We start from the raw sequence: 126,370 nt of genomic DNA, 5'->3' as shown, positions 1-126,370 counted from the left end.
TTCAAAAATATTATTTGAAAAAAATTAAAAAAATTTTATTTTATATTTTTTGCTTTAAATTAATTTTTTGTTATATTTTCATATTATTTTGATACACTAATATAAAAATAATTTTTAAAAAATAAAAATAATATTATTTTAATGTATTTCTAAGTGAAAAGCTTTTTAAAAAACAACAATAATTATATTTTCAAACGGGAGTGTCATTGTCGATGGTCGAGTGATGTTATTATCATCCATTATTCATCTATTTGTAAGTAGAAATCTTATACCCGGAAACAAGAACTAAAGTGCTTATCTAGGATGTTATTATCATCCATTCATGAATAATCTATTTGTAAGTAGAAATTATATACCTGGAAACAAAAACCACAAGCTTATCTAGGAATGTTTTGAGGATTGATCATATAGCAATGTCTCTAGTCCCCGTTTTCTCTATTTTTTATTATTGAGCCCTACACAAGTAATGTATATTATTTACATGTCAAGACAAATGCTTATTGATACTCTCATCTATATGGGTCCATCTTACAAGTAAAGTGTCTACCCATCAACAACTACTTGACAACAACTTATATAGACCAATGTGTCAAGTATTATTTTGTTCAAAGCGGACTATGACTTGGCATGTGCAATTAGGTATTGAAAATTCATCACTCATACTATAATACAATATATGCAATTCAAATTTTTATGGAAATGTTAAAAAATTATTTAGGGGTATATCATACAAGTTGTAAAAAAATACAAAAAAAAAATATCTAGCATAGGTTTGAGTTAAGCTCATGAGCTTGGTTTAACTCATTTTGGGTCAATTTAACCACGGTCTAACAGAGCATAATATGAGGTTCATTTTGATCATGGTTAAACTAAGTCTATATTTGGACTTGGTTTGACTCTTTTTAGACTTGGTTAGACCCTACTCAACCCAAACCTAACCAAGTCCACGTTGGGCTTGGTTTGACTCTTTTTAACTTTAGTTTGACCATAGTCAAACCTAACTTAATATAGGGTTTGGTTTGACCATGGTCAAACCAAACCCAACTAAGCCCATATTGGGCTCAGTTTATAATATGGGGTTCATTTTGATCATGGTTAAACTAAGTCTATATCTAGACTTGGTTTGACTCCTTTTAGGTTTGGTATGACCCTGCTTAACCCAAACCTAACCAAACCTACATTGAGCTTGGGTTAACTCTTTTTAACTTTAGTTTGACCATAGTCAAACCTAACTTCATATGGGGTTTGGTTTGACCCTGGTCAAACCAAACCCAACTAAGCCCATATTGGGCTCCGTTTAACTTTTTTTAGACTCGATTTTACCATAGTCAAACCGAGCCTAATCAAACCCATATTGAGCTCGGTTTGACCATGGTCAAATCTAGTCCAACATGGGGTTTGGTTTGACCCTAGTCAAATTGAATTCAACCGAGCCTATATGGGGCTTAATTTGACTCGTTTTAGACTTGATTCAATCGAATAACTCAGCATTCTCCTTCCCTCTCCTCCCTTTCTCTTTTCTATTTCTCTCTAGTTAACTATTATTCATGTCAACTACTCATTATATGTCCAAGATGATATTATATTGTGTAGATTATACCTTTATCTACACTTTACCAATGTCATTCAGCTATTACATCATAAAGCATTCACGTGAAGAGCTACGCTTCTCTTAGTTATCTATAATTCATGATGAGAAAGTCCCGGTAATTTTTTCCTAGGGTAAGCTATACAAACAAAGTAAAATGAAGAAGAAAGAGAATAATATTCTTATTCACAACTGTATACCTGCAATTACCTTTTTTATATTTTTCTTTAAAAAATAAAATGCACCCTTCAAACACAACATCAGCTTAGCTATAAGGTGTTATCTTGCGGATAACACCCACATCTACAGCATAGTATTATCCGTGAAGAGAGCCCAAGTCCAAGTAGAGTTTTTATGAGCTATTAAGTATATATGGCTTGTTATTGGATCATCTACTTAGAGCTCGTAATCCTGCCTCACACAACAAGACCATTGTAATTATATTTCTGTGCAGTTCATGTTTTATACATTGGTTTGTGTGTGTTTCCTAGATTGGCTCGACTATGAATATATTTGTCTTTAACTCTGCTTGACTTTGATATCTGTTTCTTCGATTTTTTTAAATTTACTTGTAAAATTAGGAGGTATCAAACTTGGAGAATGAAGAAGAAGCTCTCGGAGACCTCCGGTCAGCCTTCAGTAGCGCGATGGAAAGTCTTGGCGACGCAGTTCTTGTCAACAGGTAAAGAATTCCCCGATCAGCGTTTAGCTCAGAACGTCTTTCATGAAGCAAGCTGTCTCCGTTCTTAAAAATACTGAAAGGTTTTATGCCATACTGATGATCATGAATCTTGTAGTGGCTACAAGAGCTCAAGGTTCAATGGCCGTTTTGGTGTCTGGTATCTCAACCAATAATTATTTATTTATTTATTTATATATTTTGGTTTAATTAATGATTTAATGGGGGCATGAAGCGTGGAATCTGAGTCATCTGATTTTGGTTGTGGCGTTTTATTCTCAATGCTATTATTGGTGAGCTTCTTATGCTCTTTTTCTCGACGCCATTGATAGTGCTCCTAACCTTTATGCACTGTTCGCGATCTTGGCAAGGGAAGGGACAATTCTTTGCATTTAGGTGTGTGGCTGATGTTATTTTAAGAATACTTTTACATGGAAAATTTAAATCTCTCTCAATTTGATCCTGAGCATTATGAGAAGATGTGTTAAAGTATATTAATATAAAAAAAAAAAATTAAAGTAAAAATAAATTAAAAAAATATAATTGAACCACGCTCACAAACATCTACTTATTCATATTAAAAAAAGTTGGAAAATATTACTACTTCTTTTATGATTATGTACAAATCCTTGTTTAAAAACATTTTATTAAAAAAATATTTATATATTTTTACCAATGTTTGTTTCTTGTATAATAATTTACAAAAACAAAATTAATTAATGTAAAATATTTTATAATTAAATTTTAAATTCAATTTATTTATTAAAAATATTTTAAACTCATTAAAATTTATAAAATATTAAATAAATATTAATCAATTCACAATATTATTCCATAATTTTTACCATTATCTCCGTTGTCGTCACCACCCAACGTTGTTTACACCACCTTTATTTTACTCTATAATCATCATTATTATTAATTAATCGTTATAATACATAGTCATTAAAAGATATTTTACAGAAAATAAACGCCCCTTGAGTTATAAGAGATGATCTGAACAATGCTTTAAATAAAAAAATAAAAAAAAAAACATAAAAGAATTTTCCTCAAGTTAAATTAGCAACTGACAAGATAAAAAAATAAAAATCATGTAACCTAAAATCTAAACATGTTTAAAATATTTTATGATTAATTTTTTTAAATTAATTTTTATATTAAAATGTTATTTTTTTTATTTTTAAGATCACGTATCAAAATAATCCAAAACAAATAAAAATTTATTTTTTATATAAAAAAACAATCATACAACCTCTTAATTTAGCAGTAGTTAGGCCTGTGCCGACAAATCCCATGAGCGAATATAAACAGCAACAAACCAAGACGACCAGCTGCCAACATAGGGGCCTGTGCTCATCTTTTCTATACCAAATATTTACTCTTTTCTTTGGATTTTATAACAAAATAAATAAATTCAGCAGTTTTTATAAAAGTGTTTTTTAATTAAAAATAATATTTTTTATATCAACTCTTTAAAAAATGTTTATATCTTCCCTATTTCTCATTAATAGTATTACTTCTTTCACTAACCATAATTAACAAATCCTTTCACGCCGTTCATATCCCTTGAAATTAGGGATTGAGAGATTGTTAATGTGATTAAAGTAGAAATTGTAGCCAAAAGAATAAATAAAGAGAGAATATTAATCCACATGAGCAAGTGTAGGCTGGCCTTTGACAAAGAATGCACTGGCTTGTAGCTAATGGGCAGCCCACCATCGCCCTGTTCTTTCCATTACCGCCGTTCTTCCTTTTCTAAAATATAATAAAAATATAACACCTAATCTCCAAATAAAGCCCGCCAACGAAGTGTCTTAATTATAGTTTTTAAATTCGATCTAATAATTTAATTTGATATAATAAATAAATCACGAATTAGATGAATTAGACCCGGATCACGGATTAGATATGTATCTCTAACACTCTTGATTGTAACATTATTTTCTTAAGAAAATATATATATCAAAATACTTTTTTTTTTATTTTTAATAATAGCATATTAAAATTATAGAAAAAAATAATTTTTTAAATGAAATATATTTTTAAAACACATTAAAAAATAAAAGTTACTACAATTATAAATACTCACAAAATTCTTCAACCTCATGGATCAAATAATTAAAAAAAAAAACACTACTGATCTGGACAAGCAGTAACAAATAAACAAAGACAATTAATTAGATGAAATTTCTAATTAAAAAAATAAAAAAATTAACATTTGATTTATTTTTAAAATTCAAATCTAGTTAACTTATAATGTTATAACTTACTAATGAAAAAAAAAAGATATTTAAATGATATTAGTATTTATGAAGTTTAATTTTAGATAAAAATAAAATTTAATGCCTCTAAAACGTGTAAAGAAAATATTACTATCAATTATAATAAATAAAAAAACAGTAGAGTCTATTTTATGAAGAAAAAAGAAAGAAACTGTAAAGAGAAGATAGAACCACTTACATTTTTTCCAGTTTTCTAATAGAAACGAGTAAAATGAGAGGGGAAAAATAATAAAAATAAATTAAATTATAGCACAATCGTTTATAAAGCAGAGCACGAGCACGCACGCCCAGGAAGAAATGGAGGCATATTTTTTTTTTAAAAAAAAAAAAACTTTAAAAGAGAGAGAAGAGAACAGGTGAGAGAAAGAGACGTTTAAGCAAACTCTCTCTCTCTCATTCTTTCTGTTTGCTTTCTCTCTCTTTCATTCTTAGCACGGAAGAGAGGAGAGAGAAGCCAGAAGAGAGAGAGGAAGCGAAAGGAAAGCATTATCTGTCTAAGCAAAAACAGAAAAGAAAAAACAAAGCATATTTGTTGATTTCTGGGTTTTTTTATTTGTGGTTGAAAGGATTTGGAATTGCTTTTGTTTTTTTGTTGAATTTGAAGTGAAGAAGATGATGGTAGCAAACAGTTTCGATCTATGGCAAAAAGATGCTTTCTTTTCTGCTGCAGAGGAGGTTCAGGAATCTGCTGATGCGTACGTTTTGCATTTCTCTTCAATTCATGCTTTACATTCTGTATGCAGTTTGGTACAAGAATTTGGCAGCTGGGCTTGTTTGATTTCTCCATTTTTATGGGTTTTCGTTATTGTTTGGGTGTGACTGAATTTTCTTGAATTGGGTTTTGCATGTTGCACACTGATGTTTATGATATGTTTTGCTTGTGAGGTTTTCAAGACGTGTATTTATTGCTTTGTTTTAAAACGTTTGTCTAGTGGATCTTGGGTTTGTTTTCTGGTTGGAATTTCTGCTTAATTGATGGAGTGTGTTTGTACATGTGTTATGATGTCAAGTTCTTCAATTTAAAGTTTGGCATAAAATACGACTTGTGCATTAGCTTTTTAATTTTCAGGTCCTGATGATATGAAGTAAGAAGGAAATATGTGGTTTGTTTAGCAGTGCATGACTATATCTGCCTGTCTTGGTAATAGTTGATCTTCCAGGATCATGAAATCTACTTTGTGTAATTCTCGTGCTGCAAACTTGACAATTATACGGGTTTTCTGTTGAAGGCAGGGAGCTGTATATTCTAGGAAATCAGCAAGTTATTCTTGTGCTCCAAATTTGATAGTTATTCATAGACTTTTAGTGAATTGAAATTTGAGGTTTTTATTGGTTGTTTTTGTGTTTGGCAGAATGGAGTCAGCATATAGAGTGTGGACAAGAGAGAAGAGAGAGGGGTCAGAACCAGAGGATTTGGATGAACTATCCAGAGAGCTCCAAACTGCTTTAGGAACTGCCAAGTGGCAGGTATAATTTCACATCTTGAATCTTTAACTTTTTTACATGTGTCCCTAAATTCATTTATTTAAACCGCTTATCAGTTTATTAAACGTTGCTTATAGTTTCTGTCTGTGAACTTCACTTGATTGGTCTGTAAGAAACATCAGGTGAAGGAAATGCTATTGTCAATTCTATGTTTTCTATGTTTTACATTTCTGACAATTGAAAAGCAAACGCCAACTCATCCAACTTTGAATCCCTTGCTTATAAGGATATTATGCTTTTTGCTAAATTTCACTTATCATCAGTATTAATCAAAATATTTTCCCCCTTTTACTGCACTCTCTAGCCAACCAATCTGAACATAAAGAAATCATTATAGGCTGTGCTTTCAATTCTTATAGTTGGCTCATTTTATTTTATTTTATGTTTTGCAAATGGTTCTCTTCTTTTTCCCTTGTATCATTGATCTATGAACTCTGAAACAGTTGGAAGAGTTTGAGAGGGCTGTTTGGTTGAGCCATGGACATCGTTCTGATGATATCACAGCATCTAGGCATAAACAATTTGTTGCAGCTATTGAAAGTCAAATATCTCGTGTTGAAGCGGCACTAAGGGAAGCTTTTAGTGGGGAAGGAAAGCAACCTCTTCGATGGGTGAATCTGGATAAAGAAGAATGCGACGATTTAGCCATGTTTCTATCTGGAACTGTCCAAATTCCGCAGATTGTGAAAGATGACTGCACCACACTTAAATCTCCCATGAAAGGTTCTCTTGGGGAGAACCATCATAAGAGAAGAAATTTGGACCATGACTCGAGTGCCAACTGTAGTAGAGGTACTTCGGATGAAAATGAATTCATTACTAATAAGAAAAATGAACATATTATAGATATAGAAGAGAAAGAAAATCTTGGAATGAGGGATGACATAATCTGTCAAGTTGATAAAACAATTGGCTCAAGGAGAACATGGAGTTCACCAAATTTTGGTGCTTTGAAAATTGTGATTGCTCAGGACGATGGACAAAGGGATAAAGTGATGTCAAGTGTTGAGGCCACACCTAAAGAAAAAGGTTACAAACCTTTCTTCTGGAAGCAAAGGTGTGGAGAACATTCTCAAGCAAAGGGATCGATTACTTTGTTCAATAAGGTAAAATAGTTATGTGCTTATGGGATGTGAAAATGGATGTTATCTGTCTGAAATAAAGATGACCCTTTAGTAAAAAAGAAAAAGGGCAAGGATGATCTCTCATATTGTTGTCAACCTAAATAGATCAATACCCGTACAATTGTCAAGATCTGTAGTTTTCTATGGTTGCAAATCATCATCTTTTGGTAGCTTTCCAGGAGATCTTATAAAATTTTAACCCTTGGCAGCTCTTCGGTCAGGCTGGTGGTCTCCAAAGGCAATTGCAACCTCCACTGCACCTGCAGTTCACCTGTTCCATCCAACTTACTCTTGCTTTAATGCTCAGCATTTTCTTAATTGGTAAGCTCTTGATTCTTTTGAACTCCATGCACTCTTTTTGTTGAAAATTGATTGTCAGCCATCACTCTCTTTGTTCTCCCCTCCTACTCTCTGGTCAAAGCACAAAGCCAGCAGTTGGTATTGGACACTTAATTTGAGCCCACTGATCAACATATGGGAATGATCTGGTATAATGGACACAGCTGAACAAGTATGTACATCAGGAAGCTAAGTAGTTAAAGACAATTTACTGGCTTAATGATCTCATATTGAACTAAGCAGATATTTCATTTTTACTTTTAGCATTCTCAGAAGATTTGGTTCCATTAAATTAAAATCATTAGCTCCTTGGAACTATCATTTGTTGGTTATGTTTGAATATTTAGCATATCCAAAAGCAATTTCTGCACAGCATGCTGTATGGCTAGTAGATCAACAAATGCTTACAGACAATGCTATAATGATACCATGTCTTAATTGATCAAGCAACTACCAACGACCTTGTCCTGATGCCATCATTTTAGGGCAGAATTCCTTTAATTGTTTGGATTATCTTATTGAAAATGCATTTCAAGTTACAAGGTTAAGCTTGAAAGTCCTTGCTGGTAAATATGATATCCAACATCTAAGATGTGCCCTTTTTAACATCTCATTAGAATGTGTCTACTTCTCTGTAATTTCTTAACCAGCATTGTCAAATCCAAAATTTCTGAAGCTCATCTTCTGTCAGACAAGCATTGAATCTTTTAGATAGGAGCTCTTTCTCATCAATTTGGTCCCTGCACATGACAAGGAATTTCTTTCTTTGATCAGTGTGAAATATCAGATTATTCTGTCAACTTTGCTAGCTCATTTGTCATTTTTACAATATTTTAGCTCTATAAAAGAACCTACTTTGGAAGTAATTTACTATTGCATTGAAACCCTGACCATTACCATTTTGAAATTTCCTACTTTACATGTGTCTGTGGACGAGATTTTTTGTCTTGTGGAATATTTATTTTTGCTCAAGGGAGCATTTTATATAACTGAGTTTGAAAGGCATCTAGGTGCAAGACATGAAGCAAAACTGAATGAGATGTTATCATCATAGCCGCTTCTTTTGTTAAAAAGCAAAAAGGAAAAGAGAACAGAACATCATAGAAACACCTGCAATTCATGCATTTAGGTGTAAAAATACCATCCTTTGATTGATATGGATCACTGGATCACTTGCCCCTCCCTTATTTTGTTACTTGGGGTTTAGCCATTCTTCTATTTGTGAAGGAAATAGCTTGGAAATTTGTGTGCATCTTTTTATGATTGAGAGAACTGTTGCAATTCATTTTTATTTTTTTTTAGTGCCCATACTGGAGTCCTTGTTAAACATTAAACTGATCAAGGTTATTAATTTTACTCTCTCTGCAGTGCCTTTTCTGGTTTATTCAGCTTGAGAAGAGGTTGTTTTCACTGCGCATTGTCGAGGTGAAAGGTAATTCTATTGCTTGCTATAGTAATGGCCTATGAACTCTTCTTATGAGATTATAATGAAAATATAAAACTGATGTAATGGCATTTACTTGTTGGCGGATGATAATAATATTCCACAATGCCAACTCTGAGAGAAAATGATGACAACTTACCATGAAACACTGACATTGTGACTTTGAATGTTTGCTTGCAGTTCTTATTTCGGAAATAAGACAACTGTTACAAGGAATTTTGGTCCCCTTTTTTTCAGCGACTTGTCATCTTGACCCATAATCCACTCTGAAACTTGTGATGATCATTTATGCAAACAAAATCGGAAGTCTTGATGCTTCTGTGTTTTTGCACTCAATTTCATGCTTTTTTAGGCTCCAACTAACCCATATTAGGTAAAGAGCTAAAATGTGCTGCCATTGACATTGCTTTTACACAAAAGTCTTTTGATATAGGGGGCATATTGTAATTCTTGTACCCCAGGAACATGAATCTTTTGCAACCACTATCTCTCCTCTTGAAACTTGTATAGCATAAGATCTATCCTCTTCCCAAACTTGTATAGCATAAGATCTGTTCATGCTTATAAAATTCTATTTCTATAGCAAAACAAAAGTTTCAAATTGAGGAACAGTGGAGCAATTTATTGAGAACTTGTTGGGAAAGAGTTGGCGGCCCCATTTTGCTTTTAGACATGCAGTAGAAACCAGTGTCTCTCAGAGTCATGGATTTATCAGTAGTATTCATGTGGCTTAGGGCAACAAGTTTTCATTGTTGTGGACTGCTACAATGGGCTAGTCATCCCTTCATACAGATGCTTAGGGAATGACCTTGCAACATCAAGCTATTTATGAACGCAGATAATGATTTTAAGTAATTCCTATAGCGTTTATTTGGAACTGCTATTAGGGCTTCCTAGTCAACTCCAATTCTATTGTTCTTTAATAAATATATATAAAAAATAGAAGTCCGTTGCCTTGCCTAGCTTAAAGTCCAATCGAACTGCAGTGTTGAGTCATGAGAGTTGGTCCAATCAAAATGGGGTTCTTAGAGGGCGGTTGGAGATAGTCTTAAATGTTGGTATTTCCCCAAAACACTTCTCAATAGTATTTGATATTGTCTGTGAATGTGAATCTTGTGCAGTTGATTGAGATTCTGGTGTGGTGTGCTTTTCATTTGAAAATACATTAAAACAAAAAATTCAATTTTTCTTTCTATTTTTTATATCAGCATATCAAAATAATTACAGACACAAGAAAAAACCTATTAATTTGAAGCGTTTTCAAAAAGAAAAAAAATGAAAAAGTACGGTCCAGATGTTAAAAGAGACTTAAACCTCCGCTTTCATAATCTGCAGTCATTTGTTTTCTTCCTGTAGTCAGAGAAAGTGATGGCATAACATTTGAGTGAGACGTCATTTCAATTAAATTCACATCTAACAGAGATTTCCCATTATGAAATGGTTATATCACAACACTGATAATTCCCTATTCTGTGAATGGCATAATTGAAAGGATTCATGTTTTGCGTGCAGGTACTGAATTTCTTTCTACAGTGTAGAAAGTAAGCAGTAAGGAGGAAGATAACAGTTGGTCAATATCTTCGATGTTGTTTTTGAAATTCAGGGTCAGGCAAATCTACCTCTTCAAAACAAGAGTAGCAGCAGCAGGATGGAGTGTTATTTTAGATTCCATAGCCACAGAAAATGTGCATGTATTCATGTAGTCTCAAATGTGCTCCTAAGAATATTTGATAGTTCACACAAATCCAAATTATATGTAAACTGAATTTACAACGGGAGGATTGCCAATCATGGCATTGTCGAGGGACCAAACGCATGACTCTTGATGTAGCAACCCTAACCATTTTATAGTTTGTAAAAATGTCATGTGCTCAATATTTGCTTGCTGTAATACTAAATATCCACTTATAATCTGTACTGAGTAACTACTACTCTACACTCTAGGCTTAAGTGCGGATCATATCTAGACTGTATCAGGTCAAGTAATTTCTTCATGTGGGATTCTAACTCCAAAGCAGTGCAAAACGTGGAATGAAGCAGCAATAGCGACGCAATGATAATCTAGAATTGGACTATAGTAACCTGCATCACTCTGTCATTTTCAAAAAAAACAACACTATCACTCTTTGAATGTTTTGCATCTGCCAGTGAGGTCTACTGTCACTCTGCTTGAATAGGGAACATATGGAATCAAGTTTACATGCAACCTAAAGATTAGTTGCCAGAACTAACTTCTGAGAATCAATGACTTAAATGTGTTTTATGAAGTAACTCTTCAAATTTGTAATTCCTACTATTCTTAATGTAAATCAGGGCAAGCAAAAGAGTTGACATCATGGGTCTGCTCCCCTAATCTAAAAGTATAGAAGATAGTTGGCTGTTAAATATAAATGGTTCCTTTACATGCTGGAAGTGCAGCCATCGTAAAAGTGCTGGTCTGGTTGAAGATGGAAAAACAAACATGAGAAACCACTGATGAGAACAGATAATAACATTTGTATATTAACACAGGGAATAAATGAAATGGACGAAAATCTCACTTCTCTGCAGAAGCGAAGCCTCCATGTAAAGAAGTGAATACAAGCTCAAATTGAGGAACAAAAGTGACAGGACAAACCAGGGGAATGTGGGGCAAAAACAGCGTGAAGCCATCTCCTCGTTTATCTGTTGACTCCCACAACCCCTTCTCTCCTGATCACAAACTCACAAGACAAATCAGGCAAATGTGGCGCAAAAACAACGTGAAGCCTTCTCCTCGTTTCCCTAGACAGAAAACCAATCTCACCACCACCCACCAAACCACTCTCATATTCATCTTTGGACAAGAACAACCTCGAATTTACACAATTAGCCCACGACAATCCCAGAGCTGGACAAACCCTTCTTCCAGACGAATACATACCACTCAAATTCCCAATCCTTACCTCGTTTACTCCCTCTCCAGAGTCCATAACATCCATCACTTGATTAGTCACCAGCACCACCAAATTAAACCTCTTCGCAAACTCTTTTAGCTTCCCAGATATCTTAAAAAACAACGACGACCTCCTTATAAGATCACTCGCTGTATTCTCAAACTCGGCCCTAAACAATGCAGCCATGGAATCGATCACAATCACTCTGACAGGCAACCGGGTTTTTGAGTTTTCAAGAAATGATTCTACTTGCGGCATTATATCGAGCAGTTGGTCTGCGGTGTTTACACTTTGCAGAAATATACGATCACAAGGATCATAATTGCTGGCGAATATTTGTGGGTATTGACATTGAAGGGCACTTGAGAGCTGGTGGAGACGGCGAGTGGGAAACGGGAATTCGGTGTAGAGGTAAAGAGAGGAAGCGGACAGGCCGCCGAGGAAGGGTGGGAGTTGGGCGCGGAGGGAGAGTTGGAGGCAGAGTTGGGTTTTGCCGGAACCACTTTCAGCCACGATTTCGGTTATGGAGTTGCAAGGGATGCCTCCGCCCATGCAGCAGTCTAGGATGGGGCATCCCAGTGAGCATTTTTCGACTGGGAGAAGCTTTTGCGGTGTCATGAATGCGGGACGAAGATTGTTGTGAGTTGAGGGATCAGATTGAATTTGGGACATGGCGCCAAATTAATGTGAGAGCTGTTATGATACCGGCAAAGTCTTGAGATAAAAAAAAAAAACATGATTTAGATTAAAAAAATTCAAAATAATCTTTTTAAACATTGAAATGGTGACGACAAAAGAGACTTTGTTTCTTAACCCGTGAAACCCATAGTTTAATATTGCATTTGATAGGGGCCTCTTCATCAAATTTGTTGTAGATATTTAAGCCCATCAAACTTCCCTTATTACACTTTTAGGCCCATTAAACTTAAGAACAGCTTTCCCTTGTAAAATTCCACTAAAAATCCTCATGGTAAACGCAGTTGAAGCATCTCAATCCTCCATTGGAAACATTTGTATAGACGTAACCCCAAACTTCTTCATTAAAGAACTTCAAATACTTTCTCTTTTTGATGAATCATCAACTAGAAATCTTTGCTTGCAAGTTGTGTAGCATTCTTTGATATTGCATTCATACAGGCAACCCAATTTCAAACTATCATCTGCTTGATAGTTTCATGAACGGAAAACATGTCTTCAGAAATTTTTCTGTCCTACGAAAATTCCAAAGAATTGAGAAGCGTAATGCAGGTGAATTAGACAAAATCAGATTGGAAAACACAACAGAAAACAACAATCATTTCATTGAGAGATCAACTTTGAAGACAGCAAATAGAACATTTCAATAGAATTTCCAGTATGAATGTTCTACATGATTCTGGTTCAGCCAATGGCAATGCACATCCAACCCAGAAGCGGCAGCTTCCAGGTTGTTACTTCTGCCCGCCTAGAATCCTGAAATTCCAGATGAGTATATGCATGCCAAAAACAAAACATAGATCAAGCTCAAAGTGGGAGACCATGAAAACGGAACACAACCACATGCTATGTCCCTTTTTTATATATAAGCAACTAAATCCACCTTTTCTGCCTCTGAATTTCCGAAACAACACTCAAATTCAATTATACTTTAACCATAAATCGTTTTAGTGGCGTGAATTATTAATCTTGTTAGTGATTTCATACAATTTCTCAGTGGGAAAGGAGAACCCAGTTTGAGGGATTGAATCAGGAGATTAAAGCTAATCAAGATGGAAAACAGAATACGAAGCAATAAGAGCTTTTCATATAGAACAAGTATCAACAGAGAGATACATGACGTTTTGCAAGCAGAGGAATCAGATATCTAACACTAATTGTAAAGCTGAAGCCTAATGCCTATCAAACCACAAACTCAAGAAACACATAAAAACCCTAAATCGACCACTAGCCCATAAAATCCCCAGATCCCCTTAACCACCGAACCCATAGAGTGTGCGTCCCTGCCTCTTCAAAGCATACACAACATCCATAGCAGTCACGGTCTTGCGGCGAGCGTGCTCGGTGTATGTCACAGCATCACGAATCACGTTCTCCAGGAAGATCTTGAGAACGCCTCTGGTCTCCTCGTAGATAAGACCACTGATACGCTTGACTCCACCACGCCTAGCCAGACGACGAATCGCAGGCTTCGTGATACCCTGGATATTATCACGAAGAACTTTCCTGTGCCTCTTGGCACCTCCCTTTCCCAATCCCTTACCTCCCTTTCCTCTTCCTGACATTTTTCCTTAACCCTCCTTCTCAAAAATCTCAAATTGGCTTAATGGTTTCAGCTACCTGTGATTGGACTTGGAGAGGTTTGTTTTATAGAGACGGAGGCGGCGTGGTAGCCATTGGATTAGGTGTCGATCCGTGCGATGGGTGTGGTTTATATTTTAAACCGTTGGATTTTAGGTTCTTGGGTGTGATTGGAGGAAACGGGGAGAGGTGGATCGTTGTTTTTAAAGGAGTTCAGAAGCTTTTATGAGTCCCTACCCTATACTATTCATTTCGTATACTTTTATCTTTTTATTTTTATTTACTCTAATCTCAACCATATGGTTTCAAAAACTTCTATTTATTTGGTCCTTAAGTGACCAAAACTCAAATTCTCATTAAATCATCATATTACATCAGTCCTTAAGTGACTAAACCTCGAATTTTCTTTAAATCATCATATCAGTGTTATAAATCCTTTTTTATTGGACACGTGTCATACACCATGATATAGAATTTGACAGGTTACGAAAATAAGGTCAAGTAAAATTTATGATAACATAAAAAATAAACAAATATGATCTTAAAAATAGGGAATTGATATTGATATAAATAAAAAAAAAATAGATAAAAAATGTAAAACAAGGAGTTTTATTTTTGTATTTTTTTCACCTTAATAATGCTAAAAAAAAAACATGAGCTCGGGAAAATATTAGATTTTGATTTTTTGCATGGTGTTTTTAGTTTTTTTTAAATTATTTATGAGTTTATCAAAATGTTTTGGATCAAGATGAGTTTCTAAATAAAAATATATAAATCTTTATTTTTTAATAAAATAAATTTTGAGAAAATCAAAATACATGTCATTTAGATTTTTAAAAAATAAATTGGGGTGGGCAACAACCCAATAATATCTTTTATAAAAAAATGAGCTCGGGTGTACACTAGTCTTTTTCAAATGAGTTAAATACTTGCCTACATTGCTAGACCAGAGACACATAATTTTATTTTAATTTTAATTTTTTCTTTAAAAATTGATTCTTTTTATATATGCTTTTAATTTATATTATTTTTATTTAGCCTTCTTGATTGATCATTATTCTCATTTTTTTCTTTGGACTCAACCCGACCTGTATAAATATGATCGTTGTGAAAATGAGATGAATGTAAATGAAAGAACTGCATGATTCTACGTGACTTATCTGACCCAGGAATTCTGATACAGGTTTTTCTCTTGTTATTACTCCCTTCTATGGACATAAAAATCTCACAAACAAAAGAACGTGTCCTCGCTTGCGATTCAAATTATAAAATGGAAATAAATTTTATTTTGAATGCAAATAAATTTGATTGAAAATTTTATTAGCTAAAAACTACAGACATGGTTTTCCCGGACAATTTTTTAGCTATTTCTAGAAATTTAGATTTTTTTTTTATCAAGGAAATTGTTTTTATATTATATTCGAAAATGGGTGGCCAACGACTTAATTTCGCCTTTATAAAAGCTAATAAGAATCTTGAAAATTATTATTTTTAATTATTAAAAAGGTATGGATTTGAGATTTTTAGTAGAGAAATAAATATCAAGGTAATTTGAACTATATCTTATTGGTAATTAGAAATTTAATTATAATCAAGTTAAATTAAATGGAACTAGTTATAAACCATGTTATGTTATGTTATGTTACAGATCATATTAAAACACAGGGAATTATTAGACATTGATATTAAATATAGTCAAGTTGGTAACCTTTAAAGACCCGATTTAATTTCTTACTTATTTTAAGTTTAAAATTAAATTATTTAGAAAATAAATCAAAGTGATTCAGACATCTTAACAAGTTTTAAAATAACTCAATCAATAGACAAAAAAAATGTTGTTTGACTGATTTAAACTCCAAATGGAATTGAGTTTTTAATATTAATTTTGTTTATAATCGCTATTAAAAACTTACACAATTGTTGATGTTTTATCATGACCTCATATCGACTTTGCCACGTGGCGGTAAAATAAAAATCCATTTCAAAACAACATTCAGCGTAAACCAAAGGCGGCAAAAATATTTGTGTTTTCTCTGTGAGGGAAAACCCGCCTCCAAACTCTTTTCACCCGCTTCTATTTCAAACTCCTAATCTACACGATCCGCCCCCTCATGTTTTAACCAATCAAATTCAAGCATTCTCAATACAGCGACCGAAAACCCAAACCCAGCCCTCACACAGATCCACGCCTCATCCAACGGCCACCAAAAATCCTCGCCTCCTATAAAACCAGCCCTTGAAGTTCCACCTATACATTCTCTCAAAATTAAAAAAGAAAAGGAAAAATCAAATCGAGGGAATTCTTCGATAAAAAATGTCAGGAAGAGGAAAGGGAGGTAAGGGATTGGGAAAGGGAGGAGCCAAGAGGCATCGCAAGGTTCTTCGTGATAACATCCAGGGCATCACCAAGCCTGCCATACGTCGTTTGGCTAGACGTGGTGGAGTCAAGCGTATCAGTGGTCTTATCTACGAGGAGACCAGAGGCGTTCTCAAGATCTTCCTGGAGAATGTGATTCGTGATGCTGTGACATACACTGAGCACGCTCGCCGCAAGACAGTGACTGCTATGGATGTTGTGTATGCTTTGAAGAGGCAGGGCCGCACACTATACGGGTTCGGTGGTTAAAGGGATATTTGTTTTGTTGGTAGTGTAGAGTGGGTTAGGGTTATCTTGTTTCAAAATCTATATAGTTTAAAGCTGCAGTAATCTATGAAATTTAGTGTTTAGAATAAATGAATATTTTACAAGTTTGCGAATCTCTCTTGAGTGCGATTTGTGTGTTTGATTTTAAATGTTTTGGCTGTGGAATCCTGCTTGGACACTCAGAAAATTTTTATCATAATCATTCCAAAACTTGATGAATCACTGGTGTTTTGCGCTAGAAATCAAAATCTAAGTGAAAGGGGATCAGAGAGTTGATTTCTTGGAGTCAAGTCCCAAAAGGCAGAAGCTATGACAAATTGGGGAATTGTAATTAAAGGATATGTAGAAGATTTTGTAATGAATTCCAGAGAATGAACGAATTGCTGCGTTATTTTTTCAAAATTGTTTATCCAAGTGAAAGGGGATTTGAGCTTCTTCAATTGAACCTCTCTTGATGGGCCTCCAAGCCTGCCTTAATAGCTTCGTCCATTGGCTGGCCTATAATAGCATCGTCCTGAGATTAGGAGCGTGATTGGGATGGTTGTTTTTAAGAAATTTTAAATTATATATATTAATTTAAAATAAAAAAATAGTTTTTTTTTTAATTTCTTAAAAAAAATACAAAAAGAAACAGGGATGGAATATTGCGGCCGTGGTTTTCAAAATAGATCAGGAAAACACCGGACAAGATGTAACAGCATGTTTCCTTTCCTAGTTATTGGCTTGATCCAACGGTTGAGAATTTATTGTCAAAAGTCAAGTACTTAAAATATTTAAATTTTAATTTTCCATTTAAAATCCAAGAATTAGGCTGACATCAAGTGGTTGCCTTTCGAAGCTGTCTCATCTCCGCATCAAAGCAAATATTGTATATAAGAAGAAGTCTCATTTTCCCACAGCAGGCCAGGGCAAGGGAGATGCAGAGACGTGTCAATCAAACGTCTGTGTTACTTTTTGGGTTCAGTTTTTACTTTTTATATTTCCACTAAGTAAACCATAAAAAAGAACATATTCCTTTTCTTTGTGAAATAATGATTTTTAAAGAGTTGAGTTTTTCCAAAATATATTAATAAAAAATTATTTATGAATAATATTTTATTTATTTATAGTTTATTTAAATCATGTTAATATTTTATATTGAAGATTAAATTTCAATAAAATTTTAATATAAAAAATTAAATAAATCTAATTTTTAATTTGACATAAACATTCTCTCTAATCATGTTTTAAACAAAATTTTCTAACATGTTTAATTTTCAGCAATCAACTACTAGCTCTTTTAAGTGTACAAAAAATATTTTGTTTTTTATTAAAAAAATATGAGTGTTTGAGTTAGATTATACAAACCTTGATTAACCTTTCGAGATGTTGAAATTAAGGTATATAGGAGCCGTTGCAAGGACATGAACTCTTATATTAGCATTTAAGTTTTGATTTTCCAACTAATCTGCCAATTATTTTTATTTTCCTATAACTAAGTCGAATATTCGAACTGTCCGATTCTTGTCAAGAAGTTGCATGATTTCTGATGGGTATATTTCTCGAATATATATGTAGTAGGGTTCTATTTTAATATTTTAAGATATCATTTGAAAACCCGGCCCAAATAGTGTTTACCAAAAACATAAATTTATTTTTTATGTTTTTAAATTAATTTCATGTACTGAATTTAAAAATAAAAAAAAATATATATTATTTTACTATATTTTTAAATAGTGTTTTTTAAAATACCTATTATCATGACCTAAAAAGTTATGTGTCGATGGTAATCCACGAAATCGAAGCGACAATAATACTGTGCCAATTGGGCTCTTTAAAAGGTAGATGTTGGGCTGTTGATGACGTGGTGATAATTACCTCAAATGTATAGCTAAATGATTCATCAAGTTAATCCTATGGATAATATACAATATGCATGTTAGACAGGCATTGGTAACTAAATATAGCTTAAAATAAAAAATAAAACAGCTTTAAACACCAGCCACCTAGTGAGCATCTAAAATAGCTCGAAAATGCTTGAAAAGGAAAGAATACCAAGTCTCTCCTCTCTTTTCTTATCTTGCCTCTTGCTGGCTGCTCGAGTTGATTTTTTTTTCATGTAAATAAATATTTTATCATTATTAATGTGTTTTCAAATAATAAAAAAATTAAATTATATAAAAATTGATATAATATAATATTCAATTTTATAAGTTCAAAGGTAATTATGATAACTAATAAAAATATAATTTAATTCAAAGATAATATTTGTTTTAAAAAATATTAAAACAATAATATATTAAATTGACCTTATAAAAAAAATCATTAAAATAAATTTTAAAATAAAAAGTCCTCAAAATTTTTTCTATGACAAAAAAAAAAAAAGGAAAAAACTTAGCTTTTAAAGCCAAGCTATTTTAATACATGTTAATTATTAATTAATGTTAATACATGTCTTCCCTATGTAAGAGTCCATATCTCTCTCGTCCTTTCTCTCCCTTCTAGAAAGCCGAGACAAAACTTACTTAAATAGCCCACAAGATCCAGCGTGATCTCTGCCTCTCTCCTTTTCTTTCTCACTCTAGCATGCGTATTTATATTCTCCATCTCCTCCATTTTTACAACGCATTGTTAACTGCCAAGGAAAGCAAGGGAGAAGTAGACAAAAAAAAAAAATTATATCGCGTTCTTACAAGCAAACCGATCGTCCTAAATTCTTAACATAGAAACCACAAAAACATTTGATTTCTCTCCCCCGGCCCAGAATATGGGAGATTATTCCAATATTGTTCTCCACCACGATCGAGAATTACAAGAACACGAAGGAGAAGAAGAAGAAGAAGAAGCACTCTCTCTTTGCGACTTCCCACTGGAAGGTAGGAACGAAGAAAGCCCAAATATAGCCTTCCACAGTGGTGCAAGATCATCATCCGAGCCTGCTGAATTCTTCGAGTTCTTTAGCGACCTAAGCTCAGAGATGCGTTCAGCTGAAGATATCATCTTTCGGGGTAAGCTCGTTCCCGTCAAAGAACCGTACTTCACCCCCCAAAACCATTCTAAAGAAGACAAGCAACGCATTTCTTTTCGTCGCCGATGTGAATCTTTATCTGAGTTGCAAAGTTCTGTATGTCGTTCAAGTAGTAGCAAGAACAATATTGGACTCATGAGAAACAGTCGGTCCCTGGATTATCGCAAACTCGAAAGGTTTTCCAGCTCTAAGAAATGTTCATCGGAACTGGATATTGAAAGAAGTAGCTCATCATTAAAGAGTATCCATGCAAAGAGTGATGCAAAAAAGACCGGCTCAAAGCCCCGATGGTACCTGCTGATGTTCGGTGTGGTTAAGCCCCCTACAGAGATGAACCTTAGCGATATAAAAAGCCGGCAAGGTCGCCGGAATTATGCGGTGTCCATGTTCCCACCAGTTGATACCGACGGAAAGAAGGCTCCGGTTAACCAGAGTTGTATTAGCAAGGGCTCTTGCAGGTTGCTTAGAGTATTAAGCTGCAAGGATCCTGCCAGTGTTGCTGTAACAACGTCGTTCCTGGTGCCCCGGGTATAGAATTGAAGCTGGCAGGTGCCATGGCAGGTGATGTCGGATATGTGTGGTGAGGGTAAAATGGTGATTGGATTGATTTGATGCCCTGTTCTTTAGGGTATTGTAATTGTGACTTTTCGTAGAGGGGAGTCGATTTTCTGATATAGTAGCGTGAGGGAACATCCATGTTCATGGCCCCTTCGTAATTGAGCATTTAAGGTTTGTGGGTTTTTTTTATTATTTATTTTTACTTTTATTTTTATTTTTATTTGTGGTTAGGTGGGTATACACGGAAGTGAATGATGATCACGAGAGTCCTGCGAATGGCATAATTAAAATATAATACCGATGTAATTAATTATCTTTATACCATATGAATGATATTGTCACCTTTGGAATTTTGCCTTTGTATTATATCTACTTTCTTTAGAGTTGGTGGAAGATCCATCTTTTATATTCAATAAATATGTTTTTCTCCATGAAATTTACCACACAAATTGATGAAATTAAGCTCATACGTTGAGATGAAAATGGATATTTATAGATCGAATTTCTTGATATTTATAATTTACTTATTATTATCTATAGGATAAAAACATAATAAAATAATGTTTTGTTTACCACTACAGGAGACTTGAAAAGCCAAAATAATAATTTTCTTTAGCATGTCCCTTGGAGATGTTGTAACAGAGAACATCATAAAGCATACCTGTTAACAAAAAGGGGAGAAAACTACACATATAAAGCAGACCATAAAAATCGAAACAGTTATTAAGAAATGAAGCTGCCGGCTTCCTTGCTGACCTTGCTGCAACCCTACACTTGTTCTTAGAATGATTCCATGCCTCATATCAACTTATCAAGAGACGTTGAAGTGAGCTTTGCTCATTTTCCATGCCTATAACGGCCACATTAATATGTTTGGAACTATATTTAAAAAAAAATTAAATTAATATATTTTTGATGTTTTTAAATTGTTTTGATGTGCTGATCTAATAAAAAATCATTATTGATATATTTTTTTGAATAAAAAATATTTTAAAAAACAACCGCAACTATGCTCCTAAACACATACCAAATATATAGTTTATTGACCATGAAAAAAGCCATATATATATATATATATATATTATTATTTTTATTTTTTTTCAAACTGTGTTTGGGGCTATTCAGGTAGCTAGTTGAAGTATTTATCCGCGTCTTTAATGATTCTTAACATCCATGCGAAGAGGGGGGAAATCATTCTGGCGTATGAAGCAAAGAATTGCGAGGCGTCGATCCTTGCCAAATTATGGAACTAGTATTATGTTGTCAATAGCGATAATCGCGGAAATCATGGCTTTAAATGCTAAAGAGAACAGGATCTGAAAAAAATAATATTAAGTATATGAAAAAACAATATATATTATTGTCCCATAAATCTAAGCTAGGGGCCTGATATTCCTAGTCGATAAAATTTTATGCCTCTTGCATTAATTATGCTTATTCAATGCGTTATATATATGTACATATACAGTAAGTGCAATTACATGTTAATAGCATGATTGATATTATTATAGCGGGTGAGTTTTAAAATATTTTTTATTTAAAAATTAATTAAAATAATATTTTTATTTGTTTATATTAATACATCAAAACACTATGAAAATGTATACATATAAAAATAAACTTTGTGTTTATTGAGTTATCCGGCTGTTGATTCTAACATAAATCTTAAAAGACAAAGATGCATGTTTTGTGAGCAATAATTATCAAAATAGATTAGGTGAGAAAATATGGGAACTGCTATCAATAATGATAGGCTAGACTGCTTTGAAAGGTAAAGGGTAGCTTCATTAATTCCAGACGGGCTATACATTATTGACTGTCATTTATCCTATCATCTTCTTCGCATTACCTTTCGTCTACTCTCTTTAATGGTTTATGATCTTCGATCATTAATCATGCTCGCCAGACACTTGAAGAGCAAGAATTAATAAAACGACGACAGACCAAGTGCTTCCAAGACTATCTTATTTTCACTATATACCAGCTTGGTAGAGTACTGAGCAGTCTTGAATAATTAACAGGGAGAGAACATGGAAATTGTAATAATAATTTGGCATCATATCTTGGTTTAGTTATCATTAAAAAGGAATATTACACTAGACAACAAGGTTACACCCTATTTGTTTCATAAAAAAAGATTTCTTGAAAATCATTTTTAAAGATTTTTATGTGTTTATTTATTATTAAAAAAATTTAATCTATGAAAAATATTTTCTATTTTGTAAGAAAATATTTTTTTTATTTTGAGATCAAACAAAAATACTTGTGAATATATATATATATATATATATATATATATATATATGAAAGTGCTTCAAGATCTCGTATCGTACATAAACTATAGTTACAAACCTGAATCTCTAGCATTAAACATTTTCTTTTCCAAGTGAAATCCCCAACTATATAAAAGAGTGAATAAAATAAGAAGCAGTTGTATCTCACTTGCATGTATTTAAATTATTTAGAACTATTAGAGTGAAATTCACTTTTTAGGGAATATAAGTTAAAATAATATCAATAATTGTTCAAGTGAAACATCTTTCACAATCCACATGGAGATATTTCACTATATATTAGACGGATGGATAAATAATCTAACTCATTGACATCCAGATCATGAATGTTTGGAATCCATATTATTCAAGAAGACATTGCTTTTGGTAATTTAAATTGAAAGGTGATATAAATCAATTTATTTCTGATATTATATTAATAGTTGGTGCATTCATTCTAGATAGAAGCTTTGGCTATATATCAAGGTCACAATTAATATTGTCACTTACTTCAATATCGTCCATATCATCAATAAAAATAATAATTAGACTTGTTATCTAGGAACTTGTTTAAAAATATTGTAATTTGATATGATACTTATGAGATTGATATTAAAAAAAAATTGTAACATATTGATTTAACCTAGTAAGAAAAACCACAACCCCATAACATATTAACTCCATAAACAAAACCCCATATTTCTTCTAGAAAATTTCCTAATCGTTCAAGAGCAAATGAAAATATATTTTTTAACTAGAAAGAATTTAGTTCAAATATAGAATATTTATCTAAAAGTTTTCACAACTCAATCATGAATGATTGAATCATCAAAGATTTGACATTTTTTAACTCTTTCTATAATTCATTATAAGGCTCAAAAAAAAAAAAAAAAAGATATGTATAAATTAGATATCATGCAATAAGAAAAAGAAACATGATTGAAGAAAGAAACTCGAACATTTGGCATTCTCAAATGTGTCGATATCAATTATGGTTCATTATTTTGATTAATCATTTCTTCGAACATTAAAGAATTGTATAAATATTTACTTGAAATCTCACTTGTCAGAATTCCATTATATTTCTATAATTGTTTTTGAGGAAGTCACCATGATATAACTAGTCCATGCATTATATCATAAAAAAATAGATATAATTTTTTGTTGTTACTTATTATTAGTAATAGATAGTCTGGAAAGGTATATACAAATATTAGTAATAGATAGTCTGGAAAGGTATATATATTTTAGATATTTGTACCATTTTAAAGCGAGAAACATGATATATATGTTTGTAGTATATTCCATTTATTGAGAGTTGAGTAACATGTATTAAGTTGTTCAAGATAAGTAGGAAACATATATTTCTCAAATTTAAATTCAATTTTCTTATTAATGTATTTCTTGATTATTTTAATTAAAACAAGTTTTTTAAAACTAGAATGACTGTTAAAGAAAAATGATTTTGTGACTGTCAATGCAAGTTCAAAATATATATACCAAAATAATGTGTCTATATTTTATATGTAATTGAAGGCTAAACAAATAAAAATAAAACATGTCATAAAATCATGTTAAAAAACTAAGTTTAAGCAAATATCCATAAGAAATTTATTATTACTATTAATGTTTTGCATATTAGGTACATAATAATTGGAAAAACAATTGTTGACATTATAATGAAAACCTATAATATTATTAAAGATCCATGTAAAAATCAAAAAAATAGATGAATTATCATGTTAAATAATTTTCTAGATTGCCAACAACAAAAAAAGCAGGTCAAATCCATTGCCTAGTCTAAATAGAAGAAGATTAGGCTCACACACCTAGTTTTGTCTATATTTTTTCTATTTTTTTTGGCAATATAAAAAAAATTCACCATCCTCAAACTTCTCTCATTGAAAAGATTAGTTGATATTGAGATTATTAATTTTTTATTATTGAAATCTTATCAACCAGCAATTTCTCTCTTTTCATGTTTTTATATGATTTTCTCTTTTATTTTAAACTTGGAAATTGGAAGATAAAAAAATAAAAATCTCAAACTTTAAAGTTTAACCATGCTTTTCTACTATTTTCTAAAACTTATCTAATGAGACGAAAATAAATACAAAATAACTAAAAGAAAAGGAAAAATAGCAAGGTGCTTCACATATGAATAACAGAAGCATCATGTTAAAAGTCCAATCCTTTAGTATGTCAGCTAATGCTCTTGCACACTCAGTTATTACTGGTAGATGAAATAATTATTTCACATGCAAAAAGAATCATGCAATCATTCAGTTAAAAACCTGCTTCATGAAAATGAGAACGACTTGTCAGAAATCAGCGAGGCAGATCCAACAAGATCCTGTGGAGAACACTCATTGTTAGAATTTCTAGTCTGCGGCAGTCACAGTACGGATTCTACAAAAAAAAAAGTCTTCCCGTTTTTTTAGGTAGAGAATATAGTAGCGGTTACTTTTTAAAATAGCTTTTTATGAAAAGCATGTCAATAATATTTTTTTATTTTTTAAAAATTATTTTTGATATCAGCACATTAAAAAAATCTAAAAAATACAAACAGCACTGAATTTTAGCAAAAAAAAAAAAAAATTAAAATTTTTTAAAAAACAGGTTCAATCCTCAATCACCAAAGAGACACTTTATCTCATCTCATTAGCAGCAAGGTTTCTTTTAAATTACGGTAAGATTGAAATATCAATAAGACACCCTTTAGGCTTAACTGCTAAAATTAAAGATATATTACGTATTTTACCGCTTCAAATCTTGTAAATTTTAAAATTAATTAAAATATATACAAATCGATTAAAATACCTATATTAATCAAAAAAAACTTACAAATAATTAAATATTAAATTTAAATAAAACTACAAACAAAACTCTCATTTCTTCCGGTATTAGACCCGGTCTGATTTAAAGATTAGCTTAAAAAAATAGTTTAATTCATTAGATCACTGGGTGAATTCAAAATTTTTCAGATTAACCTAATGGGCCAATAAAATTTTAGTTTAGAAATAATTTTAACGTGTTAAATTTAATATAATTTAGAAATAATTTTAACGTGTTAAATTTAAATACAAGGACACGAATGTTCAGCAGAGTTCCATGACACGACGAATCATAACCGTTCGATTTTTTAGTTTTTAGTTTATCTTGTCTTTTGTTATATCTTCATTTTTAGTCCTACGCTTTGATACCAATTCTCAATATGGCCCTAGAGTAAATAAAATTATGTAAATGAGAAACCTTACACGGATGGATTTTGAACTTTCCTAAACTTTAGGTATTAAATATTGTTCCATAATTATTTTTATTTCTACAAGTAATTATATTATAGTAAAACACTGAAAGACTTCGGCCTCTTACCGTGCATTACTTATGAACTACGTTACAGTAAAAACACTAAAAAAACTTTGGCCATTTACAATGCATGCTGTTCAATAAACGGTGTCTTTTATTTTATTTTATTTTTTATTTCATCTTTTCTTGTAATATTTGAGATGTTTCGCGTTGATATTTTCTTCCACTTTCTTGACAATTTGATGTCATTTCATAATTGAATTAGAAGGGTTTTATTGTATCATTTCTCACAAAACAATATTTATTAAATTATTTTAAATAATAAGTAAAATTTAGCTTTAAGAGCAATACAGATTGTAAACTCTATTGAGTTTAAAAGTTTTGATTTTTTTAAAAAAAATATTTGTAAATTTATTATATATTATAACAAAAATAAATATTTATAAAATCAAGCACAAAATAAAATATAAACTAAATGTTGTTTGAGATTGAAATAACTTTATAAAAATCAAACTAAATAATTTATGAAATTATCAAAATCAAGTAAATATTAAAAAATAAAAAAATAAAAAATAAAGAGTGACCTCTTTCATTATAACAGGAGGTGAAACGTCAATCCTTTTAATATATTAAATAATAAGTAATTCTTTTTTTCATAAGGAACCAAGTAGTTTAAGAAGGCAAAGACTGCCCCTTCATCCCTTTAGGATCACATGTTTATATGTCCAATCAACGAGGTACATAATAAAAATACATGATCTGAGCCGATCTTGGTTTCTATGTCCTGATAAAAAATAAAAATAAAAATAAAATTGGAGGGCGTCTTCATCAAATTGGTTAACGTTGAAGATATTAAGCCCATCAAATTCCCCCTTTTACAGTTTTAGGCCCATTATACTTAGAACAGCTTTCCCTTGTAAGATTCCAAAAAAATCCTCATGGTAAACGCAGCTGTGGCAGCTCAATCCTCTTCCATTTGACACATTTGTATTCACGCAACCCCAAAATTCTTCATTTAAGGCTGCTTTTGTTTTCCGCTTACTTTTATGCTTCCAGTGATACAAACTCAGTAACATATTTGATAATACATTACCTATCCATTCAAAAATTAAATTTCAAAGATGATTTTTATATGTTTTTTTAATTAAATTTTATAAAAATCTGATTTATTTTTATATTTCAAAGATGTTTTTAAAAAAAATTATTTTTTTTTATTTTTTTTACTGTTTTAAATTAATATTTTTTTAACATTTTCATATCATTTTAATATTATGATATTAAAAATAATTTTTTAAAAATAAAAAATATTATTTTAATGTATTTCCAAGTAAAAAGTACTTTAAAAAACAATTACAATCATATTCTCAAATACAATAACCAAACATTTTATATATATTTTTTATTATTTATAAACTTCAACTATAATTTTCACCAAATACTTATTTAAATTTAAATAATCATATTTTTTAAAAAACTTATTTTTTTCAAACTACAAATATAAAAATTACCCAAAAAAAAAAACATACGATAAGAATTTCAAATGCTTTCTCTTTTTGATGAATCATCTACTAAAAATCTTTGCTTGCGAGTTGTGTAGCATTTTGTGATATTGCATCCAGAGGCAACCCAATTTCAAACTATCGACTGCTTGATAGTTTCATGAAAGGAAGACATGTCTTCAGCAATTTTTCTGTCCTACGAAAATTCCAAAGAATTGAGAAGCATAACGCAGGTCAATTAGACAACATCAGAATGGAAAACCCAACAGAAAGCAACAATCATTTCATTGAGATCAACATTGACGACAGCAAATAGAACATTTCAATTGAATTTCCAGTATGAATGTTCAACATGATTCTGGTTCAGCCAATGGCTATGCATCCAACCCAGAAGCGGCAGCTTCCAGATTCTTACTTCTGCCTGCCTAGAATCCTGAAATTCCAGATGAGTATATATGGCATGCCAAAAGCAAAACATAGATCAAGCTCAAAGTGGGAGCATGACAACGGAACAAAACCGCATGTTCTGTCCCTCTTTTTTTTTTTTTTTTGTAAGCGAACTAAATCCACCTTTTCTGTCTTTGAATTTCCGAATCATCGCTCAAATTCAATTTTACTTTAACCATAAATCGCTTTAACGGTGTGAATGATTAATCTTGTTACTGATTTCATACCATTTCTCAGTGGGCAAAGAGAACCCAATTTGAGAAATTGAATCAGGAGATTAAAGCTAATCAAGATGGAGAACAGAATACGAAGCAATAAGAGCTTTTCATATAGAACAAGTATCAACAGAGAGATACATGACGTTTTGCCAGCAGAGGAATCAGATATCTACCACTACTTGTAAATCTGATGCCTAATGCCTATCAAACCAGAAACACATAAAAACCCTAAATCGACCACTAGCCCAGAAAATCCCCAGATCCCCTTAACCACCAAACCCATAGAGAGTGCGTCCCTGCCTCTTCAAAGCATACACAACATCCATAGCAGTCACTGTCTTGCGACGAGCGTGCTCGGTGTACGTGACAGCATCACGAATCACATTCTCCAGGAAGATCTTGAGAACGCCTCTGGTCTCCTCGTAGATAAGACCACTGATACGCTTGACTCCACCACGTCTAGCCAGACGACGAATCGCAGGCTTCGTGATACCCTGGATATTATCACGAAGAACTTTCCTGTGCCTCTTGGCTCCTCCCTTTCCCAGTCCCTTACCTCCCTTTCCTCTTCCTGACATCTTTGCTTAACCCTCCTTGATTCTCTCTCAAAAATCTCAAGTTGGCTTTATGATTGCTGCTGCCTGTGATTGGACTTGGAGAGGTTTGTTTTAAGGAGAGGGAGGCGGCGTGGTAGCCATTGGATTAAGTGTCGATCCGTGCGTGGGTGTGGTTTAGATTTGGAACCGTTGGATTTTAAGTTCTTGGATGTGATTGGAGGAAACGGGGAGAGGTGGATCGTTGTTTTTAAAGGTGTTCGAAAGCTTTTATTAGTCCGTACCCTGTACTATTCATTTCGTATATGTTTATCTTTTTATTTTTATTTACTCTAATCTCAACCCCATGGTTTCAATTAATAGAATCAGAAACTTATTTTTTTTCTTGAAAATAAATTCATACATTAAACTTCGACCTACCCTTTTCCTATTGTGATATGTGTTATAAATCCATTTTTATTTGACATATGTCATACATGATGATATATAATTTGATAGGTTAGGAAAATAAGGTCAAATAAAATTTATGATAACATAAAAATTAAACATAGATAATTTAAAAATAGAGAATTGACAATTGATACAAGTAAAAACAAAAAATATATATATAAAAAAAACATGGAGGAAAGATGCAAATAAGCATAATTTTAAAATCAATTCCCCCAACAAAATTTTAATAACGAGTTGGAAGGGTTAATATGAATTGATTTTAATTTTTTTTAATAAATATTAAAATAATGTCATTTTAGTAAATAAATATATAAAAAAATAATTTTTTTACTGGATTTTATCTTTGATTAAGATAGATCAATCATTTTTTTTTTTTTTTTTTTTAATTTGTATTGCTTCAAGCTTTGGAATAGTCAATTCATAAAACAACTCGTTAGAACATAATGAGTTTTATAACAATGCAAGTAAGCTTTTTAATTGTTTTTAGGTGCTTCAGCCTTTTTTCAATAAAAAAAAAAGATTGTTAAAGTGAAAGAAATATTTTTTTTATCGCATTTAAAACTAGAATGGACAAATAACTATGTGTTTAATATTATACTGTTAGGTATTTTTTAAAAAATATTTTTTATTTAAAAATATATTAAAATAATTTATTTTTTATATTAATATATTAAAATATTTTAAAAACACTAAAAAATTATTTATTTATTTTTAAAGTAAATACATTTTTAAAATGCATCTAAATATAAGTAAACACATACATAATACAGAAGAGTTCTATGCGAAAACTTTGTTATGGGCTCTGTTTGGAGTGAGCCCATGCTCCATGAGAGGGCTTGGAGTGATATCTGTTTTTACATTAGATTTTATATATTTTATCCAAACAGGATTAACATACCCGCTTAATCTATAATATTTAAATTTATGATGAAACTATATAGACGAAAAATTATTATTATTACTAACTAATTCGATTACTTTTGATTACTGAGCTATGTTAATAAATGAAAACTCATTGTATTAAACTATTAATTTTTATTTGAGCTAACATGAATTATGCTCTGTTTAGTGTTTTGTTTTTTTAACTAGAATAATACGTCTTGATTTTGGAGCATTTTGTGATATTAAGTTGGGTTGTTTTGTTTTGTCATTTTATTAAAACTGACATTCAAAGACTTTTTTGTATTTTAACCTTGATTTTTTAGTTATAACCAGGTTGAATGAGAGAGTAATTTAATATTTTAATAAATATAAAATATAATTAAAAAATAAAAAATAAATGGCATGTACACCTAGACGCCAACTTTAAGAGGTGCCCGTTGTCTTCTAGTGACATGTGCGACATCTCTCGGCGACCAAAAACTTGTTTTTATTGTGTTATTATAATCCTTACAACATCTTTTTCCTGATAAGGTAATTTGTTGCCAGTAGTGTTTTTTTTTTTTTTTTTATCTTTCCTCCCTTTGAAATTAACGTTTACCATTTAAAATTTCAGAGTTGTCTTATTTGTTGAGGTTTCAACTTTGGTTCTTGTTTTTTTTTTTTTAATTATTAGGGCTTTTGTAAAATTTTAATTTGTTTTTAATTTCATCATTTGATCTTAATTTATGATATGTTATTTCTTTTTCTAATTTGATCCTCTTTTTTAATTGGTTTTTTTAAATTTTTTGTTAAATTGATTTTTCTTTTCAATTCTACCCTTTAATAAAAAAAATTATAGTTGTCATCTAATTTATTTTTTATTTTAATTTTGATCCTTATTATTTTAATTGCTATTTTTTATTTTGGATCCTTTTTTATAATTAATTTTTTTTTCAATTGTATCATTCAATATTTGATTAACTGAGAATTGAATTTCATAATTTTTTTTTTTTCAGATAGGGTGCTTATCGTCTAATGACCTTTGTCATAAGTTTGAAAAATTAATGCAAGTTGACACACACGCACACACATAATTTCATCATTCAACATTGTTTTTTTTTTTTTAAAAAAAAAAACAGGCTTTACGACTTTCTTCAATTTTTTTATTGGGTTATTATAATCTCATGATACGAGTTGCATGTTTAACAGAATTAATTCGGGTTAACTTAATTTTTGTTGCTCAAATTACAAGTTTGTTAAATTAATTTAGGTAAGTTCTGAATAATATTTAATTGATTAAGAATTAAGTTACATTGTTGTTCCTTAAGAAAAAGGTTTTCTTTCTAGTCTATCATCATTGCTTTTGTATTTTTTTTTATTTGGATCATTTACTATTATTGTTTTTTATTTATTTAATTAATATAAAATTAACTTATTTAACCCCAACAAGACTATGATTTGAATCACAAAGTTTTCTTAATTCTTTATGGAATTATGATAAATAAACATTATTTTTTACACAAAAACATTAACCCCGTAATGCAAGTGTATATATTGTTAAGTAATACCCTAAAAGGTGTGGGAAAATTACTGTAGTTTTCCTTTTACTTTCCCATCTTTAATATATTTACTTATTAATATATTATATTATTATAATTATTATATTATATTATTGTTATTTATTTATTGTTTTTTTAATGAATTTTTTTTGTTTGATTTAGTTTGTTAATGTTAATTTTTTTTATTTAGTTATTAGATTTTCTTGATACGGATCCTGGGTTTGATGGGTTAATTTGATTTAACGAGTTAACTTGGATTTTTTTTAATTGTTTTTTTCATTTAGTTTAGTTTGTTAAAGTTAATTTTCTTTCTATTTAATTATCAAACTTTCATGACACGTATCCCGGGTTTAACATGTTAACTTGGTTTGATAGGTTAGCTCGATTAATTATGGGTAAACCCGTCATTTTTTTTTCTATTTAGTCATCAAACTTTCATGACGTGAATCCCAGGTTTTACGAGATAACCTAGTTTAAAGGGTTAACCCAATTAATTCAAAGTTTTTTTCTTTTTCTTTATTATTTTTTTTTTCCTGTTGATTTTTTTTTTTGTTTTTTTTAATTAATCTATTTAATTATCATAATTTTATGATACAACTTTATAACCAGACCTACATCCAATATTCTTGGGTCCGGTGTTGCAGCCATGCTCGCTTAAACTTGGGTTATTAAAGTTTAATGTTATTATAAATATTACTTTTAGGTCATACGTTATAGCCAAATCTAAGATTCTTGAATATAGCTTTGCAAAAAAACCTAAGATTTTTAAATCTTAGTTTTTTTTATATATTTTTTATGCAAAAAAATAACCTGCAGCATCGTGGGGGTCAGGTAACTAGTTAAAATCTAAGCAAGGGGTTCATAAAAAAAAATATTAAATTATTGTTCATATTTAAAATGGTACAAAGTTAAATATTTTAGCATTATATATAAATATAACTCGGTAAAAGAGCCATTTAGTTTTGGTGTATAAAATTTATATTGATAAAAAACTACAATTATATACATAATATAAATTGCAATCACAATATGTATTAAAGGTATAATCCTACAAGAATAAAATATATTCCACATAAAATCTATTAACTATTCTTGCACATGTAAAGTATCAAAATAAAGTTTTCCGTCTCAAAAATCTTCAAATGGGTCGAGGAGTAAATTTTTTAAATGGTTTTTGGATGAAAAATTATTTTACAAAAGGGTTTTGGCAATTATCTCAAGAAAAAAATAAAATAAAATCCTACCGAATTAAATAACAAGATTTTCGTGGATTTGCCTTGTTTATTTTTATTTTTTAAAAGTATATTTTAATTTTTTTTATTTTTATTTTAAATTAATATTGTTTCAGTGTTTTTTATTATTTTAATGTGTTAATATTAAAAATAATGTTTTAAAAATAAAAAAAATATTATATTAATATATTTTTAAATAAAAAATATTTTAAAAAAATAATTATAATTATACTCTCAAATATTTTTTTTTTTGCAAGCAGAGATAATATTTCTCTTCAAGATATCAGTATTATCTCTAAAGACTAAAGAGTCGATGTTTTTTTTTTAAAAAAATATTCTATAAGAGTGAATTTTAGACTGGAAATTAGAAAACCAGTCAACGAATAAAATGTCGGTGATGTCCCTGGACTCCTCTCATAGCGTCCCTTCCACTCGAGGCATCCAAGCAATTAAGCTGCTTCGCCTTCAAATCCCTCAACCAGCAAGTCCCTCCTCCATTTGCAAATGGCCAATCCTTCCGCTCCTGTTTCTGGCGAAAAAGGACCCATCACTCACGTCATCTTCGACATGGATGGTCTTTTACTCGGTAATTTAATCTGACATGTAGACTTCATTTGCTGAAACTCCATTTATTTTATTTTATATTTTCCTACTGCATATAGGTAAATAGATAGATAGATAGATAGATCTTGGAGTCTGTTTTTTCAATTCTTAGTTGAATCAACGTGAATATTTATGAGACAAAAAGTTTCTCTGAAATCCCATGTCACACTAGCAAGTTTGATCCTTCCTCGTGAAGAGGATAACTTTGGTCCATTCAAGTGTTAATGGTTTGCTGCCGGTTTTCTCACTTCTGCTAGAGAAAGGTGGCTTATAGTGTCTAAAATGGTGGTGTTATTTTAAAATGTTTGTGGGATCGAGAATGCTGTATAACTGCATTGATTCCATTGGAAATAAAATAAGCCTATATATTTCATGGGTTTTCTTTCAACTTCACTGCGCTGCAGATACGGAGAAATTCTATACTGAAGTTCAAGAAATCATTCTTGCTAGATACAATAAAGCTTTTGATTGGTCTCTCAAGGCAAAAATGATGGGGAAGAAGGCTATAGAATCAGCCCGGATCTTTGTCGAGGAGACTGGGATTAGTGACTCTCTTTCAGCTGAAGACTTTCTTGTGGAAAGGGAGGCCATGCTGCAAAACCTATTTCCAACAAGTGACCTGATGCCAGGTTTTCTTTATTGCAAAAATTATTTTGCATGACCTAGACTGGATTCTTTCCCTGTTTAATTTTGTTAGTATATTGATGATTTTTCATTAGCTATCCTCAATAAGAAAAACAAAAAAAGGACCCCAAAAGCTAGGATCAGTGCATTTCTTTCTTTTTATTTTCTAAGAATTGCATTCTATGCAATTCTTTTCTTTTTAGCCTTATGTTATAGGAAATGAAAAAAAGAAGCTGTTATTAACTCACTCTAACTGGAACTGGTTTTTGGTGATGTGAATTAAAGACATGTTTTCTGTCTGGTTTCCACACAAAAAAGGATGCTTTCATTGGCACTCCTAACATTCACTTCTTCAGGAAAATTTTTCTGTTCTAAGCCTCCAATAACCTGTAATGCATTAAAAAAGGACCAGGAACCAAGTGTTCTACTAGTAAATCTTCAACACAATCTTGTGATCAGCTAAACCTAAACCATTTAACCATACAATAAACCATCTATGAAGTATGGATTGTAGCGCTCCAGTTGATTTGTTCTGTTATCTGAAAGTAATCAGGATATAGTTCTTTCAATTGCTCCTCTCCATGCCACTCATCCTCAAACTAATCAGGAAACCTATCCTTTTTCTTTTAATGAGCATGTACTTTCCTGTTGTATTATTTTCAAATGAGAATTTGCATCCCCTGGATGAGAAAAAATAGAGCAGAAAGGTCAAGACATGAATACGTGAGGCCTGAGTCTACCTTTGCATTGCATAATTACTTTTGAACCATTAAGATTTAAGTATCAACACAAATCCTCTTTGACCAAACTCATGATTCTCTTGGTAATTGAAAGCGCATGAATGTTGGGGATAGTTGGATCAAGTTCTGTGGAGATGGTTTAACTGAACTTTCTGCCTCAAAATGGGATGGCATAAATATCTGAGGAGCTTTTTAAAGCTCATCCCAACGTTTTCTCTGTCTTGGTGAAAGAGAGTAAGAAAGGACTATACTTGAATGCAAGGTGTTACGCTTCATAATTTTCATAGGAATCTCTTTGAGGAAGGCTTTTTTCCCCTTGGAACACTCCATTTGAGAAAGTGAGAAAGAGGAGAAGTTCGTTGGCTACTCTCTTGTCATGTGGAAACTATAAGGGAACATGTAAAACAACTCATAAAAGGCCAAAGTAGTGTTTTCTCCCTCAAAATTTTATTTTTAATCATCCTGTGAGGTTTTCAATGTTGTTTGACCTCGTTTGGACTTGAGATACTCTTATAAATTAATGTAAAATGGGACTTTAGAAGTTTTAGTGCATAATCTCTTGCTTTCTTGTAATGTAAGATCAATTGCGAGAAGAATTTTCCCATGAATCCTTTTTTATTGTAGGGGCAAGCCGTTTGATCAGACATCTCCATGCAAAAGGAATACCGATTGCCGTGGCAACTGGGTATGGTTTATTTATTTATTTCCCATAGATTTTTTTTTTAGATTTTTTTGTGAATGATATGCCTTAAAATTTGAGAAGTAGTTAACAGGATGTATTTTTCAGCTCTCACAAGCGCCATTTTGGTTTGAAAACACAAAGACATGGTGAGCTTTTCTCATTGATGCATCATATTGTTCTTGGAGATGATCCAGAAGTTAAAAAAGGCAAACCATCACCAGATGTATTTCTAGCTGCAGCCAGGAGATTCGAGGTATTCTTGTAGATGGTTTTTCTTTTTTAGTTACTGATGAACTGTAAAATATGATGGGATAGGAGTTTTTGGTTGATTCATTTCATCTTTCACTGTTTTAGCTTTTTTTTACTTTGACATCAACAGTGCACTACAGCATATTATTATTTGTAAATTGATAGGGTGGCCCAGTAGATCCATTGAAGATTCTTGTTTTTGAAGATGCACCTGCAGGTGTTCTTGCAGCCAAGACTGCTGGGATGTAAGTGCATTGCTTGTGTATCTCTTTCAACATTTGTCACATATTTCTAGTTTTGGTTGCCGTTCATATTACTTGCTTGACTGCACAGTTTTTTTTTTATTTTTTTGGTTAATTAATATACCTGACAGTTTTAAACTTGAGCTATAACCAAAGATATTTAAGGGATTATAGCTATGACACTGAACTAATGGAAGTACTTGGATGAGTACTTCTGCTATAATTCAGCCTTATCAGAGGTAATTTCTTGGTTCCAAATACAAGAATTCAAGTTCAGCATAATTCACCTTACTCATTTTCAAGGATTACTATGTGGCTCAAGGTATCGGAACTGAATAATGAGATATGGAATCAGGTTTTACAAATATAAACATTTGAGATTTTGCTTAGCATGATTTTGCAACTGGTGCTGAAAACTAAATACATCTTAGTTATGAAGGTTGGATTGGAAAATAGCAAGCCTGCCTTTGTTTATCCAATATTTTGTTAGTTAATTGAGGTATACAAGGTTGTTTGGTGGTAGCTAGCTTGTATACAATGTTTTAAGTTCTAGTGGTGAATATAGTTGCTAGGATGTTCATATTCCATAAAGGAGGGGGTTGAAGGTTTAACCTTCTGTTGTCTTTGATATGGCTGTTGTCCATATGTGGGGAATTCAACATACTTGCCCACTTCCATGTTAGGAACCAAAGCTTGTCTTGTCCAGTTATCCTCGTTGTTCCAAATATTCACCTGGGTCCTCTCCTCAATCAGAATTCTTGAAGCATGCCTGCTCATTTTTAGAATTGTTGATGTATATAATCTGTGGATTTCCATCTTGCTTGCTCCTACTGACTAGAGCTGCAAAACTCCATTTGGTGGCTCTCTTTTGGAGTTTTGGGGTTGAGGTTATAGTTCACTCAAAGTCCAAGCAGGAAAATGCCATATCAAGAAGCATGCAGGTCTTGAAATTGCCATGGGGTTTTTGGATATGACTTCAAATCTAGAGAGAATTTTGGAGATTTAATAGTTTCAGGGTTTCCTTTCAACAAGTTTCTAGTGGATGCAATTTGATAATTTTATATAGGAGATTGAGTTACCCTTATATTTAGGTATATTATTTAACATCCATCAGTGTGATTACCCCAGCAATCTGCTTTGTTCCTCAAGACACATTTTCTACTCCTATATGATAACTGTCTCATTATATCAACTCTATACATTACAATTTAAGGAATGGAGTGTGTACTTTATCGACTCGAAATTTAGGCCAGCTAGGTGATCCTATTATATCTGAGAAACAAGAGGAGTGGCTCATGCTTTCCAATGTCCTTATCACCCCACGTTTCCATTCATGTCCTTAAATTTAGGCTAGGTGCCTATTCATGAGAACACTTGTTGGCCACTTTCATGTAGTCATGGGGTCCTCTCTATTAACTAAAGTTATTAAATCCAACCCGTACTAGTAGGTTAACCCAGAGCTTAATCTGAGTTGGGTTTCCTTTCAAACTAAATGGACATTGACCTAGTCAAAACCCAAGTGACCTAGTAGGTCAACTCGTGACTCGAGTGAGACCTGGCCTAGTCAACTCCAATGATTGATTTTTTTTTTCCCTTTTCAAAACAACATTGTTTTAGTTAAAAATAACCACACGATTGACCTACAGGTTAACCTGGTGACTTTTGGATTGACCTGGAGGCCCAATGACTATGCTATTAACTCCGTTGTCAAGGCTTTCAAGTTGTAATTCACAGGCTTGTATCTTCATAATGAACTGATCAATATGATTGGAGAAGGGGAGGAAGCAAAGAAAGAATAGCTCCCATCATGTGTCTTTTGTTGGTTATAACGTGTCCTGCAGGAAGATGTGCCTTTTTTTCTTTTGGAAAATGCAATTGGTTGAATGACATTATCTTAGGATCATAGGTCCCCGATAGTTGTGAAAGGCATCTGACATGATGCAATTTAGGAATTTTGACATTTGAAATTGTTGCATGGCTGATAATATATTTTGTTGCCATACCATTCAGGTCTGCGGTAATGGTTCCAGATCCGAGGCTGGATAGCTCTCATCATGAAACTGCAGATCAAGTTTTAAGTTCCCTGTTGGATTTCAACCCAAGTTACTGGGGCTTGCCTCCTTTTGAGGGTGTGGAAAGCTGAATGTGCAAATTTATTTGCGTCATGGTTACTGTACCATGAAAGAGAAGCTACCTTTTAAGACTCCTCGATCTTTTTGTCTAATGAAAGGACACCTATTCTTCGGGCAAACATTTAACATAATCTCATTGAGGATTACCCATATACTATATATCTTGAAAGTAATATTCATCTTTCATTATATTGCTATCGTTGCAAGGACAGAAATCTACTAGACTATTAGAGACCCATGTAACAAATGATTCAGATTGAATTTGCAGCATAATGGTTAGGGTTTCTTTGAAATGCAAATTGCCTGGTGTTTTCTTTCTTTTTCCTGAGTCAAACATATGTTGGCAAGAAAGAGAATGATGAAAAGTTTTGGATGTGATTTTTATTGGCAATCTTCTGTCAGTGCCAATGTGAAGGAAAATGTCAGCTGCGACTTGTTGATTCGAAAGATGATAAAAAAATTGAAATGGCCATGCATCAGGGTGATGAGATTTACATCATTTTTCTGCTACTATTTCTTTACCGGCATTTGATTTAGGCAAAGTGCAATATTTTCTATATTTCGCATAGTATCTCAGTTCTGTACTGTTCCAAACGTTCATTCAGAGGCGTTGCAGGGATCGCATTCTGCTTAAAAGGTCAAGCTTTTACTTGGAATGGCGCCTGGACAACTGCCAATATTTTGTAGCTTCGGTCCTGGTTGTTTTTGTATATTAAAAATATTTTTTAAAAATTTATTTTTTAATTAATATTTTTAAATTATTTTAATACACATAAATTTCAGCTCAAATTTACCATAGACCTGCATTAATATAAGAGAAAAAATTTAAAAACAGAAAATTCAAGGAAGGTTAAAACCAAAGCATCAATGGAAAGTCAATTGTTCTATATTTTCTCACATTAACATATCCTTTTTAGATGTCAATAAGCATATTAGTTATACATTGAATAATACCCAGAAAGATAAATCATCCTAGAAGGATCCATCATTCCGTTATAGCCTGTCCCTGAAAAATAAAAAAGTCCACTAATTATTTCAACTGTGAATAATCATTAACCTCTAAAAACCCATCAATAATCTGAGATTCCTCATATTTCTTCCATCATCCTTGCCTACAAGAACAAAAAAAAAAAAAACCCATCAATTTGGAAATTTGATTTTTTTTTTTTTTTTTTAAAAAAAAAGGAAGAACGGAGAGACAAAGTAACATCATTGGCAGTAAAAGTAAAAGACCTAGCTCCTAAGAATGACCCCGGTCATAATTTTGAAATCGGTCTGATTCGGCCCGGCAGGTTAATCTAGGATCCCTGCTGAATACTGGGGCTAAAACCAGACTAGAAAAAAAAAAAAAAAAAAAAAACCGGTGTGACTCGGTGACCAAAGCCGGTGAACTCGGCCTCAAATCCGTTGCCTTTTATTTATTTTTTTTGTTTTTTTTATTAAAACGATATCGTTTTAATTTTTTTAAAAAATAAATTGACCCGGCCGACTTAGTGACTCAATAAAGACCCAATGACTTGGTCATAACTCGGAATCCAAGCCTTGAATTGGACCGAGTTTGTTCTTAAAACCATGACCCCAGCTGTAAGGTTCCATCCTCTTTCCCCTACCATCCATGCTTGTAAGAATAACCAAAAATTTAGCTTCAATAACCATTTTTTTTAAAGAAGAAAGATGCATAACCAAATCAACGATGTTTGCTGGCACAATTAAACCAATCACCTCAAAACCAACAAATTCCGACTAAAATCGAAAAAAAAAATGAAATTAAGCCTGGATTCACTGATTTTTTGTGAGAAAAAGGGGGAGAAGAAGTTAGGGATGGCTAGGTCAATTGCTGGTGGTGGACATCATCGGCAAGGGGGGGTCTGTTTTGTCAGTTTGGAGAGGGAAAATTGTCAGCTCAATACCCAAGCTATAGGGGAGGGAGAGAGCAAAAGACCATGCTGAGGCAAATGGACAGGACACAAAATCAAAACAAAAAAATATAAAAGATATGCAAAACGCACACATGCAACAGAGGAAAAAATTTGACGATTAATGCTCAATCACATCAAGGAATTTCTAGCCTTTTTATAAAACTTTCATAATATCTATTTATTTTTATGTTTACTTGAGTTAACTTCTATTTATCCTCCTAACTTTATTCTGAATTGGCTTTTGAGTTTAATTTTAAAACTATAATAATTATTATTTTATCATTATGGGTCAGGAATATAATCAAACGCTACCTCGTATCCACACAAGTCGAACCAGAGTAACCATACATTTATGGAGGCCTGCCCTCTCTGGGCTAAAACCAAGAAGACAACACTGTTATTAGCAGTTGAATCTGCCGAAAACTGAACATAATTGAATTGAAAATGGTTCTGGGAGTCATACAAAGCCCACCTCCTCAGATCGTGACCTCCAAGCCCGCCAGTCATTGCAACCTTCTTCTGCAGCATTTGAATGAATGCAAGGACATGTCACAGCTCAAGCAAATCCACGCTCTCTCTCTACGTTCCACCTTGCCAAACCACCCAACCACTCTCTTTCTCTACAGTCGAATTCTCCATTTCTCTTCCCTCCATGATCTTAACTACGCCTTTCGAGTGTTCGATCATATTGACAACCCTAATTCATTTATGTGGAACATTCTTATCAGAGCCTGCGCACAAAGCCAAAGCGTTCATCTTAAACGAGAAGCTATTTTGCTGTATAACACCATGCTACAGCGATCATCACCCTTCCCCGATAACCACACCTTCCCCTTCGTTTTAAAGGCTTGCGCATATTTGTTTGCTTTGTTTGAAGGGAAACAAGCACACGCCCACTTGTTAAAACTTGGGTTTCAATCTGATGTTTATATAAATAACAGCCTCATTCATTTCTATGCTTCCTGCGGTAGTTTGGAGTCTGCAAAGAATGTGTTTGATAAAATGCCACAGAGAAGTTTGGTTTCATGGAATGCTATGATTGACGCGTTTGTTCTGTTTGGTGAGTTTGAAACTGCTTTGCAATTGTTTGTTCAGTTTCAGCAGCAGTTCTTTGAGCCAGATGGGTATACAATTCAGAGTGTTATAAATGCTTGTGCTGGCCTGTGTGCTTTGTCTCTGGGGATGTGGGCTCATGCTTTTTTGTTGAGAAACTGTGGTGTTTCTGTAGCTAGAGATCATGTTTTGGTTAACAATTCTTTGTTGGATATGTATTGCAAATGCGGGTCGCTGGATATTGCTACGCAGATCTTTGAGGGGATGCAAAAGCACGATGTAACTTCGTGGAATTCAATGATTTTAGGATTTGCCATGCATGGAAAAGGTGAGTTAGCGTTGGAGTGTTTTGAACGCATGATTAGGATATCGAGATTTGTGCCGAATTCTATCACGTTTGTTGGGGTTTTGAGCGCGTGTAACCACAGGTACATGGTTAATGAGGGCCGCAAGTATTTCGACATGATGGTTAACGAATACAAGATAGAGCCTCAATTGGAACACTACGGATGCCTAGTCGATATCCTGGCCCGTGCTGGTTTGATTGATGAAGCTTTGGAATTGGTTTCAAGCATGCCCATGAAACCAGATGTTGTTATATGGAGGAGTCTCCTTGATTCCTGTTGCAAGAGAAATGCAAGCGTTGAGCTAAGTGAAAACATAGCTAGGCAGATCCTTGAGTCAGAACAAGGTGATTCTAGTGGAGTTTATGTGCTCTTATCCAGAGTCTATGCATCGGCTAGCAGGTGGAATGATGTTGGCTTGGTCAGAAAATTGATGACCAACAATGGCATATTAAAGGAGCCTGGCTGTAGCTTGATTGAGGTAGATGGTGTTACCCACGAATTTTTTGCTGGGGACACCTCTCATCCTCAAACTAAAGAAATATATCAGGTTTTGAATGTGGTTGAAGAAAGGTTAGATTCAACAGGTTATAAACCTGACTATTCGCAAGCACCTATGGTTGATGAGCTGAACACTAGCAAGCGAGACAGTCTTAGGCTGCACAGCGAGAGACTTGCCATTGCTTTTGGGCTTTTAAACTTGAAACCAGGAATGCCAATACGTATCTTCAAGAACCTTCGGGTCTGTGATGACTGCCACAAGGTCACTGGATTAATTTCTGAAATCTTCAATGTGGAGATTATTGTGAGAGATCGCGTTCGATTCCATCACTTTAAAGACGGTTCCTGTTCATGCATGGATTATTGGTGATGGTATTCAGAGTCATTGCTCTGCTCATGCAAGGTCCATCTTCGTTGGAGCTTTCAGAAAGTGGTTGTATGATTATACTTTTACACATTATCTCAGTTTTTGGACATTAATTTAAAGGTCTGTTATGCCAACAAGAGTGACTCTCGTTCAGCTGGGGACCTGTAGAAAGGGATTGAATGCCGCAGAAAATGTTTCCAGCAAGTGACCCGATGCCAGATATTATTTATTGCACTAATTATATGCAAAGATAAATAAACACATGAGCTGCAAAGAAAACTATGAACTTAAATTGCTCAAACGCTTGAAAGAAACTTGTCTTTAAATTGTGTATTAGGGCATGTCAAAGAACTAACAATGAATACTCCCCTTTCAATACTAAATTCCTGATTTTTGTATTTTTAAAGGTGGTTTTTTATTTATTTATATTTTTATATTTTTTTCTTTACTTTAAATTAATATTTTTTTGATGTTTTGTTAAAAATAATTTTTTAAAAATAAAAAAAATATTATTTTAATATATTCCAAAACAAAAATATTTTAAAAAATAATCACGCTTTTCAAAAATTTCTCTAAATCTTGAACCTAGTTCTTCTCCTACAAAATAGAAAAAACTACCAATCTACAAGGAAATCATTTATTTCAAATACTAGAAAAATACTTTAATTTCTCTGTTGGATTACATAGAAAAAGCTCTCAAATTGTATCCACACGATCACTTAGCCTATGATTTCTTCTAAGCCCACCAAGCACTCAGAATTAAAGTTGTTTTAGCCCATGGTGATCGCTGGCTGCTTACATTATTTAAAATGTTAGCTTGGATATTCTTCGTTCTTGCAACTACTTCTTCTATAAAATAAAAAGCTCATTGCGACACTTAAAAGGACAATAATACACGTTTCCTTTTATTTATTTTTATCATAAGCAAGTATGTAGTCTGGTTTTCTAGATTTATGGTACATGTTTGAGTTATGGCTGGAACTGTAAGGACCCAAATTATGTGTTAAAAGGTACAAAGCTAGCCATGAATTACTGTGTAGTTGTAGTGGCTAACAAGGGATCAGGATAGGAAAGGACCACATGTACTTGTGTGTGTGTGTATAGAGTCTAGTTTTTCATTGGAGCACGAGATATCCATTTATGTCAAGAAATTATCATTTTATTTTTGAATGGAAAAATAAAAGTCTTGGTATTGAGGGCAATCATTAAAATATTGTTAAAGGATATATTTATTTTTTTTAAAATTTTTAAATGGTAAAATAACTTATTTATTCTAAGGTGAAAAAAAATAGATCTATTAGCCAAGGGTTTTTTGGCCTTTTCATTTCTTATAATATAGTAAAAAGACATGTTTTTCTTTAAAAAAAAAAGCATGCGCTTAAGGTCATTTTTATCCTTTCACACACTTTTTTTTTTTTTGAAATAGAGGGTATTTTGATCTTTTTACATTCAATAATTAATTTTTCATTCAAAATTATTGTTTGTTTGTTCTTATTACATGTTGATGAGTAGATGGTGTTTAGATCATATAGGTGTTTACATCATATAGGTGATGCATGCAACACATATCAGTAGTCAAACCTACTTTTCTATCATGTAGTTGGAAAAGTTATCATGTCCTTTTTTTATTGATATGGTGTGTGATAGTAGACTGTTGGTGGTCATTTCTTTTTTTTTTTTCCTTCTTTTTCATCTTTTACTCGAAAAAATATACATTTGTCCATTTGTTTTTGGTATTTCAATCTTAGTCCTTATTCTTTTGGTTTTTTTTTTGTTCTTAATCTTTTTATAAAAGTTTTGTTTGTTTTCAATTAAGTCTTTCAATTTAAATTGTCATACATTTTTTTTTTCAATTCAGTTCCTATTCTTTTGATTTATAATTTTTTTCTTTGCCCTTTAATTAAAGTTTTATTAATTTTCAATTTCATCATTCAATCAAGGTTCATGTTATATTATTTTTATTAATTTTATCCTTATTCTTTTGACTTGTTTTTTTTTTAAAGTTATTTTTATTTTTAATTTAACCCTTCAATTAAAAATTTCTAGTTTTTTTATTTTTTTGAAATTCCCGTATATAGGTGAACATATAAAGATACTCTGTAAAAAAGAAAACAAAAGGTATAAAACCCTTATAGCTAAATTCCATTCTAATTTTTTGTGAAGCCTGTATTTTTGTGCCATGCCTGGAGAGAATCTCACATTTAATTCTCAAGGCAGTGGATTCAGGAGATTGGAAGCCATTTAACATCAGCAAATTGGGACCTCGTATCTGGCACCTGTTTTTTGCAGATGATATGCTCCTATTTGCTGGAGCAAATGAGGGACAAGTGAAGCAGGTTCTGAGTTGCCTTAACTACTAATCAAAAATGATTTTATTCTTTTTGTATTTGTTTTTTTGAGATTCTAACATAAACTCTATAGATTATAAATTGTGGAATCGGTTATAAATGAAGAGTGATGCTTCTTAAAATGAAAAAAAAAAAAATCAAAAAACGAATAAAGACATAACACAACAAACAAAATAAATAAAGGAGAATTATCACCGAAATATTATTCAGGATCACAACAAAATTCTGCCACAACGTGCATTTGCAATAGTGTTGTGAACGAAATAATTGTGTTAAAAAAAAAAAAAAAAAACACATGCAACACATCATTGCTACCGAATTTGGCCGCGATACACCGCTGCCACAATAGCGATGTGTTGAGACCGGAATCTCAAAAAAATAAACTAAAAAAATGAAGGCGCAGTGACCAAAAACTTGGATTGCAATTTCTTTTTTACCACAAACTAATCCTAGTGTACCTTATGCGCCAAATAATTTATTGTGGTGGTACAATAAACCATCAACTATATTACTCGACGTGATTTCCGTGGATTTTACGCTTCTAACCTAGCTAGCCTCATCTTGTGTTAATAATTAGGAGTATTTGGCTATGCAGCCCGTATCTCATTGTATAATATTCAACAAATGCAATTTCAACAAAAAAAAAATAAAAAACAAATGCAACTATATATTAGGTGATTTAATAATAAGAGCTTGAGACCAATAAGAAATTTATTCTCATGTAATGGTTTAGGTTCAAGTATGTGGTTGCTAATATGATGACCACTAATAACTTACATGTTCGTTAACTTCAGAACCTGTGAGATTAGTTAAGGTATATATAAGCTAATTCAAATACCCACGTTAATAAAAAAAATATTCAATAAATACGTAAATATTCTATGTGTTGTATTATTTATAGTAGTTAATAATTGTATACAACTATCCAACAAGGCATTTCATGTAATATTTGAGCAAGTTATTATTATAAAATGCACCTATTATTTCTTATATAGATACATTGCATAATAATATTAACAGGAGTTCAGAACTAACTAGTAGACTAATAAAAACCTTTACATAGAAGAATAATAGTCTAATATTGAAAATTACTTATGACCGAGTTGTATTTTTTCTAAAAATTCTATTTAGATTTCTTAAATAAATAACTTAATTATTTGAATAAATACATAAATTTATTCTAAAATTCAACGTAATATATAGTATAGTGATGAAATGTATGACTAATAGTCTCGATCAAAAAGGACAAAGAGCTTGTTTTAAATTTATAAGCTGTCAATTAATTAGATTAAGATAAAGATATATTCATGAGAAATAATGAATCATGTATACGTGAAACGATTTGATAATCTTATGGTTCATATGGGCACGTGCGTACGTATACGTATGGTACATGTTATTAGTTTCTGACTAGATAGCCCAACTAATTACTAAAGCGAACGTGGACCGACCTTCCTGACTGCATGCGGCTACAACTACCGAAATCGGGAAATTAAAGTTCTTTCATTCAAAGAAGGAAACGAGGTCCTTCACACATGGAAAAAACGACGTCGTGTCCTTCACAAGAAATCTAGCTTAATCGCCACCATCTTTTCCATATAAAAACACATAAAAACCAGTTTTTTAATATTAAATTGTACGTATATATAACCTCCGATCAATGGCTTCTTACACCTTGATCAATGCAGTCGTCACACAGCCGTCCCTCCTGTTGCCTTCCTTGAATTCCCCTTTGCCGGCAGTATCCTAATCCTCTTGGCCACACGCACAAAATCTCTGTTCACACCGAGAGAAGAAAATTAGCTAGGTCACCGGCAATAACCGGAGATCATCAAAAGAATAAGAAAATAACACCAATACATGTTATTGGGTCTGCATACTAGCTATGACTTGATAATTAACGAATAATTACATCAATCATCATGGGATCATATAATATATCGATTTAGTATATATTGATCTACTAATTGACATGTCAACAGATCTATTTATTACCCTATAATTGAGTCTAAATCTACCTGGATTTTAAACAGAAATTAATTGGATGGTGTTGGATTGGAAGAGAACTCGAGTTTCATGCTAAAAATGAATGATACACTCCTACATTTAGTCAATGATATCAAAACATGGAAATATAACGAGTCCAAATGATAGCGTATACGTACTTCCAGTTAAGGTCACCGGCAAGAAGGAGATCATTTTCAATGTCTTCATAGGCAATGAGATGGCCAGGAATCGCATTTGAAAGATCAAGATCATGATCACTAACACTATCTGATGCTGATGACGTGTTCAGTCCTGAATCGCTGCCAGCTCCGGTATCAACAAACATCTGCCTTAGAGCCTTGGCAAGGCTATGATAGCTTTCATGCTTGTGAAGGCTAATTCTCTGGCAGATCGAACGGCCCTCGAGAACAACTGTCACCGGGGGGATCATGGTGGAAACAACATCGTCATCTTCAAAGCCAGGGAAGGTTATAGGCTTAGCCATGAAGTTGGGTACAGAAGAAGTTGGTCGGTTACTGTACTGGCTCATGTTTGGGACTCCTCTAATCTCTTGCCATCTTCCTTTCAAGGAGTCTTCTCTTTTTTGAGAATCAAAACTACCGTTCATGCTAATTTTTTCCTCTTGCTTGATCTCTCTCTTGGGTGGGAATTATGGAAAAGTGTTTGTGATCTCTTTGAAGAGATACAGCAAAAATGGTCCTTCGTGGGATTTATGCAAGAGGGAGAGAGAGCGTGCGTGCGTGTTATTGAGTAATAAATACACTGAAAAACAAGTTGGAGTCCATGGAGGGTTTGAGAAAGAGAGTAGGGGAGAGAGAGAGCTGTGAACAGTGAACCTATGGTGAATATATATAAATAAATGAGAGAGAGAGAGAGAGAGAGCTCAAACGCTGGTAAGGTAAGGTAAGAGGCTTAACGAGAGAGAGAGAGAGAGCTCAAACGCTGGTAAGGTAAGGTAAGAGGGGCTTAACGAGAGAGAGAGAGAGAGAGAGAGCTCAAACGCAGGTAAGGTAAGGTAAGGTAAGAGGCTGAGAGAGAGAGAGAGAGAGCGAGCTCAAACGCTGGCAAGGTAAGGTAAGGTAAGAGAGGCTTAACTTGATTTTTGTTTCTTTTCTAAATTTATGGTCTCTTTGTGAACTATGAATCTATAACTCGTTCTTCCCTTGCATCTCCTAGCTTGGCTAGTTCTTCCCTCCCTGACTACACAAGGACCCCAGATCTTTCTGCCCTGTTCTTCACGTCTCTGATCTGATTTGTTATATAAGCAAAATAGTTTACCCAAAAAAAAGAAATATCTATATATTAAGAGTGTGTAAGAGACAAAGAAAGAGAATTATTAACATGTAATAAAAGGGTTGGACTTTTCGGTGTAGCAATAAAAATTGAAGAAGCAAGTTCTTTTACAGTTTGATCCTCTTTTTTTTTTTTTTTTAAGGGTTGGACTTTCCAGCAATAAATATTAAAAGGTTTGGACTTTCAGTGTAGTAATAAATATTAAATTTAGGTTTTTTTTTTAATTTAAAATTAAATTGATTGAAAATTAAAATTTATAATTTTTTATTTATTTTATATATGGTTATTATTGTTTTATGACTCAAGTTTCATATTAGGCCGGTTGATTGAAGTTTTTTTTAAATGATTTTTTTTAATTTTATTTTTTAATATTAAGTTGATTGAAAATTAAATTTCATAATTTATTTTGGTTTATATTTTATGAGATTATCACAATTTATTAACTGGATTACAGGTTTAGTCAGTTGATCCAGATGGATTTTATGTTATTTTTTAATTGATTTTTTTTTTAATTTCACCCTTTAACATTAAGTTAATTAAAAATTGAGTTTCATAATTTATTTTGATTTGCTTTCTATATGGTTATCTATGTCTAATGATTTATATTTGACAAGTTAACTCAAGTTGATTCAACTTATTTTTTAGTTGAATTTTATTTTAAAATTTATCCTTCAATGTTGGGTTATTTAAGAATTAGGTTTAATTAAAAAAAAATTATTTTTTTTTTTATAGGATTATCATGGTTTTATAATCTTGGTAGCAGATTTGACAAGTTAACCTGAGTTGATCCAAGTCAATCTTAACATGTTATCATTTTAATATTCTTAAAAAAATATTATCTTGCTCTTTTTAAAAATTAAATTATATTTTTATTGGTCATTTAAGATATTTTTAAACTTGTTAAATCAATCAAATTATATAAATTCAATCGTCTTATATATAATTTTATTAAAAAAAAAACGTATTTACAAGATCTGAATGTATTTAAATATTAAAAAAATTAATTCTAGTGGGGGCAATAATTTAGTGAGCAGCTATAACTATTGCTAGCTCTAGCTAGCATGGCAACGAGAGGGAGATCAGGATGTTTGCTTGCAAATGAAAAAGATGGTTTGTCCTAAAAATTTGCACACAATTTTTTATTTTTTGCATTATATTATATAGATCACAATCGCAAATTTAAAAAATAATATTTATGGGGATGGTTATTAAATGCGTGAAGAAAAGGCGAGCTCAAAAGGAGTGCTACATGTAAATAATTCATCAATATATATATATATATATATATATATATATATATATATATATATATATAGAGAGAGAGAGAGAGAGAGAGAGAGAGAGAGAGTGACGTGTCTAGTAAATTGAAATGCATGGGCTCTGTAAACGACCGCGCTGCGGTCGGCGAACGCATCGCTTCTTTGGTTCTCAGGTGGTCGGGAACTCCAAATGTCCCTTTGGCCACTTTTATTTTTAATTCTATTAAAATGAGTTCGGTCCCTTGCACAACCAAAAGACAATCATAACCTTACTCGATTAGAGAAATAAAAGAGCCAAGGGGCTTTCGTAAGATCACAATTCTTGCCATTTACCATCTCTTTCGAAAGTTTAAGGGTAAATTTAAAAAAAAAATTATTTTATTTTTAAATTATTTTAATGTATTAATATTAAAAATAATTTTTTAAAAAATATATTTTAATACATTTCTAAATAAAAAATACTTTGAAAAACAATTATTAACAAAAAAAAAATTTATATATAGTGTTGTATGTCAGCCTTTATTCTAAAAGTCAATGGCATTTTTCTTTTCATTTCTATTTAAACAATTTTTTTTTAACAATTAAAACTAATGCATTGTTTCATAAAATAAAAAGATTAATGCATTGATTTGGATGATATATCCATAGTAAGTGAATTATATGTGCTTGATATTTCGTAGTCATGTCACTTATAAGAGGTTTTAAAGTCATTAATTTTAAGGGGTATAGTTTAATAAATTTGATCTTAAATTTATTATTTTGAAGTCATTAGTTTGAGATCTAGAAACCTTGGGGGCATTGAAAATCTACATGGTCGTTAACTTCAGGGCCTCTAAAATTAGTCGATGAATACGCAAGTTGATCTAGACATCTACGTTAAAAATAATAAAAAGTCATTCGATCTATGTACAAAAAAAAAATCAACCTATTTATTCGAAAACAACATCATACATTATAATATATTCAATTAATGGGGGGAAATGAGAAGTCAAATATCATTTCTATTCATTATTCATTATTAATTATTTCTGTCACAATCATATCTCAACTATGATCATCTTCTACTATTCTCATCATTTCCTTTTCATCACCATCTTTTCTCATGGTGGTGGCATTTTTTTTTAATAGTAACAATAATATCATAACCATCCTGCCATCTATTTCTTCTCAGCATCCTTTATTATCATTATAATCACCTTAATTATTTTTGTTACCACCACTTTTCATGAAATTATTATTTTAATCACACTTTCTTTTAATCTTAAAAATGAGATATTAAAAATCTTAAATTTCCAATTCAAATTCTTGTCACTATTCCAAACATAATATTAAAACTAAATTATCGTTCTGATTTCTTTGTTCCTATTCCAATTTCCCAATCTTATTCCAAACCCTTCATTCATGATAATTAAACACCACCTATGAGGAAGTTGGTCAAGTATTCAAAAAGCATGCTCTCTTTTTAGCTTAAGAAATAAAACTTTTATAAATTGTTGATTTCAATAAAGTTAAGTGTCAAAAAATCATTTCAATTTAAAATTTTAAGTTATTAGATGAGTTCATAGATCCATCATCTTACATTAAAAATTTGAAGTTATTTAATTAGAAGTGAGGTGATTCTTCGAAAATAATTTTATGGTAGACTACAAATGATTAAACATTTAAAAAATAAAAAAATATCTCACTCATCAAAATTAATATAAAATATTCAAACCCCCGTCTCAAATGGAAAAGGAACAAAAGGAAAAAACAAAGTTGCAATACATGATAAAGTTGTTACTATTATCAACAGTTTCTTTAAGGTTATGTTGGATTAAATTTTATATGTACAACCTTATGTCATAACCATATATTTCTATTTTCCCATACTTTTTTTTTCTTCCAATTATGTCTTTTTTACACACTTCAATGGTCTCGTGTAAGATTGTCAAAAATGATTTTTTGACACAACATGGAACATACAATATAAACTCGAATTGTAAAATCATAAAATCATAAGTAAAATATTTTAACTAATTCTATTTTGACAATTACAGTCAAGCAGTAAATAATATTATAAAACAATTAAAATAAAAGTGAAATAAACCATACAAATGTCCAAACACCTTAAAATACATAATTCAAATAAAAATTCATGCATGGTTTAAATAACTTAAAAATACAATATAATATAATTATGTGCATAAAATTTAAAGTTAACAAACCTAAAACAAACAATATGTTGATGTGTCATGTAAACTAAACACAACCTTATTGCTTTTATCTTTCTCTTTATTCCTAAAACAATTATCAAAATTATTATCATTTAAAGGATTATTACCACTACTACTAGTACCAACATCAATATTATAAACATTAGTATTACTACTAGTACCAATACCAACACCAATATTGCCAACAATATTTAACTCCAAGCTCCTTAAATTATCTGGATTGATATCATTCTGAATTTCTAAATCATCTTATGACTCATGTTATGGTTATGCAGATTAATTTTATCAAAAGGGCTCCAAGGTTCAAACAGAGCATAATTGGAGAGAATGGATCATAACAATGTAAGGATAATAAGACACCCTATAACTATTGATCTCGGTGATGTTTTACGAGCCATGAAGAAAAAATAATTTTATGAGACTGCATCACATACTAAACTACTCAATTCAATTGTACAATTCATTGACTATACAAGTTTACTATTTTTATCCAAATAAAGTCAGAATTCAATAATTTTAGTCAAACAACGTAAGTTAATAACAGTGAACAAAATTAGTTTCTAATAGGAATTGTTTAACTGAATTTAGTTATCTTTTTGTGGTTTATCAGTTGTTTTATAACTGCATTTAGCAAATGTTTCATAAACCGATGTCCTTGTGCTACATATAAACTTGACACCTTCCAGTTGTTTGCAGTTGAATATTATTGTAGAAAGATCTTAATAAGAAAAAATGACAGTTGAAAGCAATATTGTTAAATATGCTAAACTATGATCTAGTTTACAAATTCAATCAATATAGATTGATCTACTGAATTAACACACGTATAATGCAATTAAAAATAATAGTATTTACACACATGATATTATGCGGGAAAAAACTATGATATGACAATTTGACTTCTTATTACAGAAACATATCTAAATTTAAACTAAAAGTTTCACCATATTAGATACTCTAGAGGTTCAGCAACTTACCATTTGAATGCAGAATCATCATTAATAATCCAATTCAGTCACAATGTCTATGCTATTTTTTCACAAGAAATACTTACAGAAAAGGTACTTAAAATATTGGAGCCATTCATCCCCTATGATTTAAAATAATTCAACAACCATAGAATTATAGGATGGTTTATCACAATCCCAGCTGAACCGACGACATTTCCATTCTCATTGTCAAATTGTGACATGATTTCTTATAGCATCACACCAGGAATACCAGATGAGACAAAAAAAAAAAAAACAAAACTTGGGAATAAATTATTAGCTTCTTCTCGCCAATAAAGTTATGGATCTTTGTTATGTTGCTGGTGAGTGGTTATATATTTATGTTGCTGGTGAGTGGAGAGTGGAACACTAGCACCAGCTGCGTTACTGGTGTTAATATCCTAGGGTTGAGAGTTTTGGGCGATTTGAGGAAAGGGGAAAGGGGATAAAGAGTGATTTAGAGAAATGGAGATGGAGTAAGCAGATTTTAATTTTCTATCAAACTTGTGAAATGGTTACAGTTTTACCAATTTTAACAAGTTAGATCAATTTTAAGCGAGTTTGACCGATTTTGATTGATTTTACTGGGTTTCGAGTTTTTAACCCGATTTTACATATTTTATATGTTTTAAATCGTAAAATGGTATGATTTTACGAATCAAAACATGTTTTTTTGATAACATTGGTCTTAAGCATTTTATCTATTAGATTATTATATATTGTTTGTTAGCTAGTTTCCATAATTTCAGTATATATTTATGAAAAAATATCATTATAGTACTTGTTCGAATCTTATTATATATGATTCAATTTGAATCTTAAATTTGCATTTTCTTAATCTTTGGTCAATTAGGTTTTGTGGTAAAAATAAAATCTTTATATATTACCTAATATTTATTTCATATTATGATTGCTTATCAATGCTTTGTTAAACTATTTCTATAATACATTAACATGGTAAATTATTTTTGTCCATATAAATCAATCAATATTCCAATAAAAATAAGAGCAGAAGCCCAACCCATCATGGAGAGAAGAGAAAAGAGAAGATTCGCACTTCAAGTTACCAAATCTCCCTCGTCAAGTGGCAATGTACATCACCACCAATGTAGGAAGAGGGGAGGCTTCTCCTGATCCACATTAGAATGAGTCCCATTAATTGCGAGACATGGGTCTAGGTGTTAGAAGTAGTAGTGATGCATGGGTTCACACACCACTACTACTATCTCAATTCTAATAGCTTATTCACCTTATTCCAATCAATTATAGCCATTTTAAAGGTTAATTTTGAATCCCAAATTTTTAATAATTTGAAACAAGTTACTGAATATTGTGATAAAATATTTGTTATTTTATATGATTTTTATTTGATTGTTGATTGTTGCCAAATATTTAAAGAGTTAGGGTTTATATTGTTGTGTGACAATCCCGAGAGTATGAAGCTATCAAGAATATTTTTAAGGTAAAATAAAAATGGAATCAATATTTTGTGATGAGATTGGAAGAATTGGGTTGCAACATGCTTATTCAAGGCGTAATGGTTTAATCTCGGGTGTGGAATTTGATACGTTGATGTTGTTTTCAAATTATTATTTAATGTGTTTGGATGGTTTGTTGGTTTGAACTTATTGGTGTTATTATTGATTTGTTATGTTGTTTTGGATTTGTTATGTTATATGTTAATGTTGTTTTTTATTTGATATGTTATGTGAATGGTTTTATTGCATAATTTTCCCACATATTAATGATTTTTTTGTTCATTGATTCTATCTATGAAAAATATATCGTCAGTAGATAGTGTCATAGGGTGTGGTAAGTAAATTATAAAATCATTTAATATGTTACATTATTGTATTTAAAATATTTTCAAGATTATTTTTCTTGCGATTTTCCTCATGTTATTAATGATTTTGTTGACCTCCGATCCTATATATGGAAATGTACTATTATCAAGCAGTTTCATAGGGTATGATTAGTAAATAATAAAATCATTTAATATGTTACATTCTTGTGCTCAAAATATTTTCAAGATTATTTTTCCTTGCAATTTTATAATGTATTTATTGTAAATTGATCCTTTATGTGGCAAATGGACTAACAACATGTATTATCATAAAATGCAATTAGTAAATCATTAAATCAATCAATGAATTACATTATTGCATTCAAAATACTTTTCATTATAATTTGATAAATAAAAAATTATGTCAAAAAAGATTTTAAAATAATAATAATAAAGATGTAATAATAAAGATTTTTCTTACCCTTCTTTTGTAAATTTAAACTCGTGGGTTCAAGGGTGCTCTCGACAATACTCTTTCGAGTTGCTATTCCAGCTACACAGTCAATCATTTTCGAGAGGCGGAGTCACCTACAGTGACAATATATTTTTTTAAAATATAAATGTAAATATTAGAAAAATCTTAATATTTTTTTAATTGTAAATATTATTTGTGAATACTTGTTTATTATTTGAATTTGATTTTTTTTATGTTTATGCTGTGAATTTATACTTGTATTCTTGTATTTTGGGACACCTTTCTTTAATGATATGGGTGATTTTTTTTCCCTTCAATTAAATATAAAATTTATTTTATATTTTAATTTCGATCCTCATTTTTTATTTGCTATTTTTTAAAATCTTTTTGTGTAATTGATTTTTTTTTTCAATTACATCCTTCAATGTATGATTGATTGAGAATTAAATTTCATGATTTTTATAAATTGGATGCCTCGGGTCTAATGACTCAGGTAAAAAATATGAAAAGTTAACAAGAGTTTTTTTTTTTAAAAAATTCTAATTTTATTTATTCTTTTATTAGGTTATTTCAATTACATTATCTGAGTTATTGATTTGGTGGAATATCCCAAGTTGACTCAATTTTAATTAGCTTAGTTACAAGTTTATTATAACTAGTTTTTATGTCTTTTTTGTTTGCCCCATTTCAAAACTTCAATATCATTTTTTACACAAAAAAAAGTTAAGCTACAAGGTAAAATGCAGATACCAAGGCTAGTCTAACTCTATTTAAAAAATGTTAAAGAGTAGGTTTGATGCTCGAGGAGACTTGATTTTTTTAAAACAAAATTCTTTAATATGTTTCTTGGTTGTGTTTTTAATATTTTTTAAGAATATCAATTGATGAATAAACTAGTTTGCATTTACTCTATGATAATATTTTTATTAATCTCAGTCTAATTTGTTAACAATAATGAGTTTAACTTGGCCCAGCTCAGCGGATCAACTCGAGATCTGATCTAGTTTGAGTTTAAAAAAATCATATGGGAGTTAACATGGTCAGCCTAATAGGTCAATTCGCGACCTAATAAAAAACCAGTTTATTTTTTTTTAAAATAATAATATTATTATTTTAACTTTAAAAAATTAAAACAATATCATTTTAATTAACTCAAATTAACATAAATTAACTTGATTAATCTAATTAACCCATAAATCAAGCCTCAAATTGGGTGATGTGCTAACCAGTTTTCATTACTATGGACAGTAGAGAGAGAGGAAAAAAAACTTAACACAATAAATAAATTGGTTTTTAATGAAGTGGTCTCAGATATTTAAATACTGAATTTATAGATCGATCCATGTCGTTGAACCTTTTTATTATCCTTAATTAGTTGGGCCATGGAACCCGACGTAGGCCATATTATCTCGCAATCCCATAAAGAGAGAGAGAGAACAAGCCCTGGGGTTTTGGGTCATCAAACTTTGACCCAACGCCAACAACATCAACAAGCCCTTCTAAAATTTTAATTACAATACTAAAACCCATTCCATTTAATTGACCGCAAAACACACAAACCCTCAAAACCCTTGACACTCCACCCTTCTCTCTATCTCTCTCTCTCTCTTTTGCCATGGCCGTGAGTTTTCCCTGTTCTTTATTTCTTTAGCTCTTGTTTTTGCGTTAATGGTATTTTATGTTTGTCTTTAACAGGTTAGTATGTTTAATGTAATAGTTGATGATAACTATATTTTGATTTTTGCAGACTGTACCAGTTAACCCTAAGCCTTTTTTGAACAATCTGACTGGAAAGACTGTTATTGTCAAACTTAAATGGGGAATGGAGTACAAAGGTCAAAATTTTGTTCCCTTTTTTAGTTTCCCATTTGGGTTTTACTTCTTCTTTGTGCTTATGATTTTCGATTGGTTGGTTGGTTTGGTCTTTCAGGTTTTCTTGCTTCTGTTGATTCATACATGAACCTGCAGGTACTGTCTTTCTTTTTGCTTCTGTTGGTTCTTTTTATTTTATTTTTTTGTAGGATTAAGTTTTATTTCTTTATGTTTAAGTTACTTAGGGTTTTTTTTATTTTTTCAGTTTCAGATTTTGTTTTTATATTCTTTTTGGCGCACATTATTATGTTACTCGGATTTTTACAAATAATGGAATGTGATTCACAGCTGGGAAATACTGAAGAGTACATTGATGGACAGTTCACTGGAAATCTGGGAGAGATTTTGATCAGGTAAGTTGAAGTTTTGGATTTATAAGTTTATATGTTATTGAGATATGTGTTTGTTGGCATGAAAACGAAGATAATAAGACATGGCTAGCGAACCTCAAAGCTCCTTTAAGTTTCTAGGCAATGGGCACAAGAAAAGCTTTTCAATCTTTGACTGATTGTATCTTAAAAAGGTTTCTTTATGTTTCAACATTTTCACAACAATTGGACGAAGTCTTTGGTGTTATTGAAAAAGTAGGACATTTTCTTCTCTGGTAAGAGGTTTATATTTGTGTTTCTTTGTTGATGGTTAATATCAACTGTGGTAAGCTAAGCTTGCACATTTTGCATTCATCTATGGACTAGAATGATGGAGTAGTTACCTGCTTTAAAAGTTGGCAAAGGGATAAGGTTCAACTCTATTGCTGATTATCCAAGCCTGAGAAGCTCAGGTCTACGGGCACTTGTGTGAACTCATGCATGCTATTATGAGAGTACTGTTTCTTTATGAAATGTTTGACCTCTTTTCCATAGATCAATTATAGTGAAAAGCTAGAACTTATCCCTATGAGGAAGGCAATGTTGGCATTATAACTAAATGAGGGAAATACTGAGTTAAAGCTGTCTGCTAAGGAAAAAAGTTGAGGGTAAGATGTTAGCATGATCAGTCCAGCAACTGTACTCACGAGGAAAAACAATCATGGCACTATAAATAGAAGAGGGAAATGCTTTGAAGTTAAAGCTTACCATGACACTAAAATTGTTAAGATAAAGATTTTGAGTGTATGTTAATTAGCATGGCCTGTCCTTGATGGATCCTAGAGCATGTTCTTGTGTTAATTGTGCCAAGAATTTGTAAGATTCTTACAAGAATGTCTGGATAGATATTCAAGGTTTCTTATTTATCAAGTTCCTTTTTAGTGTATATAGACTCAATGAATGCAATCTATATGTCAGTGTGCATTTGAAATCAGATTTTTTTCCCTTTAAAGTAATGTTGGGAACTTTACAAGGTGCAGTAGGAAAGGATTCGGCTGTGAGACAGCAATGTGGTAACAAATGTTCTCAAATTATAAAGTTCTCTAAAATTATTTATGCAAATAGGGACAAAGGGGTTACAATTTTGGAACTGGGATTAGAAGGGGAGATATCTTAGCTAGGCATTAGTCACTTTGCAATGAAGTGACCATTTTTCTATGAAGAGCAGGTTAATGCTAAATGAGAATTACTCTCTCCTAAAAATTTAGTTACCTGTGTAACTGAAGATAACTAGTAATTCCAGCAGGAATGTTTTACTGATACCACTGGTTGAATCATAGAGCTGTTTTTTATTGTGTATAGAAGTACTTTTAGCCTCAGATCTTCTTTGAAACCCATTTGACAACTTAGTTTGAGACCCATAAAACCCTTTTCAAAGTTTTTCAAGTGTAAAGCTCCAAAGGAAACCCTTTGTTGGTTCTTCTTGCTGTTACTTTGTGAAGGACAATACTGATTTTCATAAATTGTGTTCATATTAGCATGTTGATGATTGGATTACTAACTTTCTTGTTTCATCATTTAAATCAGTTATGAGTTAAGGCTCGAAGCAGTAGATGTTACCATACACTTCTCCCTGCCTCAACTCTATCTAGTGCGAAGAGAAAAGCCATCATTACTACCAAATGGACCCCTGATCTGAAATATATTTAGTTTCACTTTAGAGATCATCTAATACATGCCTCTTCTGTTTTATGCTAAGTGGTTGGGGACCTGGAAGCATTCAAAGTTTTAGCCCCATTTTGAAATGTTTTGAACTTGGAAAGTATGGTAAATATCTTTACAAAAATCTTGAGACAATGGGATATTGATTGATTTAGATGCTTGGAACCATTAGAAAGCTGAGAATAGAAGCTGAAGCAGTGTCATTTAAAAATCGGAGGCTTGAGCATAACATGGTTCTTAATGATTTGACCTTGTAATTATTACTTTATATATGTAAAACTGAAATCTCAGAGCTGATGTGCAACAACACATAGGTATGGATTGACTAAACTAAGAACTGGTGATATTTCATCAGATCATGATTTCAAATATGTTGGAAGTTCAAACATGTTATGGTTGTTTTGCGGTGTTTTTACTTTATGAAATATCTTTGATGTTCAATGAGGTGTACCAATTTAGAAACTCCCTTTTCTTTTTTATTTCCATGACTTATATTTCTACACTTGTGAGCAAAAGCTGAAATTACTTTCAGATTGTGATTTTAATAGAGTTGGATTCCTTTGAGTTGGTTTATAATAAAGTATGAAGGTGTCACATAGACATGAGATGTAGATACCGTAAAGTCTTGTGATTTGGTGATTGTGTAGACCTGGAATTGGATTTTCTACTCAGCAACGGCAATAAAAATAGGTTAAAGATTACTCTTGAGGATTTTATGCAATTTAATGCATGCATAAAGCATTTAAATGGTAATAAAAAGATAGCAATGAACCGTACATTTTTCTCTGCATTGAAAATGTCTGCTTCAAATAGGCATCCTTTTGTATATTTCATACATGTTTGTTGTTCTTATATAGGTTGTTGATTAGAAGTGTAGGTAGAGTTCCAGACATCAGTGGTCACAGACAATGTTTTATGGCCGAAAACAAAATAGTGCATTAAATTTTGGTTTCTATCATGCCTTAGTATGGTGTAATTTATGTTGCTTTTGCATGCCATTAATTCATCAAATACTAACTGAGATGTCAATAGTTAGGAGTAGACTTTGAGGCAAGGTCCCCTGCCTCATAGGAGGACAACATGTCTGCACAACTTCTAGAAACATCATATTGTAAATTGCTTTAATTTGTCCAAATCTCATTAGAATTAAGCTTCATATTCCTTCAGAAGATTTACTGAGTCTTGTTGCATGTTATCTGCAGATGCAACAATGTTCTCTACCTTCGTGGAGTTCCAGAGGATGAAGACATAGAAGATGCCGACCGAGACTAAGAAGAGGTCTTCAATGTCCCTTGGTCTTCAATGTACTGAGTTAATAGAACTCCATTTCCATTTCAGATATGCTAATATTATATTTGTGTTATAATTAGAGTTTCGTTGTTTGCCATTGATATGAGCCATGGCATTTACTGCACTTGATGGACCGATTCATATCATCTTATTTAACTCTTTGATTGCTTGCTTCTGGATTTTCACCAAACACCTCTGTTTTTCACCTGTTCTAGAGTGATCGAGTTGAATGGTACATGGATTCCATTTTCTCGTGTCACATAACCATCTTCTAGAAGACGTCGTGAATTGAAGAATTTCTTCTACGTGGTTATCTGGTTAATGAGTAGAAAAGGAAAGCGGTTTATCCTTGTTTGAAGTTTTTTTTCCCTTCCTAGACAACCTGAGAGCTGGGTACAATGATAACAGATAAAGAACTTTCTACAATTCTTTGTAGAAGTAAAATTAAAGGAAAGGACATGCCAATTTCTTATTGACGTAAAAAAGTCAAAATGGCAGATTAATTTGGTGATTTAAATCAGAGAATTGTTGCTCGCCCCTCTGTCATTAGGATGCGTCTTTTTCCGGTTCACGCCTCTCCTAGGTGGTTCAATATCACGCTTTCTTCTCTAGTGCGAGGTTTGTTCCCCATTTTGTCTGATGAATCTAATCAAGTCAGGGTGGGTGGGGGTGGCTTTATCTTTGCTATCTTTCCGGTGGCTCTCCTCATTTCAGGAAATTACTGTGCTGGATCCCTGCTCCCTTCCTGTTTATATTATTCACAAGGTCTTGAGCTGACTCTGTTTAGATGCTTTGGCGATCCCTTTTTGCGTAAATAGTGTTGATGTGATTCCATTGGTATAATAGGAAGGAAAGCTCCATGACCATCTATGTTTTTATTTTGGAGCTTTGGGGCCCCATTAGATCAGTGTACTTACCAGCAATTTGTCCTCTTCTGCTAAGAAACACTTGCAAGTATTAACTTTAAAGTTGGATTTCTGTGACAAGTGACAAGTGGTCAAACGCTGCTTGATAGATAGCTTTGCGCAAGAAAGAAAGAAAAAGGAGGCAAATCAAACAAGTTGAATTCTCTCTTGTCTCTTGCGTTTTTTATTCAGCCCCAGACGCTATCTCTAGCTTAACCTTTCTAAATTAATGGTGTTAATATTTTACACTCTACATGGTTTTGCGTGGCTTTGGGGAAAAATAATTTTTTTTAAAAAAATTATTAAAATATATTTTCAAATAAAAACAAACATTATAACACTATCAAACCCCGTTTAAGCTATAAACAAATAAAACTTTTAGGTTATTTCTCCGACGGTATCGGATCAGCCAATGCAGATGTATCAAAAAAATAAAAAATTGAGAATGTAAATGATATAATAATAAACTCTCACATTTGTCCACATGTATGCGAAGTACAAAACCTAACATCAAGCTTTCGTGGAGTTGAGGACCGCACGGGAAGACAGATGTGTTAGAGTTCCGAGTAAGGAATCAAGCTTTGTAATGAAAAGGCATAAACCACAGCTACCACCAACTAACCACGTGAGAGATAGATGTGTAATGTAATAAAGAGCTGTTTGGCTGCCCAGAATTCAACGGGTTTCCCTTCTTCTCAACAACCATGTGAGAACCCACTTCCATTTAAGCTGTGTGCCCACAGTTTTTCCATGGCGAAGGGGCCCTGGATGCCTCCAAAGTCCTCCTCACATTTATTAAGTCACTTTGCAGGACATAATTGGTTGTTTGTCCCCACCAAAAACATGTATTTAAACAGCCTTTTGTCAGGGTCAAGAGCGGCTAATAATGTATTATGTTGGTCTGCAGCAAAACTTGGTTGATTAGCAAATATAATAATTCTGTTCTGTCAATTCAGGACCATGGCATCGATGAAATCTTGACCGGGTCGCGTCTAATTAGCTCAACGATGAACTCGTGGATGATGGTGAACCTAAATTATCAGTGTTGGGAACATCCACCTTGACCTCATCAGCCCACGTCCATCAAGTTAACTGAAATAATTCAAACTAGTTGTCGTTTTAATCAATGTTCAGTGAGATAAATGTTGGGGTACCCTCAGTTTTGGAAAGAAAACCTCCACTTTTGCCATGATGATATAATCATTGAGAAAGATGAATTATACACACTTTCGATCTTTTTCTTCAAGGAAAAAGGTCCTCTCTGTGGTCTGTAGAAGGGTAACCTTATGGGATGCTTCTGGATTTTAAGCTCGTCTTAACTCACTCGCCGCCGTGAAATAAAAAAAGATAGAGAAAACAGGGGGTAAATCACAGCATCATGTCCCGGGCAATGTCTGTAGCCAATTACCGTAGAAAAGGGGGGAGGGGGGGATGGCAGCGACACCAAGATTACGGGGCATTGAGAGAGAGGATAACTCGAGAAAAGAAGCATGCAATGCTGCACGAGGAAATTTCGAGCAAGAGACTTTAAACTTAAACTTGGAATTATCCATTCATACAAACACTTAAGAGGGACAAGAAGAATATTTGTCTGTCATTTGAACCATTTTGTTGGGTTCATCAAAAGGAAAATGAAGTCATGAACTAGGGCTGCTACTCGTTTATTACATTATGTATATATAAATTACAAGACCAAAAAATTCCTTCGTGGGAGAAGAGAGAAAAGAATCACAATTTGCTATTATAATGATAGCACGTTCGATGACCACTTGAAGGGACACAAGGCAGGCGTCAAAAGTAGCCTCTCGCTTAAAATTCCTTCAATTCCAGCAAGGCTTCGGTATTTATAGAGTAAACTTTCACATCACCCTCCTTTCTTCATGGCCTACACGAACGATTAATTACCATACATCACGTAGATACCTGCCATTCATTTGCAGACTCTTCACAAAGCTTTCTGTCTTCGAGTTGTCGAGGGATCCCTGGATATACAACCAAAAATTACACGTCAGGAAAATTGAGAGAGGGCGTGGTGGCGCTCTCAGACACCAAGAAAGGGGGACAAGTTTAGATCATGATGTGGATTCTAGCCTTTCAAGGAACTAAAGGGAGTGTACGAAATATGTCCACGTTCAGAACAATAAAGCAATGTCGACATGGAAGAATCTCAATCACAGGAAAGCAATGGACACGGGATTGGGCCCCCCTTTGCTAACCATGTCTGTGGGGTAGGTTCTGTTAGATAATTTTTCCCCCTAGTTTTCATGACTACTAACCATGAAAAAGAAGGCAGTATTAACACTTTTAAGGTGCACAGCATGCATAGTGACAGAGCCAGCTAGAAACTTGTAATAACATGGCTAATTTTTTTTACCTGCTCTTGCACAATAGTGTGGAGCGCTCTGTGGACATCTTTAGCCATGCCTTTGGCATCACCACAAACATATAAATATCCACCTTGTGAAATCATGTTCCAGATATCAGAAGCCTGAACCAAAGAAAACACATGCTCAACGCTTTAGTTAATAACAAAAATAAATAACATCGCAGCATTTTGATTTCACCAGATAGTGTGTTAGGTGAAACAGAACCAAGTACCTTCTGCATCATCTTATGCTGCACGTATTCCTTGGTAGGTCCCTCACGGGAGAAGGCAACAACTAGTTCAGAAAGTGCACCACTTTCAACGAAGTTGTTGAGCTCATCTTCATAGATAAAATCCTGCAGAGTTTAAGCGTGTTAATAAAATTCTTGAAATGATATCCCTACACCAACCACAGAGCATTCTAGATATATGATAATAACATAACCTACCATTTTGCGGTTCCTGCAACCAAAGAATAATACAGAGGATCCCAATTCTGATCCTGCTTCTTTCAGGGCTAATCTTTCCTGAAAAGGGAGATAAAAAATAAAGATTATAAGATTGGATAATTCATTGTGATAACATAGATCACTTGAAAAAAGACAGCTGAACATAAAGTTAACGAGTCCAAACCTGGAGGAAACCTCTGAAGGGAGCTAAACCAGTTCCAGGGCCAATCATAATGATGGGAACTTTAGCATCTGCTGGAAGTTTGAAGTTTGATTGCCTAACAAAAACAGGTGCCCAGCTGCAATCATGGCTTTTCTCCAGAGGCACAGCGTTCTGTGGAAGGAATAAAATGAGAATTAACCTTGATAAACTTGGTGTATAGAATATTCTATCAAAGATCAGGAATAACATGGATAGAAGAATTGTAATACAAACATCAGTACACATACAAGGAGCTGGGCTAACCCTAGCATCGAGCATTGTAAAAATGTGGATCACTAATTTCCAACCCCCGTGATAATTTAAGACACCCCATATATTTACTACCCAATTCAATCGATTTTTGCACTTCACCCTGAGGCGTTGCTTTGTCATAAAATGCATAAAACAAAGCAAAATAGAAATTTTTGAACATGTACCTTCATCCAAGTTGAGCACACTCCTTTGTGAATACGACCTCCTGGTGTTTTCTCAAGAACCAGTGCACATGTAACATGAATTCTTGATGGAGCCATGCTGCAAGTCATAATTTCAAATATTAGGCACATAAATTCCAAAGAACAGAATTAAGAATGATAAACCAAAGAGGGAGCAGGTGCAATTTTTGAAAGTAAATGGTCCTTGAATACATAAAAGTTCCCTTTGTGCTAAAGGAGCTACGAAATACAAAATCCAGATTTTTGTTCTCTTCAATATTATCCCGTTGATCAGTGGAACAACTTTTGTTTGCCACATTCCATAACTTTTTTTATTCAGGAAAATTGAGCAAGCTAAAAGAATTTGGGTTTAGATTAAACATGATATGAATCCCTTGCCATCTTCCATCACAAACTCAGATAGATTAATTCTGAACCTTTCCAGAAAAAAGAGGGTAAAAAAAACACACCTTGGAGATGATGAAATAGAATAGAATCTTGGCTGCAATCGAGGTGCAACTGAAGCAAAGAAGACACCAAGTGGGGGCTTGGCTGATGGAAATTCAGCCATGACCTCAAGGAGGCTTCTCTGATTTGCAACTAACAATTGTGCATATTCATCCTGTACGAGAGTGCAAATCAAAGTTATATCCACTTTAAGCTACAAACTAAAACAGGGACCAACTTGGTGACAAAATATTGTTGGTAGATTTACAACCTTCCCAGCAGGCGATGCAAGATGCCTTAGTCGATCAGCTTCTGTTGGATCAGTAGCATGAGCTGCTAAAGCCATTAGAGCAGACTGCAAAGCATATGCATTGCAACATTAGATTACTCAAATGTGAAAAAAATCCTGTAAAATGAAATATGATATCCATTCATGCTTCGACTTAAGAAAACAGCCAACCTTCTTGGGCAAACTCAAAAGATCAGCATATCGAGCTAGAGCAGTTTTTAAGGTGGATGGTGGGAATGGAGGTGGCAAGGCGCTTCCACTAAGTGGTGTGCCATCCTCATTATCATTGTGGATAGAGAAATAAGTATCTGGTGATAAACCCAACAACCGCAGTGCTTCCTCTACAGTTTCACTTAGATTTTCACAGTACACACCAACGTGATCCCCAGTTCCATATCTGAACAACAAAGGAACAGTTATGAGCACATAATAAATTGTTCCGTGCATAACCGGTGCACATTGTTCTCTTACAATTATTCCCCATGAAAATGCATTTGGATGTCATTTTCAAGGGGAAAAAAGAGAAAACAACAAAGATATTGCAAACAACTTACGCAAGTCCGGTGCCTGATATTTCAAATTCCAGATGGGTACATGAACGATCAGATGCCGGGGTATGAAGCTCCCTCCTCACAGCAACATTAGCCCTTCAGTAGTAAACAGAACACAACTTAGATCGAATTAAGCTACTGAATTGTCACCAGAAAATCCAAAAGGAATTATTTTTTGATACCTGCATGGATGCTGAGCATCATAGACAGCATGGCCATTTGCATTACTCCAGTTATCATCCTCTAATGGGGCATCTTCAGGGTCATGGAATACAACCCGATATTCTGATACAGTGGCAGCATAAGGAGTAGAAACAGCTGTTGGACCATCTCCATCAAGAAGCAACTGGTCCATCTCAGGCCACAACAATTCCCGCCTAAAATAGCAAGAAGAAAAGGAAAGAATGAGATCTCTAGTTACAAGAAAATTCATTCTGTTCATGCAGCATACCAATTCAAGTTCTCCTTACCATGCAGCAAAGTCATCTTCCATGCATTGATCATCATCACCAAGACCCACTGGGGCAAGGCGCTTCCCACCTAAAAAAACAAAGAGAAAAATGGTTATGGAAAGAAAACAAGGAGAACTTAGTTGCTAGGCAGAATGAACAACATCGATGAGCTCATTTTAACTCTTGAAGACCATTTGATGATAATAAACATTGAGGACCACAATGTGGCACACAATTAATTATAAAACTCTTCTAATTCTTATATAAATATGCAGCTAATTGGGTTTCAAATTTATTTATTTTTTGCAAACAATTGAATTGTAGAAACAGTGTTCCTTTTGGAGCAAAAGCTTCGCATGCATCAGGAGAACCTGGCAGACTCTATTTATCTTGGCAAGGAAGCTGGCTAACATCAAAGGGCACACCGCCTTCATGAATGCACAACATTTGCAAAGTAGCAATGCATTATTGACAAAAGATCCATATTGCAAAGCGATCATGTTTCCTTGAGTAATAGCAAGTTTGAACATGCAACTCATTGAGCGTACGCAGCTTCAAAATCCTTTACATAGTTTTCTGGTTGGTAGAGAATGTTTTACTCGGCACATTTGCTAGTTTAACAAACAAATAGATAGTAGAATGTGTTCTTCACAAGCACTAGTCTTGTCTGTGCATATTCATGGTTCACAGACAAATTCCATTGAATCACATTATTCAACTATAAGGAGTCTGAAGCCATTCAGCTTGGCTTTATACTCATCAGTATAAAAACATTAGCAACAAAAACTCTCGCCATATAAAAAAAAATTCCAAACAAATTTTCACTAAAACAAGGAGCAAACAAATATGTAGGCATACCCTGGTCAGCAAAGATTTTATCCACCACTATAGCAATCTGTTCGACGAAACAAAACAAGTATATACACAGTTAATCAGCAAAAACAAGCAATTAAAACCACCGGCTAATTGTGAAAGAAAGTATAAATAGAGTCACATTCCACACCTTGTTAAAATGCTCGTATTGCCTGTTACCAAGGCCAAAAACTGCATATGGAAGGTCCTTGAGCCATTCCCCTCTCTCATTACCCTATATGAACACAATCATAAAACCATGAACACTAATTATGAAATCCTGCTCTCTAATACCAAACCAATCAATACTTCCCAGAAACTCACCTCTGTAAACCATTTGTAGAACCTTGCCGCATTATCAGTAGGCTCACCATCTCCATATCTAAACACCCACATACATCAAAAACAATTTAAAAAAAAAACTAAAATAAATTACAAGTAGATTATTATCAAAATTACTCACGTAGCCAAGAAGAAAATAACCAGATTCTCTTTCTTCAATTTCTCTTCGTATTCATCATCATCACCCGCATAATCATCCTGTCATAAATAAATAAATAAATAAAATTAGATATTAAAAAAAAAACAATCTAGAAAAAAAATAAAAAATAAAAAAGGTCCATCATACCAAATCAACAGTTTTAAATGTAGCCTTGTCATACCGAGCTTTTGCCTCCTCAGCTAGAGCCTTAAAAAAAAAATCAAAAGAAAATCTTAGCTAAACTACTCATCAACTAAAGCTGAATTCTCACCGTACACGTGGGACATCATCGCACGTGCACGGTGATGATTACGGAGTCATGTCACTCCATCGATAGCATTACGATAAACTAAAGTGTACCTTAGCAAATCCTTCTGCGGTACCGGTTTGGGTGCCGAAAAAGATGGTGACCTTTTTCTTGCCATCGTCAACTTCAGGTTCAAGGTCTTTAACAATCAGGGGCTTGGGAGGTACAGGTACTTTGGGTCTCTGATACCCAGATGATCTTCTCCAAATCAAAACGACGACGCAGCCGATCAAAACAGCGATGGAAGTAGTTAAGATCATAACAAACTCACGATTCTCGAGGATCAAAGTTGCTACTTCAGCAACAGAGCCACCGGACTCCGACGAAACATTCGCGGGGTCCACTTTGCCTTTGATTATGGCTTGCATAAGATCAAGTGGAGACACTTTGATCGAGCTGCTTGATGACTCCATGTTGTTTACAAAGATTCACAAACCAGTTTCTTCTTATTACTACTCTTCTTCTTCAAGGAGGAAAAAAGATCTCTCTCTGCTTCTTGCTTGTTGTATGGTTGGTGGGCGTAGGCAGAGAGAGAAATAAGCAGAAAGAGTTCCCTGAGAGGGGAAGGCATGAGAGAAATGAGGGGGGGTAATAAAGGGAGGATGGAGGTGCTACGCCAACCAAACCAGACTGGTCAAACTCACCAAACTCTGAGTTAACCATGGTTAAGAGTTAAGGCTTAAAGGCAGTTGATTTTAGATGGAGTCAGGTTATGGAACGGTGAAGTTCTAAAATGCCCTTTTCTGTCCTTTTCTTTTTCTTAATTAACTATTATTTCTTCTCAGCAAAGTAAAATTGTTTTATATTTATGACATTTGGATTTGATTTTGCTTTGCTGGCCTTGAGATTTGGATCTGATATTATATTTATTTATTTTTTCTTAAGCAATAAATAAGGAGTAAAGGGTTGTTGGCGCAAGGATACAACTGTGCATTGTTTTTACTTTTTCTTAAAAAGGGTTGTTGTCATGGACTTTTAGTATTTTTTAATTTTACACAACCTTTTCAAAACCATGAGATTGTATTTCCGTCTAAATTCGTCTTAAGAGCATGTTGCATCCGTTTCCTTAAATTTTAAAAATTTGTTTTTATCTCAAAGTTATAAATTTTTTTTATGTTTTTAGATTATTTTAATATATTGATATTAAAAATAATTTTAAAAAAAATAAAAAATATATTATTTTAATGTATTTTTTAGCAAAAAAACACTTTAAACCACAACAGTTACCACAATTTCAAAAATAATTTTTAAAAAAATAAAAAATATATTATTTTAATACATTTTGAAGTGAAAGTACTTTGAATCGCAACCGCTATCACAATCCCAAACAGGCAGTGGTTGCGGTTCAAATAGTTGTTTTAGATTGTGATAGCAATTGCGGTTTAAAATGTTTTTAATCTAAAAATACATTAAAATAATTTTTAAATTTTTTTAAAAATAAGGTGTTTAGGAGTAAAGTAATGGTTGCTTTTCAAATTACTTTTCATCTAAAAACATATCAAAATAATATTTTTTATTTTAAAAAAATTTATTTTTAAAAACATTAAAAAAATTGAAATTTCATGAAACACTATGTATAAATTTCTGATCATACTTTAAATTTTTGGATTTCTTTTGCTGGTAAAAGTTCCTCCTAACTTACATTGTTTGGTTAAAATAAATTCATTTATTTGGTTAAGAAAAAACAATATTTAATATATATATTTATATATATATAAATAAAAGACACTAGCTCGGTGTTGTTAAGCAATGTGTGTCTTTAATAGAAGTATTTTGCGTTATGGTTGTGGTTGTGATTGTTTTTTAAAATATTTTTTATTTAAAAATATATTTTTAAAAAATATATATTTTTAACATTGATACATTAAAACCATTTAAAAATACTAAAATTTAATTTTAAAAAATTCATTAAAAAAAATAAGATCACAAGAGAATATCAAACAAGATAAGTCATTTGCATTTCAAACATATGTCCGGTAAAATTCAAGATAAAAGATAGTCATTTAATTAATTGTTTGGAATTGCGGTAGTGATTGTAGTTTGAAGTGTTTTTTATTAAAATAAAATTTTTTTAATTTTTTACATTATTTTTAATATCAGTATATTAAAATAATTTAAAAATATAAAAAAAATAAAATTTATGGGTTGGCAAGGTGATAAGCACTACAGCCACAGGTTGAATAACTTTTTTATATGATAGGGTGGATAGTGTTTAACTAAGTGATAAGTATATTTACAATGATTAAATAAATATTTCTTTTTAATATTTATTCATTATAGAACCCTGTATATAAATATAAATCTTCTACATTTGCACATGTTTTTGTTCGATATTTTAACCCTGGTCCCGTCTCTCTTTTTTTTTTCTTTCCTTTTTGAACTTTTTTTAAAAATCACTCTTGTTAATGCACTTAACACATTTAAACAGCTGCAGTAAAAAATTTAGATTTAATATTAATGAATATAGTAATTAGAAAACTAAATAAATAAAATCTTTGAAGATTAGTTTGTGAGGTGACAAGCACAATTTTGTTGACAAAAATAAACTACAAGTTGGATAGTATTCTTTCGACAATAAAAGGTAGGTAATATTTAATTAAGTAATGGGCATCAACACATATTGATAGTGATTAAATAATTATTTTTTAATATAAAAGATGTTAACCCGCACTACATTGTAAGTTTGCATTGTTGTTTTTTATAAAAAAAAAAATAATAATATTTAGGTGCTGTGAAAAAGCATTCATTTTTCAAGAGTGAAAAAATGAAATTGTTCAATTTTTAGTCAATTAAATATGAAATAATGAAGTCAAGTAAAAAAAGGTAAAAAAATAATTTGAGTCAACCCAAGTTAGCATGATAAATATTTAATCCAAGCAATAAGGGGTGAGCCAACCTAGCTTAATTCATCAAACACATGTTCCAAGTCATGAGGTTAGGATAAATCGATAGAAAATAAATGAAAAAAAAAACACAAAGCTAATTTTTTTAAAAAAAAATATTGAACAAAGAAATTAAAAAGGAAAATTAGACAAAAAAGGAATGTTGACCCTTTATAACTTTTCAAACCAATTACCCCTGTCATTAAATTGAAAGTATCATGCATAGAAAAACATCGAAACTCAATCCCTAACAAACCAAACGTTGAATGATGAAATTAAAAAAAAATATCAATTATATAAAAGGATTCAAAACAAAAATAAAAATTAAAAGAATGATAATAAAAATAGAAATAAAAAATAAATTGTAAGACAACAACAAATTTTCAATTGGAAGGTAAAATTGAAAAGAAAAATAACTTTAATAAAATGACACAAAAAAATCAAAAGAATGAGAACCAAGCTGGAAAAAAAATAATATACTATAAATTTGTATTGAAAGATGAAATTAAAAACCAATAAAACATTTACAAAATGATCAAGAAATCAAAAAAAAAAAACATAAGTTAAAATACCAATAATAAAAAGGACCAATATATAGTTTTCAAGGGATGAGAGAGAAAAGAGAAAGAAAGAAAAGAAAGTTCTACTGAAGACAAAACACCTTACCATCACTAACATGCACCATATCAACAAGAAGAGTATTTTTAGCGATATGAAAAAAAGGTATTTTTAGTCATTTAAAGGTGCTGCTAGAAATGCATGGGCACCTCCAACACACTAGCAAATGCACCACACACAATGACAACTCTTATTTCATTTTAATAATATATAATCTATGAAAAAAGATTAAATTACCCTTTATGAAACAACAATAACCAAAAAACAAAACATTGTGAAAAGACTAAAAAAACCCTTGGACACATGTTTTAGTCTTTTCAGGGTAAAGTTGTTATGTTATTGTGTTTTAAAAAGTGGAAAGGACGTAAAATACCCCTACATGTTAGTTTTTAAAATTTTGTTTTGAGGGTAGTTAATTCATTTTACTATACTTAAAAATAAAAAAGACAAATATTTCAAGTCAATCATTTAATGACCAATGAGCTATATGAAAAAACCTAAATACCCCAACACTAAGAGTGTGTTTGGCAGTGTGATAACAATTACTTTTCAAATAGCTTTTCGTGCCGAAATACATGCCAATGATGTTTTTTTTATTTTTTAAAAATCATTTTTAACATCAGCACATCAAAACGATCCAAAAAATACAAACCGAACTCAATTTTAGCCAAAAAAAAAATTCAAAATTTCAGCAAACGCAGGTTCAAACTCACTACCAAACGGTCTCTAAGGCTTTTGATTTTTTTGAAGGACAAAGATGTCACTAAATTTTTCAATGAATAGTGCAAGTGGGTTTATGTTCCTAGATAATTCCCTACGATGGGATTGAAATTTTTTACATGTAAAAAAATAATGCACATAACAGAGGGAAATCTTTAACGGTGTCCTTAAACCCAGCTCAACAGGTCAAACCTGAAACCTCCCAACCAGATATCTTACTTAACTTGAGTTTCAAAATAAATTGTATAAGAGTTGATATGGCATGACCCGATCAACTTTGCAAATTAAATGAAACTCATACAATTGGTAACATAGTTTGGCTTTATAAATATTTTTAAGATGACATCTTTTCTAAAAACAATATTGAGATGATGACATATTTGATCAACATGGGCCAACCTAGGTTTATTCGTCAAACCTGAGATCTGGTCATGAACTCTATTGAGTTTAATAACTTTTTTTTTTAAAACTATTTTTGTTTCATTGTATGATAAAAAATAGACGTTCGCAAAACCAAGCATCAACTCAATACTGATACGTTTTTCCAAGACCACGATAACCCGGTAAAAAATAAGTTCAAATAAATCATAAAACTTGATTTTCAATGTTGTTGTTGTTTTTACTAAAATCACTTTTTATTTGTTAATATGATAAAAAATATATATATGCTAAAAAAAAAGCACCTACCCAATGTTGATATGTTTTATTAGATCGCGATAATCCTGTAAAAAATAAATCATGAAGTTCAATTCATAATAATTTTTTTTTTTTCTATAACCATTTTTTACTTAATAATATGATAGAAAAAAGTAGACAATCATAGTACTAAACACCAACCAAATGCAAGGATTTGTTTTTTTGAAACCATGATAATCCCATATATAAAAAATTCAAAATAAATAACAAAGTTCAATTTCTAATAATCTCAATGTTGAAAGGTGAAAATGAAAAAGAAAAAAAAGCAAGAAAAAAAAAGACATGTTATTTTTCTGGTTAACAATAACATGTGAGGAGGGGAACACTAGTTTCTTTTTATGATAAAAAAAATAAATGATTGTAAAATTGGGTATCAACTTAACACCGGGATGTTTTTTTTCGAGACCACTATAAGCTTGTATAAAAAAACCAAAATAAATAACAAACTTCAATTCCCCTAATTATCATAATGTTGAAAAATAGAAATGAGAATTTGTTTTTTTTTTTTTTAAAAAAAAAAAGCAAAAGAAGAAAAACATATTAGAGAAACAATGATTTCCACTCCTCATTTAGTTAACAATAAAAAAATAAATTAATATCCCTTATATAAACCATAAATATCGACCACATCTATGCATATTATTTATTTATTTATTTCTAATTTAACTTGTTTTATATATTTTTTTTTATAGGGTAAAGGGAAAATCCTCCTCAAAATTAGTTTTGAAAATTGACGAGTTATCTTAACTTACAAACCGAATAGTGTATTTATAGTTCAATAAAACAAACCCTATTAAAATATTGGGTTGAAATTAAAAATCAAATATAAAATAGTTTAAGAGTGCATTTAAATAAAAATAACAAAGTTCATGTTTTAATAAATAAAACTCAATTTCACATAGTAATTTTTAGGTATTATCAGAAGGCTTTTTCAATATCTAATCACTACATACTTTTAACTTAGTAAGAAATAATGCCATTACAATCTTTTGATAAAATTTTAACTCGGTTCAATAATCGAATTGAAAATTATGACGATTAACATAAAATTATATAGCCTAAGTTACATCTTAAATAACTTTATTTGTTGCTTGAATCATAATAACCAATGTTTGATTCTTTTTTAAACTCAACTCTATATTTTACATCACCTTATAGGTAATTTAGATAAATAACTCTATAGCTTAATCATGTTGAATTAACCCATTAAATGCCTTTTAAATTCTCTTGGATCTTACCCTTGAATTTTACAGTGTTACTTGTTGATTGTGAAGAGGTATAGAACTATCATTACAACTTCCTTTGATCTGTTGTCTATTACTATTCTATGGAGGATATATGAAAAAAAAAAAAAAAAATTACGTGCTAAAGGCAAGGCAAAGACAGGAAGGAAAGGCCCATTTAGTTTCTTGTTTTAACATAAATCACAAATGAAACTAGGTAGAAGCGCAAAATAAAAATAAAAAAGTACATAAAAAATCCATCTTCATTGTCAACAAACAAACATTTTTTTTAATTAAAAAGAACAATTGAGAAGAAAAATATAAAATCAGAAAAGAACGTTAATCATTACTTCTATTATTTTTTTAAAACTCTCCAAAAAAAAATTTGTGAATAATTTGAATATAATTAAGTATCTGTTTAAAAGTGTGTTAAATATTAATTTTTAAAGTATTTTTTTATTTGAAAATATATTAAAATAATATTTTATTTTTTAAAATATATTTTTTAATATTAATATATTAAAATAATTCAAAAAATAAAAAAAATAATTTTAAACTAAAAATTTCCAACTTTTCTTAAAAGTATAAATTGGACTCCAAAGTCAAACAACAAGAAAATAAAAAGGCAACGTGCGGCAAACACGCACAGGAATGGCGAGACCGTTAGGAAATCACGTGCTCCTCAAATTAAATCCACGTGCCTCCAATGATCTAGCCAATCCCCTCCAGATTCGTGTCGCTGTGCTAAACAGTAACGATCATGCAATTTTATTATTGTATCGACATAGAATTAAATTTCAAAAATGCCAAATGAAAGGGACCCACTCATCAAAATCTAAGGACTAAATTGTCACAGGCTGGATCGGTAGTGGGCAGCCACAAAATTGATCAGAAAATGCATGTGGAGAGAAGTGGTGGCTCCTTTCTCACCAGAAATCTTTTAAAAACATTTGATGGCTCCCTTCATTTCCATGTTTTGTCGGGAGAAGTTGTGGTACGAGTTTTTTTTGGATTTTATTACAGCTAAATTGTTTTTTTAAATAACATAGCACAAAAAATATTTTAAAATAATACAAGAATAAATGTTTATTTTTATGCAAAATCTAAAAAGAATTATGTTTGAATTAAAATTATTTTGAAGAAGAAAAAAATTAGAGCAATTTAGTTAAGATAAAATCACACATATTTTTTTTTAATAAAAAGTATTCATTAATAATAAATAAAATATTAGTAAATTTCTTCTCCATATATACTTTTCTCTTCATACTATTTCTTTACGTCAATTAGTAAACTATTCCTTCAAAATAGTTTTAATTATATTTTATCTCAAACATAACTCTACTCTGTTTACTTGTAGTGCTGGTTTGAGAATGGAGTTTGTGTAATAATATTTAAATAGGATAAATTCATGTGAGTCTATCTATTTAATCAAAAAATAAATAAAATAGTTTTTTAAAGAAAAAAATAGATTATAATTGATTGACGTGAAAAAATAGCATGAGTAGAAAAAAAAAAAAAATTTAAAAATATCTTATCTATTATTGATATTTTTTTTTTCATTAAGCTAATAGATGCATTTGATTTTATCTCAACTAAAATGTTCTAATTTATTTTCTTCAAAATAATTTTAATTTAAATACAACTCTTTTTACTGATAGAATTTATATAAGAACAAAGCATTTATTATTGTATTGTAGAGTTTGTATAATAATAAATCATTTTTTTTAAAGAATATATTTTTTTAAATTCAAATCTTAAAACTGGCTCAATTAATTTTTCCATTGTCGTCTTCTATTCTCCCAACTATATTTTTTAAAATATTTTTTATATGGTATTATTTAAAAAAAAAAAAAAACTTTATCCATTGCACGCTACTTGTAAGTCCACGCGGACATGTTTTTGCCAGGGTTTGGATATTGCTAACGGTCAAAAGTTTCGTGCTTAAGATTGCATTATTTAAGATGGTGTTTTTTTTTCTTTGTTGCTATTTTTCTTTTTGCCACGTTCAAGGTCAGTATCCGAGTAGACCAGTAGCCTTGAGTTGACCAACAGCTCTTCAGAATATCCAAGAAGCACTCTGCTGCTTGCATTTTGACAACGTCTCATGCCCGTGAAATTAATCGAATCGGTAAGAGTCAAGGCATTCCGCTTTGTTAATGATGGATTACAGTGATTGCTTTTTTAAAGTTTTTTTATTTTTAAAATGATTATTTTTTTATTTTTTAAATTTATTTTTAATATTAAAATATATAAAAACATGAAAAAATAATTTGTAATTAAAAAATTTAAATTTTCTTGAAATAATTTTAAAACACTAAAGACATGTTTGTGATTATGGTAACCGTAATAGTAGCTCAAAGTATTTTTTATTTAGAAATATATTAAAATAATTTTTTTATTTTTAAAAATTATTTTTAATATCCGTATATCAAAATAATTTTAATATATAAAAAAATTCATTTTAAAGAATAAAAAAATTAAAAAATTTTAAAAACATAATTTCTGGAATAAACCCTGAAACAAACACAAACACGCTGTAAAAAACAGACGGAAGAAAATAGTTAATCATATGGTTAATTAGATGCCAGAGTTTGCAGGAAAAGGAAAAAAGGAAAAAAAAAAAGAAGGATACCAGCCAGAAAATGAGAGAGAACATAGATCCATCGATAATTTCCAACGGAAGAGAATTGTTTATATACTTCGTTAATTTGATTTTGTTTTTATCGATTTATCATTATGTACTTTTAATCTTTCATCAAGCAAGCATCAAATAGATGGTTGCATTGGACACGTGGCATTCTAATAGGATGGCACTTACGGAGCATAATTGTGAAACCAATGAGCTTGGGCAGGCCGAGGGTGACATGCCAATTTGTCAAGGTGACGTGTGTCTTGTTATTTTCTTTTGCTACGAAAGTCAATTTCCACCCAAAAATTTACCGTAGTGATGTGTACTGTTAATATAAATAGTCTTCCATGGTTGATTAGGGTTGTAAAATTGAAAATGCTAGGCTTGGATAACCGTCGAAGAGGACCTTCTAAAGAGTAAATTGTAAGATAATAAATATGTATATTTACATGCTGTTTATTTCTTACATTATTATATTAAAATGCAAACCATTAAACTTATTATTGGGACCAATCCTCATTAGCATGGCCTATTATATTTTAATAAATGTTTTTTTTATTGACATTGATATCCAAATTAGCTCACGTATATTTTAACTGCTTCTATAAACCCTGAATTTAACAATCATATAAATTTTTAGTATTTTTGAGATTTGTAGGACTCGAACTAGTGAATTATAGGGAACAAATCTAAACATATGAAATAATTTTTTGAGATATGGTATCAAAACCTTAATAACCAAACAGTTACGAGTTCGAATCTCATCATCTCTATTTATTTAATAAAAAAATCAAACATAAAGTAATTAGACTTATATAAATTTTAAATTCAAAAAAAAAAATATTTAAAAAAATATATTAAAAAATAATATAAATTATATATTAAAATCAGATCTCAAAATTTAAACGAATTAATTCTTTAATCTTTTCATTTACTAATAGAGTTGAAAAGCACGCTAAATCACTCAAACCAAAATCGCCATCTTGAAAGCACTGTTATATCCTTTGTTACAGTACGGAGGGCCGTAAAAAATAATACCAGCACGAGTCTTTTATCTATTGATTTTTGATTAGCTGCATGAGATGCTAGAATGTCTTCTGTCAAAATAAAGAGCCATTCCTTCATGTTTTTTTGAGGAAAGCCACAAAACGAAAGGAAAATTTTAACTACCTTTTCTTTTCAACTCCCATTTTCTTTTTCATAGTAAAATATTGTTACAATAGCTTTCTTCTCTCTCTTTTCAATTCAAGTATTATATATATATAAAGAAACATTTGACCTTTTCAGGTAATTTTTGGCATTGAAAATTAATGCCCCTGCATCGCTCGCCCTGTCGCCCAGCTACTGGAGGAGGAATCGATGGGTGTTGTAAACATCAAGAAATTTCAAGTCTTTTTTTATTTCTTTTTAATACAGCAGCGAAGTTCCAAGCACCTGCATCACGCAAGAGAGGCTTGACTTTGTATTTGCTTGAATGAGTTGAACCGGTGTCCCTAGCTCGCCTACGGGAGCCGAGTAATAGCTGACCAACATCGCCATATTCTAAGAAAATAAAATTATATATTGGCCACGACGAATGATCATCTTTTCGATGTTTTATATTTGATGGCTTCAGGCGTCTGTTTATTTGGAATTCCAATGTGCTGCGTTGACGCTTTCCCCAGTTTCTGCAGATATCTGCCAAGTGGATTCTGGGAGAAACTGCTTCATACAATGAATAACATAAATCGGTGCCCCTCTTCTGTATTCACAGCACCAAGAGGTCAAGAGCTGCCGCCATTTTAATAGGTAACTGCGTATTTGTGCTAGAGGTGGAGGTGGAGGTTGAGGTTTGGGTATAGAATCACTAAAAAAAAAAATAGTTTTTTATGATTGAATTTTGTGCATAAATAAGTTATACCCAATCATAACCTCAACCACAAAAATTAAAATAAACACACTTATTTATCTTTTTTAATGGGTAAAGTGGTCTGCCCATTAGCACATATAGATGCATGCATGGCATGGCATGGCATGGTGTGTCTTCTCTTAATAATACACGGTTGACGCTTTGACGTTGAGAATACTTTCAGCTTTTCAACTGCCAACAACCGGGCCTCCATGTATTGATTTTTTCCCTTGTAGAGATCGTTTTCTACTCCAAGATTTTCTTTGCTAGTTCTACTACGTACAAGCCTTTAATGCATGCGGCCCTTCATTTTCAGGAAAGCTGGCCTCGACAAGAAAAAGGTTCACACATTTTCTGTTTCAGGATTACAGAGACGGGATCCAGTGATTGAGGGCCGCATCGATTATAACGGTGATGAATTCGTTGTCGACGACCAATTAATGATCAGCATCACGACGACCAATTAATGATCAGCATCCTCGCCGGCTCGGAGTACTGCTGTAATAAATGAGATATAGAAATGCCGGTTGAAGTTTTATCGATGGAAACAGTTTGAGTGGTTCTTAAAAGAAGGAAATATAAGCTTGATTGCGATATATTATGGGTTGAATTATTTTTTTAAAACATACTAAAAATATCTATGAGTTGCTAATATCTTTTTTATATATATAAAAAAAAAAAAAACTATTCAAATGGGTACAATAAAATCCTCTTCTCCTTTAATTTTTTGTTAATGGGACAATTTTGTGAACTATTATTATATCTCTAAGTGTATTATTTAATTTTAAGTAAAGCATGTTTATTCAATCCGTCCTTCCATCGAAACTAAAAAAATAAAATCATATGATTTGCAAATGATATGTTTTAATACCTTAAGATTCCCCTTACTCTAAATACATTAATTAACTTATTTGTTCTTGTATTTTAAAATTTTTTTTTATATATATATATATAACTTTATTTATCGTGCCTTGGTTTTTAGTGAAAATATTAGAGGGATTGTAGTTTATTATAATAAATAAATAAACTTATAACTTATATGCAATTCACTTATGAAATCTGAATTAAAACAGAAGGCTACGACATGGGAATCAGCACACACAACATTCCTTAAGCCAGGAGAGAATTTCTTCAAATCTAGTTTATTTTTTCTCCTCCTTGAACTGGGCCGCGAAACAAGTCCAGAAAGCATTTCTTTCCCATCTCCACCTTCGGCCTTGTTTAAGGCACGCTCTTTATCAACTCAGGCCCATAGAAACTAGCTTATGAAGCCCGTTTTCACTTGAGGACTTTATGTTTTGCAATCTCATGAGTTCAGCTTAAAAACCCAAAGAACGAAAACCACCCTCGATTGGATTAGATTACAGGGTATGTTCGAGATTGTAATAATTATAATAATTAAAATTTTTTTTTTTATTTAAAGTTGTGTTAAAATATATTTTTTAATTTTTTATATTAATTTTAATACAAAAAAATTTATTTAAAATTTAAAATAACATGATTTTCATCGTGTTTTTAAACACACCTTTAAAGCGTGTTTGAACAGTGTGATTACGATTGTTTTTTTCAAATAATTTTTTATGTTAAAAATACATATCAATGAATTTTTTTTTTAAAAAATTAATTTTGACATTAGTACACATTAAAATAATTTAAAAACAATTAAAAATATTAATTTAAAATTAATAAAAAAAATAAAAAATATTTTTTTTAAAAAACAGAACCCAAGCTTTAAATACAACTTTTTATGTCTTGAAAATCAACACGAGAACATTCAAACCACTCGCGGGGTCACCTTTAGCTACCTCAAGCACTTTCTACCGAAAAGGAAGGAATCACATTTACTTTTCAAGCAAAGTAATGCACCCAGCAGCTACATAACCTTTTTTTTTAATCCAAGATTCTTCTTATTACCTGAAAGTTTAGAGCTTCTCCCCTTGCTAGCAAGACAGTGAACCCTTACCAACTTTCCTTCACCAAGAAACTTACAACCCCGTCCATGCTTTTTTACAGTTCACATTTCATGGTCTCAGCATAAAAAAAAATTCAAAACATGGTCCCAAAGAAAACATGATCAAGACAATAATTTTTTTTTTATTGAGATAATTTTTACTATTGTTCTTACTTTACATTCAATGAAAATAATTATAATATTTATAATATTTTGTTGGACAAATTTAGTTAGTAATGAAAAACATTATCTAACAAAAAGGAATTCATAAAATTTTATTTTTATTTTTATTAATTTCTATTCTCGCTATATATATATAAAGACAAAGGGTATGATACTAATGCTACTATTGTTATATTAAGATTTAATAGGGCTATGGATAAAATCTCTGTTCGCACCATCTATCTTATCTATCCATGCAATATAGATAGGTTTAATTTGAAAAAAGAATTTTGCTGACAAAAAAATATTGTAATAATGATAGTAATTGTGGTTGGGAAAATGTGAAACTTTCATGATATTAAAATGTAAATATAAATGTTTAACATCCAATGATTTATTAAGTCAATGTGATAAAAATTTTTATTCTAGTACTTTCAAAATTAATTTCATATATTTTCAAATATTTTAATTTAATACACTCTGAAATTAATTCATTTATATATAATTTTTTTAAAATAAAAATAAAAAATAAAATAAAAACAAAAACAAAAAAAATCATAAAATAGTAGAATAATATTATGGGAAGAACTTAAAAATATCTCAATTGTTAACAGGGGTGAGTAGGTGACGATGAAAGCTGGTGGGCAGGGATAATTGTGCCATAACTGCCTCCACATGTCTTCCCATAAAAAATTATTCAGCCAAGCTATTTATTATGTGACTTAGTGATAATAACTTAACATCAATTTTTTTTTTTAATTTTAAGTTTAAATCCTATAATTAATAATATTAATAATTACTAAAAATTTATTTAGTTATTAATTTTAAGATTCATGAAGATTAACCAGGTGGCCCTCACATGAATAAAGAAAAATTATCCAACCATATTCACCAATGAAACAAACAATTGTCCAATAAATCAGCGCCATGTCATAAACAGAACACTGGCACCCTATATAAAAAAGATCCGGTTGCACAAGATTCATCCTCTTAAAGAAAGTCCGAAATCCAAACAAGCCCGTGATTCTCAATTTTCAAAAAATTTGCCCACCACTCCCCTTTTCCAGATCTATCACTCAGACAAGACACATACAATTTATAGTTTAGACTCCCCTCCTCATCCAAGAACTCCCTCCCTCCCTCCCAAGCAATCAGCAGCAATGCCAACTTCTGATACTGACTTCGATCTCAGCGTACGATCTCTCTCTCTCTCTCGCTCTTTCATTTTCACTCCCTGTATGTAACTCTTGACTCTCTCTCTGTTCTTTGCAGTCCTCTCCCGCATCTGCCTTCTCAATGGGGTAAGTTTGCTTTAATTTCTAGGGTTTCTTATCGGTTTCAAAATGCGCACACACTCATGCTTACTCTGACTGTGCAGAGAGTATACATTTGCTGATGTGAATAACTTGGAGCATTGTACGAAGTACTTGAATCAGACTCTTGTTACCTTTGGTTTCCCTGCCTCTCTTGATCTTTTCGCTAATGATCCGGTCTGTTTTACTTCTTTTTTCTTGTTCGCATTTTATTCTTGTTAAATTCTATGTGATTTTTGTCAAATTTGTTGTGATTAGGTTTCAACCGCCCGGACCTGCAACTGCATTTACTCTTTGCTTCAACAGAGGCAGCGTGACGTTGAATTTAGAGAATCTGCCAGTGAGCAGAGACAGAGGTAGAAATTTGGGGTGTTAGTTTCTGAAGAGTCACTTGATTAAGTTTACTTTCTGAGTATATGTGTAAATTTTATGTGGATTGACGGGTTGCATTCAGCATTCAATTTTTTGATTTAATTGTATTTCTCATTGTTTATATAGTGTTGGTATGGTATTTGGATGCTTAAATCTATGTTTCTACTTCTTGTAGACTACTATCAGATATATCGAGATTGGAAGCTAAGGTTGAGAGGCTTGAGTCGCAGTTACAAGCCAAAGATAGAGAGATAGCGACAATAACTAGAACGGTTAGGGTTTTTTAGTTTTATGACATGAAATTACGTTAAGTTAGAATGATTGATCAATTTTTGATGTTTGTGGTGCTAATTTATCAATAGGAAGCCAAAGCTACAGCAGCTTTTAAGGCCCAAATTGAAAAGCTTCAACAAGAACGTGATGAATTTCAAAGGATGGTAATTGGTAATCAGGTTAGGGTGCTCTAAACTCACTTTAAGTTTCTTTGCTTGCTTACTAGTAGTGGAAAATGTGCTGAACTTGATGAGTATTGTTGATGTGATGCATTGTTGCTGCTAAAGCAAGTGAGGACTCAACAAATACATGAAATGAAGAAAAAAGAAAAAGAGTACATAAAGTTGCAGGTAGGTTCTCTTTTGCAAACAGAATTGTGCAGGGTTGCATGAGTACACAAGTTACCAACAACAGCAATGGTAATTCTCTTAATTATTTGCAGGAGAGGCTAAACCAAGTGTTAATGGAGAAAAAGAAGGAATCACGATCAGGCATGGAGATAATGAATTTGCTTCAGGTACTAATTCATTTAGTATATTGTTTCAATGTGATAATTTTTGGCTTCTTCTGATGCAAAGATGATATCACCTATCTGAATGATTCTCTAAACAGAAAGAAGGGCGGCAGCGTGGGACATGGAACGGAAAGAAGGCTGATAATGATTTCTACAAGAAAATTGTATGTGTGTTGATTGGCTTCTTTAACAATTATGCTAGTGAGTTATATTTGACAACGTGCTATTGGCAGGTGGATGCTTGTGAGGCTAAAAATCAAGAGTTAATGGCAGAGAATAATGATTTAAGGGCATTGCTGCGGTCAATGCAGGTAGATTTTCATCACTCTGCCACTGTTTTTATGCATGCTATTTTTGTTATTTCATTAGCTTCTTCCTTGTTTTGGTGGGTGTAGAGTGAGTTAGAGCATAGTAAAAATAGTGTTGTTCAATTCATAACATTTTTTTAGAGAATGGGCTGGTATATTTTGTTTGACAGTAGTTTTTCATATCAAATTAGTGCCTGTAAGCCTTATTTTTCCCTTCATTTCCCAAATCTTTTCCATATCCTTAGTCTCAATCCTTTGTTTGTAGAGCAGAAATTCCAAGTGCTAGAATCTATGATCACAGGTGCAATAAATGAAGTTTATCTCACTTTGAAAATCAGCTTGCCCCTGGAGCTCTTATTTCAGCTAAATAAAGATATTAGGAAGAATTTTCTCTTTGAAGAAAATAAATATAAAGATGTGAAAGATTTTAGAGAACAATAAATGGCTTCAATATGTTTAATCATCAATTCTTCAATTATTAGTGGGTTGTACTAAAATCTTTGATTTTTCTCCTGTGGCAACAAATTCTAACCTCAGTTGGCATGCTTGGCTTACAGGTTGATATGCGTGATTTCTTCAATGCACCAAATGGGTCATCCAAGCAATCTCCACCTGCCAATGAAAGACTTGTAACAGACCCCTCACAATCTCCCTTGGGTGGGAGGACGGTATGAGAACTCCTTAAAGGATGCTTTTTTGTTTATACTTAATGGGTCGAATGTTGTCTGTAATCATTTAATGCTTCCTAATTTACAGGATGTGTTTGACTTGCCTTTTCACATGGCTAGAGATCAAATTGAAGAAAGTCTCCGAACCAAGATGTCTTCCATAAAGGTATTTTCATTTATATCTCTACTTTGTTGTTGTATTGACCAGCTACTCTGCCAGCAAATGAAAATTTTAATTTCTGATAAATCACAAAATTTGAGACTTTGTGTGGATCTGAACTATGGGATCATTCTCATCTTTAGATTCATAAAGTAGTAACTTCGGGAGTTGATCCATAATCTTGGCCGCATCAAATTGTTGACACATTTATACTTTTGTAAATTTGAAGGAGCGTATGGTTCAACTACAAGATGCACAGAAAGGAGCAGAAGTCACTTCTGAAGCGACTGAGAGAGAACTAGAGCTCGAAGCTCAACTTGTTGAGGCAAGAAGCATAATCCAGGAGCAGGTATTTGCCATTGTTCAAACACCATAAATTATAGCATTCTAGTTTAGTTGCTATTTAGGTTAAGTGATCTATAAGACAATTGATTTGCTGTTATTTTTTGTTTATCATTGAAGGGTTTGATTAAGCAAAAAATCAGATTTGGGTTTAAAGCAGCTTATTATTGACTACTAAGCTATCTGGATGCATTGAGGCTGCGCTAGTTGTTTCCGTTCTTTTTTATTTTTTTGCAGTCTCCCCTCCCTTGACTTATCTGTTCAAATATATTTATTGCATTTTCTCTAAAATTTTGTCATCTAGGTTCTCTCGTTTGTTTGGAAGTTGTTTTGATAACAATACTGTATTTTTTGGTGATGAATCACACCTTTCAAGATGTTTTTCATCTTTTCATTTCTAACATAATATTGTTACACTTAAAACACCTAGAAGTTTAGAAGTATTATTATCCTGCCATTTTGTTATTGTTTATTGTTTGATGATATTAGGAATATAATTGTTGGGTTTTGTTGCAGGCATCTATAATGTCTAAGCATCTTGCGAAGTCAGAGAGGCCAAGGTATTCCACTGACTACTCATGTTCTGTGGAACACTGTATTTCATTAGGCAACTTTGCAGGAGATTAATGGCCTTTTAATTTTGACAGGGAATCTATCATCTCTTCACCAGCTGAGGTACGATATACATCTTCATTGCATTAACACCAAAAAGAAAAAAGTTTCATCATTCTGCTTTGGTGGTACTTGCCAGATTTAGATACTTCATGGTCAAACATTAGCTTTTCTGATTTTGAGAATTGTGGTCGATGCTGGAGGTGTTCATTTTGGGTGTTGACCAATAATTTAGTGTAACATGGAACTCTGCTCAGAGGATTAGCCTACTTTGCCCATGCATGAAAATGTCTTCTGGCAAATCATAAAATTTGAGGAAAGTGATAACCATGTGATCAAACTGAGCTTTAGATTCATAATTGTCATCTTTAGGAGTCGATACATAATTCATGGGTTTACATGGAACTCTGGTTGGAATACTGACCTTCTGGTCTGGCCTGCTTTTGAAAGTACTGACAATCTTCTGTCTAATTTCTAGTCAGCCAACCTGAAAAGCAATTTCTAAATGTTAATGATGCTATAATTTTATTATTATTTGGTCTTTATATGGATAGAAACTAGAAGGAAATGTAGTTATGTTCTCAAATATTTTATTTATTCTCAAGAACGGAGGATTAGGAGATTGATTTAGTGGAGTTAGATTGGTTGCATCTGCTTTTACTAGGATGCATCTTGTAAGATTTTCTGTTTCATTTGTGTGTATACAAAATAAATACCATGGTTGTTGATCTCATTGTCTCCCTCGATTTTTTCAGGGAGTACGAGACCAACGTGGATGATGGCACTGTCTCCATCTTTGGCATGAAGATCGATTCAGTTGGCTGCATACAAAGGTGAAGGAGCCCAGCATATATGTAAACATGTATACTTTCCTAACCAGAATATCCAGTATGGGTTGTCCTGTTTGTTGCAAAACCTTGAGAGCATAGTTGATTCTTAGCTGTGGTGTTAATGTAATTAGTGTCTTGCATGTGCATACAGTTACTTCCAGTGCAATTTCATCCATCCATCCCTTAGTTGTTTATGGTTCTGCGAATCGGGTTCCCCATCGAACATTATGTTGCTTCTGCAAGTCGTTCTTGGAGCTCATATTCTTAGTTGGATTTTGCTTGTAACCTTCAACTATATAAATTATAAGGTTTGAGTGGCAGGTCTTCCTCCTTGGAATTGTTCTCCAGAACAGCTACTCCTTGAGAAAAGATAACGGAAAGGTTACACCGTTTTTTTATTTATTAGTGCATGTAAAAAATAATGAATAAGGTGCTGGAATTTTGTTTTAAACATGGTCAATGGACGCATTTAAAATCAAATTAAAAATGTAGTTTTTTTATATTTTAGATTAAAATTGTAGAAATTTATTTTTTTGGCATATTTTATATGAAAGATTAATATGATTATGAGTAAATAAAAAATTATTTTCAAATATAATTTTCTTGTTTTTTTTTATGTAGTGAGAAGGGGAAAAATTAAAATTGAATTCAAAAGGTATTCAAGTTGTTAGAAGAAAAGGAACCTAAGGAAAGTGTGATTCAGACTTAGCCAGGTGAGAGGGTCAAACTTTGGAAATAAAATAATTAAGGTTGGGAATGACATGAATTAATTCACCTTTTTTTTTTTTAGTTTTAATTTCAAAATTTTCTATAAAAAAGGAGGCCGAAGTATAGTGTTTATGTGCAATTTTTCTCTCTAAGTTTTGTACTTTTTTTAATCTTTATTTTTTCTACTTATTCTTTTTTTTTTTTTTTTTGTTTTAAGCTACGCTCTTGTCTTTGTTTTTCCTTCCAATTTAGAATTTATGTTCAGTTTTGGTAGAAAGATATTCAAGTTGTATTTATTTTTATCTGTGTACCTTTTTAATAGTGTATCTAAACAAGCTGGTGATATTAAAATTTTAAGAGCTTTATTACATACATTCTATTTGCACCAAGTGAAGAATAATTAAACTTTAAAAACAAAGGATTACTCCTTCACAAAAAAACTAATGTTCAACTTGATTATATTTAAATGCTTTAACAAGTTAGTACCCTATATTATTTTATCTTAAATTTAATATATTACATAATTAATATGTATGCTAGGATTGCGTTTCAATCTTTTATATAATTTAATATATATACTTAATATGTAAGTTAGAATATTATATGATATTTAGTTTTGATTGCATGTTTGCCATGGTATATAATATTGCATAGTATTGCATACTTATAAATTAAACTTGAATGAACAACTAATTTGATTAGTTTACTCTATACTTGGACAACTAATTTGATTAGTTTACTCTTATAATGATAAACTAAACCACTATCCTCATTAGTCTAGTATTTTAGACAACGATCCCAGGCCTTTATTAAAATTATATCTTGAATGAATTCAACAATATACTATATGATATGTATAATTTTATTCAGAGTGCCAAAGATACTATGAAAATATTTGGATAAAAAGTACAAGATTAAAGATGTCAATATAAAAAAGTTCATACTTTATATATTTTTAGATTTTAAGATTATAGATTCAAGGATTATTATAAAATAAAATTAAAAATTTCAACTCATCTTGCATGGTGTTCATATTAAAGGTATGTATCTAGGTGAATCATTTCAAATACCAACAATTATTGAAAAATTGGTACCATCTTGAAAATGCTTCAAGAACTACTTTAAGGGTGTGTTTGTTTTTCGGAAAATAGTTTCCATATTATTGGATCGAGCAAAAATTTTTCATATTAATGGTGCGTTTGTTTTATACAATAATTGGATTGAGTAAAAAATTTTCTAAATAATTATAAAGGCTTTATTTTATGCACAGTTAAATTTTATAACGACCAACCATCAAGAAGGCGTTGTGATAAGGTCCAGAAGCTACTGTGCATGATTTGTATTATTTTCTTAGTTGATTTAATATTTTTTTTCCTATTTTATTTAGAATTTTTTTATTCTTTTCTAGCCTTATTTATGATGTTTTTACCTATTATACATAAGCTTATTTACCTTGTATTTAGTGTTTTTTTTACAGACTTTGATTTCAGATTAATTTATTTTGTGTGTGAGGAAATTAACTTAATTTGGTTCTTTATTGAATTACTCTGACTTATAAAAAAATAAACCAAGTTTCATGGCTTTTTTTTATTTTACGTCTCTTTATAAATATCTGACTTATAGTTTTGGTGTCTTGATACAAGTTATTATTGTGTCAAAGTCAACCGCAAGCTTATATTTAGTTTTTTTAGAATAGGTCGATTATACTTGATTTGACTATAGGTATTTAAGATGTTTTTACCCATTATAAATAGGTTTATTTAGCTTGTATATATATATATATATATATATATATATATAGACCTCTGATGATTCTGTCTCTCAAACAGGTAGTATTTCTAAACTACTTTCAAAATATCAAGGAGGAATTTCCACTTCAAAACCCCTCCTTTCTTTACAACAAACCAGTTTTTCAAAAACCAAATCCAAATATATTTTCAAAACTACTTTTCAAAATATTTTAACTATGGAAGAAGGATTTTATCATAAAAACCCTTCCATTGTTGCTTCAAAATTTTTCCCTCCAAATTGGTACTACAAACCCTGGAATCTAGCCAAACCACAGTCCTATTATGCCGCAATCCTTGAGATTACTAATTCTGTCAAATTCAAACACTTTAAACTTCGTTCCGATCACATTGAACCGGCATATTCTACATGTATCATTCACAAAATCCTTCACCCTAAAGACTGGGGACAACCCTTACATCAACCTCTTTCTTTCCCCATACACTTCCGTACAAACCCCCAGGACTTTAATACCACCTATACATACTGGGATTACCAACATGCATGGTTCAATGCCTTCCTCCTACAAAATCCAAACCATAGTCATTCTTGGCTTTTCTACTTTCCTAATGACATGAATACTACAAACCTCTCCCTTTGGTTCCTCCAATGGTGGGACTACTATGGTTGTCATGTTGATTACCTTAAAGACCATCCTTTGGTTGAAAACGGCTACCTCCATTTCAAAAACAACTTCCAACCAGCCCCTTATAAAGGAAGTTCCCTTCCCTACTCATTTTCTGTACAAAATTTTTTATGCCGTGGGTATGTTCATGGTTCTATGATTATAATTTACAAAACGGACAACAAAAACCATACCATATGACCAACTCACATATGGTGCACTTGTAAGTTTCACCTAAAAAAAGGTCTTAAGATCTGCTAGGATCTTAAACTCCAGAAACACCTAAAGTGGGAAATGAAACGTACTAGACAAAAACTTGGTAGTTTCTGCCACCAGTTCGACCTTTCCACTAAAAAACCCTCCTGCAGCAGAAACTACTCACAACCAAGAAAACATCCAAGCCACAAACCTCCTTATAGATGATCAGCTTATAAAAATCGACAATAGTTTTATTCCAAACCGGATTCACCTTACTACAAAAAGTCCTACAAATTTACCAAACCCCAAAAACCTTTCCAGTCAAAACCCAAACCAAAATTTGACCCAAAAAACGTTACCTGTTACAAATACAACCAAAAAGGACATACGTCCCGTTTTTGTAAAGTCAATACAAAACTCCATGAGATTCAAATAGATGAAGATACCATCAACCAACTACAAAATCTCTACATTGAAGCTACAGACACTGACCACTCTTCTTCAGACACTTCTGAAGAAGAATTTCAAATTGATGAAATAGCAACTACCAGTGCTGCTTCAGATACCTCTACCAATTCCAAACAAATCAACGTCTTAACCCAAATAAGATACACAAACAAGACTGACAATAAGATCAATAATAATAACAATAACAACAACAACAACAACAATAATAATAATAGATAACTAAAATAACAAAATTAAATACTCAGTATGTGACGTTGTTAGACCTGAGAATGATCTAAAAGATCGGGTCACAGGTTTCTAGCCTAAATACTGATTTTTTGAAAGATCAAAGAAATAATACAAACAGATTTCTAATGCAAATGAACAAGGCAAGACCAACAATGTCAGGATCCTTGATCAAACACAGAGCATACTTAATGTACATAAAATTTAACAAGAATTTAAATAATGAAAATAGAATCTTACTTAAATTTGTAAATTAACACAAGAGATATTGGGTATAAATGAGAGTTGATATGGGTTACAAGTTATGAGTTACAATGGAGAATAAGGTTTTTTCTCTGGGAAAATAATAGTTTGTCTTCTGAAGCATTTAGAGTCCCCTTTTATAGACGAGTTGGCATGGAAGAAACCAAAATGCCTGGTGACAGAAAAGGAAGATGCCCATGTGGTGACGGAGAAGGAAGATGCCCATATGGTGACAGGAAAGGAAGATGCCCATGTGGTGACAGAAGATTCCCATATGTGGCAGAAAAGAAAGATGGCCATGTTTTTTATGGGACCTTCATCTGTTGTCTTGTTGTTACCGACACTGGTTTTGTCTGTTTGTAGTAGTAGTAACAGGTAATAAAAAAGAAAGCCTAAAACAAAATCTGAATTACAATCCCTTAAACAAGCCCAACAAAAAAGACTCTGCCATACTACAACATCTTTTATCCAAAATTGAAAGCCAGTCTGATAGTGAGTCTGATACAGAAGATCAGACCATTGAAACTCATGCATTATTACATACACTTACAAATATTGAGCATATTCCAGATGATTTTCTAAATATATTAACACAAATATCTTCAAAAAAATATTTAATTAGCATTACTCTTATTTTCTCAGAAGATTTCAAACTTGACACCATCATCTTATTTGACACAGGTGCAGATTTGAACTGCATCAAAGAAGGAGTGGTTCCAAAAAGATTTTTGTAAAATACATCTGAAAAACTCTCTGCTGCTAATAATTCAAAATTACATATTGCAGGAAAAACTCAAGCCTCTGTTTTCAACAAAGGCCTTTTTCTTAAAATATTTTTTGTTGTTACAATAGATATTAATCATACCATTATTCTCGGTACTCCATTCATTAACATGATCACTCCATATCAAGCACATCATAATTGCATTACCTCCAAAATCAATGGCATCAAACTTGTTTTTCCCATTTTTAGAACAATCTAAGACTAGAAATTTGAATTTAATTAAAGCATGCTCCATACATACTTATCAAATCAATGCATCAGGAATGATACAATTCATGTGATTAAACTAGTTAATTCTATTGTGAAAAACAAAAGATGTTGAAGTATTTTATAATATTCATAGGTATACTTATATTTGTAAAAATCAATGAAGACAATATATTTCTATGTGTTTTTGTAGGCATCTAACATCCATCTTTGACATTTTGATCCTACATTTCCATATTCTTCTAGTTTTTTTATTAGGTAGACTTTTGTAAACACTAATGCCTATTATGTAAACAAAGTTACTATTGTTTTTAAGTAAAGACACTATATATAGACTATGAGGTTGAAGAAGGGGGAGAGTTTTTACTAATGTTCAAAGTTAATCTATATGACGTGATGAACTCATTTTGTATACAAATATTGTGTATGCATGTGTGTGTTAATGAATACAATGAATGGTGAGCTTGATGCCACTTTTATTTGAGAAATGGTCATATGAGCTGATGATGGATTGGGTCTTTATGGTGTTTGTAGGTGTTTAACGTGAGATAAAATTTTGGATAGTATTCTTATTTAGAGAAAACTCTGTTGAAATTTTATTAAATGAGGTAATTTCTTATTAGATATTCATACATGTTGTACGATGGTTTTACAAATCATGTCAAAAACCAGTTTGAATAAAATTATGATGAAATAAGATAAAGAGAAGGCAACTTTTTAAAAAATCTAGCCTGTTTTACGTGTATATTATTGTTTAATACATGTAAATATGATATGAAATGTTTGGTTGTTACTGAGAGGCTCCAATGGTTTTCAAGCAGTGCGTATCGGTGGTGTTATATTTGGTGTTCCCTGACAGCCAAATGGTAGCTTCCACAACAACATTGAAAACGTCATTCCATACTCTTTTTTATTATGCAACGCGTGTTAGTGGTGGCACATCAACTAGAATTCAACATGCTTCTCTCTCTCTCTCTCTCTCTCTCTCTCTCTCTCTCTCTCTCTCTCCTTGGGGTCAAACGTTTCTTTGATGTCAATGTAATAACTATGAATAGCCTGGCTTGAAAAATTGTAAATGTGTTATGTCATTTGTTTATTACATCAAATTTGATCATAATTTTTTTTTATTGTTCTTTATTTTTTAAATCTTTTTTTTACTGTTCTTTATTTTTTAAATCTTTTTTTTACTGATTTTTTTTCAATCTTGTCCATTAGCATTTGGTTTCATTTGATTTTTATAGAAAATTTTATCCTTATTGTTTTTATTGTTATTTGTTTTTTATCCTTTTTTTAATTGTATTTGTTTCTCAAATTTATCCATCAACATTTTATTTTATTTTATTTTTATGTCAAATTTGGTATCTATTATTTTAATTGTTATTTTTTTTATTGCTTTAGATCCTCTTTTAAAATTGATTTTTTTTTTCAATTTCATCTTTTAATATTTGGTTGATTGAGAATTAACTTTCATAATTTTTTTCAGCACGGTAATCCCAGTCTTGTAACCTAGGTCATGAGTATAAAATGTTAACTCGGGCTGATGTCAACTTTTTTTAATTTTTTGTATTGGTTTTCTTTTTCGACATCATTCTTCAACACTGGGTTTGTTGGAGATTTAGTTCCATAATTGTTTTCTCTTTCTTTTCTATGAGGTCATTCATGTGCCATGATTTAGGTTGCATATTTGGCGGGCCTAGACAAGTTAGCTTGATTTTATTTTTTTTCTAGTCATTGTTTTAACACCAAATATCTTTTCGGCTCCACCCTTTAACATTTTATTTCTTTGAGAGTTAGGCTTCATATTTGTATATGTTTTTTCTTCTAGTAGGTTATTCTTTTTGTATTATTCGACTCATGAGGTTTGGTGGTCTTGTCCAGGTTTGCTAGTGTTTTATTTTCTATTTTTTTATTTCAATCTTCTATATTTAGATTGTTGGGAATTAGGCATCGTTTATTTGCTTTCAATGAGATTAGTTCGGCCTCACGACTTAGGTTGCGAGTTTCAATGAGAATCAACCCGGAAAAAAAAATATATTTAAAGTTTTAATATTTCATATGAAAAAATTAAGAAATAACCCATATGAATATAAGTTATACATGTTATAAATAACGAAGTTTAAAAAATTATTTCAAAAAGATTTTTATCCCACATTGAAAAGATACTATGTTAGTGTATTATCCTTTTAAGTTAAAATATTTAAACTAAAAAAGATTTTTTATCCCACATTGAAAAAACATAATTTTTTTTTTATGAACATAAAATATATATATACTAAAGGGTTTCAAAAATATAAAACAAGAGGAGTTTTTAGCTAGGAGAAAAAATACATTTGAAAACAAAAAAAAATCTCAAACAAGTTTTATCAAGTCACACGAGTTACCCTTGTAGGTCAACTGTGTTTTGTCAAGTTTTTATTTATTCCATTTTTTATTTTATCTGCATCAATCCAACCATCAAATTAACCCGCCGGACAATCCAAATATAATATCTATGTGAATACGTTTTACAGTACTCAATCGTCTCACTCCGTGTACTTTGATTTAAGAATACTAGCATATTTAAGGTATTCTCAGTCCACCTTTTATTACCAAGATATTAATAGTCTTCCTCCTATCAGGTTTCAAAGCGTTTCCGAATTAGTGTCTCACCATAAATTATTCCTCTTACCTCCAATATACAATTATTCCTTCCAAGTCAGAATGAGCATTCTTAATTAATCAACCAAATGCATTATTTAGACAAGACATATGTGCCATCAGTCCAATGATGAGTTCTTTCTTGGGCCAGTGAGTTAAAATGCATGAATACCTCCGAGTTTGCAGAACCAATAGCGCGCGCGCATGCATTATTATTAATCCGAAGATAAATTTTCTCTTTTAAAATTCTTGTTTAGCATGAAGAACACGGTTTTTTTCTACGATTAGGTTAACAACCTCATTAATATAATAATCTCCACTTGCTTTAGTAAAATCACGAGTTAAGGAAAGGAAGGAAACCCCTCAAAAGTCAACTGAATATACAATTCGTCTAACGTATAGATTCAGTGAAAGGTAACTTCGAAACGGGGACCTTTTCCTCTGTGGCAGCAATAACTTCATAAAATGATGGTGGTCGCCTGGTGGCCACTCTGAGAGGGCGTTTTAGTCTCTGGGCTAAGCGATCTAGGGTTATTTTGGAACTTGTGCTTTCACACCATGCTTGCTTGGCGTTTTCATGTGCTGGTTCATGGGTTTTAGACTGACTTAAGAACAAAGCCTATTCCTCTCTTTTCATCTGTTTTTGCTTGCCTATAACTAAACGAACTCAAGTCGCGCAAAAGAGAAGTAACCACAAATATTCAAAGTGAGAAAGGAAAAGCGGGATCATGTAGCCCAGACTACACCATTTGCCTAAGAAAACGGAGAATCTCTCTCTCTCTCTCTCTCTCTCTCTTATATATATATATATATATATATATATATATATATATATATATAATAGCTTAATGAACTTATATCCCTCAACAGCAAAAAACATTTCCATCGTTGCATGATTGCATCACTACTGTTTTACAGAAACAGCAAAAGTTTGCTACTAAATTATTTAGGCTATTGAAATATCATCCAGATATAATTTGTTATGGATTTTGTCCATGGCGGTACGGATACTGATCATGAGAAGAAAACTTCTGTTCTTCAAGGAAATAATTTCTTCATCGATAGAGTTATCTCAAGAAACTCTTCCGTGGGTTGCTCTTCAAGTATATTATACTACCGGAGTGCAGAAGGGGTACCATTTAAATGGGAAATGCAGCCAGGGACACCCAGAGATCCCCCCAAAGAAGAAATTATTCCAGCACTTAGCCCCCCGCCGGCTATGCTCAGCTTAGGGTTGCCAAAGCCATGCATAGATATTGAAGAGCCTAAGACTTCAATGCGGTCAAGGTTCAGATTCTGGAAACACATCAAGAAAAATAAAAGAAACAAGAAATCCCAACAAGGGTCTGAGGGGAATAATGCTATAAATATTGTCAATGATGAGTCTTGTACATTTGAAAGGGTTGATTTTTATGGCTCTGATAATGGTGATTTCATGGCCTCGTCTCCGCGCAATTCAAGCTCTTCATCTTCACTGTCTTCCTCTAATGGCCATTCAAGGCAATTGTCGAGAATCGAGAGTCCTTCTAGGGGATCAACGCAAGAGTCTCATGGTTGCATTCCTTGGAATTTTAACGCAGTTCTTGTTAGTGTTTCGAGGCGAAATATCTGACAATTTTCCTTGAGATCATATGCTATCTGTAGTAATCATGCGGTAAGAATATTAATTGGTTTTTTGTGCTTTGTTTGGTGATACAAATCAAGAATTTCGTGGTGCTCTTATGTATATCAACATCATATGTATATTATTACTCCGAATTATGCGTTAATTTATAATAATTTTTAGCATCAAATTAATGATCAGCTGATACGTACAGGCTCCCATTCTTGCCTTAATCAATATTGCTTTCATGATTAGTATTGCTGTTTCACTTCAATCGGTATTTTAGCTGGATACTACAAATTAAGAGAAAAAGAAAAGTAAGAGAAAATCATATTCCTTTTATCATTGCTTCTTTTAATTTAGTGGTTAGGTTTGTCATAGTATAATTCTGTACCCTTTGTTTCTTTATATTTTAGAAAAATTCAAAAAATATATTTTCTCAATAATTTGTTGGCAGGTTCTTCTAAATTAATTAGCACATGTATGTATTTTTTATACTGTAATCTGTGTAAGAGAATATTCTAGGAGAGAAAGAAGGGAAAATATATTTTTTTTCTTCCTCCATTTTGATGCCTTTTTAGCTTTTTGGGTGAATACCAGTAAAACACCTCTCCACGGCATTGAATTTTGTTAGGTCTACTTTTAGTGCATTCATGAATGTACAGATTTTGTTGGGGGTGGAGGAAGAAAAGCAGAAATGTAATTAATATACAATATGGGAGACAGGATATGTGAGTGATGGCTTGACATAATTAATAGTCAACTTTTCTAAGTCGGAAGTTGATTATAACATTTTTTGAAAATATAAAGGTGGAAGATTTCAAAAAGGTTTACCAAAGGAGTAATATGCTTGGTATAAAATAAAAACTTGCTCATGTGCTTTATTAAGAATTTAATTTCATCCCTCTTCGATTGTGAGAGTTTGAATATGATTGTTTTCTGATGTAAAATTAATTTAAATTTTGAATGAGGTTCATCAAGATATAATATATTATAGATAAATTTTTTTTGATAGTGTTTAGTTATTGTATTGAAAAAAAAAAATAGAGACAAAATAGAATAGAAAATGAATATAAAATTGTGTTTTATAATGCTGTTCAAGACATAACAATTATTTTTATATTATTTTTTGTTGATGGTGGATAAGATAAAATAAAATATGAAAAATATATTTTATCCTTAATATATATTACTCTCAAACATACATATTTTAAAAAATAATAAGATATTAATTTTTTACTTAAGTGTTAAAATTAATAATAGCATAATAACTCTAATTATAAAATTTAGATTTGAATTTATTGAGAAAAAATAAAATAAAACAAAAATAATGGAGACAAAATAGAATAGAAGATGGATTCATAATTGTGTTTGATAGTGGTGCATAAGACATAACACGTATAATTGTCTCTGTATCTTTTTTGGTTGATGATGTATAAGACAAAACAAACTATAAAAATATATTTTTATCTTTAATATTTATTACTCTCAAACTTATATATTTTAAAAAATAATATGATATTATTTTTTTACTTTAGATTTCTTGAGTGTTAAAATTAATAGTAGCATAATAACTCTAATTATAAAATCTAGGTCTGTCCGAAACTCGGGACTTGAGGCCTGAACATGTTCGAGTTAAGAAAAAATAAGAGATTGACTTGACCTGACTTGATAAAAAATCCAAGTTGATCCGCGACTTAATCGACTCAAGATAAAACTAATTTAAAACCCATTGACTTTGTTTGTCAAAACAACTTAATCCTTAAAAAAAAGATTAATTCAAGTTAATTAGGGTTAACTCTCTCAACTCTTGACTTGAGTCTTTCCTTGAATTGACTTTAGATCATGTTTTAAAATTATGATAATAATTATTTTTTACATGTTTTAATCGAATAACTTTGGAATTAAGATTTTTTTATAGTGATATTTTAGGGATAAAAAATAATAAATATTGTCTCTAAAAACATGTTCTCTCGATATCTTCTATTTTGGAAGTATAGAAATTCATTCTGAAATTTTTCTAAAAACATTTGTTTTTATTTTTCTATCTTTTTTTTATTCAACTAAATACGTTTTGTTTTTATTGTTTCTATATTTTTTTATTATCTTAAAACAATAATTAAATGCTACCTAAATGATTGAAAAAATGACAAGAGAAGTAATTTAGAAAATTGAGAATCATTAATTTAAAATCACCCCACCAAAAAAAGAAAAACAATGAAACAGAAAAAAAAAGAAAAAAAAAAAGAGAGGAAGGATTTCATTTACTGTGGAAAGGTTCCATACAAACATGTTAAAACTATTAACACTTTTCTCAATTAGGAAGATAATATTTTTGGTCAATTAGAGAAACAGTTAGATTTGTGGAATTATTTTCATGTATCCAATGGTATGGTATGATTTAATTTCCATATGAAGGGACGTGTGATTCTATAATTAAATTTGCTCGTTGCAAAATCCAATTTCAGTGCATCTAAATGATTAGAAGCCAACGCTGGGGCATATTGGCGCCATTAGAGCAAGAAGAAGATGACTTTAGAGGGCATCAAAACTGGAAGAGAAGAGAGAATTGTGTCTCTATACCAAATCGACCCTGGCTTCTACAAGAAAATCCTCTCAAGGAATTCCTCTCTCAAACGTTCCAGTAGCATTTCTGCTTACCGCAACCCTGGAGAGGTCCCCTTCACATGGGAAATGCAGCCTGGGAAGCCTCGAGAAGCATCTAAAACTGAGATAGCACCACCGCTTGGGCTCCCACCCGCCGTTCATGGCCTGAACATGCCAAAGCCGCCACCGTTTCACCACTCGGGGCCTCTGGCTTACCTGTTGAGGCACCTCGAGAAAGTGAAGAAGATCAAGAACATGCAACTTGGGCTACCACCAGCTGTTCCAAGCTGGAGCGTTCTCCAGATGAGGGCTAAAGTTAAATTTTTGAAGAGCTCGGAGAAAGTAAAGAAAATCAAGAATATTTATCTTAGTAAGAAATCGAAAGCCAAACCTGTGGAGACTAATATTGGCTTTGCTAGTGGTACAGACGAAAGTGACGGTTCCAGGTCCTGCATTGATTTTACGCCATCACCTTCAACTTATGATGCATGTGGTTCTTCACTTTCTTCATCATTTTCATTTAATCAAGCCGAGAAATCGCCGAAAAGATTGCGATCATGGAATCTGTCCATGGAGCTTCCGAAATGTAGAATCAACAAGTGATCATCCGAATGATTCTTACGCTACTACTGCTGCTATCCAAGAAATCGCCGAAAAGATTGCGATCATGGAATCTATCCATGGAACTTCCGAAATGTAGAATCAACAAGTGATCATCCGAATGATTCTTGCGCTACTATTGCTGCTATCCAGGAGAGTTAACTCTATTTTTTTTTTAATGCAATTCAGTGTTAAAGGTCATTTGTTATTTGTCGCTCTAATGTGTTGGTTTTTCTTTTTTTTAAGATTATAAAATACATGGGATTCGAAATGAGCAGTGTTTTTTTTTTTTTTTTTTAACCTCATCTTGAATTCGAACTTGTAATTAATTCTTATAAATATATACCTTTTATTTCATTAACATGCCTCCTTGGTTCATCGGAACTACTTAATTTCTTATACACTGAAAGGAAAGATGAAAGATGGAAGATTAGTTTCTCATAAATGAAAACGAAAGATGAAAGAATGATGAAGACAATGATTTCTCATACACTAAATAATGTGACAAGATAGAAATTGAGAGTAAAATTCCTAAATTTTCGATTCAAAATTTAAGCAATCGGTAGTACTACGCGGAGAAACCATAATCCAATAATAAATTAGAAATCTTGTACGTGTATATTTTTGAAGAATTACTTTGCTAGTTTGCTTCTTAAATAAGAGATAAGCATAGAGATTCTGTGACAAAAAAACAAATTAAAACCCAAAAAGTGAAAGTGAGTTCCTCAACATATGATTTTCCCAATTGATTCCCCCGTCTAATTAATTAAGTATAAAACTAAAAGTAGTGAGTTTTACACTGTAGCTAGCATTGTTCACACAAAACATTTGGACTTCCCGTGTGTTTTTTAGCAATTTATTTTGGTCTTAAAGTTTAATTTTGGGCAAATAAATCCTAATTAAAAACCAATTGCTTTAGATTTTTACTCAATGGTGGAATTGGAGATAGAAAGATCAAAATGAAAAAGACATTAAACTGGATAACATGCCACATATTTCAAGAAAAACACACATAGGTTTTCAAACTTTCAAAATAAAGCAAATTATACAATTTAGATCCCTTTAATTTTTTTAAAAAATCAATTTTGGTATCAAATTTTATTTGTATTATTTCCCAGTTCTTAGATTGAGAGAGGAGAAAGAGAGAAGTCACCTAATTCTTGCAATGAAAGAGAAGGTTATCGTTCAAGCCATTTCTGACCACCAAAACGGAATTTGTTTTCCGTACTCTGATTTGACAGCTCAAAAGGAAATAGATGTTCCATCAAATGGATGAGTGTGTCCCAGTGGAGATATTGATTTTGTAAACGGAGGACCCCAAAGACCAATATCTATTTTATAAAAGGTGTGGTTCTTCTCTCAACAGAAAAAGGGTTGGAAGAAGAATTTCTCTCATATCGAGTTGTCTATCGCTTAGTGACCAAGTAAAGTGAAGAGTGCTTTGTGTCCATGGGTTTCATGAGATGAGAGGTGTTTGATGACGGTTTTTTGGTGCCTCAATATTTATTAAAAAAATATATAGATCTAGGCCGAGAAAGGTAAATCTAAACTAATTTGATTTTAGGTTTTTGATCCTTTTTTTGGGTGTTTTGAGTTGATAAATTGGTTTATGAGTATTTAAAGGGTATCAGTTAGGTGGTTTTGGGTTGAAATGATTTAAAATTGGGGTTTTTGACAAAACAAACATTGGTCTAAAGTTCTTGCCACCGCAATGATGGCTGGAAAATGGGCTTGTAGGTGACACTCCGTCTGCCTAGGAAGGCGATGTGTCGCTTGTGTTTTTTTTTTTTTTTAATAGAGACGGATGACCTTTAAAAAATAATAATAATAAAAGGAACTAAGCCAGGCGTGCAACCTAGGCTTGAAAGCTCACCCATGTGCCCAATCTTTGTGTTAGGGATTTGTTTGGCCCCTCTTTTTTTAACACACATGCGCGTGCATGCACACAAACAAACACGCACACACATATATTAAGTATAAATTTTAAAAAAATTATTTAACCCATTTGGGTCCACAACACCTCAACTATTATTTTTCTTTCTTATTTTGATTTTTATATTGATACCTTTTTTAATATGTATTTTTTTAAAAAAAATTTTACATTTATGTTTAAATTAATATCTCTCATTTTTTATTTTCTTATTTAACCTTTTTGGATATATATTTTTATAAAATTATAAATGTTTATATTTGTGATCTTTTGTATGGATGAACTATGTTTTTTAAAACAAAAAATGTTTATCTTTATACAATATTTCTAATATGTGCAAATTTGCATAATATATCTTTCCTTTTTATTTTATTCAAGCAATTTAATGTGGGTGTCTATTTTTATTATCTTTTGATTGAATAAAAAAAATATTTTAATTAAAAAAATTATCAAACACAATCGGGTAAATGTCTTTTTTTGAGAAATTAAATATCTTAATCTATACCTATCTCTTAATTTTTTCAGTTTTATTTTTATTTTTAATTATCATTAATTATTTTTTTCTTTTAATTTATAGGCACATATAATTCTTGATTTATTTTATTATATGTATGCATAAAATATTTTATTTTCACTTAAAAAAATTAGATACAAAAATACATTAAAAAAACTATATATATAATTTTTCTTATAGTAAATAAAAATATTTAACCCGCGGAGCATAGGTCACATTGCTATTTATTATCTAGATGCCGTCTAATTACCTAGTTTCAAGATCCAAACAAAATTGTGGATCACATTGAACCGGATGGGAGCAAAATTGGGTGAGGTCGAGGGTTCAATTGAAAAATTAATTAATTCAAAGTTTTTAAATAAAGTGATTAACAATTCATGTAGATAGCAGTCAGAGACCCCCATTGTGGATTGTACCAATGCCAAAAAAGAGAGATTGGGGCTATGAAGAAAACTAAAATAATTGGTGTGGGGAAATCACTCTAGATCAAGAGATATTTTACTATGGATTGTAATAATAGTTTCACTTTCAATTTTTCATCTTATCTTTTCGCGAGATGTTTCTTTTGTTGTTTTGTTTTTTTTTTTTTTTTTTTTCTCTTGACAACTAAAATGTGCAATTGTCCTTTGTTTGTTTGTTGTTTGTCTAGGTTTTATAAAGGTTGCAGGACCCAAACACCTTGAGTCTGAACAAACACGTCAAATCTTCTTGGGTCTGGTATGGACAACAAACCCAAAAACCTATATAAAATATATTTTTTAAAAAAAATTAGTCAAAATTTCTATTTAAGATATTTGAAGAATAATTTGAATGTTTTTTTTATATATAAAAAATAAAAAAAATTATAATTAATTAGCATTTTTGTTTATGATACTTCAATGGTAGTTTAAATGTTTTTTTTAATAAAAAAAAATTAATTAGCATTTTGGTTTTGGATACTTTAAGGGTAGTTTAAATGTTTTTTTTATATCAAATAAAAATATTTATTAAAAAAATAATTAGGAATTTCTATTTAGGATACTTAAAGAATAGTTTAATTATTTTTTTTTATATAAAAATAAATAAAAAATTAATTAGCATTTTTGTTTATGATACTTTAAGGATTATTTAAATTTTTTTATTGCTAGACTTAATGGCTTGGGTCTTGGCCATTATATTCAAGTATCTTATGTTTGGAATTGCAATTAAATCCAAATGTCTTAAGACTAACATGAGTGCTAAACTTAAGTTTATAGGGTTTGGCATGTCGTTAAATTCCGAACTCATAAGTTTGACATGATTATCAAACTCAATGCATTTAAAATATTTTTTATACCCTTAATATTTGTTTTATATTTTAAAAAAATTATTATTGACTCAATGTGAAATGCGGACCAATATACTAGCAATTAATAAGCTCACTTGGATAGGTTTACATCAAAACTCAATGCTAGCCTGTGTTGAAAAATCATTGATTTTATATAAATTTAAATCAAATCAAAATTAAAAAAAAAACCTTTTTCTTATAAAATCTCATCAAATAAAAAAAATAAAAAAAAACTTGTTTATGTAGATATCTTATGATTGGTTAAGCCAATGATTTGTTTTTGTTATTATTTTAACAAGTATTTGAAGATTATTATTGGCTGCAAAATCTTTTAGAAGTGTATAAAAGTGTGATAATCATTATTTTTATATGTTTTTACTTATATATATATATATATATATATTAAAATACTATTTTTGACAATCAACCCATTAAAACAATTAAAATATATAAAAAAATTATTTTTAATAAAAACATTTAAATTTTGATCAATTTCTATTTTAAGCTGCAATCCCAAACCGGCGCTTAAAAAAAAGAAAAAGAAAAGATGGCGGGAAGGATGAGAAAGTGGCACCTATGTAAAATTGTAAATAAATGACCACAGGCTTCTTTGAGACGCTAACACAGAAAATTTATGATAAACAGAAAACGCAACAGCAGAGGCTGTGACAGAGAGACATAAAAATGTATGGGAGCAGCCAATTCGATGGAAGCGCCGCAGCCTTCATGGGCGGCGGATTCATGCCTACTCAAACCGCTCAACCTCCTTCTGATTCCTCCTCCATCTCCAAAGTACCTTTTCATTTCTCTTGTCTTTTTACTCAGTTTTACTTTGATCATCAAATAAATTGAAAATTTCCTAATTTTTCTGTTTAAATAAACGGTAGATCAGGGTTTTGGTTTATGCTTTTCCTGAACCTAGGAAAATTAGCTATACCTTGTAGTTCGTGGGAGCATAAGAAGATTATTAGGGTTTTATTTGTATATTTTACTTTTGAATGACAGAATCGGGAGGCGCGGTGCTTGTTTCCGCTGACTGTGAAGCAGATAAGCAACCTAGCAAGTAATGATGAATCTAATTTCATCATTGATGGTGCTGAAGTTAACAATGTAATGTTTTGTTTTTATCACACTAGAATGACTTGGGTTCTCTTTCTTTCTTTTTTAAATTGGATTATGAGGTTTTTCTTTAAAAAAAATTGTTTAGGTTACAATTCTGGGGAGGGTCTCCCACAAGGAAGACAAGGCCAGCGAGTACACTTTTTTAGTTGATGATGGCACTGGACAGATTGAATGTACCAAATGGTGAATTTCCTTTCAATTTTGCTGTATTTTTTTAAACAAATTCCGTGTCGGGGAATTGCACTGTGGGGTTATTTAGTGTTCCATTTGATTAAGTTGTGTTTAGTGTTTAAATTAGTAATATTGTGGCTATAATGCAATTTTTTTCATGTTGTACAGGGTTCAAGAAAGCTTCGATACAGAACAAATGGGGGAAATCTTGTATGTTTTGTACCGCACTCAGACTATGCCTACTTGCCCTTTCTTAAAATTCTTGTTGCTTATAGTTTAATTGATTAATTAATTTTCTTTGCCAAGTGTAATTTTCCACCACATCATGTTTTTCAGTGAAAAGATTGTGTGCATGTTGGGCTGTTGAGGTTGTGTGAGGAAAATAAATGGAAGCTTGAAATTTTTTTGCATGTTGGCTTGGAATGGAAATTGCTGGTGTAGGATGCCAAGTTTTTTTTCGATTTCCTTCAACCTCAGCAGCCAAGATGAGCATGAAAGATTATTCCTGAACTAATTGTTTAACACCTAAATAGATTTTCAAGTGACCTCATCTTTTTTCAATTAAATTAATATGTTTGATACTATTTTAATTACCTTTACTGTAGAGTTGGCATGTATGTTCGTGTTCATGGACACTTGAGAGGGCTGCAAGGCAGAAGGTTCTTGAATGTCTTCTCCATTAGGTATGCATTTGTATTTCCTTTTCTTTCATCTTTTTATTTTTTCATGAATATGGACAAAGTAGACCTGCAACCCAGCACAGAATGCCTGCTACTCTATAGTTATTAAGTCATTGTTGGATAAGATATAGGCCTATAAATTGTCTACATGCTGTTTGATTATTATATTTCTATGTCAGTCATCTTTTGAAATCCTATATGATCTAATTACTATTGAGGTGTCTGGTTAACTCGCAATTTGAATTTTTTTAGTTACCTTTATTTATATTTTAATTGCACAACTTACTCTACGTAATAATTCTCAAGTCATTACATAAGTTTGTCCAGACTATCCCTATATGGATGCTACTTAAGTTTGTATTTCAAAGTTCCATTACCAGGGAAAAGATCTTTCCTAACCTCAGGGCAGTTGCTTTGAAAAAAATAGGAGAAGCTGCAATGTGATTCTTTTAACAATAGTTTGGAACCATCCTTCTGATTTATTAGGACTAAGGTGGGTCGTTCTAAGGGATGTGTTGAGATTAGGAGCTCATCTTCTCCCTTTTTGACTTAAATTTGCACTAAAATGGTGTGTTCTTGTTCAATTGAATGTACAGGAGCAATAGCATTTTAAGCAAACTGTTTTACTTTTGCATTTCTTTGAAGACAATACCCATATTGTCTTACTTATAGATCTTCTGACATTTTTTATCTAATGGAATACCCTTTAAATTCAAAGAAATTTGGAGGCAACCAGATACTCATTGACTTATCATATTTTCTTAGTGCCAAACATACTGAGTAAAGATGATTTATTTTTGTACAATTTTGGAACCAGCATCCGAGCCTCTTTGTACAAATTTGATCTTGTGCATATTTCACCCCTTTTGCCTGCCTTGCTCCTTTTTATGGATCTGCAGTCATTCAATTTTACAAATACAAACTATTTTCATGCATTGCATGTTATGGCAAGCAGAAAACAACAAATTTTAGGTTGACTTGGCTTTATTATTATTTTCTTGCGTCTGTAAGCAGTATGTGTATATTTGAATCAGGAACTGTATGGGAGAAGTCAGTTTGTTAATGTTACTTATTCTCAAATCTTCAGTTGCAGCATTTGTTTCTTGTAAGAGAGTTGCAGTGCATCTGGATAAAACAATGCTGTCTGTTGTGTTGAATACAGTGTTGTCAAAGGCAAAAGGTGATAAAAAGTGCCAAGCCTGTAAAATGCCCAAGGCGCGCCCTAGGTGCTTGCTCAAATGAACCAAGGCAATATGCTATAGATTAAAAAAAAAGTGTATAATATTATATTATATAAATCTAAAATTTATACCTCCCAAATTAAGATTAGATCATTAGAAAATAAAAATAAAATATAGAATTCCATAACATGGTCATATAGAGCTATATTTTTCACCCTTGAAACAAAATAAGATAATTTAAAGTATTAAGTAGCCAATAGATTAAAAAGCAAACTTAAATATCATCATTTTTATTCATTAATCTTCAAAAAATCTTCATCCATGCTTTCTTGTTATGTACTTGTGCTGTTGTTCTCTAACTCTGTTCAATGCAAAGTTTGGCTGGTGTTTCTCTTCAAGCATCCTTCCTTGACATGACTGTGTGTCTCCCGTTTTAATTAATTTTTTTATTCTCTTACCCTAATATTTGTTTTTTTACAAAAATACCCCTAAGTTGTTTCTTGTGGTAAATTAAAAAATGGACAAATAGGTCAAAACATAAATCAGTTAAAAAAAATCCAACAGAAAAAGAAGTATTTCAACTAGGCACTTGCTTTAATGCCAACTCATGAGGCGCTCTCTCAGGTAGCTTTTCATTGAAATTCATTGCATGAGGATAATAAAGGTGTTGTGGACTCGCCTTGTTTGGAGCTCCTAGGCTAACTTGAATGTATGACTTTTCCCCATCCGTGTACTTTCTATTCTCTCTTCCTTTACTTGAGAGATCCTAACAAATATATATACTTGAGAGGGTTTATTTTCATTTTTATTGCAATTATACTGAATACTAATTGAGTAGTAACTCTGTTATTGGCCAACTCAACCCATCTTAAGTTGTGTGGTTAGGTGTCTTGATCGAGCAATTTTGCATTTCTGGTCTGAATGCATGGGCTTTGACTATTCTTAGCATGGTGTTCTCAGTAGTTTACTGTCAGAAATGGTGTTTCCATTTTAATTCTTTAGTGGCTGACCATGATTGCTGGTTTTGAATTTCGAGTCTAGGCAAAAGATGACAAACTGGTCGTTGCACAGTACCACTTCAACACTATTCTTTTGGCCCTCAAAACCTTCTCTCAATGTTTCACCTTTAAAAAATCAAAGTAAAATTATTACATTTTCACATCTAAATATCAAAGTGACATTCTTTTGTTTGTTAGTATTAATATCCATTGACAAGAGATTCCCATTTTGGACTTCCTTTTTCATAGCTTAATTCATGCATCTAATTAATGAAAAACTGCCTCTTTTGACAAAAGAAAGCTATCATGGTGACAATTGTTTGTCCTGTTTCCTAGTTGAATTATTTGTCTGAATAAAACCTCCAGCATTTATGTGTTATTTTTCTGACTATTAACGTGACTATTCTCTTGTAGAGTCTTAACTTCAGACTTTTTGTGTGGTTTTCAGGCCTGTTACTGACTTTAATGAGATTCCAGGCCATTTCATTGAGTGCATATATGTCCACTTCTACAATACCAGGTTACGGGTATTGGTCTATTTATTGCAATAATGCTCTAGTTTATTCCGGTATGATTTTGTAATTGATACGATACAGTAGCTTTGATTGTGCACCACATTTTCTTACTGGATATGACCTCATACCACTAAATTCAGGGTGTCACTTCTCAGCCCCCAGTAGCAAATTCAACAAGTATCCCTTTAAAGGGATACCAAACTGCCCCTCCATATCAAGTAATCAATCTCATCCTGGGAATATTGTTTTGCTGACTTGTTGAGTGATCTTTTTATTGGTGCTCAAATTTTCTTCTTTCAGTCATCTGTGTATTCCAGTGCTGATGGACTGAACAATGTTAGTCAGATGATATTAAATTTCTTGCAGCAACCTGCATATCTGTAAGTTACATTTGATACCCTGAAATTCTGAAGTGAAACTTTTATTTTAATGAATGTTACTAGATGAAATAGAACACAAACCATTGGATACATGTGACCCACAGATGATGGGTGTCAGTGCCACATATCCAATGGTGCTGGGAATTCATGTCTCTTTTTTCATTAAACATGGCACTACTCAACTCTTCAATGAATTTTCTTGTCTTCATGGTGTTGAACTCTCATTAAGCTCTTTTCTTATATATCTACTTCTATCTGCTGTTGCGTTTTCAGTTTAACCTAGCACATCATATAACAATTTGGATGTGTTCGCTTGTTAATTGTTTTATTTGTTTTGAAATCTTTAATTGAACACTTGAACTTGCGACCAGGAAAATCTATAGGCAAGTGGTCAGCTGGTCATAACTACAATAGGGTCCGTGATAATTTATAAGGGGAGAATAGCTATAGCCTCTTGGCAACTTTTAGCAGCTACTAAACTAAAATTCCCTTGTTTACCCCTGTTTCCTGTAATGCACCACTGCTTACAAATATTAACTCTAGTAACAATTTGCAAGAAGCAAATAAAAAAACATAGAACATGCCAATCCCGTGAACCAGCTTCTATGAGGTGGTCAAAATATGACTGGATAGAGAATGGAAATTAGTATGCCTATCAATATGTTCTGCATCCACAAATACCATTTACTTGATTAATTTCATGTAATTACAGATTATGTATGAACTCTCCACTTCTATTTAATGCATTGTAATAACGTGCAGTGGAACATAATTTTCTCAATGCTGTTTAACCCACTATTAATAAACCATAGAAGTTTAAATAAGATGATTCGTTTTGTGTAGATTTATAAAAGATGAATGGTTAGTTCGTCCAAAGACAATATTCTGCACTCTTGTCTGCACAAATGTGCAGTCAAGTTCTTGTGTTTGTGTAATAGATGCGAGTTATGCTTGAACATGTCTGTATGCAGACATGCATCCTTTTCTGTTTGGTAACAGCATTTGATCCTTAATGAGATCTTGGACTCTATGTGCTTTGATTCGGCACGATAAAGTTTATCCAATAGTCAAGCTTTATTGTTATTCATGTATTTGCTGCATGCTCATTATATATGTTGTTTGACCCATTGTGATCTTCAATTCTCTAGGAACACCGAGGGAGCTCACTATGATGTCATTGCCCGTCAGCTAAACATTCCAATGAATAAGCTCAAGTCTCTTTCTCCCGCCACCCCCTCTTATGTGTCAGCTTTCAGAGAGGAATTTGCTAACATCCCCCTCCTTGCTCTTTGACAGGGAAGAACTACAGATGCTGGTTGACAATGGCCTCGTTTATACAACAATCAACGATGATTACTATAAGTCTACTGTTAATGCCTGATATCTTTATATGTTTTGCTAATGGTCATGCGGCCCTGGAAGTATTTGGGATTTGTTTCCCTAATCATCCTCAGCATTGTTGAGAAAAGTAGCACACTTTGTGTAAGGTTTGTCCATGGAATGTGCTTCCGTTTGTTTATATGAAATGAAGGAAGAGTCCTGCTGTGATATAGCATATTATAGTTATATAGAGCCCATTTAATCTCCTTGGTACGGTGACAGTGCCAACGGTCCAGTAATCTGCCATTCTATCGTACCCAATGAAGGGCAAAGGATGCAGTCTCGTGTTCAAGTCCCAGATTTGTCAGTGTGTTTGTATGAGAAAGCTTCCATTGCACAGAAAATTAAACACGAGAAAATATTACTAGGAAGAGGTTGGTGGGTCTTGAGAACACTAACCCATTTGTTTCTGCAGGGACAGACAGAACGCGTTTCTGGAAGGCCGCACGTGTGAACCGATAGGGTTTTTCGAAATCACGTGCGCCAACAATACTACAGCCTACCTCTGTAGCCCTGCCCCGGCAACCGAGCTAGTTGTCTTCTAATTGAGAGAGGGCACGTGCACTAGCCCTAAATCTTTGACCATTCTCAGATCAGACTGTTTACAAGCAACTTGTTTAATAACAGCAAGTTACAGCCTTTGTCTTATTCCAGTTGTTAATTTTGCCCAAGTAGACTGACCATGAGAGCTTCCTTTATTCCCTCGGCCTGGCTGTAATTGTAGAATCAAGGATGGGTAAATACATGTCTTACAAAAAAAAATAAATTATTAATAATAATAAATGACAATAAGGTATATAGAAGGGTGATTATTTCTGGTTTGGTTTGGTTTTTATTTTAAAAAATAACCAAATTACTTTAAAAAAATTAAAACTGAAACCCATTTGAAATTGATTCTAACCGATTAACCGATTAATTTATGTCAAAAACTAGAAAAATCTATATATAGTTTTTCTGGGCTTTATGGACTTTTAATGGGCTTTTGAAAGCCTTGTAATTGGTCTGAAAAGTCAGAGAAGATGCTGGAATGCACTGGATGTGAGGGAATAGTGGTGGCGCGTCATCGCCGATAGAAAAAAAATCTTACGGATCAGAATTGACTTCTCTTTTCTCTTCTTGTGTTGGCAGTGTTGTATCTAATTACCTACAAACAAGAGAAATTCAAACAAAACAATCGATTTTATTTTTTATTGTAACAATCTCCGTTTATTTTTTTTCATAGATGGCATCTGTTAGTGGCTCAAGGCATAGTGGTTTGGCTGGGTTGTGGTTTGTTTTGAGGAGCAGCGCTGATTGGAGAAGGCAATGGATGAGGCTTCGGTTGGAGTGGCTGGAGTTATGATTGTCGGTTGAGATGGAAGTTCGTGTGTGGTGTTTCTCAACGTCGGTGGAGATGGAAATGGGTTTGTGTTGGTGGTGTTGTCACGGGTTGGAAAAGCAGGTGATGGTTGCGCTACTGAAGGGTTCAATTTTATTGATGATAGGATGAGAAAGAAGCGGTGGTGTGGGTGGTGTTATATTTGTCCTGTTTTTATGTTTTTAAATTAAATTTTTTTGGTATTTTTAGATTATTTTGATATATTAATTTAAAAAATAATTTTAAAAAAATTAAAAAATATATATTATTTTGATTTATTTATGAATAAAAAACATTTTAAAAAATAAATATAATTACATTTTCAAATAAGCTTAGTCGTGAGATGTTATTTGTCTTGAGAAGTTGTTATCACTTAGGTTGTCATTTGGAGGTGTTGTCACTTTTTTTTCTTATATCCAGTTCATTCCGATTAAAGGTTGGGTGTGGGGGAGGTGGTGATGGCTGGTTTGCTTGAAATCTATGGCTAAAAGCAAATTATTTTAATTTATAGTACTCTTGGTTTTTATAGTTTTATTTTAATTAATTTGGTTTGATTATTTCAGGTTAAATTTTATAAAACAAAACCATAATAAACCAAATGTTTTTTAAAATTTTCTAATTGGTTTTTTTTTCATTTTGTTTTTTTAAATTTTTAAATTTAATTGATTTTAAATTATTTTTTCTTGCCCCTAGATATATATACATGGATGGGCCTTTCAAGCTAAACAACAAGGAACTGCAAATTATGTGCCTCTGAAAAATAATTCCCAGCTTCAATCAAAAGATCAACATTTCTTTTTCCTTTTTTTTTTCTCTCCATAAATTAGAATATATTATTAAAGGAGCTAACTCTTCTATTGTGTGTTGGAATTTTAGGGTTTGTTTAGACTAGACCTAGTAATTTGCTTTTTCCTTTTATGGTTAAGAATGTTATCTAGTGATTATCAAACAAGATTTAGATATTAAATTTATTTTTCCCGTTAAGTAACGGGAAAAAATATTTTTATATAATTGTTTTAATTAATTAAACTGCAACCCACGGAAGATAATGCAAATTGGGTCTCCTTTCCGTTTTTGTAGAAGATTCTGACATGACCAGAAAGGCACCATTGGGAAGCAGATAAACAGTTACGGTGTGTATATATACATGTTTTATAGCTTAAAATGAAAATATAGTTGTGGTTATTTTATATATTAAAATATATTAAAATAATACTTTTTATTTTTTAAAAGATTATTTTTAAAATTAATGCATCAAAATATATATAAAAAATTAATTTTTAACAAAAAATAATTAATTTTTTATAAAACACAATTTATATCGCATTTCCCAAGAGTAAATAACCTAAAATTACAGTGAGAAAACTGAACTATATATTTTATGCCCAAAAGGTATTAACAATCGGTATATAAAAGGGCACATTTATAAAAGGTGGTGGATAAATGAATCCATTTTTTCAAGCCTGTGTCGGCATAAACCTATGGCAACGAGTTCACAAATCTTGACTCTGTCCTGTAACACTGCAAGAGTCTGTCAATCGGATGGCGCAGAATAAGCATAACGAACCTACGAGGGGTCCATGGCCATGCTCCTTTATAATCATACACGAACGTATACCATTTAATTTGATAAAAATCTAAACAATTACAGCAAAGGTCTCTGGCTAGAGAGAGAGATAGATAGATAGAGAGGGAGGGGGAGAGAGAGAGGAGAGGAGAGGGAGGGAAAATCCCTCCAAATAAAATACAAAAGATGTCATGTGAGTTGTGATCATGAACTAATAATAAAGAAATGCAAGCTAAGCTAAGCGAACGTGAGGAATGATTCGTTTCACTGACACCAAATGTTACTTTAAACATAGTTTGACCAGGAACCAAAAATGGCCATGAATTTAAATATTTCCGTCGTTAGCTAGCTTTTACTGTGAAGATGGGAACACACTCCCGCCGAACGCTCCGCCAATAATCTCCATTTTAACTTGGAAAAACACCATCTTTTTGCGACTTTGCTTGGAGTAAAAGCATTATTTAAGACTATCATCAAGCCGGGTTTTGAGGCCGCCTGGTGATATTACCTAATCTCTTTTCACGCGGGTTTTGGTTGTCTAGCTGTTTGGTTAATCGGCTGCGTGCTTTGTTGTTTGGTCTGTGTCTTCTGAGTCACTATGAGACAACCCTTTGTGTTACATGTGGCCATAGCCTCCGCAGCGGTGGAGGTGGCGCTTCTAGAAGTGGTGGGATCTTGTTTCTTACCTAATCTTATCCCCTTTATCATATTTAGATAAGGATTATCATGGCAGAATGTTATGGAGTCTTTGGACCTGACGTGGTAGCATTCGTGCTCGAGGAAAGCTGGACAAACAAATTTTCATCTCTCAAGTAAAACGCATACCACTACTCGAAATAAATATGGTTCATTATTAGAGCAATTATTTATTGCATGTGGTTGTGTTAGGCACATTGTTACGCGAGTATTCTTTTGTGTTAGCACAATTCAAAAACGTTTCCTGCCAATTCTTTCTTCGTCTTCTTTTCTTCCCTTTTTTGTATTTTTTGTTCTTCCTTTTCCTTTACAAGTTGGAGTACCCGTGGATCTCTACCGAAATAGCATTTACAAGTAAGAGTGTGTTTGATATTACAGTAACTGTGGTAGTTGTGATTTGAAAAAAAATTATTTTTATAAAAATTATTTTTAATTGAGGTTGGTTTGAAAAAATAGTTGTTTGGTTAAAACTGTAGTTGAAATTGAGGTTGAAGAAAAAATAGTTTAATATATTTGGTTAATAATGCTTTTGAAATTGAGGTTATAAAATAATTTTAAAAAATATATATTAATATTGATGATTTTTAATTTAAATATTATGGATTTAACTATTGCTATTGCATCATGAAATAAATCATACTTTATATAAAATATTTTTTATTATTCCATGAAACCATCTACAATTTCATTACATACGAAATACTAGGGGTGATTATTTTCGGTTCGGTTCGGTTTTTATCTAAAAAAGTAACCAAAATAAAAATTTGAAAAACTGAAAAATTTGAACCGGAACCGGTTCAAACCTTTCGGTTCGGTCCAGTTCGGTTTTTTTAACATAAAAACCGGAAAAACCTATATCAAACCGACCGGGTTTTTTTAACAATCTTCTCTATAGCTTCTCCAGCTTCCCTCTCGTTCTTCCCTACAAACCCCACAATTTCGAAAGCCCAATTACTCAACAAACAACAAATCCGTCATCATAAGCTTCATGAAAACTATCATGGGACGGCAAACTACAAAGTTCTGGTAAGACAGCAAGAATTACAAACACATGATGTACAAGAGCGAAAAATTACAAACCCATGATGTACAAAGCTTTAATCTTTCTTCTAAGCCTTACAAGAATTACAACAGGAGCTGCGTCAACCTTATAAAAAAAAAAAAGCACACAAAACCACGATGAGAGGAAACAAACACTGAAACCTTGAAGAGGAAGATGAAGATTTGAAGCATACACTAAACCAGTCCCTGGGTTGTTAGATTTGAAGATGAAGATTGAAGCCTTGTTGAAGTTTTGTTAGATGATTAGAAGTCTAGATTTGGCCATGAAGTTTTGTAAAGTGATGGACGAGAGTGTGGGAGATTTAGATTTGAGATTTGAGATTTGAGAGTTGTGGCTTGTGGGGGCTGGGGGTGGGGCGGCTGCTAGATGTAGAAGGAGGGGGGAGTGTTAGGGTTAAAAATTTAGAAAAGGTATTTATAGTATTTTTTTTAACTGAACCGGTTCGGTTCGGTTCGGTTTTTTCGGTTTCAGGCTTATCAAACCGAAACCGAACCGAACCGGTCGGTTTTTTAAAAATTCTAATCGGTTTTTTTTTTCGGTTCGGTTTTTTCGGTTATTTTTTTCCGGTTTTCTCGGTTTAATCGGTTTTTCGGTTTTTTTGCTCACCCCTACGAAATACATTCGACAAGAACTACAGTTTCCATAATTTTTTGAGCATGTAATAAAATTAGATAAAATATTATCAGGTATAAAATTGATATTACAATGTGGGTGAATTTAATTCACTTTATACTAGTTTTTCAGGAAAAAAAAATATTGTTCACATCACACTACAAGTGAATTTAATTCACTCTAAACTAGTTTTTTTTTTAAAAAAAAATGTTAAAAAAATTAACACTAAAAAAAAAAAAGAGTTCACGCAGTGCAATTCACTCGTGAACAGTGTATCAATGTACATTGTTCATGTTAATTGCACTGTTCATTGAACAGTGCAATTAACATGAACAGTGTAAGAAAAGCATGAAAAAATTGCTTGCGCAAAACCGCAGGTGAAACATCAAATTTTTGTGGGTCCCATGGCCAAAACACAGCTGTTAAAGATAACCAAACATTATATTATTGAGTTTGAAAAAAAAAACACAGAAGCTAACGCAGAGCCAAACACTCTCTAAGACTAGAGCTAGAACGTAAATGATTAGCTAATTTTTATTTCATTTTTTGGATTTGAAGAATCTCCAAAAGGCATTCAAGTATATGATAATAACAAGATTTATCCATTATATTACAATTGAAAAGTTCCAAATCTGCAAGACTAGAAATCTATTTTCCTGAAATAATCAATTAGATAATGTTGCTGGTAAAAAAAAAAAAAGTCATAACACTACCATTGTTCACAAAAGAAACTAAGCAAAACAAATAGGAGGTAAATAGGCATAACACTACCATCGTTCTTAGAAGAAGATCTCATTACCATGAGGATTGCTCTTATATAGGTCACCAAAACAAGACCACTATAGATCAAGAGGCAAGGCTATAGGTCACACCTCCGAAAACAACCATGTTCTCCATTAAAATCTCATTATAGTAGCTTAGAATCTACAAAACATATAGGAAAGAGGGTAGAAGCAATAGAAATATCATATGACATATTAGAGACTCTTAATTATGCCAAGATATGTTGAACACATGCCTCCCTAAAGATTTCTTCATCATAAAGATGAATTTGAACAATTATGATGGTCTGTCATTCGAGAGAGCACACTTAAAATGTTAGAAGCAACCTTGAATTGAGAATCTAGAATACCAATACCATGTGTAAAATTCTCCCTACCACTTTTTGTAGATCAACCCGAGCTTGGTCTCATAGTTTAAAACCATGCTCTATAGTTAGCTTTATTGATCTGTGTCATAAGTTAGTTGTTTGCTTCAGTACTAGCATGCTTGAAAAGAAAAGCTCTACTAAACTTCTCACCATCACCCAATAAGAAAGAGAAAACACCAATGCTTACCTGAAAAGATTTAATGAGAAAACACCAATAAGTGGTGTCCATAATTACTCTTTTTAGGAATGATTGTATGCTTTACTAGATATAAGACTTTTTAATGTTAAGCAAACTATAGAGAATTACAATCGCGTAGAGAAAGTGAGCATAAATAGGCAGAGGCATCCGTGTTTTCATAGATATAAAAAGGAATCCCTAAAATACATCAGCATCCCCCTTTTTTATGACACATAAATATTCAGAAACAATCTCAATGGTCCTTTACGTAATAGGTAGGGGTATCTAGAATTAATGACAACTATTTTAAATGCAACAAGCACAGAGGTGCTAATCACAATCAAATGAAACGATAATGTACCGCATCTGCTACCAATGAAGAGGGATGCAAGAAAAAGAAATCCAAAAAAGTATCACTTGTTCCACAAGGATAAAGGACATGACACAAAGGAAAGTTACACATTCAAAAAATAAATGAAAAGGCTTATGGCTAAAGTTTATCTCTAGAAGCTTATAAACAGAGAACCAAATCACCATAAAAAAACAGTAGAGGTCCTGAAGTTACCAACAAGTCTCTCTTGGAAATCAACATAATTTTAGGATAAATCAAAGTTGGTGGGGACTATAATGGAAGTAGGAAGACCTATAGGAAACATATGCTCATGTTAAGAAACCAAAATCCTTATCATGATCTCATTTTGTTTACTTATGAAGATGAAGAAAGATTGATATTTTCCCCATAAAGATACTCTAATTATCTCTATTATCCTATGTGACTTCAATGTGCATAAAGTACATGTTAATGATGGAAGTGTAGTGAACATCATTTCAAAAGATGCCTCGATACAAATAGCATGGACACCGCCAAGTTGATTCCAGTATAAACTTCACCGATATGGATTGAAGGGAGATGAGTGTTAGTGGAGGGTGTTTTGGACTTTCTCGTGACCATGGGCACCTACCCCAAGTGTCTACATTCAAAAAGACCTTTATGGTGATTGAAATAAACTTGGCATATAATGTTTTCTTAGGATGACCTTTTTTTCATGAGATAACTACAGTAATCAACACTAAGTATTTAGTGATGAATTTTCCTATGGATAAGGGAGTGATCACTATAAAGAAGAACCAATTGATCTTCAAGAAATGTACCATAAAGTGTTTAAAGGAAAAAACACATTGTGGATAAAACAAACACCACGAATCAAATAAAAGATTGATGTGAGGAAAAAAGCTATTAAATAATTGAAAAAAAGTCATCCTCCATGAAGATGTATTCATTAGGATTGAGTCCACTTTAGATGTAAAACAAGACTTAACGATCATAAACATAACTTTGCATTTGCACCATTCGACGTGTCAGGTATCCACCTAGAAGTTGTTTGTCATCGACTAAATATGAGTTTTCTTTTCTCCTCAGTTAAAAAAATAAATAAAAGAGAAAGACAAAAAGCTATTTCAGAAAAATAAAAATAAAAATGGACAAGCTTTTAAGAGTTGGTTTTATTTGAGAAGTGATATATCTAGAGTGATTGGCTAATGTAGTTATGGTAAAGAAGTCCAATGGAAACTGACATGTGTATGTGGATTTCATTGATCTCAACAAAGCTTATTCAAAGAAAAAATTTCCCCTTTTTAAAATTGATAGGCTAGTAGACTCAATACTTAACCTCTCTGGATGCCAATTACAGGTATAACCAGATACCTATGTATCCAAACGATGAATAAAAGATAATCTTCATAAGGGACAGAGAGATTTTTTACCATTAAACTATGTTATTTAGCCTAAAAAATCCTAGTGGAACTTATCAACACATAGTAAACAAAGTATTTAAAGAGCATTTGGGTAAGAATATGAAGGTGGGTATGGATGCCAAACTAGTTAAAAGTATGACCTTTGACAAGTACCTTCTAGACTTGCAAGAAATTTTTTTTTTCTATATTAAATGCATATGAAATGAAGTTGAATCCATAAAAATGTGTTTTTACAATAAAAGGACAAAAGTACCTAGGTTTCTTGGTTAGTAATGAAGAAATCGTGCCAAACCGAAAAAAATCCAAGTTATACTAAACATGACTCCATCATAATGTATGGGAGATAACCAAAAGCTTATTGTAAGGCTAATAACTTTGAACAAATTAATCTCAAGCCTGGGAGAACGTTGTCTACCTTTCTTTAAAACTCTAAAAAAACATTTCCAATTTTAAGTTGACCCTTAAATTCTAGAAGGTTTTTGAAAGTTAAAAGTTCATCTCTTTTCTATAAAAGTCCTCTCGTAACCATGAAAAAAAGAAGATCTTTTCTTTACCTTAGGGTTGCAGACCTGACGGTAAATATAGTGCTTGTATGGAAGGAAGAAAAAGTCCAAAAGCCTATTTATTACACAAGCAAGGTCCTCCACAATGTTGAGACCAAGTATATGAAGGTCGAAAAATGCCATCCTAACTTTGGTAAGTGCAATAAGAAAATTGAAAGCATACTTTCAGGCACATCAAGTGATTGTGTTAACTGGCCAACCCATTCAATAGATTCTTTATAAGCCTGACCTGTCAAGGTGTTTGGTAAAATAAGAGATAAAGTTAAGAGAGTTTGACCTAAGCTACCAACCTAGACCAGTGATCAAAGGGTAAGCCCTAGCAAACTCCATTGTAAAATGCTCCTTCACAAAGTCGCCTCTAAAGAGGCTGGAAAAAAAATGGAACTTCACTCCTAACTTCCTTCTCATCTATGGGTACTACATATTAATGGATTTTTAACCATAATTGAGAGTGAAGTAGGAGTCGTATTGACTAGCCCTGAAGGTTAAGTTTACAAATATGGCCTCCATTTTGAGTTTTAGGCCTCAAACAATATAGTTGAATACAAGGCCTTTCTGGCTAGGTTGAGCCTAACAAATACTTTTAATAGATACCTTTTTTAGGTACACAGTAATTTTCAGGTTGTCATGAGACAATGCAATGAGGAATTTAAAGCTAAGGAACCTTTCATGATCAAATATCTACACAATGTTTTGATCCACCTCTACTTAAAAAATATCATGAAAAGTTAGTCTCCATCTCTAAAATCACAAGAGAAGAAATAACAAAGCCAATATATTTTCAAAACTAGCCAATGCTAGACCAGTCGACCTCTCAATTAATATGTGTATTGAGGTGTTGAAAAAACCTAATGTATAGAAGATAACATAAACAATAGCTACTATATAAATGATAGAAGAAAATAAAAATTGAAGGATTTTTGCTTATATAATATCTCATAACAGGAGAGCTACTGGTGGATAAAGTAGAAGCGATCAGGCTAACAAGATCCATAATTGGATGTTGTCTTATTAAAGAAGATCTATATTGAAGGTTATTCTTTGTACCTTTGTTAAAATATTTATCTCTACATGAAAGCAAGTATATATTGAGGGAAACTCGTTAAGGGATATGTGGCTGTAGGACCTAACGCTATTGGGTCCGGGTGCCCGATTGGACCCAACACTATTAGGTCCTAATGGCATATGAACCCAACATTTCTTTCATTCTCTTCTATCACTAGCACCTTTTGAAAGTTGCCTTACAATCTTTCCTCCAACAAAATCTCACCTGACTCTCTAACTTTCTTCACCAGAGAGTAAGAAACTAAATCGCGTCTCTATGTCTTGAAATAAAAGCAAAGTAGTGATGATCATCTAAAGATTCTTAATAGGTATAATCAGAGGTTGGTGCATTAGGTATTTTATCGAGTAAGTGATTGACTACAAGAGCCTCTAGAGTGAAAAAGAAGGCACTGAACATAGTAAAAATGTCTTAAGGAGACTGGGGGAGGCTAAAAAAGCCACATCAATTTATTTCCTCTTTATAGTATGAAAAAAAGAATTCAATAAGAGAAAAGAAAAAAATAAAATTAGAAATATCTTAAAAGGACAAAAAATAAAGGGAAAGAAACTAGTTGCTAATATAATGGGTGCTGCTCTATCATGAGCAATTCATGGTGCTCCTGTAGAAAATACTTTATTTGAAGATGGTAATGATACAAATACATTTCATACTTTTAACACAACTCAAGCATTTTTACATTTGAAAAAAAAAATTATTATTGACCAGCTGTGGAGCAGAGCTAATATGCTAGTTATTATATTATTACATAATGATTATTTTTAAAAAATATATATATTGAGATAACATGTTTTTGATTTTTTTAAAATTGATTTTTTATATCATCATATCAAAATAATACAAAAACATCAAAAAATATTAATTTGAATTAACATTTTTTAAAAAAATATCAACTTTTTTAAAGCATTTTTGAAAGGCAAAAACAAACATGTTTTAATAATAATAAAAAAAATTGAACATAACCTCAAATGAAAAACAATTATCATCATTCAACTTTTATACAATATAAAAAATATCTCATCAATTTATTTTCTATTTATCGTATGTAAAAAAAATTAAATAAAAAAAATCTAAAGAGGCAAAAACAAAATAGAAATATTTGGCAGCCCTACCAAACCCAATAGCATTGGGTACAGCTGCCTAGCCAAACCTAATAGCTTTAGGAACAAAAAACAGAAAAAAAAAATACCCCAGTAGCATTTTTTGACTAAAAAACAGTAAAGACAATGCTCCTATAACGCTATAGTGTTATCAACAATGCAAATATTTTATATCTATATATAATGTGATTCACAGTACAATGAATCTATGTCCATAATAAATACATAATATTTTTTCCATGTTTTTTAAAATCTAGTATTATATAAACATTATTAATTCATTAGTCAAATCAATATTATTGACTTTTGCATGTTTTTGAGTGGCATATGATGTATTAATGTAAACAATACTCTTTTTTTTTTTAAAAAAAAAAAAAGGAAGGTTTTTTTGACAAAATTCACTTTGATGCTACAAGTTTAAATGTGAAACAAAACTTCTTGAGAGGTCAGTCGTATGGACGGGGTAGTTTTAGTAATTGGAAACCCCTGCACCTAACTAAGAAATACACATTCTCATGCTCTCCCAATTATAAATCTCTCATGGAAAAATCTCTCCTTTTCCAGTCAACTTCGTTAGTCCCTTTGTTCTTACTATCTTTAACAAATACTATAAAATATATTGCGTGTGTGTATGATTTTTTTTAATTAGCGCAATAAACTAAAAATATTAGTAGAATAATACAATTAAAAAAAGAATTGATGAAATAACATTATTTATATTGTTATGATTGAGAAATATGATATTTATATTTTGTTTCTGTTTAAAAGAGAGATTTCCAAAATAATATATTAAATTTACATGAGAAAAAAAAAAAAAAAAAGAGAAAAAATACCTTAGAGATGAATTAAAGAGTTGAATATAATATCATTATTATCATTAAAAAATATTTCGAATAAAATTAATATAACAACATAAAAAGGATTATCAATAAAAACTCAAATGGATTACACTTGCCACTCAAAAATAACATTTAACTCACTTGATTTTAGTGTTAAGTATGACTCACTGGAGACAATGTTTATGATATTTTTTTGATGTTATTATATTTATATTTTTGAGATATTTTTGGAAGTATTAATGTTGAAATTGAAGTTGAAATATCTGTGTTTTTTTTTTTTTTTCTTTCCTTTTCATTTAATAATTTTTATGTGATATATATAAATTATGTTATTTTATCATATTTACAAAAATATGCTAATAACTAGGCGGGGGGGTTAATGCATCTGATCTGAGAGGCTGGGCAACGCTGCAATAGATTACGTTACCCAGCAGAGCACCGCCACTGGCACCGTCTAGGCACGACGTCCTCGACAAAGAAAAGATGCTAATCAAAATCTTGTGTATTAAACCATGCCTGGCATCTTTGACACCCAGTTAACACGTGTGGGTAGTGTGATGAAAGATATAATTATTATAACGCACACGTGTCCTGTGAGAGACATGCAGGAATACGGGTAGCCATTAGGAAAATCCATCTTTTCTCTTACCAAAATCCCCCCATCACCTTACCCTGCAGCTATCCTCCTATTCCTGCGCCCGCCTTGGATTCGTCAGCTACGTACGTGTCACCTCCGTGAGAAAACCATTCCCACGCGCATCTACTTTTTGTCTTCCATACGCTTTAAATCCAAGATTGCGTAGAGCCTGCCCTCTTATTTGCTCGAGCAAACTATTGTATCGGACTGTGTTTCTGCCTAATAATTAGCTGATGTCTCTGTTTATATCCATTGATACTTTTATTGGTGGTCCATTTAATTAAGTTGAAAATTGTGTACCCGTCCTAATTTCTCGACCGATGCTATAGGTAAATTATAAACCCAATACTTATTGGATCCATAGCTTGGAGTTACCTTTATTATTATTTTTTTGTACAATCTCATCAATTAGTTTTTAAAATTTTAAAAATTAATAACTTAAATTGAAGAATTATTTATCTAACTTTAAACTTTCTTCACTTAATATCTACCACACATATATATATATATATATATATATATATATATATATATATATATATATCTATTCAAAATTGTCAAGAAGTTAACTCCATTTCTTAAAATGAACACTTCATCGTAGAGGTGATGAAACAAATAGGTTTAATATTAACAAAGTTGAAAATCAATTTTAAAAAAAATAATTTTTATATGATTATAAAAATTAAAATAACTCAATCAAAATAAATAATATCATAAGACAAAACAATTACATAAAGAAATTGCCCTTCCATTATGTAATCCATTTACTTGAAAATGGACTTTATCAACGAAGAGATGCTTGTTCTTAGTGGTTGAGCCTTGGTTGTTAATTTCTATATTAGGTACCTCTTTATAATCATCTCTTATATTCACAACAAGATCATCAACATTATGACTTGATGAACTATAGTGTTCTTGCTAGACTTGAAATTATTTATTCTTGAATACGTGGTACCTAAAAAGATACAGTGAACACAATTCAAAAATTAAAATATACTATCAAAAACAAATTCAATCATTTATTTAAAATAAATCATAATTAACCTACACAAACTAACTAATAACTTAATAATTCGTTATTTTTTTAAATTCAAAGGAACTCTATTTCTCAAATTTAGAAAAATATAATTCATAATCCAAAAACTATCAAACACTTCATAAGTTGAAATATACTTAAGCCCAAATTGTTAACAATTCCGTACAAATTTTCTCTAAATTTTCAACTAAATCATAAAATTGATAAAACAATAATTGGTGCCCAACTGTCTACCCATTATTTACTCAATTCAAGAATAAATAACATCAATTAATGCCCTAATTGTTATAAATTACACATTAATTTAATTTTTCTGAAATTTTTAACAAAATCCATAATTAATTAAAATTAATTGGGTCCCAACTAATTATCCATCACTTCTTCAATTCAAACTTATTAAACCAAAGTTAATACCTTTAATTATTATTATTATCAATTCCATACAAAATTAATTTCCCCCAAATTACCAACTTAACCCATAAAATTGACACAAAATAATTGGTACCTGTTAAATTACCCATTTTTTTTTCAATTCTAACACATCTAAGTTATAAAATCACATTCAATTTTAACAAGTGATAAATTAAATCTATTTTTTTCAAATCCAAAACAAACTCTAAAATACAAATCATACATTAACATAAAAAATTATCATTATAAAATAAGTAAAATACTTAAATATACAAGAAAATTACAAATACTACAAACAAATTTAATAAACTAACTTAAAATATAAATGGATGAATATGCTTACTTGATGAAGTGGAGCTTGACAAGAAATGGAATCAAGAGAGGAAAGCTTAGGCTTTTAGAGAGATGTTACGTTATCACTGGTGGGTTATGGTGGATTAATTTGTAAAGGGGGTTGTTAAAATTTTAAAATGGGGTGAGAGAGAGTTGCTATAATGAATTAAAAGAAGAAGATGAAAGGGAAAAGGGAGAGGACTATCAAGTTTTAATTCCTTTTAAAATTGCGATGAAATTTTCATAGGTAAGTTGACATGTTAGCAATGCCAATAACATTACCAATGCAAATTTTTTTATTCCACCATAATTTTTATCTAAAATTAATATCAGAAATTTTCCATCACAGTTTCTATTGGTAAACTACAATGGAATATTTTTTCATCGATGTTTTCATTTCTTCTTTTAAAATTTTCTAATAGTGATGTGAAATGTGAAATGTTTCACTATAATTGATTACATTTCATATCATAATTTATTGGACTTATTTATATATAAAATTCAAATTCACATCAAGTATTTATATATTATTCATTTTATTTGTTTTGTTCGAAAACCAACTCACTTATTGATGAGATTATTGGAAAATTTTATGTGTTCACCTTTTCAATTTCTATGAATCTTTTATTCTTAAATGTTTTAGTGTTTTTCTTTTCTAACAGGTTTTGTTGGTAATCAAGTGGATTACTGAATTTATTGGTTATCGTAAGGGGTTAGCCAAATTGTTGATAATTGTGTGGGTTACTATATTTATTTGGTTGTTGTGAGAGGTATCTGGATTGTTGATAACCATCCAGGTAATCAGAAATACCAGTGTTGGAAGGAAGACCAGAATCAATTGTGTAAATTGTTGAAAAAGTACTATAACAAATGTCATGAAGTGATGGTGATAATTTAAGCTTCTATTTCGAGAGAGAGAAAAAATGTGAATCCATGTTTAATAAATTTTAATATTCAAACAATGGATTGAAATTTTATCTAAATAATGATACACTTACAGGTATGTCACAGGTCAGAAAGGAGCATTTGGTGTTAGCGTGTTGTAAGTATAGCTAGTTAGTAGTATTATAATTTATAACTCACTCTTGATATTTTGGGGTTTTCTCGTAATAAAATATGTGTTTCATACTATGTAATTAGTAAACTTATAATACAGAGATTGTGAACTCTTAAAATAGTATAAATACTTATGTATAATCTTTAGGTTAGCATGTTGACTAGAAAAAAAATAAAAAATAATAATAATGTTATCTGTGTTTATTTTGAATGTTTAATGTCAATTTTGCAATGCATGTTTAGTGATAAATTTTAGTTAAGCTTATGTATTATTATGATTAAAAGTTGTTTGATATTAAAAAATACTATAAAAGTAATGTGGGTATGTGAAATTGAAATGTGATGTGATCTAGAATGGTTAGATAAAGACCAAGAATGAGAATTGAATATATAACTAAAAAATTGTCGATAACTTGGTACCTTAAAAGCAAAATAAACATCGTTGAATTTGTGGCAAAAATTAATATATAGAAAAAAAAAATTATTGGTTTATCGAAGAGTTGGATTTTATCGTGATATATATATATATATATGATATCCAACTCTTCGATAAACCAATAATTGAATTTGAGGATGTTACATCAATCGAATGAGACTATAAATTATCATTTTCACCAAGTATTTAGAGTTTTAATAGCATCTAAAGATTAATTTTCAGTTCAACCAAATAGTTCTACAATCTTATCACATTTACTTAACAATTGAGGAAGATTTTATCTATACTTTTAGGTAATTTATTATATAGATTTATTTATTTTGACAATATTGATGGAACTCATGTAATCATTCCTATTAATGCAAATGAATTTTTTTATATTTGTATTGGCACCATAGATGTATCAAGGTATAGAAGAAGGAAAAAATTTCCTGCAATGAATGTATTGATACTTTCACTTTTGACTTGAAATTCACTTATATTTTCATAAAAGGGAGGGGTTAGATTAATACTCAATAATTCTAGATAATGTTTTAAACAGAAAGGATAAGCTAAAAGGCATTTGGTTTTTATTCATATTTTTAGTAGTGAATTAAAAATGTTAACTAAAGTTTTTAAAGTAATTTTTCTTAATTGTATTTTTTGGTAAATTCCTACTTAATTGATGTTAGATATATGTTGACATCAATATTTATCATTTCATAATAAAATACTCATTATCATTTTAAAAAGTATCAATTCATTTTAAATTTTAATTTCATAATTTCAGTTAAATCAAGTGATATTTAGCGCTGCAATTGAATTGTATTTTTAAAAAATCATGAATATTAATTTTTTATTTTTAATTTTTTTTTTTATATTTTTAAATCATTTTAATGTGTTGATATTAAAAATATTTTTTTAAAAAAATATTATTTTCATATATTTTTTAAAAAATATTCGTATCTCCATTTTTTTTTTTCCAAGGAGATTCACCAATTAAATTTAATGCAGCCCCGTGGCGCTTAAAAACAACGTGACCAACACGCTCTTCAAGTTGGAGTGGAGGAAAACTAGACCGGGCATTCAAAGGGACGCGCATTGGAGATGAATGCAGGTTTTTCTCATGCCACCGATGAGTGTGCAAAAACAAAGTGCCCCCAATTTCCTAATGGTATAAGAAAAAGAAATAAAAATAAAAAGTGAAAACCCCCGAGAGGCGCGAGTTGTCTTTTGCTCGCCTTGCCTTTTTCTTTCGTCTGATAATGATGAGTCAAAAAAAAAAAGAGGGTTTATTATTAGAGACAAAGACATGACACGCGGCACACGTTGGGACCAATTGTAATGATTCGTTAGAATTAACACAAAGTCCCTTCCTTCACGGGTCACCGTGTCCCCTTTTCTTCCCTCCTGCTTCCCCACCTTCATACACCTATTTATAGGTTTTTTTTTTCATACACCATTTTCTCACTTACAAATTTTCAATTTCTTCTCTTCTTAAAGTTTAATTTCAAGCTGTAGAAGCCTTTTCCCCACATAAATGGTCATTTATTTTTCTGAAGGTTGATCGAGTTATTTTTCCATGCCCATCCTCGCATAATTTTAGAATCAATTGTAAATTAGTTACTGTAATTTAATAGAACTAATTAATTAATCCTTAAGGTTTCAAAAACTTTATATTTAATTGTATATTTTTAAAAATTTTTCATTTATAATAAATTTTTTTACCATTTTATATTTTAAAAATAAAATTAAAAAATAAATAAGTATATGAGATGTAAACATTGAAAAAAAGAAATAAGATATTTATGGAATAAAATACTAATACATTAAGCGTTATTAACAATGATTAATGAACTATTTTGTTATTTTGAATATATAAAATTATTCTGATTATCATGTAGTTTACTTAATTTTATAAAAATTACAGAAAACATATTGAATTTTATAAGTTCATGATCCTTTACATGAAATTTAAAAAAAAAATCCAAGAATTTACTAGCTTGCCATTATATTTT

The 126,370-nt window shown here is 31.6% G+C and overlaps 13 protein-coding genes across 23 annotated transcripts; 8 read left to right on the top strand and 5 right to left on the bottom strand.

Annotated features, from left to right (window-relative positions):
* The first annotated feature begins 4,868 nt into the window (after positions 1–4,868).
* Positions 4,869–10,818, top strand: LOC118051557 (uncharacterized). Of its 4 annotated transcripts, none has more exons than XM_035062220.2 (6): positions 4,869–5,244; positions 5,902–6,016; positions 6,478–7,140; positions 7,380–7,479; positions 8,866–8,929; positions 10,454–10,818. In XM_035062220.2, the coding sequence occupies exons 1-5, from the start codon at positions 5,162–5,164 to the stop codon at positions 8,889–8,891; spliced, it is 987 nt and encodes a 328-aa protein (XP_034918111.1). In that variant the 5' UTR covers positions 4,869–5,161; the 3' UTR covers positions 8,892–8,929; positions 10,454–10,818. The 4 variants fall into 4 exon arrangements, with proteins under 4 accessions (XP_034918111.1, XP_073262309.1, XP_034918110.1 ...); XM_035062219.2 differs by lacking the exon at positions 10,454–10,818 and adding an exon at positions 9,122–10,090 and having other exon boundaries at positions 4,873–5,244; positions 7,368–7,479; XM_035062217.2 differs by having other exon boundaries at positions 4,875–5,244; positions 7,368–7,479.
* LOC118051558 (DNA repair protein XRCC3 homolog) lies at positions 10,218–12,642 on the bottom strand. The gene is made up of 2 exons (XM_073406209.1): positions 11,482–12,642; positions 10,218–11,378 (listed from the first exon to the last, which is right to left on the bottom strand). Exon 1 carries the CDS (start codon positions 12,526–12,528, stop codon positions 11,602–11,604), a length of 927 nt encoding a protein of 308 aa, XP_073262310.1. The 5' UTR covers positions 12,529–12,642; the 3' UTR covers positions 10,218–11,378; positions 11,482–11,601.
* Positions 12,643–13,614: 972 nt separating this feature from the next.
* LOC118051561 (histone H4) lies at positions 13,615–14,193 on the bottom strand. Its single transcript, XM_035062224.2, has one exon. The coding sequence runs from the start codon at positions 14,115–14,117 to the stop codon at positions 13,806–13,808; it is 312 nt and encodes a 103-aa protein (XP_034918115.1). The 5' UTR covers positions 14,118–14,193; the 3' UTR covers positions 13,615–13,805.
* A 2,185-nt stretch (positions 14,194–16,378) lies between these two features.
* On the top strand, positions 16,379–16,892 carry LOC118051560 (histone H4). Its single transcript, XM_035062223.2, has one exon. It carries the CDS (start codon positions 16,448–16,450, stop codon positions 16,757–16,759), a length of 312 nt encoding a protein of 103 aa, XP_034918114.1. The 5' UTR covers positions 16,379–16,447; the 3' UTR covers positions 16,760–16,892.
* Positions 16,893–19,307: 2,415 nt separating this feature from the next.
* Positions 19,308–20,692, top strand: LOC118051559 (uncharacterized). The gene is made up of 2 exons (XM_035062222.2): positions 19,308–20,513; positions 20,574–20,692. The coding sequence occupies exon 1, from the start codon at positions 19,524–19,526 to the stop codon at positions 20,316–20,318; it is 795 nt and encodes a 264-aa protein (XP_034918113.1). The 5' UTR covers positions 19,308–19,523; the 3' UTR covers positions 20,319–20,513; positions 20,574–20,692.
* Positions 20,693–28,172: 7,480 nt separating this feature from the next.
* LOC118051562 (histone H4) lies at positions 28,173–28,748 on the bottom strand. The gene has a single exon (XM_035062225.2). It carries the CDS (start codon positions 28,661–28,663, stop codon positions 28,352–28,354), a length of 312 nt encoding a protein of 103 aa, XP_034918116.1. The 5' UTR covers positions 28,664–28,748; the 3' UTR covers positions 28,173–28,351.
* Positions 28,749–33,112: 4,364 nt separating this feature from the next.
* On the top strand, positions 33,113–38,332 carry LOC118051564 ((DL)-glycerol-3-phosphatase 2). The gene is made up of 6 exons (XM_035062226.2): positions 33,113–33,327; positions 33,749–33,973; positions 35,333–35,393; positions 35,496–35,643; positions 35,805–35,884; positions 37,892–38,332. The coding sequence occupies exons 1-6, from the start codon at positions 33,246–33,248 to the stop codon at positions 38,022–38,024; spliced, it is 729 nt and encodes a 242-aa protein (XP_034918117.1). The 5' UTR covers positions 33,113–33,245; the 3' UTR covers positions 38,025–38,332.
* A 1,880-nt stretch (positions 38,333–40,212) lies between these two features.
* On the top strand, positions 40,213–42,533 carry LOC118051565 (pentatricopeptide repeat-containing protein At1g59720, chloroplastic/mitochondrial). The gene has a single exon (XM_035062227.2). It carries the CDS (start codon positions 40,377–40,379, stop codon positions 42,198–42,200), a length of 1,824 nt encoding a protein of 607 aa, XP_034918118.1. The 5' UTR covers positions 40,213–40,376; the 3' UTR covers positions 42,201–42,533.
* A 3,496-nt stretch (positions 42,534–46,029) lies between these two features.
* LOC118051566 (auxin-responsive protein IAA33) lies at positions 46,030–47,792 on the bottom strand. The gene is made up of 2 exons (XM_035062228.2): positions 46,711–47,792; positions 46,030–46,321 (listed from the first exon to the last, which is right to left on the bottom strand). The coding sequence occupies exons 1-2, from the start codon at positions 47,157–47,159 to the stop codon at positions 46,237–46,239; spliced, it is 534 nt and encodes a 177-aa protein (XP_034918119.1). The 5' UTR covers positions 47,160–47,792; the 3' UTR covers positions 46,030–46,236.
* An 8,240-nt stretch (positions 47,793–56,032) lies between these two features.
* On the top strand, positions 56,033–59,946 carry LOC118051567 (probable small nuclear ribonucleoprotein F). Its single transcript, XM_035062230.2, has 5 exons — positions 56,033–56,185; positions 56,312–56,399; positions 56,495–56,532; positions 56,725–56,789; positions 59,669–59,946. Exons 1-5 carry the CDS (start codon positions 56,180–56,182, stop codon positions 59,736–59,738), a joined length of 267 nt encoding a protein of 88 aa, XP_034918121.1. The 5' UTR covers positions 56,033–56,179; the 3' UTR covers positions 59,739–59,946.
* A 2,241-nt stretch (positions 59,947–62,187) lies between these two features.
* Positions 62,188–68,061, bottom strand: LOC118051568 (NADPH--cytochrome P450 reductase). Its single transcript, XM_035062231.2, has 18 exons — positions 67,544–68,061; positions 67,331–67,390; positions 67,166–67,242; positions 67,027–67,084; positions 66,854–66,937; positions 66,709–66,745; positions 65,869–65,938; positions 65,581–65,775; positions 65,402–65,494; positions 65,019–65,244; positions 64,830–64,913; positions 64,582–64,733; positions 64,115–64,211; positions 63,660–63,809; positions 63,476–63,553; positions 63,260–63,382; positions 63,036–63,149; positions 62,188–62,643 (listed from the first exon to the last, which is right to left on the bottom strand). Exons 1-18 carry the CDS (start codon positions 67,901–67,903, stop codon positions 62,563–62,565), a joined length of 2,139 nt encoding a protein of 712 aa, XP_034918122.1. The 5' UTR covers positions 67,904–68,061; the 3' UTR covers positions 62,188–62,562.
* Positions 68,062–81,249: 13,188 nt separating this feature from the next.
* On the top strand, positions 81,250–85,981 carry LOC118051569 (uncharacterized). 2 transcript variants are annotated; one of them, XM_035062233.2, is made up of 16 exons: positions 81,252–81,452; positions 81,532–81,560; positions 81,638–81,749; positions 81,831–81,928; positions 82,120–82,216; positions 82,307–82,396; positions 82,505–82,567; positions 82,660–82,734; positions 82,830–82,895; positions 82,965–83,042; positions 83,597–83,707; positions 83,796–83,873; positions 84,097–84,216; positions 84,726–84,769; positions 84,857–84,884; positions 85,577–85,981. In XM_035062233.2, exons 1-16 carry the CDS (start codon positions 81,420–81,422, stop codon positions 85,598–85,600), a joined length of 1,146 nt encoding a protein of 381 aa, XP_034918124.1. In that variant the 5' UTR covers positions 81,252–81,419; the 3' UTR covers positions 85,601–85,981. The 2 variants fall into 2 exon arrangements, with proteins under 2 accessions (XP_034918123.1, XP_034918124.1); XM_035062232.2 differs by lacking the exons at positions 84,857–84,884; positions 85,577–85,981 and having other exon boundaries at positions 81,250–81,452; positions 84,726–84,836.
* A 16,721-nt stretch (positions 85,982–102,702) lies between these two features.
* On the top strand, positions 102,703–109,169 carry LOC118051571 (replication protein A 32 kDa subunit B). 7 transcript variants are annotated; one of them, XR_012168610.1, is made up of 12 exons: positions 102,705–102,886; positions 103,100–103,204; positions 103,302–103,399; positions 103,556–103,597; positions 103,993–104,070; positions 106,695–106,773; positions 106,902–106,979; positions 107,062–107,141; positions 108,290–108,355; positions 108,438–108,628; positions 108,788–108,836; positions 108,937–109,169. XR_012168610.1 is itself a non-coding variant. In XM_035062236.2 (10 exons), exons 1-10 carry the CDS (start codon positions 102,779–102,781, stop codon positions 108,520–108,522), a joined length of 804 nt encoding a protein of 267 aa, XP_034918127.1. In that variant the 5' UTR covers positions 102,703–102,778; the 3' UTR covers positions 108,523–108,692. The 7 variants fall into 7 exon arrangements, 2 of the variants coding, with proteins under 2 accessions (XP_034918127.1, XP_034918126.1); XR_012168609.1 differs by having other exon boundaries at positions 108,744–108,836; XR_012168608.1 differs by lacking the exon at positions 108,788–108,836.
* The last annotated feature ends 17,201 nt before the right edge of the window (positions 109,170–126,370 follow it).

Source organism: Populus alba, chromosome 18 (genome assembly GCF_005239225.2).
Source record: "Populus alba chromosome 18, ASM523922v2, whole genome shotgun sequence".
In the NCBI taxonomy this organism is placed as follows: domain Eukaryota; kingdom Viridiplantae; phylum Streptophyta; class Magnoliopsida; order Malpighiales; family Salicaceae; genus Populus; species Populus alba.
The sequence above is the reverse complement of the archived record's forward strand: the minus strand, read 5'-3'. Positions and strand labels throughout refer to the sequence as shown.

Coding starts and splice junctions, on each gene's coding strand:
- LOC118051557 (XM_073406208.1), top strand. CDS start 5,162: ATGATGGTAGCAAACAGTTTCGATCTATGGCAAAAAGATGCTTTCTTT. Junction 5,245..5,901: donor GTTCAGGAATCTGCTGATGC/GTACGTTTTGCA, acceptor TGTGTTTGGCAG/AATGGAGTCAGCATATAGAG. Junction 6,017..6,477: donor TAGGAACTGCCAAGTGGCAG/GTATAATTTCAC, acceptor ACTCTGAAACAG/TTGGAAGAGTTTGAGAGGGC.
- LOC118051558 (XM_073406209.1), bottom strand. CDS start 12,528: ATGTCCCAAATTCAATCTGATCCCTCAACTCACAACAATCTTCGTCCC.
- LOC118051561 (XM_035062224.2), bottom strand. CDS start 14,117: ATGTCAGGAAGAGGAAAGGGAGGTAAGGGATTGGGAAAGGGAGGTGCC.
- LOC118051560 (XM_035062223.2), top strand. CDS start 16,448: ATGTCAGGAAGAGGAAAGGGAGGTAAGGGATTGGGAAAGGGAGGAGCC.
- LOC118051559 (XM_035062222.2), top strand. CDS start 19,524: ATGGGAGATTATTCCAATATTGTTCTCCACCACGATCGAGAATTACAA.
- LOC118051562 (XM_035062225.2), bottom strand. CDS start 28,663: ATGTCAGGAAGAGGAAAGGGAGGTAAGGGACTGGGAAAGGGAGGAGCC.
- LOC118051564 (XM_035062226.2), top strand. CDS start 33,246: ATGGCCAATCCTTCCGCTCCTGTTTCTGGCGAAAAAGGACCCATCACT. Junction 33,328..33,748: donor CATGGATGGTCTTTTACTCG/GTAATTTAATCT, acceptor ACTGCGCTGCAG/ATACGGAGAAATTCTATACT. Junction 35,394..35,495: donor CCGATTGCCGTGGCAACTGG/GTATGGTTTATT, acceptor TGTATTTTTCAG/CTCTCACAAGCGCCATTTTG.
- LOC118051565 (XM_035062227.2), top strand. CDS start 40,377: ATGGTTCTGGGAGTCATACAAAGCCCACCTCCTCAGATCGTGACCTCC.
- LOC118051566 (XM_035062228.2), bottom strand. CDS start 47,159: ATGAACGGTAGTTTTGATTCTCAAAAAAGAGAAGACTCCTTGAAAGGA. Junction 46,322..46,710: donor GCCGGTGACCTTAACTGGAA/GTACGTATACGC, acceptor CGGTGTGAACAG/AGATTTTGTGCGTGTGGCCA.
- LOC118051567 (XM_035062230.2), top strand. Junction 56,533..56,724: donor ATTCATACATGAACCTGCAG/GTACTGTCTTTC, acceptor TGTGATTCACAG/CTGGGAAATACTGAAGAGTA. Junction 56,790..59,668: donor CTGGGAGAGATTTTGATCAG/GTAAGTTGAAGT, acceptor TGTTATCTGCAG/ATGCAACAATGTTCTCTACC.
- LOC118051568 (XM_035062231.2), bottom strand. CDS start 67,903: ATGGAGTCATCAAGCAGCTCGATCAAAGTGTCTCCACTTGATCTTATG. Junction 65,495..65,580: donor GATGCTCAGCATCCATGCAG/GTATCAAAAAAT, acceptor TTACTACTGAAG/GGCTAATGTTGCTGTGAGGA. Junction 64,734..64,829: donor TTGCATCGCCTGCTGGGAAG/GTTGTAAATCTA, acceptor ACTCTCGTACAG/GATGAATATGCACAATTGTT.
- LOC118051569 (XM_035062232.2), top strand. CDS start 81,420: ATGCCAACTTCTGATACTGACTTCGATCTCAGC. Junction 81,561..81,637: donor GCATCTGCCTTCTCAATGGG/GTAAGTTTGCTT, acceptor CTGACTGTGCAG/AGAGTATACATTTGCTGATG. Junction 82,217..82,306: donor TAGCGACAATAACTAGAACG/GTTAGGGTTTTT, acceptor ATTTATCAATAG/GAAGCCAAAGCTACAGCAGC.
- LOC118051571 (XM_035062235.2), top strand. CDS start 102,779: ATGTATGGGAGCAGCCAATTCGATGGAAGCGCCGCAGCCTTCATGGGC. Junction 103,598..103,992: donor GAACAAATGGGGGAAATCTT/GTATGTTTTGTA, acceptor CCTTTACTGTAG/AGTTGGCATGTATGTTCGTG. Junction 106,980..107,061: donor AAACTGCCCCTCCATATCAA/GTAATCAATCTC, acceptor TTCTTCTTTCAG/TCATCTGTGTATTCCAGTGC.